This window comes from Battus philenor, unplaced genomic scaffold (genome assembly GCF_028537555.1).
Source record: "Battus philenor isolate CCGP_79_NKW_IND1 unplaced genomic scaffold, ilBatPhil1.0.hap1 SCAF_16, whole genome shotgun sequence".
Taxonomy (NCBI): Eukaryota; Metazoa; Arthropoda; class Insecta; order Lepidoptera; family Papilionidae; genus Battus; species Battus philenor.
This window is the reverse complement of record NW_027181678.1, coordinates 3,354,663-3,471,821: the sequence shown is the minus strand read 5'-3', so window position 1 is coordinate 3,471,821 and position 117,159 is coordinate 3,354,663. Positions and strand designations below refer to the sequence as shown.

Genomic DNA, 117,159 nt, shown 5'->3' with positions numbered 1-117,159 from the left:
ATTTTCTACGCTATATGACCGAAAAAAAAGAAACCTGCTTTGCGAAAAGCAAATGGGCATAGCGAAATCCATAAGTGTCAATGCATCGGTTCTACGAGTAGTCCACAGAATTCATATGATAATATATGTTCTCATTAACAGATAAAGATTTTACTTCACTCGTCGTTTTATTATTACGGATTAAACAATATTTAAAAAAGAATAGTTTGCGGAAGGCATCACATCTTAAATAATTTTCTGGACAGGTTCTAATTTGCATAGAGAATGAAGTGCAAATTCAAGAGTGAATCAAACCGATGACTTAAACATGTGATGAATATTCACCCGAATCGAACAACGTTCTCGAATCAATACCGTGGGAATAACAGAACTGTTAAATAGTGTCGGAATTATAAGCTATTCCGTCATTATTCCGACGATATAGTAAAAATCGTTGGATTCGGGCATCACAAGCCCCGTTAACTGGACGATCTTTGGGGGAGCCCTGTCTTGTAATAGACGTCTATCGGCTGACATAATGACGTCATTATCTGTAATGTAGTTGCTACACTTGTATATAAGTTATCGCTGTGCAGCTAACCCGGAGGTATCGACCGATGTTACACTTCAAGCAAAGAGAAAGTAATCGTTTTATTGACAGACAGCGGAAACCAGGTAACGTCTAAAGCGCAATAGATCTCAATCAGGACTCAGATGCTGCGTAACTATGGGAAACCTTCACGTAGAGTCCACAAACTTACTAAAAGAGATCTAGGTCTTGAAGCCTTTATAAATATAAAAATACCTACAGTAAACTGAGAGTACATTAATTTGTGAGTAAAAATATTAAAAACATAACTCCCAATACATAACCTATACATAAGTTACCCTATGGTATATCCCACGTGTATAATAAATGCTAAATCAAATTTGTAATTAATAAAGCTTCGCTGTTTATCTTTTAATGAGGGTTTTCTGGGTGCATGTAAACAAAATTACGGGTCCCGCGTGTAACATATTTATGTAAAACATAAATTATTTTGATGTGTATCATAATTAAGTTCTTTGATTTTACCGCTTGTTAGCCCATTTTTATTAATGAAAATTCATAATTACATTATCTTTTTATGGCCTGTTTGTTTTTATTTACAAGTATATTAGATTATTTATCACCTATATAAGGTGATTGGTTATAGATATAAAAGCTTTAGGGGATGAATGTATAGCACATTTGACGTCTATGATACACCCTTTCCAAATTGATTTTTCAAAAATATTAAACAACGCAATGATAATATAATAAGAAAAAGTGTTTACAAAATTCAAACTTGTAGTAGTTCGAATTTTAAATTTAATTAATGTTCACTATCTGTCCCTGTAGTTTGTGCAGCCGGAAGTATTATAGATGGACTGTCGCGTTCCCATAGTAACACTATTGAAAAATTACAGGAGAAATGCAGGGTAATTGAAAATAAATGTAATATCTTTAAAGATTTCGCTTTACCTTCACCCATTTAAAGCTTTTACATCTATAATCAATCAGCATTTTTATTTTGTTTTTCTTTAAGGAATGAATTAGCACTCCTAAAACTAACTTTAATCTTTTGTAATTAATGACCACTTCAATGTCAATAAAGTTGTCTGTAACTATTGGTGTGAAAGTGATGTCTATTTTATAATCTATATTTGTTAACCGTAAAAATATTTATATTATCTGGAGGTACAAAGTTTTAAAATTATAAAAATGTTATAAATAATTGTGTACACGTTTCTTGTATTAAACCCGTATACTGTTAATAATATAGGTATACTATTGACGTGTTCATTAGCCGGTGCGATCGGTCTCCTTTTGAAAGTATAGACAAACGATAATTTATGGCGGGATTAAAGCGCGGGAACGGATGAAAGCCAATATGGCCACCGAAATGGGATTAGCCGATGATTTAAACACAGCATCCAACCTCCGTCTCTAATCTATTGTGCTATGAATCATATTTAATTATTTACGGCGCAGGACCAAAGGCGAATTCGAATGTTGATTAAATTTTTGAGTTACATTAAATATTGAAAAGAATTTTATCTAAAATATTAGTACTTACGTATTAACGTCATTGCTGCTTCAGATTTGCCGTTTTTAAATACCGCCTAAAACTTTCTACCCCAAAATATTTTGCTACAAATCATAAAATAAATAAATTATTTAAAATAAATACATTCGAAATTCAAAACACTTTATTTAAAAACCATTCTAAACAAACCACAACATACCCTGTCCTCTGAAGGACGGACAGGGTTACGTGGGATTCCTACCCACTAAAACCACCTCGGTGGTCGTCATCCGTACTATTGGAACTTGCAGCTGCCCCTCAGTACAGTGTGCTAAGACAGATCCTGGGAGGAAGATGTGCCTCCCGCGGCATTCTCATTGTACCGCAGCAACATTAGACCACTTTGCGTAGCTGCCCTTCTGGCGTTTGCATTGAGTGGACGATGAAAGCTCTCACCATCAACGCCTGCCAACCGGATACCCTTTTAGTCGCCTTTTACGACAGGCAGGGAATACCTTAGCCTTATTCTAGTGAACCCGGGCTAAAGGGTCTCTCGATCTCGCTCGGTAATCTAGACAAACCTAACCTAACTTACTACAGTGATGGTATTAATACGTAATTACCAAATATACTCAAATACCAAGCTGTAAGTATATTAAAACCAATTAATTTTCAAATATATTACATCATCAAATTCAAACGTATTTTATATTATCCACGCGTACTATTACACTGTACTTCAAAGGTATTACTAAATACAAACAGATTAAAATGTCACGTTTATATAAATTAATAAATAACTTCAATGTTGTGACTAAAATAAGTACCATTATAGTACAACAGAGGTTTCAGATCGGCGACTGTTTTTATACTACGCCAACTAACCGTTTTGGATACTATTAAAAATTTGACACATTTTAATTATATATGTTACGAATAAAATGTTTTTTATGCATTCCATGTGCAAAACATAACATAAAACGAATAACAATTAAAAATGTATGGAAAATTGTGGTCAATTTAATATAAGAAATATAATACACGATAGAATAACAAAAGGACAAGGCTTATTACTGCCGAAAACTTTTATAATTGTGGTTCATGAACTTTACGTCCTTCGCCTAAAAAAAACGTTAATTAAAAACTCCCACGCACACCGCAAGAAATATGTAAATAAAATCCATATAAACCCAACATAATTTAACCGTATCCCCACAATTATTATTTTAGACAAACTCATTGTCTACATCGTATCTCCTAATGAATTGTACCACTTAATAAAGATCTTACGGCCTCGACAGTGCGGAGCCGAGACGATTAATACTTTCGTATAATGGCGGGAAAACAGGTGATGCCTGTGTTGCAAACGGTACAAATAAATCAACAAGAAAATTATTAATATTTTTGTCCTATTATAATCTTGGATTTAATGGTTAAACATTTGATTTAATCAAGCAAAAAAATCAACCCACTTTTAACTTAATTTTGGAGTAATATAATTATATATTGTAATTATTTATCATTCCAGAAATGAAGAAAAAATGTCCCACATCCAAATAAGACTCAATGATCGTCCGATACACTGTCTAAAATTAAAGGCCTAACTAGCCAAAGACACTCTAGGAGTGTTGCTAAAGTCAGAAATATATCTCTCTTATGATTCCTAACTTGGACTTCCTTTTCTCAAAGCAGATGTAGAAGTGATTTTGTAAGATCGGATAAAATATAATACATACATACTCGTACAGTACGGAGAGAAGAACGCCTGTAAACATTAGACAATACACCAACTACGTGTGACACAGTACAGACTTTTCACCAATTACTCAGACACTGGCCCCGATTCGAATCCAAAAGGCGTAACCATATGACCTTATGCGTAAACCTTACTATACCTCCACTCTCCACAACTTACCGGACCTCCCCAGGAAAATCTACGGCAGAATCTTTTGATGAGTTGACGCAAAATTGTAAAAAAACACTAGTGATACAAATTAGAATTAATAAAAAAAAACAAACTACGTAATGTGAAATTTGGGGCACTCTAATAACATATGGGTCGATTTTACCCATGATAATATATATCGTCATTTTAGTCGCGGAGCCTCCACAGCGGACTTAGGCTTCTCTCATAGATATCTCATAGGATCAGAAGGTAGGCATTCAAGGTCTTCAGACGACATAAAGAAGGTCGTCTGTCTACCTAGTGGGATGATGTCCAACGCTGGGTTTCCGATCCGCGGCAATCCGAAAGAAAAAGCACCGGCATCTTATATGCGCGCTATGTAACTTTCTCACTGCCATTTGAACTTGCCAGTCCGCTAGACTGTTCATTCATTTCGTCCATAATTACGTTTATCTTATATATACGAAACTCCAACTGTAAGCCAACACTAATAATAATAAAAAATATTCATGTAAATGAATTAGGTGTAGTTAATTTAAAATAACGAAATACACGCGCTGATAATTAATATAAGTAATTAAAAGTAGGCCTTAATTATAAGGTGAGTTACGACCGTAATATGTAAGAGTTAAAATATCTAGGTAATTTATCTGCGCCGTCCCTGCACTAAAAACAAAATGTCTTCTTGCGCACGTTCTGTCCTTACATTCCTAAGCAAATTTATTTTAATTGTATCTTGTAAGCTAAACATCATTTAAGACTCGTTTAAGACTCGACTCGACTTTTTACCCAAAGATACAGATAATATACATTGTTGTAATTTTAATTTAAACATATGACTAATAGCACCGACAGGGATATTTTTAAAAAGCAATGCTGACGTCACGATTGTAGTTTTTACGATTACTTCGAATTTCGAATATTTCAAAGAAAGTTTCGAAGGTAATTAGTATTTTAATTACGCATTATCAACGAGAAAATAACTGTACCCGTTCTTTAGTACAAACTAGTATACATCTAAATAATTTTATAATAATAATACACAAAAAAGTGCGAAAGGCGGTCTTATCACAAGGCAATCTCTTACATACAACCATAGTAGGGAAAAGGTTGTTAACGTGTACAAAATATACATACATACATATGGATTTATATATTTACGTATGTATGATGATACGTGTAAATGCATCGTAAATTGTCATCGACATTGCGGTTGTTTATATAAGAGCGCGTATAGGTACCGGCGTAGCTTGTGTAGTATTCGCAATGATTAGTCGATTGCCCATCCGTAGATAAACAGTCAAGATTTCGCTTTAAATATCCGTAACCATGTCGTCAGTCTACCTTGCTTAGCTTACCCATGCCGCGCGTACCGACTCCTGGCCGCCATTTGAGAAACGATGTGCCCCGTCGACTACAACATTAGAAGAGCAATTCTCCGATTTCTTCGACCTTCATTTCTGATTCGATCTCGACATATATTTGTCAGAGAAACAGCTTCAGTCGTGCGAATGCTGTGAAAATAATAGAAAATATGAAGGATGAAAGAGAAAAAGGAGGAGACAGGAAGAGAAGGTGGAAATAGGTTTATATCCCTGACACAAAAATAATATAGGGGAAAAATCCAAAAAAAGTTTTTCTTTTTTAAGTAAAAGAACATTACTGACAGCATTAACATCATTTCGGTGATTACAATAAATTATCATAAATCTTCTTACGTATGATCAACACCGTAACGTCTAGGGATTCATACGACAAGTTTGTCGGTGCCGTCGTTTATTTAAACCCAATAAACTAGACTTACAAATATATATCTACCCTCAACAATTTCTTTTTAATAATCAGGAGTTTACGAAATGTTTAACTACCCTCAATAATTTTTTTTTTTAATTTACTTCATTTTTACAACGTGATTTTACACCGACATATCATTATAGGTATAGTATCTAACTGCAAATAGTGTGAGCGAGGTTATGATTTAGAGGCAGTTGTAGAAAGGATCTCAAGGAAATGGGATAAATTGGAATTAATATTCGATCATATTCAAATACAAAAAATTGAAATTAAACAAAATATAAAACACTTTTATTATTACAGGTAAAAATCATTTTCTCACATTTACAATGACGTCTGATATAATGAACAAAGAAAAAATATCTTTCGATCGTAATAAAGACATATATATCACAGCATATAAGTTTAGCAGATAAAAGTCATATTTACTATGTTTCTTTTCTTCCAGGTTTCTTCAAATCTTCACAGAACGCATCACTTAAACGTTATAAATGCAATTTTTTTAACACTTATTTTGCAGTTAGTTGATTTTACCACACATGGTAACCATTTCAAATATTTCAAATTAATAGTTAGGTAATTATGGCAGTATCGTTTCAAACGACAAACATAAAAGCGCACTATATCAAACATTATTAAATTTAAATCTTTCATAATAAAATTACACGACATGAGTTTGCAGTTGAAAACAAAACTCTTTCATTAAATTATTTCGGATAGATTACATGGTCTAAATATACTAATATACTTTTTAAATGACCTTAAGGTTCCTTAAAATTAAGTTGATATATCACAAACGTCACAAGGGCTAATAAAACTATCTTAATCATATGAAACGTCAACAGATTTTTTTGTAATAAAATCACTGTTAGGCATAGTTGAAGTTTAAAAAAAATTAAATTGATATTAAGAATTATAATACTATGAGTTTATATACTAGTACCAACTTCATATATTTACACAAATATAAATAAACTTATTTAACTAAATTAACTATAGCAGCTTCTTCATTTTCCAGATGAAACAGCATTCATTTCTTTAAAACACACCTGTAAATGTATTAATTATCTGAGATATGATATTTAATTTATATATAAATAAAATATTAAGGTAAGAGCACTTAACATCGAGGTATAAAAAATTTGCATTATCTACCAATGTATCACAAATTTTCTAAGATACTAGTTATCATAACTGCTATTAATCAATAAATTTTGATAATAAATGATACATAGGTAATAAATGCCGATAACAAATACCGCGGTAATAGGTGCTTTTATCAGTTTTTTTTTTTTCCTAGTCATGTTTTATAAAGTATATAAACGTATTGCATTACAATTGAAAGATATTACACGGTGGTTAAATATAAAAGCACAGATACCTAGAATGGTGCTATTGATTTAATAGAGCTTAATGAAATATATAATAAACTCATATAAACTGAACGATTTGTTATAGGTGTGAAAGCTTTTAAGGGGGCGAATGTTAAGCTCATTGGCTGTCATGTATGAACCATCAGACCAGACCAGTTTCTGGGATACTTCGGCCACATATCTAGGAGGTAGTCTCCAAAAGCTGGTCGTAGTAAAAGTAAAGGGAAAGAGACCATGAAGACGATCACCAACCCGATGGGCGGATGTGCGGGTGGTGATGGGCTTCACAACAACGGAGGCACTCAAAGAAGCAGGTCATAGAGACCTGTGAAAGCAACTCGTCGGATCCTTCACCAAGGCGACCTTCAGCAATGAATATAACAACCAATAAGAAAATGGTACACCCTATACAGAAATCAATAGTTTTTGTGATAATCACGTATTGATAATAAAGTAAGAAAAAATAGTTTTCAAAATTCATAGTACTACATATTAAAATTAATTATTGTTTACTATGTCTCTACATATATTCTATATATTCTTCTCCTATATACTCTATATACTCTTTATTATTATTCTTCTTCTATATACTCTTCTACATATATTCTAAGTCTGTACATATATTGGCCAGCCGCATTACAATATATATTATTACAATATAGTGCATTACAATATAGTGATCGATCACTTTATATAGAGTGATTAGAAATAGGTGTAAAAGCTTTAATGCTTTTTGCTGACAAATAAACTATATATTGACCCCTTTTAAAATTTGTCATCTTTTTTTTTGTTAATGTCAGGATTGAGTATTTGCTCTTACTTACTTCTTTTGAAAACCAAACATGCTTAACAACGTTTGTTGATTACTTGGCAGTGACTTAGTCTTCTTTAATCCAGGCACTTTGCACTTCGACTTCTTCGCACAATTTCTATTTCCTTCACTATTTATTTTAAACTTATCTAAAGCTGATTGTGATGACGCTTTTCGTGGTGAACAGCCAAAAGAAACCTAGGAAACATTATTTTTTGTTATAGTATACAGAACTTCTTATCGGCTGATAGCACGGCATAGGCCTCCAGATCGTTACAATGAGCGGTCTTGCTCTGCCCGCATCCAGCGATTTCTCGAGACCATATATATATATATATATATATATATATATATATATATATATATATATATATATATATATATATATATATATATATATATATACAGTCGGTCCACAGGGTGAGGGAACTACTCACAACGCGTCTACTGTCTCATTGAGCTCTTACAGCTATCAGTTGCACGAGCGACAATCCTCGCTCACTGCCACTACAGACAAGCAATTTTTCGAGCTACGTCGTCTAAATCAGTGATTCCCAGTGGTCTATATCGACCCTTAGGGGTCTATGACAACCTGCAAGGGGTCTACATCAGCGAAAAAAAAATTTGGGGGTCCATGAAATGAAAATGAGGGTCCACGATGGTGGATCTCAACACATACACTGATAGTACCTATTTACTTACATCATACTATCTTTTAATATCAAAACATTTAATGTTACGTATATTTTACATAACAGATACAAAATTTTATTTTGAGTAGTTTTAATTTAAATTCAATTAATAAATGTATAAATTAAAATTAACATGTGTTTTTACTTTAAGTTTTTAACACTAAACTTCACTACAGTTAGAAATTTACAGGAAATCAATATCAGGTAAGTAGGGGGTGTACCCAACACGGAATAACATGGCAAGGGGTCTACGACACAAAAAAGTTTAGGGAACTCTGGTCTAAATTAATCCTGCAGCGAAACTTCGAGCATAACCCTCGTCATTGCTCTCTAAATGACCTTGTGAATTCTTATAAGATCCACCGTAAGCGACCACGTTTCGAATTACGGAGAATTTGTAGGGTTAAGAAATTATGGAGATGGCTTCAATGAGTTCCTAATAAAGGATGGGCTAGAAAGACATGCGAATTACAACCTTGGGTAACTTTTTCTCTCCATAGCATTATTCTAAAGCATTCATTAGGACCTGGTTCCGACAAGGTCACGCGACCTCCCATAAATCCCATTGAGAATGTTTAGTTGAAAACTGGTATCGCGTCGAGGGTACATTCAGAGGCCTACCCGGAGCCCAGATGCGTCAGAGCGCACTTGGAATTTTTTCTCTGGGGACATATTAAGAGTAGTGTTTATACCTAGAAACAAACCCATTGCCCAGTTTAAAAATAACGTTCTCAAATAATTTCCACTATCCCACGAGCAATGTTTTAGCAAATTTTTTGCTATCTAGATTAGAGGAGTGTATGCGTTTAGATGCTACACATCTCAGTGATGTGATTTGTAAAAAACGCATAGACAACCATCTCGCTCACACAAGTTGGTAAAATAATCAGTCTCTTTTGCTAATTGGCTAATCTTTAACCAATTATCCACTTCAAGTTTGGCACTTGAATTTTTAAATTTAATTTCCTAAATTAATGAATATGATAATAGTTTTGATTTAATTAAATATATTTAAACAGTTTTACCTGAGAGTCAACTGGGGTGACAAGAGCCTCCATTGGATAAGTGTTATCGATCATAGAATTCTGACTTGTGCAATCCGTTATCTGGGAATATTTAACTTTAAAAGGATTTTTACTTGACGGACTGGGTGATAAAATTGGACTTTTACATTTAACAGGACTATTTAATAGATAATTCTCTTTCTGTGAGTTATTGAAATCGTTGATCACTGAGCACTGTGTATCTATTTCCATTGCATTATTCAAAACATCTGTTTTATCTGTATAACCATCCATAGTTGTTTTTTCTGGAGACTCATTTATTACAATATTATGTTTAGTATCACTTTCTACATCGTGGCCATTAGATGTGGCATTAAAGAATTTGCTTTCTATTATATTATCATCCATAATCGTCCTTGGAAATTTGCTCAGTGATTTCAGAACGGAAAAACTACCAGACCTCAGGCATTTTCTGAACGATCTCTGTTTATTTTCCAGTATGGGAGATTTTTCCTTTTGCGACAACTCTTTTAATATGTCACCATCGGTTAGAGCTACATTGTGAATGTTCTGACTTTGTGTATATGTTTCATTCTGCAATAAACCATTGTCAATTTTTGGTTTTTTAGTCGCCGGTTCAACACTGTACATGTTGCTTAAAGATTCAATTGTTAAACTGAAAGAAAGATATACAATTATCATTATTATGGTGGACTTCTTATATTTATGTCTTCTTGTAATTATTAAATCTAATTTTCAAATTTCTGAAAATTATCCATAAAAATAAAAAAAAATTATCGCACCTTATCTATAAAGTACATATAAAAAAATCGTCAAATGTGTTGCTATGCGAAGCATTGGGAAACATCTACTAATTCCGCCTTTTTTTAATATTTCGAACACAAAGAACCTTACAGACATAAAATGAAAAATATGCGAAGGAAAAAGAGAAAACGACACCTATCTGTAGCTGTCAAACTTTTGAAGTCAATCTAAATCAAAAGTAGGCGCTTCAGAATGTAATCAAACAACGAAATATCCTATATCCCGAACAAAGCATGATTACATTAACCCCGTCTATTACACGGTACTTTTATAACGCGTTTTCATATTACATAATATCGTTTGCCTCCTATATCAAGCGTTCCACGTCAATTTCTCGATTTCTTCTTGCAGTATAGGAAATAGAAATCTAAGCTGAAATGATGGTGATCATGATGAAGTAATCATTGTTTATTTCAAGAATATAAACAATAATTAAAATGATCACTTTGAAATAAGGCTTATTCATTTTTTTCTATTAGACCAGTGAGTGTCCAATAACTTGTCTGTCTGAATTTTCGGAGACAACTAGTATATATATAATTTTTTCTTACCTGTCATCTTGGGTCTCCGGCACATATTTGCTAACTAAATGCATGGTCTTCTTCCTTGTCTGTGGAATTGCTATAATTGGTTCCGGTTTATTAACTTTTTTCAACCACGGTGTTGAATCTCCTAGATATTGTCTAAAACTTTCACTCCATATACTGGGATGGTTTGCTTGTTTTGTTCCATTGTATGTCTGAAAAAGGTTATATATAAGATAAAAATAATAAGAACACATTAATTCTGTAAATATAGGCTGGTTTCTGTGCCCCTGGATCACTTGTAGCATGTTAAATGCTATTACAGGAGGAACAGTAAAGTTAGCCAGAGAAATGACTATCGATCAAGTCGAGATCTGGCTCTCTAAGGCACCTTTGGGTATCCACTTCAGAACTCTAAGGCCAGTGTCCAGATGGCAGATGTTCTGAGCGCATGTAACCTGCCAACTGCCATTTGAGTAGTACATTTCGCCCCCACCGAATAAGCCCGTAATAACAAAATCCTATTTTAAAGAAGAAAAAAAAAATTAGTAATTTTCATTATATTTAAACTACAAGGATAATTTATGTATTAAATCAAAGCTATTGCATCAATGTATTTATTTTACATATTGATGTATTTTACATAAATACATATATTTATATATATATATATATATATATATATATATATATATATATATATATATATATATATATATTTTACTGAAATATTATTCATGTGTAAATTTCTGCAAACTTATCGCTATAGTTTTTTTTTACATTTTTTTAACGAGTCACATTGGCTTTAATTTTTCTTTAATCAAATTAAAGAAAAATTAATAATAGATTATGGTAATAAGACATTACCGTAAATATATTCATAAAAGTACAAAAGTAGCCAGTGACTTGCTGGAAACTTATATATATATATATAGACATATACACATACAATACATTAATAGTGAAAAAAAATCCTTAATTTTACATTAGCAAAAATCCCAAAAAATACTACGGATTATTCGGGGCCGACAATTATATAAAAAAAGTTAAAAATATATCTAATCTAATAATCTATTACTTCAGAGAAAAATAGTTTCATAAAATAAAGTTTTAAATATTTAAATATACCGTCTTTGGAATAGTCAATAGCGGATACGATCCATTCTTAAGGCGAATTCATACCAATCTTAACACGAACCGACTAAAATGTGCGTTTATGAACAAGTTACCTAATTAACAGTTGTATTTAGGTAATTTTTGGCATACTTTTGATCGGAATGATTAATTTGTAACTATATTATTAGTGAAGAAGAATAATTAGGTCGGCAGACAATGATTCGCTGCATTCTTAACGCGGATTCATACATTCTTAACGCGAACGGTCTAAAAAAAATAATACAAAGTTGCGCAAAAAAAATTTGAAGAAATTATCAACTAACCCCATTCTTTCGATTGTCCGGATCCCAGTCGTCCATTTTGTTCAAATTAAACGGATCAAGGTTTCCTAATGCCAATTGAAAAGCGACATCAGGTTGTAACAGTTCGCCAGCGTCTACACACAACGCTTGTTCAACATCTGAAAAGTGTACTTAATTTATTTATTAAAATATGTATATATTTAAAAACATGTATCTTCAATTTCCACCAAAATACCTATTAAGGGTATTTGTAATGGTTTTTAGTTTTAGCTATAGGTATCCATGTAGATTGTTAGAAGTTAGATGGTATGTAGAAGTAACATACACGTCTTACTTGTGAACATGAGTTTGTAGAACATCCAAAACAACGCGTTGTCTAAGAAGTAATTATGTAAATATAGTGTTGATGATTATTAACAGATTAAATAGCATACCTTCATCATCAGTTTCAGTCAAGCGCACCATCTGTCTTTCCAGTGGATCATATACATATTGATGCTTGAATGTTGCTTCTGCTTTTAAAAAACTCTCTATATATGTATCTGTTACCACAAGTTTTGAACGGTTGAAAAAAGTAGGAATTTTTCTTAAGGCCTAAAAAATTATAAATATTGTAAACATTTATTGTTCACAACACATAAAAGGAATAGTATAATACATACATTATTAATTAATTAATAAATATTACATATCAATCATAAATAGATCATTAATTTGGAATCATATGTGCCAAAAGGAAACGTACATCTACATAGATAAATAAAGAAAAGAAATTATTTTGTATGTCTACCTATGCAAAAGATGTATAATAATATGATGAATCATTTGCACGAGCAGATATAATTATATATCTCACTTGTCCATTTGCCTGATACTATTTTTTCGATACAAAGGGTCTTTTCATTTTATAAGCTTCTTTGTCTTCAGGCAAATAACAGGAGTTACTAAAACATTGTTGGTTATATAAGACAGCATTAGATATACTCTTTTAATATTTTATTTCAGTCTTACATCAAATCAATTTTAATGTAATATAGTTAGTAAAGAAAATATTGATTATAGATGATATATAAATGTTTCACTTTGATAAATATTTTCTATGATCTAACCCTGAACCTGAAACCTGAACGTGATTGAAAATATAAGATGTCCGTCCTCTAGTCTACAACCAAATTTAGCCAATCGTAAAAATACGACGTGAAATTTTTTTTAATTAATTATCTGAAGTTGATTTACAGGACTCGTATCTTAAATTCTTAAACCACCATTTTTAAAAGGTGTTAACTCACGTTCGCGAAATTTGGGTCCTGCGTCGCGACAACAAATTTTCTCGCTTTGGCTAAGCCGATGCCAGGCAGCGAAGCCAAATAATCGCAACCAGACAAAATGCACATTTGTCTGAACTTGTCAAATGTATAGTTTTCAATTGCGCAATTCATTACAAGGGGTAACTTTGCGGTCTCCACTAGGGTTCCATTACCGTTAAGGTCCATCTTGAAGAGCACCTAGAAATGAAAAACAACTTAAGCCACAAGTTGGGACAGATAACCTTAATTAACGCTCACTACCAACAGGTCTTACTGAAAATCTATAGAAGTGGCCCAGCAACGAACATATGACTGAAATGATAATGATATATAAACCAAATAATAATTTTTATAAAATATCCATAATATTTTTAGTAGAAAGATTGGTTTTCCCATCACATTTTATTTTACAAATATTCCATATTTTTAATTTTGTGGTTTTTTTGTTTCATTTTTTCCCAAGGAATTACTAAAAGGGAATATGAACTGGTAATATATATGCCAAAATGTATGGCTCAGGTCAAACATAATTTTTAAATGAAAAAATACAGCTTTCAATTTAATATAAATAAATTTTATATGACCAATGTGATTTATTGGGAATTATTTACCTAAAGTATAAGTATTGGCTTAGTATGGAAATAACTTATATAAAAAATAACTGCAAGAATCAACAATCTATACCTGCTTGTGGGCAGACATTTTATATTCATATTTATTCATTTAAAATTTCGTGATATTTAATTGTACAACAGTATGTCCTTTGTAGATGTATTAATTATAAACTGTGTAACCACCATCTACGTCATTTTCCTTAAATAACGAAATAATTGAATTATATGTTCAAATGTACAATATAAACAATACAAAACTTTAACTGAAGGTTAAAATTGTTTGTCCTCTTTTGCAACCAATGTTTATTTATGTATTAATGTGTTTATTTTTATCACTTCACATACATATTAAAATCCAAAATAGCTATTTTAGTTAATTTCAGTAACTTGTTGAATCTTTCTTTATATTTTACATGAAATACTTTTTATTTAACATTTAATGCAAATATATATGCGATCTGTGATCTGTAAGATTGATATTTTTAGGGAAGAAGCCTTTATAAGAAAAGTACCAATTTATAGCTACTTCCGCCAATGCAGTAGTAGCTGTGCAATAAAGTGCAAAACGCACAACAAACACCGAATCGTTCCACTCTGTGTTTGGCACTAATCGGTGTAACATTACTCCTGAGGATGCCCCTTGGAGGGGTAAAACACGTGTTGAGTGATTTAATGGTGGTAGTTGTGAAATTCGCATTGTTTGCCGCTTGCGCATTTATCAATAGACAGGCGGACGGCGCACTTTGTGCTCCTTTTCTTACTTAAGATGGACTTCCGAAAAATAACGCTTGAATCCATTAGATAAGAAGCCTTTAGTAACAAAATTAGTAACATTTTATATTACAAAATATTGCAAATGTTTTTATTGTAAAATTTAATGAAGTACAAAATATATTTTTACCTTTTTACATCCAAATAGAATAAGATCAGAATCCTGTGTTATAACTACTTGTGCAATATTTTTAATATTAAGGTAGGCCAGTTGTGCATCAGCTTCATAGGGCGCCACTATACAGTCAACATTGCGTTTTCTGCACTCTTTGATAAGAGCAAGGGCCATCTCGTGTGTTATATTCACACTCCGTTGTATATATGATCGAGCTTGATCCATCTGAAAAATGCATAATGATTTGTTCTAAATCTGCCTGGAGTTTACATTACAGATGAAATTGACAGTTATTAAAATGTGAAATTCATTTGTTTTCAATAAAACCCTACAAATTAAGAGATTTAACATATCATCTCATGGATTTGTGTTTTAGGTATAGCGGCCAGGTACAGTGCTTGTGACTGAATACACTTATAGCAGGTTTAGATTTGTGTTATGTTTGTTTGTTGAGGAGTTTTTTCCTGCTTCCACAAGTTTTCTTTTTCCACAACTAAAACACCTTGCTAGTCAAAAATAAAATGGATTTAAAAAAATAAATAGATTATAAGTTCACAATCAATACTTTGTGTAAAAAGTTCCTATATTGATTAAATATACTTTATCTTTATCTTATCTATGGAGCTGCTGGCAATGCATTATAGTCCACCTTATCAATATTTTAAACAATCCTATTGTCTTAAAGATTCCAGGAAAAACCTATTCCAAAAATTAGCTTTTGCTCATTTTGTTGTACATTCTATATAGGCCTTAATAATCCTTCAGTCAGTTATAGTGAGATTTTTCTGTTATATTTCTGAATAACATAATGATAAATATTCTTCTGATAATAAATATTTAATGATTTGTATATAAAACAGAACATACTTCTCCCAATTTTAATGATTCTGCAGCTCGCTTTTTAGATAATTGCCTTAATCTGTAATAGAAAAGTTAATAAAAAATAAGTTTTCAGAATACCCAAAATAAATTAACTACATCAGATACTTATTGTTATACTTGCATAAAACAAACCTAATAATAAAATACATATATGTCTAAATTTTAATTATTTTTAAAATTTTAACGTTAAGATTAACCTTATATACATAAATTGATCTGTCTACCCATAACATCAGTATATATAAGTGATTGAAGTTACAAAAGGGTGAATGCATCTATATTCTTCTTCTTTTCAGCTCATATATGCCTCTACAAGGCATAAGCCTCTCTCAAAGACTGCCACTATGACCAATCTTATAGTGCCTGTATCCAGTAACTTCCTGCAACCTTTTCTAAGCCGTCAGTCGCACCCACCCCTGTCTTGCTAATGATTGCCACTCAAGAATGCCTTGACCACATCTCAGATCAATACAACTCCTTATTAATACAATTATCATTTCATTTTACATCTATAACAATTATTATCTAACTTTACCACAATTAATATATTATTGTTAAAAGATTAACATATTTTTGTCATATACTAATTACTTACTCTTTTCTCTTAGCTTCAGTCATAGCTTTTGCTCTGAGATGTCGACCATCATACACTAGTATTGGCTTAATATTTTTAGATAACAACATGTCTACATACTTCAAACAATATTTCACATATCTGAAATGAAATAAATTACTTTATTAAGAAAAAGTACAGGATTTATAGGTTCAAACAGTTTTTAATAGGATGCACAATTAGATGATAAGTTAATCACTGTTTCAATCGTCTTATGTTAATATTTATGTGATTCATTATGTTATCATAAGCTCGTAGGTTTAGGTTATTTATTTAAAACCATGCTTTTGAATCATATCTTCTAAACTTTGAATGACTCTCGGTTATTCTTTTATATATAACGGTAGTCAAAAATTATAATTAATATTTATGTAAACACTTAATAAATACGCTAATACTTACATGTCTGTCTCTACACCTTGCACTAGTTTATCAGCACAAGCGTAAGCCCCCTTATGGAGCCAACAGTAAGAATCTATTGCAACCGTGCACCCGCTAAATTCACTAACACAAGCCTTTCTGGAGGCTTTTTCCAAAAATGGGAGCAAGCCTGTAATTCCCATTCTTTTAAATTATTGTACCTATCTTAAGGCAATTTAACATTAACTGATAAATTTTAAAACTATTTATGCGTCATTTTAATCATGATAAATAATGAAAGGATCTTATCACATATGGAATATGTCAATGTCAAAAATCGCGCCAAATAAAACAATGAAATTCATTTTCATACATGCACCGCAGTAAGCATTGTAATTTTACAAACTAAAAATTATTTTTTCATTATACGTTAGTACTAATTATTTCTGTATATTAATATTATTTCTGTATTAGCAAATAAATAACAATAATGGTTACAGAAATGTTGTCTTATTAAATAAAGTACGCTAACACTAGTTAAAAAAATGAATTAACTAAAAAAAATATTATATTGATATTTATATATATCGTTAGTTAGGCATAGTCTTTAATATACATTTGAATACAACATTCTTTATGTTATGGAACAAACGATATTCAAAGAAAATATGTAGATTTTGCTACCTTTTTATATTTTTTTATATTAAGAATAGCTTTGTAATTAATATATTCATATAATTAACTGACCAGATGAGCTGATTGTTCAATTAATAATATAATCACGATGTAAGTACATAAGTTAAAAATTATCTGCACTACTTCGCTTTTACATGTTTCATCGGAACAAGGTTTACTGGGTATAATTCAAAGTTGTATTCACCAACAGTCTGATTTTTTTAGTTTTAAAAGTAATGGATGTATTTATCAGACTTCCAACAAGTAGTAGTAATGACATCAACAAATGTTACTATTTACTTCTTAAAAACTTCGTTAACATGTATGGCGGTAGTTGTAAAACAAAAGTCACTATCCTAACATCACGACGGTATCCATACTAAAGACTTCTGTATTTTATACTTTAGCATAAAATTATAGACAAGTCTAAGTGCCGTAATTTTTCATTTATGTTACAAATTATTTAAAATGAAATTGAACACTTGTGTCCTGTCGTCGGCTGCAGCGATTGTGTTAACTTGTGTTGTGTCCGCCGCTGCTTACTTTTATAAAAGTCGTAACACTGAAATCAATGAAGTGATGGTCTTTTGTAAATTACAATACAATGCCTGCAATTATTTTGACAAACTAATTAGTTTCGTTGATGCTGCCAAGGAGAGTGTATGTGTTTGCATGCCTGGCATTCATAACCCAGCGATTCAAGGACGATTACTACAACTGATAAAGAAGAAAAACATCAAAGCAAAAATAATAATTGACCGATCGGGTTATAATCAGTCAACGGAACTATTCATTAAGGAACTTATTGAAGCTGGTTAGTCATTGAAATATATAAAGTCATAAATATAGGTCATATTATCTATTACAAATTAAAGAATCCTACTAATTTTGGTTTGTATTCAGTTATCGAATGTATTTGTGAATATGTTTTTAGAAAAATGGGTTACATTATACAATAATTGAAGGATTTTAATTAATAACTCGAAAGTCTAAATACTTTTTTGGATACAAGATATAGGCTTTTAAAAAGTTTTAATTTCTTTCTCTAATTTACGTTATTCTGGAAAACAATTCTTCAAAAATTTTTCGTTATTTAAAATTAAGAATGAATAGATTAGCTGATTTTTCACCTGATGACCAGAGCAATGTGAAACATATTTCGTTAACCTAGTAATTAGGCTAGCTACATACCGGTGAACAATTGCGCAAGAATTAGCTCATACTACTGGGAGATGTAAATTAATGCTTGTGCTATAAGCTAATATTGATGTCGCGGTCATACCTATCTAGACGAACATTTTAGCACGAAAGACAGCATCAGTTAAAATTCTTTGACTATGAAACGGGGTGATAATTTAACTACATTTCCAACACGAATATAATGTCATCGAAATTAAATTAAATTATAAAGGTTGAAAAGTTATAGCTGCATAGCACATTTTTTTTTAATGTTTGCTACACCCTATCAAAAATCAATGGTTTCTATAAACAATGTAATGAAAGTATAGAACGAAAAAGCATTTCAAAATATGTGTTACCACTTATTAAAATAAATAATTGTTTACTATTTGTGCCTGCATACTGTACAGCCAGAAGTTATACAGGATGATTGGAAGAAGTGTAAAAGCTCTAAAACTTTTTCATAATTAACAATACATTTATCCCTTTAAAGCTTTCACACCTATAAATAATTGAGTATGTCATTTATTTCAAATAAATTTTATAATTAACTAAATATTTTAAGCCAGTATTTAAAAAAATCCAGGAAAGACGTAATAATTCAATTTGTTTTTTGATAATAAGTTGTTATCCTTTTAACATTGTATAGGACATTATATGAAATAATATAATAATGCACACCCTACAACACAAATTCTGTATTTGACTTATGATTTAGAATAGAAATACACATTTAAACAGTTAATTTTTACAGGTGCTGAAATCAGATGCAAAAAAAATGAACCTGTGTTTTCAATGCAACACAAGTTTTGTTTAGTCGACGATAGGATTCTCATGACAGGCACATTGAATTGGGGCAATGACCGTACATCCGACCACTGGAATTATGTCTACATCACTAGCAAACTTCTTCTAGTCGAGCCAGTAAAGAAAGAATTTTATAAGATGTGGCAACAGTGCAGTGATGATTTAGACTGTACACCAAGAGTAGAGACAGAAATAAACGACAGTGACACTGATACTGTGGAAATTGTCAATCCAGAAGAGAACACTGATGACAGTGAGGACTTTGAGACGGTCATGCATGCTCCGACCATAGATAACACAGCATTGACACCAAATGTAGATGCCCTCATTTTTTAAAATTCAAATATTTAATAGTTTTTAGATACTATATTTTATTAATTGAATTTATTTACAAATGTTTTATGCTTCAAACATGCCATATATTCAGAATTTTTATTATTTATTGGTAGCTTAGACTCGTTTTATAATCAAATTATTTGAGGTTTTTTTTTAAATTATTACTTTTTTTAAAGAGATGAATTAGGCAGATGATATTTAATCTGCCTTATATTTCATATATTTTCACTGTGCTTTCTTTTCCAATGTGAATTTCAAAATAATGAAACTGCTTTTTAGAAGAAAAGTGTTTCTTCATTTTCTTTCATAGTCCAATTATTTTCGTTTCTAATGTATACCTGTCTAAACTTTATTATTGTACTTTATATTCCCAGTAATTATTTATTTCAATATTTCCAAGAATTATGAATAAAGTCTAATTTTTATGTTCTTTAGTTTTATTTCATATTTTTTACCATAAAATGAGACAAATGGATGTGTTACTATTGTGTGTTACAAAATCAGTTTATTTGGATTATAAATAATGACTAATGCAATTAATATTACAATTAAGAATATAAAAAAAAACAGTAAAATAATCTGAAGACTAGCAAGGATTTTCAACATGTAAATACTTATTAAATGATACACAATAGTTATTTATACCTTATTATTAATTTAGAAATACATAAAATTTAAAATGTCTAAATTATTCTCCTCCTCTTATGGCTTTATACTTTGCTATTTCATTTGGAAATGTTTTAGATAACTCTGAAAGTAGATGACTCTTGAAACGCTTGTAGGAATCTATTTTTCCTTTAACTTCTTCATTTTTGGCTAAGGCTTTATCAATGCAGTCCTTAGTATAAAGCTGAGGATTTCTTCCTTGGTCAATGTAACTGAAACAAATTTTTGTATTTTTTACCATATTACTTTTTCACATATTAATATTGTAAACCAAAAACAAATTCAATAACATGCACACATCAAATGTTTGCAAGAGAAAATGTATTATTCAACAAATTTTGTCCCAATTTCAATTTATTTAGGTAATTAAGCAGTTTAATGTAGTCAGCATTTTCAAAAAACATTTAGTGAATATTTAGCACTTTAATGGTGACATTTTTAAATACAAAATAATGATTACAGAATTAAAAATCACATGACTTGCGTAATTGGCACAATACATACTCAAAAACTTCAGTTGGGACATGAATGTCATGAACTTGCGATTTCAACTTGTCTACTTCTTGAAGTCCAGTAACCAGCGATTGTCTGTAAAAACAACATTTCAAATCTTTTAACACATCTAAAAGAAATTTTATTGTCAAACACGAAATTTAAAACATCACTGTCTGCATTATTCCGTACGGGTACATCTCACAAGCATCATCATCTTATGAGCAAGAATACATTACATACATTTGCTTAAAACAGCAAAAGCTGTTATTAAATTTAATTTACAACTATACTTACATTTTTTGGTTCAATACGCTTTGCCCCTGTGGTTGAAAGTCGCTAACAATAATTCTTATTTGTCTCACATTTTCTATAAACATCTCTAATTGAGTTTCTAAATTTTCAAGTGGCGACGACATTATTTCTTTATCGTCTCCGTAAATCCGAAACTACAATAACATAAACAGAGTTGATTATTAATCTATCAGTGTCTTTGAACCTATATCTTTGACAGGCTTGGAAAACCATAAACAATTAATTCGTATGGGCAATGAAAGATAAATTTACTTACAGATTATATAACACAACACAGTTTAAACAAAATAGAAGAAACTAACTTAATGAAATTTAAATTCCAGAAAACGAGCACTTTAAAAGTTTTTTAAACTTCGCAAGACCCAATTTATTTTTTAAGAAAGAAAGCAATTTGTGGTAGATGTATTATCAGTAAATTTCTGGAGTGTCCATCACTAGTTCTTCTACCTGCGTTAACGTTTTCGGTAATAGTCTAAACCTAAGCCTTTTTTCGGCACTTTTAGGTCCCTTTGCTCCAAATCACTCCATGAAGCGTGAGGTCAAAGATTTCGGCGGTCACGCAATTTGGTAATAAAGTAACACGACAAAAGTGCCTGGTGTAACCATCGTTCTTAGTTATTTAAATCGAACTTCTGGCGCAATCCACCGTACTTCTCTACCCTCAAGGCCGTTAAATCTGTGAATGTCTATAGAACACCAGTACCATTGTCATCAAAGGAAAAAAAAACCTAGTGTTATTTTATTTCAAATGTAAGCGTAACTGTCATCGTTGATGTTAATCAAGGATAATGTCATTGGCTCACTATTTACATTCTTCTATAAGAAATATTTATGATTTGATTGATTTTGAAAATTTCGAATAGTATATTAAGTAAAATTTTATATGATGCAGGTTAAGTATCATGTGGGTTACACAAGATTTGGAAAGACGGACATCGGCTTTCCAAAATGCGTTAGCAGGCGGAGCAGCTGGTGCAGTAACTAGAGCAATAGCACAACCACTGGATGTTTTAAAGATAAGATTTCAGTTACAGCTTGAACCTATAAAACTAGGTTCGAAATATACTTCTATATTTCAAGCTGTAACTTCGATTATTAAAGAAGAAGGGGTATTTACTCTTTGGAGTGGACATGTTCCAGCTCAATTACTTTCTATATCTTATGGTGTTGTACAATTTTCTTCATATGAAAAATTGACAGAGTTATGTAAGAGATCAGATCCTACCTTCTATGTTGAACATAGGCACTGGTTAAACTTTGCCAATGGTTCTACAGCAGCAACCATAGCTACAATAATTTCCTTCCCCTTTGATACAATAAGAACACGATTAATTGCTGAACAAAAACAACAGAAGGTGTATAAAGGATTTTTAAATGCTTTATCTGCAATTATTAAGACAGAAGGCAGTAAAGCATTATATAAAGGACTAATTCCCACAATAGCTCAAATTGCACCGCATGCAGGTATCCAGTTCGCTGTGTACAAGCTATTAACAGACAATGTATTTAATAAAATTAGGTTTCTTCAAAGATCTACAGTATTTGGTACTATTGAATCTTCATTGCTAGCTAATTTTTTAGCAGGTGGAATTGCAGGAATTGTCTCTAAAACTGTGATTTATCCTTTTGATGTTATAAAGAAAAGATTACAGATTCAAGGTTTTCAAGAGCATAGGAAGAGTTTTGGGAGACAAATGTATTGCACCGGGCTATTTGATTGTATTAAACTTACTGTAACTGATGAAGGTTTTATGGCACTCTATAAAGGATATTGTCCTAGTATACTTAAGGCAATTTTGGTTTCCGCATTGCATTTTGCAGTTTATGATGAGATTAAATATTTTTTGTTGAGAATTCAGCAGTAGTATTCTTGCTTAAATATTCAAATCCTTTGTCTTTACCATTTTAAACTTAAAAGGTATTCAGTGGTAGTTAATAATTTTCTGTATAATTTTCTTAATTACACATGTGATATAAAGGATCTATTTATCGAATGTAGTAATAAATCCATTGTTTAAAAATTTGCTTTTTAATAATATATTCATTTAATAATAATCAAATTAATAATATGTTATTTATTTATGTATACTGTAGAAATTTTAGGCAGTAAGATGTTGAATTGTGACAAGATAAAAAATTACTGAATTTTTGTTTCATTTCACTTTGTACCTAGTGTCCAATTTATTTCAGCCAATGTGGGTGGTGAATGTGATATTGAAATTTTTAATATACTGCTTTGTATTTCACACCTAAGTATTTTACTAATTCATTACATTAAAAACGTTACTGTAGTGTGTAAATGATATACCTCCAACTTTTTTAAAAATAAAATAAATTGTGTTAGATTTTGTTCAAGTAAAGTCTGTCTAACAATATTACACATAATATTAATTAACGTACAGAATTGTTTTAATACTATTGGGAAAACTGTTCTAAAAAACGGAATAAAATGTAACATCACAACAAACGGGACAGTCACAATGATGACATTTATTAGAAAATCAATGATTAAACAGAAGAATAAAGCCTTTAATTTAGGTTATAATTGTGCTATTATTCAGTCAAGTTTATGTTATAGTTTACTATAACAGGTGCTTTTAATATATTTAATATGCTCAACCATATGATACAACATAACCCATATTCCTCATCAGTGTGTCCTTAATTGCTGGCTGTAATTCTTTCTTCATATAGGTAGTTAAAAGAGTCCGTATGCCTTTAGTAAATATATCTTCCATTTCTCTTGAAATATCCTCTACTTCATCCAAATCATCATCAGGTCGAAACAGCTTACTTCTCTCATAGTTAATTCTGCTACGTGGCTCGTAAGTGTTCCATCTGTCAGAAGATTGTTCTAGAACATCGGAATTTGATTCAACTATACTTGGATTAAAAGTGAATTCATCAGATCGTCTTCTACGCTTTAAGGGTAAATTGTCTTTGTTTCTAACTGAGTTTTTATTTATATACTTTTCACAGCCATAAGCGTAAACACTAATGAAACCCGGTTCAACAAACTCAGAGTCAGTTTTTACGTTAAACTTTCCGGGTTGTTGGTTTAACGGCGTGGTGTGGAAGCCTATTCCAGCTTTTCTTAACCTCAAAATCATGTTGCAACCGTTTCCTCTAGGTCTTGGATAATTGCTGATATCTTGGTCGGCGTAATTTCGTCGGAGTCTTCGAGTCGGTGGTATTGTTCTATCGAATTCGTTAGCGTCATACAAATCTACGTTACCACTAATAGTGATGTCGTGGAAGAGTAGCATTGTGTCTAATGATATGTTCCTAGGGTCAAAATAGCACCTTTCCACACGCACCCAGTTGCTATTTTGCGGTAACCGCACCCGCATTCTTGTTACGTACATATCTATAGGTGCGCTTCGCATCTGTTGGTACAGGCTAAATCCATTTAGATCAATACTTTGACTCTGTAATAATAAATCACAATATGAAAAAAATATTTACTGCGTAATCTATATTACATAAATGTACTATAATAGAGGGTCGATTTTAGGGATTTGAGCGCCCCGGAGAAAGCAAATTTTGGCGACTTTTCGTACCAGAATACAAATTCACTGCAAATAAAAATTAAATATAAAACAAGGCAATAAATGTGGCATAAATATTATTAATTTCAATTTATATAGTACATGTGTATATCTATATATTTATCATATTTAATTAAAAAAAAATATTTTAAACCTCTTATCTATGTTTTGTTATAATCATACCAATTAAGCTAGTTAAAACTTCGTCATAGTCCAAGGATATGTAAGCGGATTGTTGTTAAATTATAACCAACTGTATTAAATCTTTTACAGTCGTTATCATTATAGCCTTAGTACTTCCACTGATGGACCACATAGGTACACATAGATAGTTTCTATAGATTCCTATTAAGAACTGTCTGGAAGCCCGCACCCAGCATCTTCCGCCATTCTTAACATCTTTTACTATTAATAATGACAAAAAACAGTTCATACCAGTGGCATGTCCATACTCTTAGCATAATTACGTTTCTTGCGATTTAATTGATTCAGAGCAGATTCTAGTCTCGCTGAACATTTCTCTCCGATAATTGGAACCGATGTCAAGGGTGGCAGACCACCTGGAACGCCTGGAGCTATGCTGGGGTTTGGTCTACCGTCAAAACGCTTTATTTCAAACAACGGAAGAAATCGCGATGCTGGAACATTAAAACACAATACTATATAGTAATAAATTGTTTTAACTCTATAAAGCTTAAATAAAGCTTTTAAATGCAGATATTAATAGATGAATGAACAAGTTGTGTAATATATATCTAAGGTTTAATAACGGTTTAACATTGCAGTACACCTATCCCTCGATTTACACGGTACTCGTTTTACACGTTTTCGCTTTTACACGGTTTTCCAAATATTTTTTTTTCAATGACCAATTTTATTACCATCTCTTATAATGTAAATATTTCTGCTTCAAACATCGAATCGGCACAAATAACTTCGAATGATGAAGGTGAATTCGAACCTTCGATTCCGAAAACAAGAATGAAAGTAATTTCTGACAGTGATAAAGGATAATAAAACAAATTTGCTTTTATTTTTTTTCTTCTATTTATTGTATTGTAATTAAATAAAAAAATAGTGTTTCCGTAATATAACAAATATTTTAACTTGTCAACGCATTTTTTTTTCTGTGTACACCTAAAAATATTGAATGATAATCACAATTGTTAAATAGCAAAATTATGCATTTTCTGCATGTTTTTCGATTTACACGGTTTTGACTTGAAAATTCTTAATTTTCGATTTACACGTTTTTCTCAGGAACGTATCTACCGTGTAAATCGGGGGATAGGTGTATACTGCGTATCTATTAAAACAACTTTGATTTCGCAATATGTCCATTATCACCATGTCAGCCGATAGACGCCCACTGCAAGGCCTTCTCCAAACATTGCCACGATGACCTGTCATGTGCTACCGGCATCCAGCGATTTCTTGCGACCTTAATTATATCGTCGGTCTACCTGGTGGACTATGCCTCTTCGATGTCCGTATTTTTTACATTTTTAAATTTTATCTTAATTACATAATACTAATAAAAAAAACCTTATAAGATACAAATCAAACATTAGAGAAACAATTACAAGTGTTAGTAGTTAGTGTAGTGTTAGACCATGGATGCAATACATGAATACTGGTGGTCCGCCGACAGCAAAAATAATACTCTCGTACATTCGAAAAATTTTGAATTCTATTCCAGAATAAAACCAAAAATAATTAATTACCTATACTTCAGGCGGCCGGCCCGCTATCAGTTCATGATTTGCCCGAATGGCCCCTAGTCTTAATAAGTCTGTGCAACCATGTGTTAGACTATTATTTAGATATTATTAAATAAGACCAGTGACACATGGTATGATAAAATTAAAGCTTGTAAATTCAATGTCGTCTTTAGACGGAAACATAATGGAATAATTTTAGGTTATTACTCAGAGTATTAAATTTAACTATTTTATGCGATATGTCATGAGCCGGGAACCTTTTTAATGAACTCTGTCTAGTTTCTGGATTAAACCAATATTAAACAGATAACGTATAATACTAATATGCATATGCACTGTCTAAAAGTGTCCCAGATTTAATAACAATAATCTCATATCGTATTGAGATAATTTGACAAAAATATCATATCTAAATTGTTACAGTTATTTGCAAAGTAATTTAAGTAAAGTTTGTTGATATTTTTAGCATATGTTTGTTAGGTAATTTTTTTTAATGGATATGAGCCCTAAAAACATTTACTTCGGGAAACTACTAATTCTAAACATTACAAGGAAACCGTCCAAATACAGATAATAAAAACAACAAAAAAAGTACAATTGTTTTTGAGGTTATGGGAACACACCTTAAAAATAAAAGAAATTGAAAGTTGTATAGTAATAATTTCTCAAAGCTGAATTTCTATCCTCCACTATTGTTTGATGTTCACCACCGTAAAACAATGCTTGGATAATGTAATCGTAAACACTTTTAGTTAAAATTATTTACTTTAACAAAAACATTTTAAGCTAAGATATTTAGAATAACTAACTTTAACAAATTATCAATTGATAATTGTTTATATAAATGAAAAGATACCAAATAAGTTCAACATGTTAAGTTTTTAATTTTTTAATATGCGTAATGTAATACAAAAGTGATTAATATAAAATCTAAATGATCGATTAATTTCTAAATGTTATTGATGAATTATTTTTTTTTTTTAGAAAATAAATAAATATGAATATTTTATGTCTTATAGCGAGTAAATGCAAAATTTGCCAGGATATTCATAAAGTAAAATAATATATTAGTAATTGTGAAAAAGATATGTACGTTACATATATGTCAAATACATTTTGTCTCACCTTTCTGGGGTTCTTCGGTCGAAAGTTCATTATCATTAGCGGATACTGTTTTTGCAAACAATATAAGCATCCACCACAATCTCACCATTTTCACCATTAATAAACATGAAAGTAAACCCTTTTTAAACGCAAATCCCAATTATTTTTTGATCGATGTTATTTAAAACAAACTGTCAAAACTGAATTGGCGCGAAAATATACAATGGCTTCCATTCACTGTGATGTCGAGACGAGGAATAAAATTAGATATAAGAAATGCAACCAGTGGAACTTAATCCCCATTCGTGGCAAATCACCATTCTTTTAGATGCTTTCCTTTAGTGACAGATTTCTATGTAGGTGGGCTTAATGATACTCGCTCCCACATAGATTAATCTTAGACGATTACTAGAGCGGAATATTCGAGATGTCTTCACTTATTTCATTACCCAAACAGTTTGTATACTTGTTGTTTGTATTTATACGGCTGTTACACATCGCAATCTGTTAAAAAATTCTATATGTAGAGTATGACAAATTATTTTGGTTACTTTGTAGTCTGTAATTTTTTTTTCTTACAAACACAAACACGACCTCCCTAAATTTTCTAACAAAATAGACAGCTATATATTTACCCCCTTTAAACTTTTACACCTATTACCAATGAACCTGTATAACTTTACGCAGTATTATAATTACATGTTCCTATGTTTGCATTAGTCTAGCAAATATATACTTGAAACATATAATTAACGGCAAGAAACCTAAGACCTGAGCGGCCGATTTTAATCTGGTAAAATAAACGTAAATTCAGAAAGTGCCACGGCCCCTGTGAGAGTCATCGAGCTTACGACGTATAAAGAGGTCTAGACTCAAACTCGCTGAAGTTGTAAACACCATCGGGTAAACAGTGTTTGTTAACCACTTAATAATATGCTTAATATTTTAATAATATCTTTAATACCGACTTCTATTATTTCTTTATGCTGTTATTCCCGACATAAGAAAACAGAAAATTAAATCTTTTTAATGTCGTCAAAACTGGCCAGATACAAATAATATAGTCACTGACAGTTATTATTAATTGAGGATGTACAACTTTCATGCATTTTAAATGAATCTTTATATGTAAATAAGCTCAAGTTATTTTATGTTTTGATATTCTCGAATATAATACCTTTTCTACCGGCACTATTAGAAATCTATCTAGAGACCTATGTCTAGCATTAGATGTCTTAAAGCTGAAATTATGGCGATGATGATAAATGATAAATACCTAGTTGATCTAGAGATACATTTTATTCTGATGGTCATTTATCTATCACTTTATAGTATTAATGAACTTTGAAGAATAGCACCACTTCTGTTCTTCCTGGGAAGTCGTAAAAAGCCGACTAATAGGACAATACCCTAATTGTTTTATGCCCGGATGCAAAAAGAAGGCCAGTTAGTTAGTGCGAGACTAAACCCGTTCGTCAAACAATCAACGCAGATCTTTAGGAGGCGTTTAAGTAACCCGATAACTTCGTCGCTATTTACATTACGAAGAATTTAAATTACGAAACAGCTCCCGTATCTGTTTCCCAGAAGAGCTAAAATTATGAGATCAAAAGCGGCCCTATAACTTACCAGTATCATCTGTGGAGTTACGGCCCTCAGCAATGAGCATTAAAACGCGAAAAGGAAGACCCTGAGTGATGTTTTAAATTAATTTCATGTTCCCTTACAATGATAACATATTACTTACAACAATAGCTACAAAATTGATATCGTTCTGAAGTAACGTATGCTATACAGATATTAATTAAATAAATTTACAAATTTCAACAAAGATTACTTTCCAATGTGTTCTATATAGGTATAAAACGTATGCATTTCTTATCATAATAAGTAATTGTTGAGTTTAATCATAAACAACATCAAATCCCGACACAGTGTAACTAGAGTGTAACGAAAATGTAAAAGAAAATTAGGTTATGGCGTTACAAATTGTCGACTCTCGTAAAGTTAAGTTCGTCGTATATTTTCCGATATAAAGTGGAACACTAGATAAGATAGACAGATTTGTTTATTTAACATGTTTGCTTCATATTCTGTCACTATTTGTTGTGGCCATAGGAAAACTGAAAGATAAATATTGTTTATCTAAATAATATTTACAATACGTTTCTACAATTGAAATATTTTTATTTTTTATAACTCAATTTTATTAAAGTTTTTATGTAATATCATTATAATTGTCAATAACTACTGTAATTAAAAAGTAAAATGAAATTGTCATTTAAAAATCCCGGACATAAGGAGCGCATGTATTTTTTTCCTAGGTTGGTAGAACTGTCTATAACATTTGCGTAGCGTCTATTTGTAAAAATGTTTAATTATCTTAGAGCTACATGAGTTTTTATGAAATGTTTCAATTTTGTTAAACGCGTCGTCTTGATTGGTGCTACTGTATTAGCCTGATTCGGCTCCCTATGACTTCTGGCTATTCAACTCAACTAAAAAGGCCAATGCGGGGACGCCATTTTGATATGATTGCGGATATAAAAACCAAGTCGAAGGTCTTGAACGCTATACCGGAAATAGATTATTCTGATTGTTTTGAGAATCTTAAAAATCGTTAAAAACAGTGCGTTTTCTTGGAATTTACTTTGAAGGGAATGAAATTGACTTGGAACAATAAATAATGAATTTACATTTGATAACAATGTCACCTAACTTTTTAATTACAACAAGTATTATATATAACAGTATTATATATAAATTACCGGAGATATACAACTTCGCAATAACCGAACGTAATCTTATAGAGTAAAATTTGCTCTTTTTACGTAAATCGTTTTATAAATAATATGAAATTTTACCGCTAAAATTTTAATTATGGAAAATACTGTTGATATAAAGCTACCTACAGTCTACGTTGCAAAGACTGTTAATACCTCTTTTAAGGAAGCAAAGCTTGAGGGCTTCCAGCGAAGCTTCCGTTCTGGCCGCTACATACTACTATTTTATCTGATTGGGACAAACCTGACGCTTATTTGTGTTATCTCTTTAAAAAAGTAACATCTACTACGTTGTTGATTTCTTGACAACCGTATGAAAATGATTTTAAGCATCTGTTCAAATATTTTTTAAGATGCAAGTCATCTCAACATGCATTTATCCCCGCTATTTATGATTTCCTTCATACACATGTAGGCGTATTTCTTCCCGTTTCCAGTCAGCGACGTACGAGTGACGTAAGTCATACTGCCCTATAAATAGCTTACGCCAGTACAAAAGACTTCATAAAGTTCAATCACCTATGAATCAGGCAAGGCTCGACTCCACCTTATCTAAAGACTTCTAGATAAAGCGTACCTTATCGTGCGATGCCGTCATCCGAAGCACGCAGAGGTGGAGCTTTTTAATCTAATCAATACAACAACTAAAACATACTTGATAAGTATAATGTTAACAGAGATGTTTGTCTTTAGCTTTAATATTTCCTGTTAAGGTTTTACGTAATAAAATAACCAATTTTTTTTTGCTGCACAATAAGCATTTTGTCAAATGTCAAAATGACAGTTTTCCAATAATGCTTATTATTTTTTGTTTTATTTAGTAATTTGTTACATTTCTTTTACGGTAAACCATAATTAATACTTAAATGTTTCATTTTTGGAATTAAACTATAATTGTATAAGAATGTATTATAATATATTTTGTAGTAACTCTCGAAATATTCGTATTTATGTAGTACCTTTTCCACGTAAATATTTATATGTGTGTATGTGTATATAGTAATGTAAGTATTTGTCTATACGTACACCCAAAACTGCCCTCTACTTCATGTCTCTCATCACCATCCAATGGTTGTCTTGTAGAGATCGCCACGAGCGGTAAGACCGCCTGTTGTACCACATGAATCATATCTATTTTTCTTTTATTTATTGTCTATGGTGTACAAAAAAGTGTTAATAAATAAATAGAATACATTTGAATTTTATAAGCGGATTGTTATTAGGATTGTTATAATAACATCCAGCATCATAAGTATGTTTACTGCAATAAACGTGCGTGTAATGCGATATATGCGCCATATGGATCCATAAGAATGTTTGCTTGTAAACCCGTGTTTACACTAAAAATAGAACATTAAACCTTATAGTGAATACAAGCTGCAATGTTCACAGGCACGTTTATTTATAAAACATTCTATAACACTTAATATCAGTCTTTAACACAGCTTCGTAATGCTGTAAGAAAAACTAACTGTATTAAAAATGTTCTTTATTTGCACACCTTAATTTTCATTCTTCCTGGTCTAATGACAGAACAATTACAAATTGTTCTTTGTGAAAACATTCATTGTCTTTAAACGACCGTTTTCATGTTTCCGAGAAACACGAAATATTACGTAATTGTCCCATGACTTATGCAATGTAAACTGTTACAAAAGTAACAAGAGATAATATACCTACATATGGCTGGAACTCTTAAACGATAAATATTACGTAGAAAGTCAATATCGCATTATATATATAACATTATATACGCGATAATTTGTTTGCGTGATTTATAAAGAGTAAGTAGAGGTTTGTTATCTAATTGATTCTAATTGAAATAGATTTAAACTATTTGTTCATCGTTTTAGATGATACTATAGATGACTGTGCTTTTGATATACCGTAATTATTTGCTGTATATAATTGGTCTGTTTTATTACGTGATAAACGTTGACAGATAAATGATCAATTTTAAATTTGGTACATTTGGATGGATATGATATTCATTTATAATCTGTTGAGTTTCTTTTCCCAGTAGATCGGTTTACTGAGCCGTAATTTTCTCACGGACTGACTTATTTATTCTCTGTTGAAGTGCGTCGTGCTGTTAGCCCGAAGGCTTTTACAGGTTCATCTGAGTTGAGTTCACGAAGCGGAATAGTAGTAGTATAACAGAGCGGATCAGTATATTCAGTCCGCGAGATTCACGGAGCCCTCCGTGAATGTCACAGACTGAATATACTGATCTAACATACATTTATACTTCTGGTGTCACCACCGGCGTCATCAACAAATGCCTCCAGACCGCAGCCAACGCCCCGAGATGAACTTTCCGTAAATAGAGGATCGAAATTAATCCTTCCACAAGCAATGTCCTCTATCAGCTTAGAACACACTCGTAGATAGTCCAGTGCTATGGGTGACTCAAATCTGTCATCCAGGACGACAAACTTACTTTAAATGCGCACATTGAAAGCGCGCGAAAAAAAAGGCTATAGCAACCGATCATGATGAGGTTCAGCAGGGGACCTTGTGAGTCCAAGCCTAGGTCCAATCGTTGGGCCTAGACGTTCCATAGAGCGTCTGCCGATCTAAGAATCTAAGAACTCGGTGACTCCCCAATCCGGTAAAGTATGCGGCAGCTTAAGCCGCTCTAGCTTTGTTACCTATAAACTAGACACCCTTTGGGCATTGCCGCCTTAAAACCGCGGATTCTGCTTATGCCATTTGGGCAGCAGTAGTGCACCACTTTTTATAATTTTAAAAATAAATGACAATTCAAAACTCAATGTAAATGCCTATTTGAATAAAAAATATATATGTGTGTATGTATATGTACGTGTATATATATATATATATATATATATTTAAGTCTCATACAGTATCATATCAAGCCAAAGATCGCCACGATGACGTCTTTACTATGTCGTCGGTCAGCACGAGTTACATGATTTGTGTCCCTTGTATTCAAATATATATATATGGATATCACTTCGTCTTGACATCGTATTCCAAGCTGAATCACATAATATAATTTAATGACTAATATAATGACCACCCGGTAAACGCGACGTGGTCAGGCTTTCCATTAGGCGGACTGACGATATATTTAGTTAAGGTCGAGGAAAGTAGCAATCTTAAGGGGAAGCTTACGCCTTGCAGTGTTTGTCTACTGAAATAGAAGAAGACTACTTAGGAAGATCTATATTCCGCAATAATAAACAATACTTAATCAGTCATATGTAAAGGTGATAATATATTAATATCTACTTATTTATTTTACTTTATTGGAGATAAACACAAACAAAAGGCAGTAAGAAATTAGAAATGTATATTTAGTTACAATTATTACCTTAAAACTATCTCACTAAGAATATTTAATGGAAAAGTCAAACAATAATAAAATAAAACAAGATCATTACCAAACAGAGATCAATAATCCGGCCCATTTTGCAGAACAGACAGTAACAATAACGACATCATCACATTCCAATGAGGTTTAAATTGTATTGTGTATATCCAATAATTTCGAATGAAATAGTCTTTTAAAAGAAGAATATATCAATATCACTTACATATGCATTAATAATATATCATTGGAATATATGAGTATTATGTATTGCTTTATAGACGGAAGTTGTAATTTGCACATGTAACCCGATACCAACCACTTGAATCATATAGTTTACATTCAATACTCGATATCGTTATATTTATTGCGTACAATGATTACATATGCGGGTGTTGCAGCTTCATATTTGTGTTATTTTTTCAAATTAACGTACAGTATGGTGTATATATAAATCAACATAAATTTTAAATAAATATTAATGAATAAATTTCTTTGTTGCCTTATTACACTACTTATATTAGATATAATTATATAAGATTTAAGCTATGATAGAGACAAAAGGAAAAGCTGTTTGGCTCATGCTAGTTCGGATGATAATTCCGAGTAGAACTTGCTTTTTCTAGCTTCCTAAGGTTAGTCAGGTTAACGCCATAAACTTTCCATAACGGTAACCTGCGCCGTCAACCGTAAGACGTCCACTGCTAAACAGATTTCCAACAAGACCTGATGGAAGCGACATGTGTCCAGCGTCTTCCGACTAACTTAGGTAGTTTGTCTAGCTCGTGGGTTATGCTGCACTGCACTTGCCGGTCAGTGGTCTTCATTCTAGAACCTTAAATCCTCAGAGGCTTTCTGTTCTGCGCGATACGAGGCCTGTCTACTATTACTGCAACTTATTCTCTGGAATATCCCGGTCACTTTCGTTCGTCTACGAAACTCCTCATTCCTGAACGATATCGTAGAAATATTCCGTTCATAGCACTATTCATGACCCAGAGTGAGAAACCATATTATTCTGTATCAAATAGCTATAATCTGAATTCGAATGTGTGCGTGTGTTTTTGTTTATTTGTGCATGGGTTAAAATAAATAAGACACGGAGGCGAATTATCACCCGAGTACGTATCTATTTCAAAAGCCATATACAGAAGGAAACTTGGTAGCAAGCGCCGATAAGCGCCAAACGTCTCAGACAGTTTCCGGCAGGTTCATCTGCGCTGGTTTTATCCTTTATATTGAAACTCGGCGCCTATTACCAGCGCAGATAACTCACGCTGGCATGATCGGGGCGATGATTTCAATTTATACAGAGACTATTTATAATTTCGACTCTTTAGCAGCAGCAGCGACACATCACTGCTGGCGTTTAAATTCAAATGGTGTTCGAATGCGCATGAATAACTTAACACAAGTTATTACGGGGACGAACGCCCGCTCACTAACCGCAAATAGGGTGGCCGAACCATGGTTGGATCCGGATCCCTCCTTGACTCGCCTGTGGTCCACGCTGACGTCCAAAGCCGCAATTACACAACATCAATACTACACAGTGCTACTCGGGTAGAGCTGTTTACTACGTACGAACGAATTCGTACAGCTGGAATGCGTTTCTCCAGCTTTTGTTTTATTTTTAAGTTCACGGATCCTTCCGCTCTATGAACTCAGTTCAGATGAAGCTGTAAAAACCCCCGGGCTAACAGAATCAACATCAAGCAGAATTATTATAACTGTAATATCCAGAAATACCGATTTTGAACGCTTTGATATTTATGAATATGCAGTGTGACATCTCTTATTTACGATGATAAGGAAGTGCGGCGTTTTGACACACCGATACTCCTCTTTAAATTCCACTTTACCTGCGGGAGCTAATGTGATATACAGATAGATAATGGGGGTCCCTACTCGCTTCACCACGACAAGACAACGGTAACTGAACCTCCTGTAACATAAATAAGCGCCGAATAAAGGAGCATGCATATAAAAATAAAAGATTTTTATATTAATTTTTGATAAACTTTGATAAACATCAAAAATTTATGCAGTATAATTTTTAAAATAAATATATTTTTACCAGAGTATTTTTTATAATTTATTTTGAATGCAGAAAATTAGCATATTCTTGTATAAAAAGTGACCATATTTTGTTTTTCCCGGGGCGCTCAAAACGCTAGAACCGGCCGTGAATTCAATACGAGAAACTTAAAAAGGGAGAGATTCAATATAAGCCTTTATTTAACATTAAACAAAAAAAAATTATATTATTTTTGCAATAATAATATGAATAAAGATGATTCAGCTTAAATAATGAAATAAATATTTATAGTTACGAATAGGCTTCGCTAAACATCTTTGAAAAGTCAATACATTTATGTGGTATACATTTAAATATATATTTATACATAGGATTATTGATTCCAGTATTTTTTACATATTACGCCGGGTTCGGAATGTTGATGCTATCTCGTTAGACCCGGACAAAAAACTAAATATAATGTTAACGTCAGTTTTAGTTTTTAAAATTATAAATCCTTCATAGGTCAAATGAAAAACAACATGATGCCAATTCCCGTTATCCGGTGTGTAAGTATATTAAAAATCTTTTATACAATAACATTTGTTATTGATCAATCTTTTTTTAACATAGGCTTTAATTTTTTTGCGGATAAATGTAAAATTGCTACAGAGATTTTATTATGTAATCGTACGTTTTGTCCCAAAAAGGATGAATCAGCTTAGTAAACGAAAACTGAGTGTCAGTGGCATACTTTAATCTTTTATCACATGGTAGGTACGCTCCTTAGAAAAGCGTGCAAAAAAATCGTATAAGATGAGAATACTGGTAATATTTTCCCAATAAACAGTGCAGAAGAATTAATAATGAAAACCAAAATATGTAAGTATATATAAAACAAAAACTATTCTTTTTTACTAAAAAAAATTGTATTAGTGTACAGTATAAATAAATTCCACCATAAGTACAAAACTTATAAAAAAACGAATAAAAATCAATTTTGCAATTAAATATTGTTATGCTTGGCTTATTGATTGGATCAAAATCGGGGGTTATTTCTCTAATTATATTTTATAGCTCTGTAGATAAGTTTCTGTAAGTGCTGTCAAAATTAAAATTAAAAAAATTAAAGCATTTGTGATAGAAAAAAAAATCTTGTAAGTGAATCGAGTTATTCTAAAATCGCCTAAAAAAGACCATTTAAAAATAGAACTCGATACATATTTTTCTATATTATATTTAAAGAAATAAATCCATAACCGCCATGCTCACTGGTTATCTAAATGATTTTGGTTACTGTAAATATAGAGGATTTTATTATGAAAACCTAATTATAAGTTAAATTCCACGAAGCAATGTCATCGTGTAGTAAACGATTGTGCAAGCACAGCGGCGCGTGGGCCCGGCCTTTGGACGTGGTGTAAGTCCATTGTTCGTTCACAATGGGGAAAGCATCTGCTATAATATGGTCCGGATGCACATTGTATTTGGGGCCATGAAATCCGCGTAATTTAATCACGGAAACCATATATGTCAAAAAGTCGTCGTATATAATACGACTTTTATTTGAATTAATTATAAACAAATACAAATACCAATTATATTTTTTAAGATACTCTTCAATATGGATTACCAATAATCACTTGGAAGAAGTGCAAAGAAATTATTTCAATACGAAATGTCAAATTAAGCCTTTCATCGGTTCACTTTAATTTATTTCTATAGCTACTTTGGAAAATAATTCATTATTTAACATACACATAAAATTTCTTTTAACGTAAAACTTATTGATTAATAAAAGTAAAGTTTTTTGTTGTATTTTTAATAACCATATAGAATTATTAAAATTTGATAAATTTATTAAGCGATTAGATACAAAAATTTAATACATTTAGATTAAACATCAGTAATTATTATAATATCTATTCTTGTAGCTAACTTTCTAGCCACTCTGTCCTCGTTTCATGTCTATCATTTTATTTCAAACAGCAGCAACCTATATAGAATAAAAAAATTCCGCCCGTATGAACTTAAATCATTGCGTAAATCATTTGTACATTTTGTAAAATAATTAAAATTTAAAGTCATGTGAATATTACTTATGTTACATGCTATACCCATTGATTTAACATTTAAAATTAGTGTTGAAAACGAAAAGAATACACCGTTGATGTCTTTAATATCCAAGTTTAGTTACTATTAAAAAGACATCAACGGTGCAGATTACGCAAGTGATTTTGTGTAAATAAGTAATATTCCAGCGTAATATTTAATTGAAAGTGAAATATCAAAAGTTTCTGTGGGCGTAATTTTAGTAACAAAAACGTACATAGTTGCTGAATATCTTACGGTTAATATTTTATTGAATATCTGTCTATTTTGAAATTTTGTCATCACCTTAGTTTTTTAAACTTTAGGACATTTTTATTAATTCTGTTGGCTGTAAATATAGAATTATATGTAAGTAAAATGGGTATAACATTTTCAAATCGATGAATCTACGTTTCAACAATAAATTCAAAAAGACTATGGTTACTATTCATAACATGTAAAGTATGGTAATGTTAGATGCTTATATTAATGGTATTGACTTTTACCGTTTACGTTACCTTAAATTATCAATAAATTTAGTTTTAAATAAGAAGCATATGCATCATAACAAGAGAAAATGCCTTTCAAGTTCCCCATATTACCCGCTACTAGATGTCACTAGTGCTATTCGTCACTCTCATTGACAGGCGCGTTTTAATGTTTTTTGCGTCTCTTTCTCTTTCGTTCGATAAGCTAAATTAAAAATGTAAATTTAATGTGTAAGGTTGACATAGTTAATCTTCGTCCGGCGTCTTTGTGAATCGAATATTTTATTCAATTAAAATGAAACAAATGTAAAGGTTGCGTGCGGGAGTCGAAATCAGGATCAAGGCGTTGAATACAATGGATCGTTCATTTTATTCAATGTTTCACGAGCGAGCAAGGTAATATCTATATTCGTATTAGACAAAAGGCACGCAGTGGCTTCGTCCTTCGCACATTAGAGCCGTCATTAACTAGTATTGCTGAGGTGATTATCGAATCTCTAATGCAAACAGTGCATGTAAGTATACTTCGAAAACGCGGCCAACGCCAGTAGATGTATATATACTTCACGTTAAAAGCGACGCCTATACTAATCGTTCCTTCTTGGTGGTGGGTTACTCTTGCTTGTTCCTGTAACATTAATCGTATTAAGAGTAGATGAATACTTAGTAATGGAATCTAAATAAAGTGTTCATAATGGCTAATGTAAAAAATAAAGTCAAGACGCCAAAAAATGCCTCCCCTAAAGGTAAACGTACTGATAAAAATGGTCAATCATCAACAGGTATAAATGATGGATCATATTCTCACATCGTAATGAAAAGACCCTCAAATAAAGAAACCTTAGTGTCACAGGAAAAATTACAGCTCTTTCTTAAAAATGGCCATCTCATGAAAGATAAATTGACGAAAAAACAATTGCCTAGTAATGATAAAGACGAGTTGGATATTGTTAAAGATAGTTTTATGGCTAAAAGTGGACGAATAAAATCAAAAAAGAGATTAAATTTGAATTTCCTTGACAATATTTTAAAAACTGAATTATTGATTCAGGAGAACAAAGCACAGAAAGAAAAAAACTTATCTCAAAGTTCTGGTTCTAATGGCTTAAACAATAATGAAACAGGCGTAAGTAATCAAAATGGAAAAAAATCTGCTGGTGACCATACTATTGCTGTGAAAAGTCTAATAAAAAAGAAACATCATAGTAAAGTTACAAAATTAGGCAAAGAAAAAAAAGAAAAAGATAAGAAATTATCATGGATGGCAAAACAAGTTCTTAGCTGTAACAGGTCTGCAAAGAGACAAATATTTCAATGTGATTACTGTAAAAAGTTTTTCATTAACAAAACATCTTTACGGAGGCACATTTATGTTCACCTCAAAATAGAACCATATACATGTAAGTATTGCTACAAACGATTTTATATAAAGGAAAACATGAGAACTCACATGAAGTTACAACATGCAAGAGGTATGAAAATTGCTAATCATTACATCTGTGGTGTTTGTGAAGAACCATTCTTGTTGAAAGATAAATTAGATGAGCATATGACGGTGCATGTGAAAAATGAAGAGCTACTAAAGTGTATTTTTTGTAACAAACAGTTCACTCACAATGTGTTGTTGAATGAACATGAAAAAGAACACCTCATTACAGGCAAGTACAAGTGTACTGCCTGTGACATGAGCTATGACTGCAGAAGCAATCTTGCTCTTCATATTAAAAGTCATTTGAGAATAAAGGACTTTGTGTGCCAGCATTGTGGTAAAGATTTTCTGCGACTTACATCTATGAGAAGACATGTTCAGATTTGTCATGCTGGACAAACCATCCAATGTCCTATTTGCAAGAAAAAATTAAAAGGACATTTGACTGAGCACTTACGTACACATGAGAAAAAACGTCCACATAAATGTGAAGATTGTGGTCAGCGTTTTACCCAGTCTACCCAGCTAAATGTTCATCGTCGATCACATACAGGTGATCGGCCATATCCATGTAGGATTTGTGGGCGACCATTTACACATTCCAATGCTCTAATGTTACATATAAGGCGACACACAGGGGAAAAGCCTTTTAAATGTGCAATGTGCCCACTTTATTTTTCTCAATTACCACATATGAAAGCCCACATGAGAAATATCCATGGAAAGGACAATCCTTATAAATGTGAGAAATGTAAGCAATTCTTCAAGTTGAAAGCCCACTTGGATTCTCATGTTAAAATCTGCAAAAACTCTGATCAGGAACAGGCTTTGCAAGAAGTGGAAGAGACACCGAAAAAGTATGATGCAGTTGAAGTAGAATCAATAATGAGCTTATCACGAATGAGATTCCTTCTGGCACTACTCTTCACTATGATTGCAAGCAAAGAAAAACTGAAATATTTAGGTGCGTAAATGTTTATTTTATTTAGACAACTTTATTCACTTACATAAAATTGAGTGCACTGGATGTTTTATTTTGGATTTAGCATACATTGCTTCCTGTGTGTGTGGCAATAACAGGAGTCCATATTTGACAAAACACAATACATCAATTTTCATTCTGTTCAAGTAGTTTACAGAACATAAAATCATTTTAAAAATCCTGCTGCAGACAATGACAGGATTTCTAAGTTCACAAAAACATTTCTCCACAGCAATGATTATAACACTTTTTGCACAATGATCATTTTTTGTGTGCGCAAAAATTTTATTTTATGCTATACATCAAAGGGTTTAGATACTTTATGCAAGTGTTTGTGTGCTTTTGTGAAGTTTTTGGTTTGTGTCAATTTCTAGGCTCCATCAGCGTGATATTTAGCAAAATGTCATCTTTTTGTAGGCAGCAGACAAGCTAGCAGAATCTATCATGGGTAATATTGTTATAAGTGAGTTCATTTTCCATTTTGTTAATAATGAAGGTGTTGGTATAATAAGGTTTACAGGTGTTGGTAATAGTTAGGTGGCTATGGGTAATTTTTTGCTATTGGTATTTTTATTATAATTTTGCTTTTTATGTTTCCAACATGTAATATTCTATCTGGAAGATAAATTTCTTTTTAGAGAATTGTTAGTAAAGAATATTACATTTATACATTTATTTTGAAGTCCAAATTATTAGTTCTAATTCTAAACTGTTTTTTATTTAACCTATTTGCTGCCAATTTGCTGAATACTTTGAGATTTTCTTTATTGTATAGTGATCTTTTCAAGCTAATATTTGATAGCAACAATGAATTTAGAAATTATTAAATGTAATTTTTAACAATACAGTATTACATCTGTCATTGTCACATTAAGATATCTTTCGATAGCACTACACAATAACATAAATAAATATTCAGAACATTATTTGATTTTACACTAAAGTACAAACAAATATTTTTCCATTCAAGTGTGATCGAAATTTAGACATTGAAATATGTTCTGCAAGTGCAACAAATATTTAAGAATGAGCTTTTCTACAGTTTACATATTGAGTTTATTTAATGATTTATAGCAAATGGGTTAAACAAAATATTTATAATAATTTTAAAAATGATAAATAGTTTCCATATTTATTGAGTAGCTCTTCAATAATTACACTTAAGTAAAATAATTGACTTAAACTGTTACTGCTACTGGTATACAAGTTGTAAACAGAAAATGCTCAAAATTTATTGTAAATAAATTATGTCCATCAAACTCTTGACATTTTGTGAAAATATAAAAAAAAATTATGATAACTTCAATAACAAATTTATTTTTTTAACAGGATTTAATAAGCGTCTAATAGATGATCTTTTAATCGAGTCTCTCGAGGCAATGGGTCATACTCCTTGTAAGAATGAATCCTTGTCTGCATTAAAACGTCTAAGAAACAATATAGACATCTTATTAAAAGGGACAGTGCCAAGGGAGAAAATGGAAAAGTTTGAGAAAGAGAATAAAACTACAGAGGAATTATTGGAGTTACTAACAAATGAAAAGAAAAGTCCCTAATGTTAAAGAAGAAATATTTGTTGTCAATATATTCTGGGGAATAACAATTTTAATTTTAACTAGATTTAATATAGCACTGTTTAAGTCATACACATAAATGAAGATAATCAAGCATCACTTGCAAATAAATATTTTATCATTAATAACTTTAATGTAACTTAGTATAAGTAATAGTAACCCAAAGATTCAAAAATATTTGTGGATGTTAATTAATACTTAATCATAGCAAACATAACTTGCCATTGAAAACTAAAGTGATTAGCCCAAAGGTTTTATTATAATAACATTAATAATTTATTTAAAAAAAATTATTATCATATAATTGTTTAAGGGTATTATAATTTTTAATCTATGTTATTCTTTTTTTAAGATTAAATGTTACGTTTTGTCCTTCTTATAGGAATGTAATGAATTAATAAGCGATGATTATGACAGTATCATGAGAATGTTTTAATGTTTTATTTATAACAATTTAATAGTAGTTAATATAATTTTTTTGGATGGTTGAATTTTTTTAAAACAATGTTTAGTGGTTGAAAAATTTTGTGCCATCCTATAATATAAACAATATCTCATATCGTGTATATTCAAAAAAATATTAATTTTCAAATGGCAATCTTAGGAATTTTATTTATTATGTTTATTTTCACATTATTATATATTTATGTTGGTGCCATTTCTTTTTCATGTTTATTTAATATCATTTCTACTATTCAATATTATTAAGATAGAATTAGTCATCCCTATTTGAATGTAATAGCCATTTTAATCCAATTAAGTAATGTAAGCATTTTAGAAAACACAAATAGTTTAAGGTGTATTTAAAATAATAAAAAAATTAGAAAGAAATCCAAAGACTCCATTGCGGAAAATTTTAACAATGTTTGAAACATTACTATTATTAATACCGATTTATTAGTTCTGATAAGAAAATATTTCTTGTTCCTTGGTACAAATTAAATTTATGATCTTTCGGTATTACTTTAGTATGTAACGAGAAATTGAAAATATCAAAAACAACAGGATATTGTACCAAAGATAATTATTAATAAAGGACATTAAAATTACTTCCGTTTTTTACTGCTTTACTACCATTTTTTAAATTTATGTACAAAGGTTATGAGAAAGTAAGAGGCAATTAGTTAGTGTTTGAATCACAGTTTTATTAATAAAAGAAGAGCCTGGTGTTGTGAAAAATAATTCATAACTGCATATTCTAATAATAACGTTAATTTAATTTAAAACTTAATTGTACAATACAGAAAAGAAAAACAAATACATAACAAAGAAAAAAATGTGTAATAAGGTGTTACTGTAAAACAATAAACAATGTCAACATTGAAAGTTTTATTATACTTCAAATGGGTTTATGATTAATGTACCGGTTTAAATTTTGTGTTATTGTATTTTAGAAAAAAATACCGTGAATATTTATACAATAAAGTGGTCACAATCTCCCGACATTTTAATCTACCAATTTATTTCATTTTTTTTCCAATTATATGATTAATATCTTTTTACTATCGTAGTTTGAACAGGTTTACTTAATTTCAATTCTAGGCATCAGAGTCTGTAATCTTTAAAAAAACAGTTTCTGTAAAGAAAACGGCCTCTAAACAGCTAACCCTACGAATAAAAAAGCTTGATTTGGTTCCACGGCCAGGTTTTCATAGATATTACATTATGCGGTTAACACGTCGGAAAAAAAGTAAACCTTTTATAAAGGTTCAAAACTCAACGTTTATTTACATTTACATAAAATCCTTAATTGTTTAAAACAAATTTATTAATACATCTATTTCAGTTTTTTAAAAAAAGAATTCAATTTACCAGATTGATAAGAGTAAGATTATATTTTACTATATAAATTGTGAGAACTGTTTTAGACTTCATTTTCGTATTTATAAAATATCATCTTTAAATAGTTAGACACAACCCGTATCTTTAAAACTTAAACTATTCATGAATACTGCTAAAAATACTTCAGGATTATATGATGCTTATTAACATTTCTATTACAAACAATGAACTAATGATGAAACGTGGCAGAACGCAATTTGTAATTTATTTGCTAATAGCCTTGAGTTTGATTTGCTAGATAAAGTTTGCAAAGTATGGTCTCAATAATAAATCCAAGCTGCGTCTAATATATTATCTACATGAAACGTTGATTATGCCTACTGTAATAATAGTAGAATATTATTTACTATGGTACGCCAGTACAATATCAAATTAAATGACAAGTTGTAAATGTCAAAACAATACGTCGACATGTGTCACGAGTAGAACCTGTGTTTTGAAAATAGTTTGCAAAATAGTTAAAGAAATTGGTTTATTACGTATATAAAAAATGGGCACCACGGGACAGTCGATCACATTAGCCAACAGTATTATAGGAGTAGGTATATTAGCAATGCCGTTTTGTTTTCAACAGGTAAGCTAAGCTTTTTTGATTATCTCAACCATCTACGATCTTTAAGAAACTTATAAATTTGTGGTGTGGTGCAGATGTGTATTTATAAACCTCAATAATCGATTTATATATGAACTATTTTTAATTCCTCTCGGTATTAAAATAAATTTTAGGACATAGGCATTGAATTTCAATAAATTAAAAACATTTTTTTCTGTATTTTGATGTAATATATATTGTTTCTGATGTAATAAATATTGATATTATTGTATTATAAATAAGATTTTTGACAATTTCAGTGCTTTTACATATTTTATAAAATATTTATTATCCTACAGTTAGTTTAACATATCCTATACTATTATTAAAGTCTTCTTCTTTCTAAACAATTACTGAAATTAACAGAAAATTTGGACACATCCAACATGTGTAAATAATTTGTATATTCAAACAATTGGTGTTTAAATTGTAAAACACATGTACAAACTTTAGATTCTCTCTTCTTTGTGTCTTGGTGCAAAACTGTATGTAATATTTGCTTGTACATTTACTATAAGGATATTTCATACCATACATACATTTTAATCTTCAAGTGAGCTCATGTGTTTATCATATTTGAACTTATTCATATAAGTCATAACAGATATGGGGTCAGTATTTATATTCTCAGTTACATTGTAACAAGTGAAACATCCATCTTACTACACTTTAAAATGATAATAATTTCCATAGCAGATTGATTGAAAATTATATTTTTTACTTAAATTTTCCCACAATTGTTACTAGAACCAAATTTATACCCATCTTGCTGAAACTCATTAAATCCATAAAAAATTATCAACAATTAAACTATAATTTTTCCATGACCTGTTCTGTTTTTTTTGTTATTGAAAAGTAATATAAAACTCGCTAAAAAAGGTCTATAATTTTTGATGAATAATTATTATTTGTTTTATAAATATTATAAATCACTTGATAATTAAGACTTTCATAACTTTTTTACAGCTTTATAAAATTGGTAACTCTTGTAGGCAACTGTATACAATTTTACAATAAACTTGTGGCAACCTCAGAATTATCTTGTAAAGTAATATAAAATGTTCATTAAACAAAATCTAGTAAGATATACCAGTGTAAAAAAAATTCTACTTAATAATAAGGCATGGAAATAAACTGCTCTGTGTCAAGGATATTTGTAAAAGTGATCTCAAAAATCCTGATAAGAGTTTTTTCGGTACTGTGATAACCCTGACAGATGTTGAAACATAACATTATTGTTGAGCTCAATTTGATTTAAATTTCTATCAAATGGACCCCAATGATCAGTATGAATGATTCAAGATGTATTATAAATAAATAAATAAATGGCAATATAATATTGATAAATATTTTAACTGAAAAATAAGATATGGAATTTACATTTTCAGTGCGGTGTGTTGCTTGCCACATTAATACTTTTATTGATGGGCTTTGTATCTAGACTCTGTTGTCATTTTTTATTAAAATCTGCTATTATTACCAGGAGGAGAACATTTGAATTCTTGGGTAAGATATACAAATAATTTTATTGTTAAACTTTTCATTTATATACAAATATGTAATAGGTGGAAAGTGATGGGGGAGGCATAAGTAGCGTACATCCTGGAGCTGAAGTGATGATGAAGGAGATTTTATTTGCAACTCTCATTTAAATTTGTTCAACTAAATTAATTTTTTGTATTTCATAAGGTCCAATATTTTAAACTTTTATTAGATATCCACATATATGTGTGAATGGATATAGGTGTAAAAGCTTTATAAGGCTGAATGTCAGTGGCGTAGCTAGGGGGTGGCGAGCGGGGCGGCCGCACCAGGCACTACAGGTAGGGGGGGGCACCAAAGTTGAAAATAATTTTTTTGAATTTTTTTTTGAATGATGAATAATGAAATGTTAAAAGAAAAATGAGAACCATAAATTAAAGTAAATAACATAAAAAGAATATCGAATTTTACTATTTTTATGCTAAAAAAAGTTGTTAAATAATATGAACACAAAAAAAATAAACGGTTACGAATTATAATAAACACAGTGTTTTTTAAAAGGGCCCTAAATGACAAAATAATAAATTATTACATTATTGCAAGATTATGTAATGATAAATAGATTAAATAATCTTGCAATAATGTCAATAGAACATGAACTAGACGACACTATTGATTTTGAAATGTGATTAATGACTTTGCAGGCCAAAAAGCGAGGAATGCTCGTTTATAAATTTTCCCAATAAATTTTATTAAGATCTAATGTTATTTTATATATATTTATTATTATTTTGAGCCAAAAAAAAGATATATTAACTACATTTTGTTCTGAATTTTGAAATTATTTAGACTCTTTAGGGGGGGGGGGGGGCACCAAGCCCCAATCTGCCCCAGGCCCCAAATACCATAGCTACGCCACTGCTGAATGTACAACTCATTTGTTGTCAATTAATGTAAGGTATCCCTAAATCAATGGATCTAGAATAATGAATAATACATTGATAATATAGTAGGAAAAATTTTCAAAATTTGAATAACTATTTCAGAGTGATGATTTTAAACAGGGCAAATAGAAGGTGTAAATGTTTTTGTGGACAAATGTGCTGTACATTTCCCCTTTAAAGCATTGACACATAGAGTCAATCACTATGTATGAGAATTTAGTTGGTGAGGAGAGATAAGTGGGAGGTGATGACGAAATGATGTACTGATTTTTATTAGCTACACTTATTGAAATCAATGTACTATATAGATTGATTAGAAAAAAATTTAATGTATGTAAACAAGGTTGTCTGATAGAGATCACATTAAGTGATTAGACCGCCTCTCGTACCATATGAATTGTTTCTTTCTTTCTCCTATTTATTGTCTATGGTGTATAAAGAAGTATTAATAAATAAATAATTAAAATTAATATGCATCCCAATATACATTATATAAGTCATTAGAAGTAAATTGAAATATGAAAGATTTCATCTCTTTCTGATACATATCTTTAATTGAAGATTTCACACAGTTAAACATCTCATTAATGTTTTTATTTTTAATTGTTATAGCTTTCCATGTGTTTGGATCTGCCGGTAAATTGGCTGTGGAGGTTGGTATCATTGGATTTCTGATGGGTACATGCATAGCATACTTTGTAGTTGTTGGTGATCTTGGACCTCAAATAATTGCCAAGATGTTAAACATAAACCAGAGTGATATTTTAAGGTAAAGAATATTTTTTATTTTCACATTAGTGATTGCCACAGATTATTAATCGGTTATAGATGCAATACTTGAAAAATCATATTGCTAGTCAATATATAGTAATCTTTAGACAATAAAAGCAAAATTATTTATTATTTTCAGAACTTCAATAATGGTCATAGTGTCATTAGTGTGTGTATTACCTCTTGGACTATTGCGGAATGTGGACAGTTTGAGCAATGTCAGTGCAGCCACCATATGCTTCTACTTCTGTTTGGTTATAAAAGTATGTTTTCGCTATACATATAAACTATATATTATGTATTCACTGAAGCACTTTAACATTTTGTTTCATTTTTATTTGTATATTATGAATAAACCTGGCCTAGCTGGGCTGAGGATTGGTCGAGAATTCTGGCTATTATCAGAACCATCAGAGAAATTGTTTTGTAGTACATTTGTTCTCCCTCTGTATTTGTTATCGGCAGGATTATTAAAATCTAGTATTTTTAATAATAGCCCTCCTCCATTAACTTATAACTAATCTCTAATTTAAATTTTTGAGATGAGTTTAACTGTGGACAGCTCGAAAAGTAACCAACTCTGATATTTATTGGTATTTTGGGGAAAAAAATAAAATACAGCATGTTTTAGCGACTTTAAATTAAGATCGTATTTCAAACCATAAGTTTAAAAACATGACCTTGTTAAATTCATTGAAAGCCGCTGGATGCAAACTGCTTCCAACTAGTCCCATTGAAAATCGATGATAGTGGGTCATATTCAGCAGTGCATGTTCTATGGCTGAAATGATGATAAAAACAAAATAGTATCAAATGGGGCATACAAAACAATCGCCTTTCCACATTTCTACAAATATTTGGATTTTTTTAATTTTACTTGTTACTGTGTGTTAAAATAATATTAAATATTAAGGCATAGTTAAATTTTACAGGTAATATTAGAAGCTACAACACAGTTGATTACCAGTGACTGGCATATGCGTATTGAGACGTGGAAACCGTCAGGGGTGTTGCAGTGCGTGCCTATATTCTCTATGGCACTCTTCTGTCAAACGTAAGTACTTTTCAATTTGACTTATTTAATACTCATCTCATTTTTTATATGATTCTGTTCTAACTCGAATCAGTAAAAAAAAATTATTCTAATTTTTACAGTGCCTACTAAAAATATCTTAATTATATATATGGCAACAAAATTTAAATGGGTGATTACCATAACGTACGCACGCTTGATATTAATAAATATGAATATTTGCGAAATTGTTTTTATTTGTATTATATGATCATATGTTTTGTATACATGTAATAATTAATTTTAAAATAATTTTTTTTTGTCATCAAAATGAATTGTTTTCGTCTTATAAACGTATTAACACATTATTACTTGAATTGCACGGTATTTCGTGAAAATATATAGATTTTACTCATCTTATTATAGAATAATTTTCACATTTACTTAATGTATGAACATATATGAACATGAGAACATGCAGAACTGCACTGTTTTATAAGTAACGTTTAGATACGTTAAAATAGTAGGGTTTTATTTATATATTTAAAAAAGCGTTCTGCTTTGGAATAAACATCCCATCTGAATTAGAGACTGTAAATCGATACATGTTTGAAAAGAAGGTGCGAGACATGAAGGAAGAATTGTCATAACTCTAATAACTATATACTACTATTTAAGTATGCTAAGTAATTATATAATATATATCAGATAATGAGGAATTATAATAAATATTATAAGAGTATAGTATTTGTATAAAAAGTATATGTTGTATAACTAATTAACTGTTTTATAACATTTGGACACCGACAAAATATCTCTGTACCATTTTTAGTTGACTGGTAGAAAATGGCTTAGGTCCACCATTATAAAGATTGTAAAAAGGGTGAATAAATAAATAAAAATTAATGAATATAAAGTTCACCAGATATAAGCAATTACGAGTTATGGCTTATGACACTTTGAGAGGTTGGAGAGGCAAGTCCCTTAACGAGGCATGGAAAGTCTTTGCTCGGGTTTTCTTTATGAGATCCAATCAGAAATAAAATCGGTTAACGAAAGTAACCGAAAAGATGGTTGCTGGGGTCTTAAATTTCTGGAGTGGAGACCACAGACTGCCAAGCGCAGCTGCCAGGCTGACAGATCCTTGTTAAGGCCGTACGAAGACGTTGGATTCTGGTCGCTTCCAACCGGTCCTATTGAAAATCTACGAGAATGCTTTTTTCCAGTAGAGAACGTCCTATGATTGAAATGATGATCACCATGTTTCAGAATGTCGATCTTTTTCATAAATTTTAAAGTTTTCCTTTAATGAAAAAGCATCCATTTAATTTTTTTGATAGTTATCTATGCTATATATAGCACCAAATTCTTTATTCTAATACGAGATGGAAAATTATTTGTACAGAGTAACATAGGATGTCCACTGTTGGACGTAGACCTTGTTAGTATGAGGATTGACTTTCATGATAACTAACGCTGTGAATAAATAAATAATCGTTGTATCAGACAATTGTTTGAAATCTTCGAGTCGCTGCCATCGCTGTCTCTGGAGAAAATGAACGTGGTGACCAAGAATGCTATAAACATTTGCACGGCGGTATATTTCACGCTGGGCTTCTTCGGATATGTGGCGTTCAGTTCTCACAATATTTCAGGTCAGTTGCATGCCCATATCGTATTTGGCATTTGATTTGGCACGTCAAAAAATCGACTTGTGGCAGAGAATGTCAGCCTTAGGTTTTGTAGAGCGTCTTCTTTATTGTACAGTGCTTGGTATTAATATAGTTGTTTACACCCCATCGTGATTATAAACAAACATATTCCTGACGTGCGAAATTAAATTTCCGGTAATATACACTTACATTTATAGCTCGCAGGACATTGTTAAGACCAGAAAATACACTCATTGATTATTGATAACTATCTAAGGAAGGTTAACATCCTTTAGCTTTCTAACTGGGGCGGTAGCATCGCCCTTGGAACTATTTACGGGTGCGTTAGTAGCCCTTAGCGAGCGATATGAAACATTTTGCCATTATTTTCATAGAAAACCTTTTATCTGGCCTCTTAATAGGTGGTGGATAGATACATGTAAACTCGACTTACAGAAAAGTCCAACAATAAAACAAACAATAAAAATTATTATTAGAAACATCTTTATGATTCTAAAAATATTACATAAATATTAAAAAATATATTATTAAATTATATTTAGTGTCTTCACTAATTTTTTTGCGGAGAATCTGCTAATGGATATTCTGTCAAAGAACCGCGATCTGCCTATCACCTTTATAGATAATAAATTTTTTTACGGCTGCGTTCATAATTAATTGTGTTTGAAAATTTTATATCCGAAATACCTTTTCATCCGAGTTCTGATTCGGAGTAGAGAGCGAATTAAAAATGAGATAGGCAGAAGAATCAAGGTCACCGTCGTAGCTCTGTAGTTCGTCTGAAGTGGCAGTGGGCGGAGCATACAGACGGTTGTTGGGGCCGAAAGGTTCTCGAGCGGCGACCACAAGCCAAAAGATGTGACATAGGGTATGCCCCCCACTAGGTAGACCGACGACAATATAGTTAATCTTGCTAAGTCGCTGAATGTGGGCCGCGCCTATGCCAGCCTATGAAATGGGCCTCTATCGGCTGAAAAAAAAATATATGAAGAACTTTTCCATGCCATAGGAAACATCCTGATGAGCTTGAGTCCGACGTTCGCGAGTGACGTTATCAAGCTGGGATTCGTCATGTCGCTGGCGTTCAGTTTCCCACTCATCATATTCCCGTGCCGGGCCAGCCTGTACTCGTTTCTTTATAAAAAGGTAATCACTATTTATATATAAAATTTGTCTTTAAACTTTGCTTGAAATTAAAGTTTGTCTGAAAATATAAAAAAATGAAAAGTATAAGTAATATTCAAAAACGATTTCAACCAGTTAGCATTAGATCCCCTGTCTACATTTGATTGATTATAGATTAAAAAGCTTTTACACGGGCGAATTTATAGCTCATTTCCATTAATGCGTGGCACATCCTATACAAAAATAAATGTATGCACATTCCAGTTTAACACTTGGTTTACGGGGCGCGTCAATTTGATGCATATTGAACTTTGTAAGAAAAATTACAGAAACCGTTTGCATTTTTATTTTTTCTCTTGTAATGACTTTTATTCATTGATCAAGGGATTCACTATGTGGTGTACCTATCTCAACGGTATGCGTCAATTTGACGCGCTCGCAATATAGACAAAAGTTTGAGTAAACATGCAAAACCACACCAAGACTATACAATACTTCTATCCGTTACCTACGTTATCCGATATCGTCATTTCAAATAAAACAAGTGATAAACAAATGCGAAAAGCAACTATAGAAACAACGAAACGCAGAATATAAATTGAGTGCCAAGAAATTTTGTAGGTTTTAGTTGCTTAGTTCAAGTATTGAAAAAAATTATACTAGAATATTTTTTGAATATTATAGTAAACCTCAATTTTATACTTTTTGACAAATAGCCCTTTTTTCATCTAAATATGTCTAGAAGAGGAGGTAAAATTTTGCATAAGATAGTCAGTATTAGTGAGGAGTGTTCGGGCTCTGAAGAGGATGATATTGATTTGATTCAAAACGATGATGAGATCGAGATTTTGGAATCTGATGAAAGTATGCAGGGGTATCATCATGATAAAGAAAACCTTCAAAAATTAGGTTCTCGCAGAAAAAGGATGCGTATCCTACCCGATGCTGAATCTAAGAATGAGACAAGTATTATGGGAATTTCCCGAAATTTAGAGGCATTCTGTGACACAGAAATAGCAGTAGATGGAACAACTTGGACAAAATTGGAAGTAGGCGGATCAAGTGGTCGATATCCTTCCTACAAAATTTTCAAAGACATCGCTGGGCCTACTGGCCACGCAAAAGGAAATGTGATATAAGGAAACGTAAGCAGTGCAGCAGCAACTTTCCATTTCATTATTACCAAAAAAATGATTAATCATATAAAGAGTTGTACTGAAGACGAAGCGCATCGTGTTTTAAAAGGGGATTGGAAGATTTCAACCACAAAATTGCTTGCATTTATTGGAATTTTATACGCTAGGGGAGCGTATGAAGCAAATTCGTTAAATGCTTTTTATTTGTGGTCCAAAAAATCGGGACCCCTTTTTTTTTCTAATACCATGCCCAGAAATGAATCCACGCAAATTCTTCAATTTACGCACAGACAAATTTACAATAATATCCGAAATTTGTAATCAATTTATAGACAATAGTCAATGCTGTTATAAACCTCACGAGAATATTTCTATAGACGAAAAGGTGTTACCTACTAAAGCCTAGCCTAGCCTAGCATATTACAATGAGGCAAAGTTTGGAGTCGACGTAGTAGACCAAATAGCTCGCAAATATACCACCAAAGCAGCATCTTTTCGATGACCTCTCCAGGTGTTCTTCAACATTTTAAACTTAGCGGCAATAAACGCATGGATCTTATACAGAGAGTGTACTGGACGAAAAATATCCAGAAAAGATTATCTATTTCAGTTGGCCAAAGAATTTGCAAAAGGAGAATAGGAATAATACAAAAGCATAGATTATAATCACCCATCACCTAGTACTTCGGGAGAACGCAAGACTTGCCAAATTGGCTTTTGTAAAAGAAACAGGAGCAATAACATCTGCAAAATATGTAAAAAGGTTGTTTCTGGAAAGTGTGTAACCAAAATTGAGTATTTGTGTAAAAGATGCGCAAAATAAATGCGGAATACTGAAATAATGTATAATATAATTATTAAATAATAAAAACTTTTTATAAATATATGTCTCATATTGTTATTTCTTACTTATAGTATATAAATACATTCTTTTCTAATTGTTGTTATATGTATCATCGTTCATGCGTCAAATTGACGCGTTTTCGTAGAGATAGGTAGAAAAACGTTCGTAAACCTAGTGTTAAAAATCAATTGTTACAGAAATAATAAATAAAATTAAAATTAATTATTGTTTACTATCTGTCCGATTACTCAGCAATAGAAAAAATAAGTTTCAGACTGATCACTTTATACAGTATGATTGAAAATAGGTTTAAAAGCTTCATAGATTTTTGCTTACAAATGACATGTACATTTACTTCTTTATACCTATAAACATTTATCACACTATATGTGCAAGGAATGGATTAATATATAAATATTGTTGCAATGCATGTCGTTCCAAATGGTTTTATTTTTAAATTTCCGTGTACTTTTACATAAATGACTTAAGAGGTTCATAGCCTTCAAGGAGGTCGCTAGTAGTTCTCATATCTTTGTTTTAGCCCATAGACGTCCATTGCAAGTCATAATACTTCAACAAAGATATTTACGGGTGGATATACCATAATCGCCACGCTTAGCAGACGAGTTGGCGATCGCAGTGTGGTATTATGGTACGCAGAGGAAGCTGCTGCACATCTTCTGGAAGCTTATTTCTGAGCAGTGGCAATTCTATATTATCAATTCACAAATTGTGACTTATATATAAGATTATCTCGGGAATTGAACCCGCGACCTACGATCGCAAGTATCTAAAGAAAAATGTAATGCTTTACATGAAATACACGGAAGTGACCACCTATGACCAAGTTTTGTATATATTCGAATAGTGCCCAGTAAATGTATGTTATATTTTTCTATTCCTATTGAGTTACACGTTTATATATTACTTTTAATGGGCTCGTTTTTGTGGCCTCTTGTTCAACTTATTTCATTAGTAGACATAGTTTTTATTTACATAATTATTATTTCATTCATTCTCGTCGTTCCATACTATCTTTCGTTCTTCTCGATGTCTTTCACTCTTTTCTCTTATTTCCTTCACAATATTACGCATTACTTTTCATAATTTACTTACATTTATCTCCTCGTTTCATACGCCTTCCCTCCAGGTTTCTACAATTTTATATAATTGTCAGCCAATCACATGGCGGGAAATATCGTAGAGCGCTATCTCTTTCGCACGCCCTTCATTAAAAACTAGCGCTCTGGCGTTGAATCTCATTTTTTTTGTATTGTAGCTCTTACAATCTCATATCGACTGTCGGTCATATTAACCGCTGCAGTAGGAAGGACACATGATTATTTTTTCTTGGAAAAGACAAAATATAACTAGTAGTTTACGAGTTATTTTTACATAAAAATTACTAGTTTTTTTTGTTGTGAATAAATATCATATGCATATTTCAAGAATTGTCAAAGTTTGAATACGGTATTACAAAGTTTAAAGCGTGCAAATCTTCTTAAGGTTTGAAAATGGGTTAATTTGACCGGTATGTTTAACGTTTTTACACCTATAACCAATCATCCTGTATAGATGTTATTATACTTTAAACAATTTTACTTTGCATTGCGATCGACGCAAAAGATACCAGCGTTTTGTAATACATGGGTGTTTCCAGGTGCATCCAGCACATCATGATCACATAATAAACCATTCGATCCCGGAGACGACATTTCGCTGCATAACGGTGGCGATCATTGCAGTGGCGCTCTTTATCAGCCTCTTGCTTCCCAACATCGAGTTGGTGCTAGGACTACTTGGGTCCACTATTGGGGTGCTGATATGTGTTGTCTTCCCTGCTGCCTGCTTCATTAACGTCACCTTTAAGAATACCAATGAGAGACTACTAGCGAAGGTAATTATGCATGTATTTTTTTTTATTATTTTAAGACATTTCTACAGCCGATATGGTTAAGGTCACGGGAAGTCGCTGAATACTGATAACTCAAGACATTGTGATGATGTTTCTGGCAGGTCTTTGCCTTTCAGTGATGGCAGGCTTACAGTCATCGAGCTTTGGAAATGGAATTAGTAATTAGGAAATCCGTAGATGAACTAAAGTAAAATAGCCCAGCATATTGGCAAGTGATTAAATTGATAGTGAGCTGACCAGGTAGCGCGCAGAATAGACGGCCTCAGGGGTTTTAAGGTTTTGGATTGGAGACCTCGGGCTACCGCAGCGTAGGACATCCATCCATTAGGTGAACGACATGATTAAACCCTCCACCAGGTGTACCGACGATTTAATTGGATGTCGCTGGATGTGGGCGACGTAAGACCAGTCATAGTGGCGATTTTTTAGGTCCCCCTATGCCTTAAAGAGGGATTCCATCAACTGAAATGATGATGATAATGAAGCAATTATCAAATTTAATTTTATAGGTGATTCTAGTGTTGGGTCTCATTATCCTGGTACTAGGCACGTACGCCAACTTGCAAGCGGCCGAGATTAAGTACGACGACAAGTACATCTCGCAAGAACGTATTGATAAAATAGTCGAGGACTTCTTTGAGAAGATGGAGAAAAATGGAGGTACTCCTTTTTTTTGTTGTAATCATTTGCATCACAAATAATTAGTTATAACCGTTGACATAGATTAAAAAAGCATCTTTAATTTAATGAATATATTACTATTTACGCATCCTGATTTAGTTTCCGAATAATTTACCTCTTAATATCTTTCATTAAATTTATGAATATCAGAAAATATGGTCTGTAAAGAAATGTCTTATTAATCTATGTATTTTCTAATAAAATATTCGATAATCTCTTTTTAGAGGGTAAACCGAAGCCAGAAATTATTCCTAATGGTATAGAAAATAAACCAGAAAAAGAAAAGTTGATAGACTCAGAAGTGCAACCGCCTAATCCAGTACCACCGGAATCGCATTCAAATGAAAAACCACCCGATGTTGCTATTCAAGCAGATCTTAAGTTGAAACAAATTAAGCTGGAACAAAAAGTTAACAAAGATGTTGGTGTAAATCCAGAAACTCAATTAAAAGATTTAAAAATGAAAGAAGAAGAGTCTAAATTGGTTAACGGTAATGAAAAACTAGAACCTGTAAATATCGAGAAACCAAAAGAGATGCCAAATCAAGTATCTAACCAAGATAGGATGGACATGATTAAAAAACAACGGCTGATAGAAACCATCAAACAACAAGGAGAAGAGCAAAAGGAACTAATAAAGGAGCAAAAAGAAATATTACACGAAATTTTACAAACTAAGAAAGAGTTAGAAAAAGATAAAAAGGAAAAGGAAGAAAATGACGCCAAGAAAATAGCCGTTGAAAGTATACAAAAGATTGCAAACATGGCAATACAAAGTTTGTCTGGTGTGACGGATAAACCGGCCGGGCAACCTGAGAACCACGATAAAAAAGACGAACCCTTAGAAAAGATTGCTAATGATGCAATACAAGAAATAGCTAAAAAGGCAGCGGAAACACTTGAAGCTATAGGTGAAAAGAAAGAACCCGAAGAAAATAAACTAAAGCCTGTTAAAATAAAATCAGTAAAAAACAATCCACAAATTAACAACAAACAAGTGAAAGAAAAGGTAGCTAACGAAATTAATCCACAGATTGCAGAAAATAACAATTTGTTGCAAGCTGCCAAGCAGAATGATATAAGTAAATCAAACCCTGTTCAATTAAATAAACCAGATAACATTAAACCGTCAAATGTAGTACTCAATAATCGGGAAGCATTCCAGTCAGTTGAATCAAAAAATAATGTTGTTGAACCTGTAAAAGATACGAAAGAAATCGAAAAACCAGTGATTATAGCTAAGGAGGAACCGAAAGTCAATAAGGAACACATGCATGCACCCGATGAACCACAATCTTACAAGGAAGGAGAAGATTTGTTAAAGAAAAATGTACCGAACCTAAGTAATAGTATCGCGCAAAACGTTCCCATAGCAATAGTTTTAAAAGGTAATTCACAGCCAAATAATGAAATACAAAATAATGATAATGGACAAGTTAAACTAAAACCTAATGATAAACCAAATATAGTGAAAGATAATCGTGTTATCGCAGAAAACGTTATTTATAAAAATGGAGCTAGCAATAACATAATTAAAAATAATGAACCTAAAGATGAAAACTTAATAGTGCCTAGACAGAAGAGAGAAGTAGTTGATTGTACTGAAAAGACATTGCTAAAACCTGAAGATAAGCAAATTTGTGAAAATTTAATAGACAGTCGGAACAATTTACCATCTGATCTTAAATTAGATGTAGGTTTACCTATGAGCTTGCAACTTAGTTCTAACATTGTTCATAGATCGCTCAAGAGTTACAAAGAAGACGATAGAAAGAGATAATATTATTCAATGTTAGAACAACTACTATCTATAACTTGTGTTCTATAAAGTGCATTTCTTAAATTAAAAGATAATTTATTTACATTGATATTTAAGTTCCTCTGTTATTCAATCTTTGCTTCATTATCTTTTGAATACTGCACATGTCCATATTATTATCACTGTTAACAATATGAACATTAAAAAGCTAAAATTTTTCATACTCTGCCTTTATTATCTAGCCTGAATTTTTGAAAGTTTAAAGTAAAACACCAGTTAATGTTTGGATGCATAATTACTTTTTGCTCAAAAATTATGGATGTGGTTTAAGTGAGTTGAACAAGTCTTCAGACGACTTATACGTAACTAGATATGGTTCGTCGTCTCCCTCATACAAGCAGTAATAATTATCTATCTCACTCCTATACTGGAAATTTTTATAAAAGTATTTTTCACACTGCTAAATAAAGTTTAACATGTTTCATACATGTTAAGTTAGTTGTAGTTTGTGATAAATTGCTGTTTTTAATGAGCACAAGAAAGAAGCATAATCAAGTACGAAATTTAGTTAAAATATTAAAATTAGACTATTTTCTTAACTTTTTATTGTTTAACTCTTGTTTTATATATACTTCTAGCACATCGCTGCATGTTTATTAGTACAATATATTTATTTTTAATTTGTATAAACGTTTACCCATATGACAGAGTGGTCGATCGCACCGCGATAGTTGTTTCCCACACTGGCTACTAGATGGCGGCATAGTAGACGTATTAAAATCCTGATTTGTGGTGTCACGCGAGATTCATCGCGCACATTATGAAATTAAAAAGGAATAAAGAGAAATATGAAATCAAATCCTAATGCTGGCTGCTTTATTTTATTTAATAACTTCGATAGCCTTAGGATCATACCTAATAACCAAAGGTTATGTGTATGGTGTGTTCAGAATTTTCATATGGGAAAAAATAATTGGAACGGTGTTTGATAAATTTTCTGTGCTTTTTATCTATTTTAATTTGCTTAAAATTGTACATCACTTTATCTATTTACATTATTTATTTTTACATATGACATTATTATATTTTGGGATTAATTGTGTTTATGTAATGATAATTGATCTCATAATTACGATCGTAACGTATCTGTATACTATTGTGATGTGTAATTGTATTGACTGATTGTGTAAATAAAATAAAATATTTTGATAATCAAATCACACTTTTATTTTTATATACAAGAAAACAAAAACTAATTAACTAAATATAATAACTGTTTCACTTGAGTTTGTTAAATGCAAAACGAACATTTCACTAGGTACTTAAGAAATTATTTATTAATACGAATTTACTAAATCTGGTCATTCGTTTGTTTTGTCTGTGGTTTTTCTAGTTCTGAAACAAAAAAAAAACACGATTTACCAATTATAACCGGACAAAAAAAGATATATTGTATATTTTGTACAAAAAAAGGGATAAACTATTTTTAGACATTTAAATTAAAATACAATAAAAACATTGCATATATATATATATGTGTATATAGCTCATTTGCAATCAATTAATATATGGCGCATTTTATTCTAAAATCAATGGTTTAATATAATGATATCAATGATGAATGATATCATATAATTATAATAAGGTAAGAGAAAATTTTATAATATAGATTACCATATATATATATATATATATATATATATATATATATATATATATATATATATATAATGAATTATTGTTAGAAGTTATTTGTCTATTCCAGTAGATAAAATAAATTAATATAACATTGGAAATAGGTGTAAAATCTTTTAATCTAATGGAGATATATATACACCTATAAACAATCGAACAAAACCCCGGATAATAGGATTCTAATACCTTCTGCCAGATTCAGAGGGAGGTGTGGTGTCAGACTGCGTCGAAGCTCGTCGGGTCTTGCGTTTGGGCGTGGAGGCTCGTGTAGTGACACTCGAAGCCACACTATCCGTGTCTGATTTCTGTTGATACGTATAATCAAATTATTCAAATTTTATATAAAAATTTCAAGACATATTTCTTTTAGATACGCACTCTGTAATATAGTTTAGAGTATGTAGTAGGCGTCAATTTTTTACATAATGCTATTGCTATAGAAATATTGAGAATTCTAAAGAAATAATCGCGACGAGTAGTTTTTGATTTTCCCTTTCTCTTTTGTTGTAAACGGAAAACACAGCGTGAGTAGGCCTCCCCTCTAGATATACCCATGATATAGTATACTTGACATGATGATGATCATAGACTACATACGTTTCTATATATATAAAACAGCCCTAATTTCACCATCTTGTGGGTTGACCGAGACGTTAATTTAAATATTATCAAGTCTATCCTATACAATAAAGTTTAGTTGATAATTAATACGATATTTAATGTATTATAAAACAAACCTTAACATCGGTTGAAGTTCTTCTACCCTTCGGGGTGAGCAGCTCACAGGCGCGGTTGAAGGAAGCTCTACGACTGCGCAGCGGACTGGCTTGATCTGCAGAATCTTCTTCGGGAATTGCAGCTGAAATATTTTTATTAATATAACTTAAGCATAAATAAGATACCTTTCTATATGCTTCAAAATAGTATAGTACCCGGCGATAAATATTGCACATCGACCTTTAGAAAGAGACAATCGGCTTATTTTATAATGAAAAGAATAAAAATAATTATTAAAAGAAGCAAATGATACTTGTTTTAACAGCTCTTAATAGATACCGGACTGTTTGTATTTCGTGCGACAGAGATAACGCTCTACAAAGCCGAAATTATGTAGTGTAATTAATGTAAATTTTAATTATTGAACACTAAGATTTGTTTTACTTACTAATGTCTATAGATGTTCTTCTGGTAACCTTCGAAGGCTTCGTGATGGTTTTCGTTTCAGATGCGGCTCGGGCCAAACGTGCTAAACGGTATTAATTTATTAACATTATTTTCCATATTTATTATTATAATATGATAATTATATCATACGTAAATTTTTTATAACCTAAAATTATTTGTAGTGAAAAAGAATTTAATTTATAAATTACAAATTATATGTACATATTTTTTGTTATTTAGTGTTTTAATTTATAATTTATATTACAATTAATTATTTTGTATATCATCATTTCAGCTGTATGACGTCCACAGCTGGACATGATACCACATAGATTTCCAATTGGACCGATAAAAATTTTTACGAAGATTTTAATGCTCTTTATTACATACGTAATATGAGAAAGGATAATATAATGGTCAATATTATCACTCGAGGGAATTTCTCACAGACATAATATTGAAACAGAAGTATTACATAACAGAAGGTTAATAGTATATTGTACTAGATAGTTTAGAATACTATAAACATATAATGAACTGAAAATAATAAATATATGTTTACATTTACGTATACGCGAATATACATATATTTATTTACATATAATGTTTGTATGTATCAGTAATACGCAAAATAACGACTGAAGCTAAATCAGATTTTCAATTTTCATTAAGATTAAACAAATTAGAAAACGTCAGCAGTCGTAGTCTAGCGGTAAAGGACTGAGACTGTGATCGTGAGTCGCGGATTCGATTCCTGAGATATAGTTTTACATCATTCACCCTTGGTGCATTAATTATATGGGATTGCCGTAATCCATAGTACCATAATACCACACTGCGATCGCCAAGCGTAGCAATTATGGCATACCCCCCATAAACATCTTTGGAAAGGTCTATTATACCTTGCACTAGTCGTCAGAACTCTTAGTGGACCTACTATTAAATAGACTAAGCATTTTTCACATATGCCTGTATCTACCTGTAAAGCAACTAGCTCATATCAATTTTTTTTTGTAAAATTGTAAGAATAATCTACGCGAAGGTTTAGATCTTGAAGGTGGAAGGTGAATGCCGCTTACAACCGGGCAAATTGAAAATCTAGGGCCACTACTAATCTACACGGGCCACCCTGGTGGACACCTACCAGAGGATGTTTTACAGCTGAAATAATGTTAACGATTGTTTAATTTTAATAATAAGAATATATGTAATATATTTAAGTTAAATTAAAAAAAAAAGTGTAAAAGCGTACAGTAAATAATGAGACAGCACCGTGTAATCTAGTACAAAAGCATAGCGTGTGTGTACTTACGTCGGGGTGTAACGGGGTCCGAAACATGGGACACAGGCGAGGCACGATGAAACTCCTCGAGGTCGGGTTGCCCTAGTGTCGGTTAGTCGGAACAGTTAGGATATGAGTATAAGGGCTTGTGGAATTTAGATGAGCATTTATCTACTTTGCATTACAAGCCAAAAACATAATTTTAAATTTACATTACCTAGAAAACAGTTTTTATTTTAGGCCTCATTAATATGAAGATCTTTTCGTTAGAAATTAATTTACAACTGATGTCTAATTCGGATGCTTTATCTACATGAATGGTGGCAAAAATTTGAATATATTCAATATTCGTCTTCAACATTTTATGTTCTAAAACATTTATTTCGGTTTATAAATTATGTTATCTTTTACCATTGAGATCATCAATGTTACGTAATTCAAATAAAATTGTGATTACCGGGATTGAACCCGCCTATAAAATATCTTTATTCAAGTTCCTAATACAACGTGTACATTATGATATCGACCATGTAAATGAGTCAACAAACCGAGTTCCATTACATGCATTTGATTTATTTAATTCGTTAAGAGTTTATTTTTATGTAAATAATGTTACTGCGTGAAAAACATGTTTTTAAATATAAAAATAAACCAGAAAGTAACCATTTTTTGTTTCAGCTGTTAGATTTATGGTTTAGTCAGTGTATCTCTAGATTAGTTCCTCCCATCTTTCTTTATTTTAATATATTAAAAATTAGGATATTTATGTTATTTCCATCCCTTCGTCGTCGAATAACAAAACGTAAGGATTCATCCCTTCAATCCGCACTAAGCGCTTCGATATTATTTTATAGTCCGAGCAGGCAAGGTATGGAACAACTGGCATTGTTGTTTCCAGCATTGGAAACTTGCAAAAACAACCTTGGAAGTCTTGGAGTCAAGAGTGAATAGGTTTATTCTAAGCAAGTGTGTATTGTAGCATCAAAGACCTCGTCATAACATCAACACAATAACATCAGGCGAGACAGAGGTCAAATGTAGTTACTAAACGTAAATACGTGTAATGTTAAAATAGTCGACGATTCAAAAATGCGTGTAAACGTTTTTTAATAAAGATATTTTACAAGCGGTTTCGAAACCCGGTAGTCACAATTTTATTTGAATTACGTAACATTGATGATCTCAATGGTAAAAGATAACATAATTTATAAATAGAAATAAATGTTTTGGAACATAAAATGTAAAAGACATCTAATAAAAATGAAATGACTCTCTCAGAGTGAAATATAAAATCCTGAATTGATTAAAATTGAGGCCAATCAATCAAAAATTTTGATAAAAAACGTCATATTATTTATAAATTTCGAAACTCTCATCGAAATTCCTTAAAAATTGCAAATAAAAAAGGGTTCTATTAACTACAAGCGATTTAAAAAGAACTAAATAAAGTATTTGCAACACAAACAACTTTTCGCTATAAATTTGCTTTGTACAACATCTAATATATATATTTTTATTTATGTATAAGTAAAATCATAATTATTAATAAATTTTGTTAAGCTATTCATATCATCAACTTTAAAACATATCGCGAATTTTAAATTAAAATCTGGTGTTAAAGTAACTACAGTTAGTCTATGAATGTAAGTGTTAAAAATAGTTTAAAGTATTTTCAATGCACATTATAGTGAAATCAGGGTTTGTGTTGTTAATTACCCAAAAATAAAAAAGGCACATGATATTTACATTGATATGGAATTTTCAGACTACAAATTTTAAATATTATAAAATGATGTTTCATGTAACTACTGTACATTTTTCAAATGCTGCGATGTGTATGTTTGCCATACAGAGATAATACCGATCTCTTTTGTAAAAGAAAGAAAGACACGATAGATTTTTGAGCAATGTTAAAATTTTTAACAACGCGTAATTAGTAGATATACCATGCGTTTACACGTGACAATTTTGTAAAGAGACAAGTATTAATTTAATTATAATGTTGTTGTTTCTAGAGAAAGGTAAAGAATTGAATTTATGCTTGTACCTAAGTAACTATCTATGAGTTAAATGATCTGTATGATTAAATGTGTTTTGGTAATTCTACTTGATTCTAATACATATATTTGTCATTTTTATTAATTGTCAGTTAAAGTAGTAATATATTAGGAGGACCGAAAAATAATGTTGTTTCTGTCGACATATTTTTCAGAAAAAAAAACGATTGATTTTTACCGCTACGGCATTGAAAATTTGTATACTAGGTGGCAAAAGGTTGATCACGAAGGTGAATATATTGTTCATTAGAAATAAAAACTTGTCAAAATATAATCATGTGAATTTAACTTTTGAAAACGACATTACTTTCCGGTTTCTCTAATAATTAAATTCTGATTGTAGGCTAAACAGAAACAACATACGAGCGTTTGCGTCATGCATACGACAGATGTAACTGACATTTTGCCCCCGTGTAAACGTACCTTTATCTCTTTACAGAAAATGAGATAAATGGTGTATTTTTAAGTATTAGCACTGTTCGGCAAATGGAGTATAGTATTTCCCCACCTGACGCTGCTACTGAGCCGGCCTTTGAATATCAACAGCGTCTAGCTACTGCCAATGTACGCAGGTAACGCAACATACCTTCGAAGTCTTCCTTATCTAACAGTTCCACGCGATCTATCGTGTTGGTCTCAGACTGTGCGTCGTCGTCGTCCACCGACGCCTCGGATTTTGAAGCGACGCTATCACGCCTACGAAGTGTGGTCGGAGTCAACAAATTCTCTAGTATTGATTTCTGATTGCGGGTCAACCTGGCAAATTAGACGATTGTTATTAAACAACTTATTAAAGTTCATATATGAAATTAAACATCGAAAATATATATTTGTTATAATATGAAATAAATACGGACATATATTCTAAGTTGTAGACAATTTTATATACCACGGATAAATGATTCAGCTAGCTAAGTCCAAATTCGAGAAAGAGATCACTCGCCGAATCCAACTCGAATGGTAAGCTTTGGAACATTTTTGACCAGTTTCTGTTGACATATTAATATTAAACGTGGTCGCTCATTATGGGCCTTATCAGAAGTCTTAAGGTCACCCAAAGTGTAATGGGAGAGTTATGCTCGGAGTTGCGCTGCAAGATCAAATCAGAAATGAGATGCGCAGAAGAACGAAAGTCATCGGCATAGTTGGTACAACCAGCGATCGTTGTGGTCGAACTGTTCTCACGTGGCGACCACGAGCCAATAGACGCTACTTGGCTAGGCGCCCTACTGGTTGGACCGTCGACATTACGGTTAAGGTTGCGTAAAGTCAATGGATGCGGGCAACGCAGCACCAGTCAACCTGGCGACCTTAGCGGGAGATTTGACATACAAAAGATGAGAGAACTAAGTGAACGACCGACGACATCGATATCATCCTTGGATATCGCTAGATGCGAGCTGTGCAAGACCAGTCTTCGTGGAGATTTTTACAGAAGTCTATCAGCTGACAACAATGAAAAAAATAACTTAACGCTTAACTTACCGCCTTCCAGTGGAGTATTCGTTTATCACTTTATTAATTTCATTTTTCATCAAATTATCTTCAACGGGTGCTTCAGGAATGGCAGATAAATCTGTCTTAGTGTTCAAAATTGATTTCCTTCCTTTCCTCACAGCAGGCTTAACATTTTCCGAGTCTACACTAGCCTTGCTTTGTGAAGACTTTATTGATGATTCTGATGCTACACTTGCATTATCATCAAGGTTCTTACTTCTAAAACGACTTGATCGTCTCCTTGGTGTAAGGGATTCGTCCAAGTAAAGTGTTTCGACTTCCTCACCTTTTTCTGCCAGCTCCTTTGACGCACGTCGGGTGAGAATTATTCTTGATTCTCTATTTGGCGTTTTAGATCTTCTAGATGGAGTTTTTTTTTCTGGTTTCGGATCTTCTTCGCTATTTTCGACTGTTATTGTCGTTGATTTATTAGAAGATCTAGACCGACTACGATTCCGAGATGTAGTAGACTCTGTGTTTTCTTCTATGATGCCAGTAACTACTGCCTCTTGGGTTATATAATCTGAAGTCGATTTAGTACGTTTTCTAGACATTCGGGAAACTTTGGGTTCTTTTTCTGTAGATTTATCTTCTTTATTATCTTCAAGATTCTTTTCTTGAGTAGCGTTTTTATTCAGAGGAGCTTGTGCTGTACCTGTAGAATCAACGACGTCGCCGTCTTTTGTATCAGTGGTAGATTTCTCTGGTTTATATTCATCGTTGGTAGCTATTTGTTCAACTATGACTTCTACTTGAATGGGTGGTGTAACTGCTAAAAAGATTAATGAATTAAAAACTTGAAATGTAACACAAAACGTGACGATAACATATTGAAGAATTTATTCATTATATATCTTTTAGACCCAGATGATCTAAAAAATGCCAAATTAAAATATTAAAGTAACATTGAAATAAAAAGGTCCATATTGATCTAATAAATTTTATGTAATATTACCGCTTTCCAAATCTTCGGCCTGGGATTCCTTAATATCTTCATTATTTTGAACTTCATCTGAGTAAGTAAGATTGATATCAGAGTTAATGGTAGAATTATCATCAGTTAGTAAAGAAATATTTGCTTGATTCAGAAAGTCTGCAGATACTTCCATGTCTTTCGATTCAATAATATTTTTAATGTCACTAATGCTTTGAATTGGCTGTACTTGAGTTACGTTTATTGTTTTTTCGTCGTTGATTTCAGACGCTTTTTCTATTGTACCTTCAATTTCTTTTTCTGTACATGTCTCTACATCCATTTCAATTATTTTTTCAGTTTGCGATTGTACATTTGCTTCCCTTTCATCGCGTACGTTTGTAGATGGTTGTTCATCTAACTGCTGTTTATTGGACTCAGATTCCGAGTCCGAGTCTTTGATAGATATTACTTCATTGCTGCTACCTGAATCCGAGTCCTGAAAAGTTAAATTGGAATTAATAAAAATATAAATTAATGTATTGAATTTAACAGTAATAAATATAATTACATCATCATCTGAATTTTCTACGTCAGATTCCTCATTAGTTTCGGCAGACTCGGCGTCATGCTCGTCTTCTGCGAATTCTTCGTCGCTATTAACTTCACCGACTGACATATCTTCTTCGATCTCATTAATCTCCCTCTCTATTTCCACAATCTTCTCTTTTTCCTTTTGAATAATACGCGCCGTTTTCTCGCTATCAAATTTAAATTTCCATTTTTGTTCGTCCATGGTTTCAACATCGCTGTCACTTGTTATAAGACTTGAAACATCTTTTAATTCTGACTTTTCCGCTTTGAATGATTTTACTTCTTGAGACGATTCAGCAACACTATTTTCATGACTTTCAAGTACTGATTTGTTATCATCTGCCTCAAGTAACATTTTAAATTCGGAAATAGGTATAATGTTTTCCGTCTTCCTCTCATCGTTGTTTCCTTCAGGAATTGGATCAACGACGATGCTGCTTTCGTCGCTCTTTAATACCGATTTATCGAAATCTGTCTCATTTACAGTAGTAAAAGCTGGCAACGATTTAATTTCCACATCGGAAGCACTAGTGTCAAACACTTTTGATTTTTCCTCTGGCACTGATGATTGTATTGTGCTACTTTCAAAGCTATGCAAGACTGATTTCTCAAAATGAACTTCGTTAATAGACGTAAACGCAGGTAAAGGTTGCAGTTCTGTGCCAGAACTTACTTCATTAGTTTGAATAACTTTTTCAGTGATTGAAAAACTTTCTGTAGAACTTTGTAGTATTGATTTGTTTACTATAGGCGAAAAGGTGACATCCATTAAACTTTTTGGTTTGTCTACTTTCATGGGTGTACATTCAATGACACTTTCTGATTTATTTATTGACTGATCGGCTTCATGTACCATTTTATCAGTGCCCTGTTTCGTTTTAGCAAAAGCGTTTGCTTCCAATACAAGTCTAGATAGAGGTTTCCGTCCTTTTGCTACATTGTCTTTCTTAGGGGACATTAATTTATCTGGAGTCTTTGATCGGCTTCTGTAAAAACATGTATTTATATATTTTACTATAAATATATGAAGAGAAATGCAAAATAGACTTACAGGTAAATATTTAAATAGTACTTCTTATGGGAAATTATTGAAAACAAATACATACCATACAATTTATATAGAAATAAAATACATGTAAAGTAATAATAAAAACGTGTAGTAAAAATAATAAACTTTAAAGATATTTATAGATCCTTTTTATTAGTAAAAGTTGTAATCCCTTTGTCTTGGAGTAATATTCAGCAAAAAAAATGTCAACAAGACACAAGCGGATTTGATTCTATCAACCGACAGAAGGTCGTACCTCTTGAATGTTTTCCCTAACTTTTTCTGCGACTTGTATTCGAGGTTTTTGCCGTAATTTCTATGGCCAAAGTTACAGTATTCTGAACAAGCAGTTATATATATATAGAGCCTGTTTGTGATTTACACAGCATAATGGACTCGTTAATTCAGAATGCAGACGCAGAATTTGCGACATTCCTCAAACCCACCTCTAAAGCATCCACATGATATAAATCACAAAGGTCTATTATTATTACAGGTATTTCTGACCCATAGTATGTCTACAGCTGGACATAAGCTTAATCTAAAAATTTCCTATGGGACCGGTTGAAAGTGGCCTACATATAGCGCATTCTTACAGCCTTAACAATGCTGTCCGTCCACTTTGCGGGTGGACGTTCTAAGGCGTGCTTGCTAATACGTGGTTACCATTGTCAAACGCTGAGGTTTCAATGGCCATCTACCATTTGGATGCGGTATTTGAAATATTAAAATTTTTATTTGACTTGCCTTAAACTTCGAGGACTGATCGGTTGCTCAGGAACAATCTCTACTTCTGGTGTACGGGAGCGACTTCTAAAGAGAAATAAAACAAAGATTGTCGCTGGTCAGTTATCAGAACAATTAAGTAATCTTTTTGTCTAATTATTTATAATTGTACGGTTTGTTTTTGAAAATGAAATTGCAAAACAAGCATATGACGATTATGATGACGGACACTTAAAGCCAAATGTAACAGATCAGTAACATATTTCATTTGTTAACCTTAAAAGGCCATTCATTAAGTACATTCGCTCTGAAAATTTGTGGTCAGGTAGATACCTTAATGTGACAAAATGTAACACAGGTGGAGAGAGGTTCAACAAAACGTGACAATCTTAAGAATTTACCTTTGAGCATCTGATTAACAAAAAAAAACATATTAAAAAAAATTCTATTATGAAAAAATTGTATCATTATCTAGCATGACCGTGGTTTTACTACTAAATATGAAATTTCAGGTGATATACTTTGTGAATGACCCCTAAAATATCCAGAATTTCATAGTTTGTCTATATATTTTTAAACAACACATTGAGAGGACTGGCCTACATATGCAAATATTTATAAAGACAATTTGAAATGATTTATACCTGAGGCTCCGGCGGGACGGTGATGACGGTGATGGTGGTGCCGACATCTTTACCGGCGACTCTGTGATTGGCTCCAGTTTCGGTGACTCAGATACATTCCTTTCTATCATCTCGGGCGTGCGCGATCTACTTCTGTTAAATATACAAATTTTTAATTCCTTATTTAAACACAAAGATTATATATTACTAACGACTAAATTATATTACAGAAAAAATGTTGTAAAGAGGGTCCTAAAATCAATGACTACCATTTGCGATGAGTACAGGGTACAGTAGAGAGGGGATGGATGGAAGAAATAATATTAACCATTTCAAACATAAAACATTTCACATGCGATATATATTGAATGTGACCTTAAAGAAACAAATATAACGAATATTTATAATATAAAACTATTGGACAGCAATTTTGCATCTATCTTCAGACATCTGACTGGCAAAGGTATCGGCATGTTAAGTTTAAAAAAGCAAAAAATGTTTTTTTATGGTTCATTATAATTTTAGCTGCCCACTGCTGGGGATAGGCCTCCACAATGGTTTCCAATAGGACTGATTGGTAGCAAATGCATAACAGAGTTTTTAGACATTCTTCACAAGGCAGCACTAGCAGAATCATGGTCACCATTCCAGTGTTTTAGAATTGAAATAACCTTAACATTAATAAAGTAATACTGAAATGATATTATAACAAATACTAACCACAGGAATCCTATTTTTAGTTTACAACAGCTTTAACACAATAAAACAGTTTCCCATTTTTTGTGCCTTAATCGAAGCCTTTTTTTAAATGAATACACTCCTCTATATAACATACATAATTTTTATATTAAAGCGAAAGGGTTTAACTAATGTCCAGTCCATTTTGCAATTGCTTCCTTGTGGGGCTTGGGCCCCATATTGCGAAACACTACACTACAGCATCCTCATTCCAGCTGATAGCTGACACCCTCTGCAAGGTATAGATCTCACCCAAAGATCATTACGATGACCAGTCCTGCGCTACCAGCATCCATCAACTTCCCACAACCTTGGCTATATCGTAGGTTTATTTAGTGGGAAAACTACTCACGCAGGTCTGTCTGGTACTGTCACTTCCGACGAGCATTTCTTTAAGCTACACCATTGATTTTAGTTCTATTGCGGAACATCTAATTTTTGATAGTATAGCATGCTACAGATTTAATTTTCTATAATGGACCCAGTGATGTACAGACATGAAGTGCTATGTCGATTAAAATCCAAAAAATAATAAAGTGCTTTAATAATAAAATAGTAATATATATTTACTAAGTAAATATTTAATTGTGCAATGTATGATACGGTTTTATTTTGTTTTAGTAATTAGTTTTGTTTTAAATCGAAATATCATTATAGTACCTGCGTCTTTGAACGCTGAGTGTTGTTTTAATTGGATGAGGTTCACTTTCAATCTCTTGTTTAGGCTGTTCTGGAATTGGTGCCAGCGATGATCGAGGACTTACTTCAGGAGTGCGAGATCGACTTCTGAATTAAAATGATTTTAACAATTAATTCTTTTTCATAAAAAATATTTTTTTGAGATTATATAATAATATAAACTGTACTAATATGTAAATACCTTGTTGTCTTGTTTGCCTGCAACATTACCAACGGCGAATCAACCCTTTCCGGGGTTCGGGAGACACTTCTGAAAATAAAATTGTTATATTAATTCATTATATTTCCAAAAACATATTTTTATAAAAATACATATATGAATTTAAATACTGTTTGTTTAAATATTACATAACTATTGGTCAAACCACAGGGACCTAAAGAAGGTGGTACTGCCCTTAGTAAGCGCTGAATGTTTCTATGGCATTTCAATGCGAAATGAAGGCTTTCATATAATACCTTTTCATTAAAAATACACATCTAGCAATCTAAAATTATGTATCATACGATTATGTCATAGATGTGAAAAGGAGTAATTTTTTTTTTAAAAAAAAGCGTATATTATAATAGGCTGGGAACCTGTGAGTTAAAACTCATATCATGTCATATCATTGTCACTTGCAACACTTGAAAAATACTTCTTTTCTTATGTTCACTTAAAATATATTCTACCTCCGTTTTTCTTAATAACAATTTATTGGTATAAAATAAATATTTTGCAAATACTCTCCTAAATCTATTTCTTATTTAAAACTAATGAATCTATAAACATATAGAATAGGCTAAAATTATCATATCCAATATCCACATATATTTATGAAGGCATCTGCGTTTACTTACCTTTTACTCAACGGTGTACTTTCATGACTCATGTCTCTTATTGCCTTCCTACCCTTAGGAGTTTGAGGTATTGGTCTGAGTTCACATACAGATGTGTCGTCTTCCTTTTCTTCTTCCAAATCTATTGTTTCCTTTGCAGTTGCCATAGAACATTCTGGAAGGCTATTCCTTTTATCCACGTACCGTGGGTTTATTAGTGTAACCGGTATATCAGCGATGCTTTCTATTGATGCATTTGGATCATCGGATAAGCTGCTGTTTGCTGATATAGAAAGCGATCGTCTGTAAAAAAAATGTATATTATTTTATTTATGTACCATCTTTGACACATTCCATGTCATGAGCGGCGTGTATGACCTCCGTTGCACTTCCGTTCAGGCCGTGCAATTCTCATTAAAAAACAAAGGATGCTTAAAAAATTAATTATAGGGTCGAATATAGAACACTTCACATCACGTATGCGTGTACGTAATGCATATTAAAATTTATAACTTTTTACCGCTAACTATAGATTTGCAGTATTGAAAAAGTGTGAAGCATACGACTATAATACTTACGACTTACACAGCATAGCTAGTGTAATATATAAATAAATATACCTGGCATAAACAGTATCCTTGTAGGTTTTTCGCGGCAGTGGTTTTCCTTCAGTTGCTAGTTTCTTTGGCGGCGATTCCATCGTATGAACTTCGCTCTATAAATAAATTAGTAATAATAATACATACTAAAATCCTTGCTTAGATCATACATATCTCATATCATAGATATCACATTTATTAATTTTTCTATTATAATTTTCACAGAAACTTGTGGCAAGCGGACTTGATGTTAGGCATTTATTCGCAGACAAAATAAACCAATAAATAATACTATAAGAATAATTCAAAGAAAACTATACCTCTTCTCTCATTTCAGAAGGTTCTCTTTCAGTAGGAGTGCGTCGCACAGGAACTGCTACCGGCGAAGGACTCGAACCCGAATCCGATCCCGACGGAATTGTAAACCTCAACTGCCTGCATAAAAAATAATGACTTTTTATTGACACTTAATACAACAAAATAGTAGCACACTATGTTTTTATATAAATTGTTAACAAGGAACAATTTTTTCAATTCATATATAATTATCAAATAAAACACTACATAAATACTCCAACACTTATGTAATACTATATATACTGTTCAGTTTTTGTTTGTCTACCCTCGTAATTTGTTGAATGTAGGGTACTTCGAGAAAACATTTAGCAACACTTCTAGAAATTCATCAAGATGGCGAATGACAAGCGGCATTAAGGGCTATCCGAAGGCTAGTAAAACGTTGTAAAGCTAATAATATTAAGTAAGAAAGCGACTAATATATAGCTACTTCCGCTATGCAGCAGTAGTCGTGCAATGAAGTGCACCGCAAACACCGAGAGACTCGGTTTGGCACTGACCGGTGTAACATTACTCCTGAGGATGCCCCGTGGAGGTGTGAAACACGTGTTGAGTGAATTAACGGCGGTACTTGTGTAATTCGCATTGTTTGCCGCACGCGTATTTATCAGCAGGCTGGCGGGTGGTGGAAGTAGCTTTATATTCTTACCTAGGATGGACTTTTGCAAAATAACGCCTGAATCTATTAGATACTTATAATTTAAAATAAATATCGAGAATAAAAATTAAAGTGATCTAATTTATTTTACAGTGTATATGACCAAGAATTATAAAACATTGAATCTTAATTAATATGAGTGTGATAATGGTAGCGCTCTTTTCTTTCCCGCTTGTTCACCCATTCATTATTTGTATGTATGGGAATGAACAGAGCTAAGAACAGAAAATCGCTCCAAGGAGAGAAGAAGTAAGAACAGTAAATTGGGCCGAAGAACCTAAATGTGGGATTGCCTTAAATCTATCGTCATCTCTATAAATTTCCCCAAATGTTGCCATATGACATATTGTATATGTGTGAAACAGGAACGATCTCGAGATAAATAAATAAAATGCAACAATTTTCTTTTGATACAATAATAGACATACAACCATATCCTGGCAAGTTTGTATCTCTTTCGTGCACCTTCGAATCTAAACTTTAAACTCATACGACATGTCTTGATCTAATCTAAATTTAAACACAATATTTTTACTTGCGCTACAAATGAATATTTTTCATTGATCACATATATATACGTACTTTGAGTCGCTGTAGTGTGTGGCGTTGCTTGCAGTCTCCAATAGCTCGTCGTCGCTGTCGCCCAAGTATCTGGAGTCCACTGGAGAAGGCGCTACATCTCTTTCTAACCCGTCAATCCTTCTCGTCTAGATTTGAAGTAAATAGAAATAAAACATATTTTTACACAGGACATCCATTGTTCTTATTATACCTACGAAAGCGGCTTGCCTCCAGCGTTTTCGGAGGAACTTAACTAGGATGTTTATTCAATTTTGGACATCCTATTCTGAGCTTGCTTGCTTATGACCTTGTAACATAATTTTTAACGGCTATAACACGGACTTGATGGAGGTCGTAGAGAGCCCTCACTATATACATTGCCCACTGACATAAACTTTTTCGAAGTTACTTCGACAGGGAGCTTAAGTTTGTGGTAGGATACCAGTGTGTTTTCAAGATACCACAAGGGCATATATTTTTTAATTCAATGTGATTACATGAATGATAAAAGCTATAAATTCAATTACCCTTTTTCATACTTTAGTTAATAAAATGGTTGAGCAAACTATTGAATTGTCTTGTATGGAGCTAAATGAATACATTGCACGTGTACCGACCCCTTATTTTAACTTTGAAAATAGAATGAAAGAAATTTAAATAAAAGTCCCTCAAAATAAATGTAATAAAATAAACTTATAACACATTGAAAAAGTCAAAATATCCTTCATGGGTCTGACAGTACACATGTATAATAAGTTCCATTATTTTACTTTTAAATCTAAAATTATTAGTATATTATTAACTTTATTCTATCGTAGTACTCATACTTGTAAAAATTGGTAGATTTCATTAAAAGAGCTACCATTGAGCTTCTGACTGGCTTTTCTCAGAAGATGAGCATTCCGAGCCGTTAGTAGCTGACTACTTATAATGTTAAAATAATCGACAATTTAAAAGTGCATATAAATGTCTACTTTAAGATAAAATTATTTTTTTATGGTACCTTCAAAATGCTATGAGGCGTCCCAGCGCCACTTCTCTCTTCATTATATTTGTAACCGGGGCTTTGAACTTCAGGCATGTCTAACAAAGTCGCCATTTGCGCACTAAGTTTTTGACTCGTCCTGTATGTGCCAAGTCTAGGTGTCTTTGGACTTCCGCTTACGTCGAATTTAATTCGCTTTGCCGGTGTCCCTTCGCCGTTTGTTGTTTCCGTGGTGAGAAGACTGAAATAATAATACAGATGTTGTTATTGTTGTATTGATTGTTGATAGGTGTTAAAGCTTTAAAGGGTTGAATGTATAGTTCATTTGGCAGCAAAAAAATTCAAGCTTTTAAATTTATTTCCAATCGCCTGTATAAAATGATCAATTTGATGATCAATGTGATGCCACAGGTCGATAACTTCTAGCAATAAAAAGTCTGAAGGTAAAGATAGTAAACAATAATTCATTTTAATATGTAGTAGAGTTAATGAGTTGAGAGTATACCATACATTAATCCACCGTAAATATTTAAATATATTTACCGCTTTATAGCTTTCACCTACATAAACAATCACCCCATATATAATTCCCAAAAGCTATTTGATAAGTGGAAAATATATAAATGTACTCACCTCTTAGAGCGTGTTAGTTTTGGTGTGCAAATAAATGGTGTTTCTTCAATTTCCAGCACTCTCTTCAGAGCTCTCCTCATTTTTGGTTTATTGACCCAGGTTTCGCTCGCGTTTTCAATCGTATCCTATATCAAAAATGAAACAATTAAATGAAAAATATTATAAATGTATATTATTATTACTTGAAAATTAGTTATCTGAATTAATAATACATAAAATTAATAAAATTTTTAACCTGTATGAATGAAGATTTGTATGTAAAAGTATTCTTAGGCGAATTCGCTTTTACATAGACCGACATTGGCTTTGGCACGATGACTGAAAAAAATGAGCAGTAAAAAACATGATGTAAAAATTAATAAGTGTTTTATTTATCACAATTAAGTTTTTAAAAACTATGTTTTTTTTTAAGTATATTAAAATTGTTAAAAAAGCTTAATATGTATAATGGTGTTTAAAGAGTAGAAAAGGTATGTAAAATATATAATTGTATATGTTTTATGAAAGCAGATGTTTTTTTTTTCATATTACTTATGACCAAAACATGACGATATATTTTCTTTACACTAAACAACTAACACAACTTGATATACAAAAACTAGGTGACAGATGGTGATAAGAAGGATCTGCTTTCGAGGAATTCTTTAAATGTGATAAAGTACGAGGAACAAATCTGATTACATGCTAAGACTTATTACACGGAGAAAAAGTTTTTTTTTTATAATGTACACCAAAAGATGACTTTTCTGTCATTATTGTCACCTCATCTGGCATAAATTGAACCTTCAAAAATTGTTATTTTTTTAATACATATACTACTAGCTGTCTCGCTTGCTTGACCATAATGACATTCTTAACCAGGAGGGTGGAATTTCGTAACATCCTTCTTAGCTGACCATAGTGAATAGAGTATCCCTACTAATTTTCAAGTCTCTAGGCTCTAAGGTTCCAGATATATCACAATGTCAGTACATAGGTAGAAATCTGATAAATGTGCGTCGGGTATGGTCACCTGATCAGAGATTGAAAGTATTTTTTTGGTTAAGGTATAAATAAATACATACCATGGGGTTCAAGCTGCATGCTAGCGGTCTTGGCCACGCGGCAAGCTATAGACGGTAGAGCAGAACAAGCGGCCCCCAATAAAGTCTCCCGAGTATTAGATCTTTCTACTAGGTCAGCTAAGGACTCTGCTGAAGTAGAAAGCTCCTTCGTACGCCCCCGCTGCTCCTTTAGCTTGTTATTATATTCTTCCGCTTCTAAATATCTGTAAATATTTAAAATAAAATATAAAAATATATCTTTTATTTTCCCTAAGCCTAATTACCGGTCTAACTTAAGTTGGCTTGTTTTTAAATTGGCAACAGACTGATAACTATAACTGTTTGTCCAAGTAAGACAACAAACAGACAACAACCTAGATCTCTTTTAAGTCATCTCTGCAGTTTTTCAGCAAAAATACGATATTTTGTATTACGTCTCTTGATTATATTTCTCTTGAATTTCGTATTAATTTAAGATAAGGCGTTTATAAATTCTATCTTTAACAATAATGCCTATTGATTTTCTATCCATACAATTGTTAGGTAAGGGCGGCAACCTTGAATCAGAAGAGGCAAAGATAACGATTTATAAAATTTAAAATTTATTAGAGACAAAAATTGTAAAGGATGCCATAGGCATTAAGTTTATACATTATACGTTATATGACATACTTAAATAAGTAAAATGTTTGTTATCTTTTTTGAAATTTTCTCACCTAGCTTGTTGTAAATAGTACATGATTAATATGTCAGACGTCTGTGGATCGCTGCAGTCTTTGAGATATTTGATAAAGACTTCCTCTTCTGCTTGTTGCAATGACACCTGGAGGACCTTTGCTAGCTGTCCTGTGTTGCGACATCCTGTGAATTATCATAATTTAAAATAAAACATTATTATTACATTGAAACTTTTGGAAAAATTGAGAGTATATTTATTTAGGTTTTAGTATTGTCTCTTGCAAGATTTCTCGAGTGGCGACTGCGATAGACGTAGAGTGGATAAGCCCCTCCCGATAGGTGAGCCGAAGACATAGTCAAGGTAGTGGAACGTCCCTGGGTTCCGGCAGTGTAAGACTGGTCCATCATGATCATCCTTTGACGAAGCCTACGAATTGCAGTTCTATCAGCTAATATTAAGATGATGATTGTTACACACGCAGTTGGTGGGGAGATTCAATGAAAACCTGGAAAATCACCTGACTATGGTCATCAAAGAGCATCAATGAGACTGGGATCGGTATATTTTTAATTTTATACAGTTCAGATAACTATGAAATATATATATATGGTAAAATATTTATTTTTGATGTAATAAATGGTATTAGTATTTACCTTTGTAGAAGAAATTTAACACTTGCACCTTATCCTCTGAGCTTCCAGCATTTTGCACACACATTCTTATAACATCGAGAGCTTCAAACACTAAACCCCTGGCCAAATACAAATTGCAGCAGGTCTGCCAATCGTCCAGCTTATCATGGTCATTGATCCTGGAGCAGTTAACAATATCCCCGTCCTTGTTCCGTATTGCAGTTTGTACCGGAGCTGGTTTACGGACATGCAAATATTGCAATGCTGCCTGGGTTTTCTTTTGAGCCAGCAACGAGGACAAAACTACACTATGTTGCCAGTCTGATAGAGTGTTACCGGTGAGACATTGCAGTTGGTCTAATGCAAACTGAAAAAGAATTGTTAATGTAATATCTGTACCAAGCCTTAGGAAGGAATAGGTGGGGGCGGAGGAAAAAAGCATGAGGGTCGCCGCTGCGAGCGTTATTTAAATACTCCTCCTCCGCCCCCGTCTCGCCACTCATATAATTAAGGCACGGCACAGTAGTTTAATAGAAAAATTTGAAAAACTAACTAAGTTAATGTTCAAATAAACAATAATAGTTTAATGTTGGAGTTGATCATTTATAACTTGGCTGTCAATCAATACACTAGGCAATTCTATTTCGGTTGTTCTAACTTAAACTATATATTAATGAAAAATAGTTATTATTCAATAAAGACATTTGTTCTTTTCTTTTTTAGGTAAACAAACAGTTTCAAACAGTATTTACATCATACTAGGTTTCTTGATATATGGTTAAAATAACAGTAACGTAAATAATAAGTAAACTTGTTTGTATCAAAAATGAGGTTAAAATATATTTTTATTATATTGCCTTTACAAACTGTAAAAAAAGATTAAAGAATAGAGTATAGAGTAAAAGGAATAATTTCAATAGTAAACATTATTAAAGTCTTCCATTTTTTAATAACACATAGGGGTAATATATCTCCAGTAGTGGACATCCTGTCGCTGAAATGGTGATGATGATGAATGTTTTAATTTATAAACTCAACTTACGTCAAAATCTCTATGATCAAGATGCCAAAACGCCTGAGTGGCTTTAATAGAGGTGTTACTGAGACCAAACATCGTCGGGAATTGCATCAATCTTCTTATAACTGCTTCATATCTGGTCAAAATGAACACTTAATTATAATATCAGAATATTTTAATACTCGCAAAGTTTAATTGTTCCAGTTATAATGTACATTAGTTTCTATTATTCCTGTCCTTTTAAATTGAAACATGTAAAAAGTAAGATATATATAACTATTACTTCTCTAGGGTGATTGATCATAGGTGTGAAATCTTTAAAAGGGTGAAGGTATAGCTTATTTTCTGCCAATTAATACATGGTACAACATATCCAAAAACCAGTGGTCTCAGATAATATAAATAACTCAATAACAGTATAGTAAGAAAAAGTGTTTTTAAAATTCGGATTATAAAATAAAAAATAATTATTGTTATCTACCTGTCACTGCAGACTGTATTGCAAAAAATTATTTGCCTATCACATGAAATGATGATCAGATGAAATATGCATCAAACATTTACATATACAACTAATCACCATGCATCAATGATAATAAATGAACAATAGTAGTTTTAACTGTTTTTTTTTCACAATATTAAATAGTAATAAAAAAGAATGTATATTTTGGTCCACAAATCCATATTTACCCAAGTTTTAGTGAAGCCTAGACATGGAAAGGATTTTTTAAAATATTTATGAAAAAATTCCATAATACGAAAAAGCTAGTGAGATGGATTACTGCAAAAGACTAGGAAAAGAGAACATATTGATATTTAAAACTCATTGAAATCACTACCATAATTTCTTAGTATAAAATATAATAATACTGATAATAATAAATTAACTTATTCAGAGTAACTGAATAAAAAGTATGTGGGTACATGAATACTCTTTGTACTCTTTTTCTTTATTTTACTGGTAATATTAAAGAAAAACTTCAGATATTAATATATAACTAACGTATGCAAACAAGAAATAGTGCGAAATAGTATTATTTGTTCTTTACACTTTATTGTATGCCATAGATAATAAGAAAAATAAGAAACAAATTACATAGAGGTACAAGAGGCTGTCTTATCACTCTACATATATCTAAATACAAATGCATACATTACTATACACACATACTTATATACAATAATTATCAAAACCTCTAGCTAATGTATATATATAACATAATGGTTGTGTATATATAATTACCGTATTTCATCGTAGACCATAGAGTAATCAAGCAAAAGATAGAGCACAAGCGAGTGCTTATGTTCCTCTGCAATATCCGGTAGCAGGTATAGCCGCAGCAAGGAATAAAGCGATGGCGGCGGGTAGACGCCTCCGATCTCACTACCGCCTTTTATCCACATCCTGAAAATAACATTACAATTTTAAGTGTTCGCACTTATTTCGGATTAGGTTAGATTTGTTAGTAGTAAAATTGAGTTAAACTTGTAAAACTAAATTTAACTGTCTAACAATCTGGTTGGTTCCTTCCATAGATAAACAAAAATACCTGACAAAAACCAGCGGACTTATCTTGTCTTGGTCTCAGCTCGTTGGTTTCTGTAACCAAGCGCCGCTGTGCTCATTCAGTGTCTGGATTGGCTTTAATCTAGCTAATCCAACTTCTCGAGAAATCCTAGCCTACCCGTGTCGTGGTAGACAATCTCAGTGCACGCTGCAGGCCATATAGCACACAGAACAGATTCAAATTTCAAACTTAAAATAGCTTTATTCAAGTAGGCAGACAGGCGCTCATGAATCATTAATTATTACTTTAATTTTGTAATTAGAGAGAACCAGAAACTCAACAGATGTTTTTTTTTAAATCATATTTAACAATTTTTAATGTATACATTATACAGTTAACAAACCAAGTACAACACATTTCGATCAACTAACAACTTTTGAATGCCATAATAAGATTTATTTAACTTTTAATTTGAGATTTAAATCTAAGAAAAGTAAGGTTGAGAACTCTTATATATACATACATTCAGACCCATAAAGGATTTAACTTGATTAAACTTACTCATGAATCCTTTGTCCACCAAACTCATGCTCCAGTAACTGATCAATGTATAGCAGCGTGCAAGACCTATGCCCAGCATCTTCATCTTGAGGTGCATTCTCTTGCAGTCGGTGGAGCTTCAAACGTCTGAAAAAAGGAACAAAATATTTTATATTATTATTAATTTATTTACAAATGACATGGATAAGAAGAAAACCGTGGAAAGTTTAATATTATCCCTACCACAATATCAGGCCCAAAGAACTTGGCATAAATAGTCAGACCAGATAAATACAATAACAAAGAAGGCAATCATCAGGAAGGGAATCAGACTTAGGGCAGAGTTCGATGAACTACAAAATATTGTCTCATCTTATATTCCTCAGTGCATGAGATGAAGGTATAAAACAAACCAACTCAAACCATAGATACATGGTTTCTCACTACAGATCTTATCAGTAAGCTCACAGTAGCTCAACAAACTATCAAGAGGTTTATGCTCACGATTTCTCTCGGAGATAGAATTAGGAAAGAGAAAATCCATCAGTCCAAATCCAATCCAAATCCATAGACGAAAGAGAGTAACCAATAACCCAGCAGACTAGCAAGTTGTACACAGCTGAACACAAGGTTCCCACAGGTATCTCCTACTGAACTGTTTGGAAGTGGCCGGTATCCAGTATATTCTGAAGATTTTCACTAAGTTGTCAGTTCACTGTAGATCTTACACAGTATTTGCAGGTTCATGGTATCTACTCTATAACCTTAAGGTCACAGTTGCCACCAATTTAGCACGCTATGTGGCCTGCCACTATCCATTGCCACTTCAACCTGCCAATTTGCTGTACTATGTCAGTTATTTTCTTTAATTTACGTATCTTCTCCTTCCATGTTTGATATTTTTCCCTTACCTCTTTTTATATATGTTATACAATTGATGTGCAGGGTAGGGTAGTGCTTCGAAGGCGTCGTGGCGCTCAGGCAATAGTCCAACGCGCAGGAACCATTGAACAACTTGAAAATACAGCGACACTGTACCTATGCCTTTATATTTTTCCTCCATTTCGCTTAACGCTGTAAAGATAATGTGATGCTAGATTTTTGATTGAACAAGATATAAGTATGTCATTTAGATTCATGTGTATGCCAATAACATAAATAAACATAGACTGGGAAATATTTTACATGTTGCCATTGTTTCAAGTACTATATAACATCTATTGTCATAAGCCTTACATGTTGGATGTTAGTTATTCTGAGATAGAATCAAATTTAAATACAAAAGAAAACAATACTTTGTTACAGGTTGTTAATAATTAATATTTCTTTTTATATCACTATTTTACATGACTTGTGTTAAAAAATGTAATGTGAAATTACATCGAATTACTTGTAATTAAATTACTAAGCGAAACCAATCTTTTTCATTGGAATAAAAAAGTGCAAGAGAAAATACTCTTAAAAACTGGTAAAAGTTAAAATTAAAATCATAATGTGTTAATTAATAGTTGTGTACGTATTTATACAATTGCAACAATAAATTGTAGAATAATACAAGGAAACAACTAGAGTAAACCCTGACATATGATATAATGGAATCCAGAGTAATATTCTTGTTAAAGAAATATATAAAAACGCACTTTAATAACTATTGTTGTAGAAATTAGCAACATTTTCAAAATTTCCAATATTTATGACATGAAAATTATTTGCTGCATTGCAATAAACCAGCAATGTGTATAGTTATATTCTGTGTATAGTTATACATTGTTACATATTCTTAAACTAAAATAAAGTTAAAAGAAAAAATTTACCATCTGGAACGACTAGATTACAACACTTTGTAAGAATAGCATCCAATAAGCCCGTCAGCTGGGACAACTGTTGTACACAATGCTCCAGGCATCTCACTATATTTCTGGAAATAACAATATTTAATTAAACTACTTGTAATAAGTCGCAATTAAATCTCATATGATGGCTTTTATATATTCAATGCCAAGGATAAATTTTCGTTTATTGAAAAATACATGTTTCTTATTTTTTTTTATTAAAATTACTTTTATTATGTAGTCCAATATTGTATTGCGGATTTTTATTAAAAAATATTTAATTACGTTTACTATAAATGATTTAGTCATTGTTAGCAATCAAAATTTTGGCATATCCAGTATTTTACAGTAACTTGTAAATGCACCATGGACATCCCCTATTTTTTTAAATTTACTATGATTATTGTAAACATGCACAATATCATCATAAATGTATTGCAGGGCAACAGTAAGGTTATTGATTTCTTTAAACTGTTTTCTTAAAGAGATCCACAGCCCTAGGTATTAACAAAGTTAAACTCACTTATCAGGTAGTGTGGATGAAGTGAACAAGGGGGCAGCCAATTCCTTTGCATTTTCCTTTAGTTCCAAAGCGCGCTTCCAAGACCAATCCACCTAGATTAGAAGTGATTAACAGATTTTGAACATTTGGTTGCATATTGATCTAAATTTTCTATATTAGTTTAGTATGGAGAACACTTGTATTGGAAAAATCTCTGGATGTAAAATGGAGAGTGAGGGAAAGTAACTCACGTTAAGTAAATAAGCAGGGTGTTGACGTCGTTCGAACGTCTTTTGACGTTTTCGAAATCGCGTCGCTGCTTAATTAGTGCTAATTTTCACTGTTCGTCGTTAGATTTTAGAGGTTGTGTTGTTTTTGTTTCGAATCTCAATTTATTTTTAATTTTCTTTATTTTCTAAAAGATGGGAACACTAATTCCTAATTACGACATGCTATTAGGGGATTCTATTTATAAATACAGGTGTTCAGCAAACATTGGACCAATTTTTTGTAAAAGAAAGCTGACGACATCAGTTCACCATAGGCTGATCAGACAAAGATTAATTTAAATTTTGGTTTTCATAAATTAATTGAATAATTTTATTAAAAATAAACTTATTTTCATCACTTTTAATTGGATACTTTTTTTTAATATTAGGGGAACCGAAAAGTAATGCCGTTTCTGTCGACATATCTTATAGAAAAACCGATTGATTTTTACCGCTCCGGCATTGAAAATTTAAATACTAGACGACAAAAGGTCGTTGATAACGAAGGTGAATGTATTATTGATCAGAAATAAAAACTTGTTAAATATATAAATTTAACTTAAGAAAGCGACATTACTTTTCCGTCCCCCTAATAGTTATTTGGTTTAGTTTTCTTTTTTAAATATAGTATTTTAGTAACCCTAGAACCTATCCCCGATCTAGATGACTTGCTATAAAAAATCTTAAATCATTTTGCGTATTGTTTTTTTGGAATGTTACCACGACGCAAAGTGAGCTATTGGTGTACAGGGCATATGGGTTCTACAAAGCAACGTTTCTACAATTCACATTCACAATTCTTCAATTATGGGATACTAAAAACATGTTAAAACGACTAAGTTAATACTTACAAGAAAGGTCAGTGTACATCCTAGGCCACTATGAGTTCCAGTCGCCCAATCGTGTGCGCAACGCTTCAGGAAACGTGACAATCGAGCCTCCAGGGCTACAGACAATAGGAATCTGCGTTGTTCTTCCTGAAAAATAAATATTTTTAAAAGCAACGCTTTAAATCTAGCTAAGAATACAGTAATTCATCTCAACGACATGGGGCCTCAAGGGGGGGGGGGGGGCAAGGCATAGGCCTCCCCCAAAACTTGCTACGGTGACCGGTCTTACGCTGCCTGGATGCGGGTCTCTTTGACTATGTCGTCGATCCATCTAGAAGGTCTACCCACCCCCCTCTAGGCTCGTGGCTGACTCCTCCAAAGATCACCACGTGGTCTCAGGTTCCTAGTGTCTCGGGATGAATCAGTCCATCCAATCTCATCTAAGTAACTAACAGTGAAAATAATTTGATAATGTAATAATTAATTACATCTTCACTAATTATAGCAGTACTTAGTTAAATTATTGTAAATAAGTTAACTTGGCTGAGACCTAGCCTTAGGTTTTTTCTTACAATGCAACTTATTAAGAAACTATGTTATCCAAGAAATATGTGCATTTAATTATTATTAATTTTAAATAAATATAGGACCTATCAGAGACACCTGAAATATTTTGTTACTGATAGTTTTTTAAGGTTATATTTTTAATGTATTTAAATTTCGAATTCTGCCACTGGACACCCACACAAAGTTTTCATACGAGTCTTTTATTTTCTTGTTTATTAAAAGAATCATAATTACAGATTACCACAGCATGCAAACATAAAAACAAAATGAAGATAATTTTAAAAAACATTAAGATTGCTAGTAATTTTTTGAATTGAATAAATTATATTCTGTATAAAGCTGTGTTGCCATAAATAATAAAATAATACTACTGACCTGGTTAACAGTTTTACTATATGAATGTATGTAGGTGTCAACATATAGCGGTGTCAGTCCAGCTGTAACACAAGCTTGATATAATCTACCAGGAGACAGCAATGCAGTAGGTCCTGCCTCATCTATTGAGTTTATGATTTGTCTTTGTACACCAACTGTTCCAAGTATATTCGCTTCTGATGTACTTAGGCATACGCAGTCTGTGGATATCGAAACAAACATCATAAAACAACTAAAAAAAATCAACAAGTATGTTTCCTAATTGATTTTCTTTCACAGAATAATTTGGTAGTTTCTGTCATAAGCCAAAGACTCCTAATGGGGTCCCTATATTCACTAAATGGAGTTTCTAAGATATTTAAGACCTCGGGTTATCCAAGCCAGTGAGATTGTTGTATGTCGTCAGCGTTTTCTAGGGTATCTGCGAGTTTCTCTATTTTAAAAGAGGTTTTAGATTCATTAACCACTCTGAGTTTTACCTTCTCGCAAACTGTCACTGTATAGTTATGAGTCTAGACTAAATTCGATTGGTGTTAGGCTATGTTAGCTTTTCTGGCTTTTACAGCAACATTGGACTGTAGTACTCTGTGGAACAATATCCCATGGGTGCAGGGATAAAACTGCCACGCTGGAAGCATGAGCTCAATTACCACGCTCGGAGTGGCGAGTAGTATAAGAGAGCGATAAGAGTAGCTTTATACCCCATCACTATCTCACTCTATAGATAGGAAGTCAACGAGTCTAGAAAAATAGATAAGTCATTTTTAAAATAAGTTCTCTAATAGACTCAACATAGCAGATGAGATTTTTCTTTAAAAATTGATCAAGAAAAACATTGACAGCATTTTGCTAATGAAATTTAATTATTTTTTATCACATTGTAATAGGAATCTGAATAACAGATTTTTAGTGATTTATCTGCACAGACCAACTATGTTTACCTCTTGATTTGGCACAATTGTAAATTTTATAATAACGCCTAAAGAAATATTTTTAATGTTAAAATTCAAATTAAGAAGCTAGGAACAATTACTTTTATTTTTAAACTGTCACTTCTAGTTACTAGTTTTAGATTTTAGATTCCTTTCGATTCGAGACGGCTGATGTCATTTAGCCTAAGACCTCGTTTTAAGGCAGTGAACATAATGATATTTCACCGGAATAGAAGCCACTGAGCTCTTAGAACTTCGGAGGAGGCTCCATGGATTGACTAGGTTCCAGGACCCCCACCCCACGACCTCGGCTTAGGCTGTCACTTGTTGATAATAATTACTTCCATCCATAATGTTTGATTGAATGACATTGTAAATTAATTTCGATTTTATTTTTATTGCTTGTATTGTTCTAAAAAGACATGCATCTAGTTTAGTCTCTCGTGTATATTTTAGTTTGTGTAATCTACTAGTTAAATAAAAAATTGCAAAATGCCGAAATATTTTTAATAATACTTACTGTACTGCAAAGAATTAGGGAAGAAGTGCTCCTCAAGGCGTGTAGCGTGTGAGTATGGGGCGACGGAGGAAACTTGGAGTCGCGCGTCCAGCGCCAACCGTCCTGTTCCAAGAGTCGGAAGCCAAGTCACGCTCATGAAAGCATTACTTTCCAGTTGATATGTAGCTGCAATATGAACACGCGTCTTTATTTATAATAAGAATAAATAATTTATTTCTGCAAACATATATAGATATCTGTCAAATAAAACATAACAGTACTCGCTCAGTGTTTTGCTATTAGGGCATACAAATATGTAGTCAATTTATATAATAACCAATTATACGTCTATCATAAATTCATATACATTTTTTATTTTTAATACTAAACTTACCCGGCATTTGATCTTTGTACCATTGATCCAGGTCAAATAAAAGCATACCATATTGGGCAGCCATATTGGATTGCTCACCCCAACACTCCCAAACTAATTGACAAATGTTTAGCATACCTGAAAATATAATATTAACATTTAACAATGAACAAAAAATAAAATGTAACAAGTTTTGAATACTTAAGAGGTTAATAATACCAGACAGAGGCACAATTCATTTCATTAAACTTTACAGAAGTATGAATAGTATCATATAATAAACAGGGTGCATTGTTGATTATCAGATGCATATTCTATATAATTGGACATATGTAACAACATATTATAAATCGTAACAGGCAAATGATAAATACAAGAAATAAAAATATACTTGTAACTCCAAATTTCCTCATACATAAAGTTCCACAAAATGTTATACTTTGCTTTTATAGCTTTAAAATACCCGGCGATACCGCACGACTGACAGAAGGTCACATAGGTAGTATGAGACAGAGATAATGCTCTACGAAGCCGAAATTAGCCGATTGTCTCTTTCCAAAGGTTGATGTGCAATATTTATAGCCGAGTACTGTAAATATTTTTGACGTCTATCTCTTTTATACACTTATGCATACATTCAGCAAACACACATATTTAGGAATTTGATCAATTGTAATGGAGGGTGATCAGTCCATTGACAATCCCACATATGAACCCGAAAGAATACTAGTTTAGCAGATATGTTCAAAAATAAAAAGAAGTTATTTAATAAATCTTATTATATAATTCAATTTTTTTGCTAATCTAAATGTATCGATCAATTGAAACTAGGTTTGCACTTATACTGACTTTTAATGTATACATCAAATATTGTAGAATTTCATCTAAAAAGAGCAACTGTTAAATTTCAAGCTGGCTCTTCTTACATAAGCCTTCCAAGCTGGTGGTAGCTTAGTTCTGGAATAACTACACTGACTTTTTTATACTCTTAAGAACCTTAATTAAGAGATTTAAAGTTTGTTCAGTATTATTTTAAACAATATCTAATGCAAATTCCATTTCCAGTCCACCTTTAACAATTCAACATTATCCAAAGGTTTTTATATTTAAAATCATAAACAGTGTTAAGCTTTCGTGAATAATCTTGTTAATGAAAATCATAAATTATTTTTCACAGCTTCGCTGTTACTTTTCAAGCCAGAATCAACTTATCAAGTTATAGATGTACTTACTATCTTCTCCTTCCTCACCAAGCGGAGAACTTATTGAATAAGTGTGACATGAAACACATCTTCCACCAAGTAGATAGTTAACATCCTCCGAGGCACTTAATTCAACTTGAAATCTTATTGTTGCTGATGAAAAATCCTATGATAATGTAAGATATTTAATAATTCAGTCCTTGATATTATAATAAACAAATTAATGTTTTGAAAAAATAGAATATGTAATTTGTATAATTTGACTATATGAAATATGATGATTAATGAAGAAAATATGCTGAAAAATATTATAATTTTAATAAATATTTTTTAGGTTTATTACAATACTGCATTATGCTAGAAATGCCAATCGCCTCAAATGTTTGGCTTGATTTTGGAAATCAAACATAATCCACATGCAAAATGCATTAAGTTATACTCAAGAGGCAAGCATGGCCGACATCGTTATATTGGCCATGACATTTGGCTTAAGTTATTTTTATTATAAATACATGAAAACAAATAAAAGATAAATTCTCACATTTGTGTGTCTTTAACAAAAATAACATGACTCATCTAGTTATTTAATTTCATTATTTATACCATAAATTTGACTTTAATTTGTTAAATCTTACCTGGTATAAGCACTTTGTCTCAGACAACATTCTCTTCCCTTGATATGTCAAGGAATACATCACAGCCAGTGGAAATTCTTCCTCTTCAAATCTATCTATCTCCGAAAAAATCACCCAGAGATAACAAAATGCTCTGGGATCGTCACATGGTTCCTAAAATAAAATTTCTTCAATCAATTCCTACCAGTGAACATTTCTGTTTAATTGAATTTCGCTTCATTATTAATAAGTGTTTACACTTTTACATCACACAGTTGACAAAATGTATGTAGTCTATATTAACATACCTGAAATCCAAAATGTGTGACCGGCAAACATTCAACATTAACTTGAGAAGTAAATTCTAAGTTCAAATTTAAAAGGTTCCACAACTGAAAAGCACCAAAGTTATAGCCTATTGTTAAACTTCCCAATTGAGGAATGTATTGAAGGCTAGTCACTCTAACAAGATCTCGTTTAGCCTTCATACGGACTGTACCATCAGGGTTGCGGAAAATAAATTGATTGTCAAATAATGAATCCTCATTCAAAATCACTCCCAAATGATCATTGTTTTCCAACGCCATATCTCTTTGTTCCTCAATAAGATGTAAAGTTTTGGGAGGTAAAAGTTTTATTTTTGATGCATTCTCTTCATTTAAGACCAAATGTTCATAACCTTGAGAAATATCTTTTAATGCTAAAAATAAAATGTCTAGGTTATTTACTATTTTCAAAAAAATAATAGTCATTCTTATTGATTTGTGAATAAGAATTATAAAATTACCTTGGATTAAACTAGCTCTATTAAGGTCAAATGTCAAAATTTCTCCTCTTCTTGTGCCTGCTATAACTATATTGTCAAATGCTGAAAATGGTCCATCAGGTACTGCATCACAAATGGCAAGCTCGGTGATAACAACTTCAGTCTGTATGCAACGGAGGATCTGTGATCCATTGATGTGAAGTACACATATCATGCCGGAGACATCGTCAAAATTCAAACTAATGACTAGCTGGTGAGAGTTCTCCGTTAACGGAGTTGGCAGCTCAACTACACTTGAAACTGTAATGCGGGTATTGCTGGAAAAGTTAAAAAAAAGTTCTTAAGAGGAAACTTAAAAAATATTGATTTTTCCATATTTTTCAAATAAAGAGGTAGAGTCAGGGTCACATTTATACACACAGACATTGTTCACATACAGATATAAAACATAAAAAATAATGAAACATTTCTCCTTTAAAAAAGGCTTTGCTAAGCACCTTTGGAAAATCAAGCCATTAATACTATGTACATTTAAATAGTTATTTATATATAGTATTATTGGTTTCAATTTTCTCAATATATATTATCAGATTCAAATTTTGTTTCTATAAAAAACTTGGCAAGAAGATTGATGAGTACTCTTTCAATATAAATTTCTTTCATGTAATAAATCTATTTCTCATGTGCAAATTAACATGATATATATTCCACACACTACTTTTAATATATTAAAATGCTTTATTGATCAATGTTTCCTAACATGAGATTTAAATAATATATATGCTTATATAAAAATAAGATAAAACCTGTGTGGAAATAGGAGATACCAAAATGTATATTGGAGGGTAGTTCAAAAATAAACAGTTCTGCTAACCTAATTTGAAATAATAATATCAATGTTCTACTTTAACATATTTTAATTCTTATAAGAAATATCTTTTAAATATCCTTCTATTAAATATAATAAGATTATATCCTAATGATCCAGGATCCAAAAGAAACCAAAATGGTTAATCGGACCCACAGTGTTAAAAGAGTATTTAAGACCTCTATGACAAATGCACAAGAGAAAGATATTTATAAGTTTCTTTGACCCTCATTTACAACAGGATTACAAGATGATTATTTTACATAACTCCTTTTGCTCTGTCATAGTGCTTTACATAAGTTTGTGTATACCATAAAGTTAACAAATTCATCTTGGATACTTGATACTTGTTTTTAGATAACTAGCTAGTAGCTCTCTTTTTCCAGAAGTCTAGATATATACTTTACTAATATAAAAACTATTTATTCTATTAAACCAATACAAATAAAGAACTGATGGAATTTTTGGTTTTAAATATATAAGTTCAATAGAGATGCATTTTGGTTTTTTTTTCCACAAAACCTTCAGTAACATCATAGTGGAAATGGCAATGTTGTTAATATGGACCAATAATCTTTCAATTAATTTAGTATTTCAGACCTCAACATTTTTTTTGTTCATATCCAATACTCAATAAGAAATATAAAGAGAATGTAATAAGTGTAATGTCTAATAAGTGCATGACTAAAGCATCCTGCACAATTTCAAAGATGGTTCAATTGCAATAGTTATTTTCTATTTGTAAACATATAAGATTTTTCCCCAAAAGAGTGATATCAACAATTGAAACTTATTTTAATTCAAAGTTATTGGACACTAAACTAAGTAATATCCATTGCACATCATGTCAAAGTATCGTTTGTTTTGAGTGTTTACTAAAAAACTGCGTAGGAACACCGATGACGCAAGTACTTACCTCATACCAGAACCAAAAGTACGAGCGGCTACTTTTAACCCGCTTCTAAGATCCACAACACAAAATTTAGGACCAAGGGCAAGCCATCCATGTTTAGTATCCTTTAATATTCCACCGAGGGGAGTTTTATCTGCAAGTCGAATGATCGTTAAAATATTATTATTTACTGCAAAATTAAGTTTTTACTTTCGAAACTTACCTGTAAATTCTTCAGTCGGTTGTAAAAAACTAAATACAGCAGGTGATAGGTTAGTTGTTTTAATTATTGAGAAAACACTGTCTTGTAACTTTTGCATTTTAACACGATTTTTCAAAGATCAGTCAACGGTAAACTATAAAATAACTAAGAAAGGTTATCAAACATTTTATTTTCATACAAGATTAAATTGGTATATATGAGTAATTTGCTCTTTATATTATCACTTAGCAATTGAAATTACAACATTGGGATTTTATTGTACACAAAGCTTAAATTATCCATTAGTAAACCGCAAATACGGTATGCGCGGACTTATTTTCAATTTTGACATTCCGTGACATTGACAACACAGGCAGTAACTAACGTATAACGATACAAAAAGTTTTCAAAAAATGTTTTATAAGGAAATTCAGAATTGTTTTTGGGTGCTGTTAGTAAAAATGAAATAATAAGAATATATTCTATTATAACATCATAACGTATCAAAATGATATTTGCAAAATGTTTAATACTTTTGTAAAAAGGAACCAATTATTAAACACCAAGGAACATTATACTAGTGTCTGTAACTAGAGTTATGTAAAATACTTTACCGTTGTTATAAAAGAATGATCTTGATATGAAATACACATTTTTTTAATTTCCATAATGTTTCTTAGTACCCACTTAAAGATTTTTTTATAATTTATTGATATGCAGTTCAAAATTAATGTAATAGATTAAATATAATATTCATTATCTATTTGCAGGGTTACAGGTTCATAATAATTTATATTTATTGGCCTAGTTAATAATAATAGATTTATTATATTAAACATAGGCCATTACATAACGTTAGTAAATAAGCGCTTTTTAAAATACGCTCCAGAGCAATTAAATCTTAACATCAGACTCAAAACTAGTATTTTTAATTTCTTATTAACTAATTTTTGTTAAAAATTTCAAACAGACAGACAACTTTAAAACACTACTTGGATCAAATAAATACTAAAGGGTAATAAAAGAATACACTGAAATTACTTTAACATTTTAATAGGTAAAAAGACTACATTTAACAAATAACAATAGATGTAATAAATTGTAATGTTTTTAAGAAATATTGTATAAATATCTTATTATTTACTTGTAAGATTTTTCATTTACCGCTCCTACAAATACGCGCATTCCTTTGGTTTCAAGGGTTGCGCTAAACTCTATTTACAATTAAAATAATTGTTGTAAATTTATAAATATTAAGGCACGTATAGTTTCCCATAATACAATTAAAATAATATTCCTGTCTTTTCTTCCAGTGAGGAAGAGGTTTTAAACAAACGAAACTTTTATATTGTGATCTGTTTAGCAGGTGTCAGAGATTTTTTTTGTTATATATCTATCTATGTAGGTATATCTGAATACTAGTTACAGTAAAAAAATAATGAATAAACTTTTAAATAACTTTATTATCTTATCTATTCGAAATATGTTATAATATTTATTCTTGAAGTAGCACTACTTTTTTTAAAAAATCGTTTTTTTATGGAATTTGTATCTGATTGTTAAGACAACATATCAGTACTAAGACATAAAAATATATTTTAAAATTTTTATGTTTGCTATATATCATACAAGGGATTGTTTTGATAAATTTGTAAGATAAATAGGTGAGATGGTTTAAACTAAAATCGAATGACGTCTGACGAAAGTATAACGGTTCGTTTACGAGATTATTATTAGAATATTTATAAGCGTTTTGTTTTAGTTTTAAAATATTTAAGATAATAAAATGATTATCTATATTTGTTGTGACAACATTGCAGTCAATGTAGAATTCGAGTGTTGCAAGAATACCACCTTTATTATGAAAGATCGACTATGATATTTTATCATTTTCGCAGTTTTCGGTTTTACGCAAAATTAAATACATTTTAGCTTTTAACTTTTGTTCATTACGATTGTTTTATCGAGATACCTTCTTATATCATTTAATCTTTAAACTATATTAAGGATAATATCAAAATTGAGCAACTAAACTTTCTTACGGTTAATAGATGTAACTGACACATTTACAATATTCTTATCAGCTTCGTTCGCGACGGGGCTTATTTTTATTTGTCCTTGTACAATGTTCATCATCGATGTGTACGGACTGTCTGGAATATGATTAATGCTCTCTTCTTTATTTTGATTGTGTTCCGGGCGTGGTGATACACTTTCATATACAGTATTTTTCATTGAAACATATGGCTGAGAAATGTTTTGTGATTGTTTTGAACCTGGACTGAAACCATTTTGAGTTATTACTGGATTATTAGGTCTCGATGTATTTCCTGATATATCATTTTCTAATGGTGTATCACTAGGGCCATTTGTGGTACTTTCCAAAGAGCTATTTCGCGTCACCTGTAGACTATTAGATCTGGAAGAGTTACCTATAGAATGAAGGGTCGATGTGCTACCTTTCTGGTTTTCTAATTCTTTAGAAAAAACTTCTTCACTTTTTTGGAACCTTTGAACGTGTGAAGACAAGGGTATCGTGTTTTGATTTATCGACGATCCTCCTAATGATCTGCTCGGAGAAACGTCGCTTGTTTTGTCTATGGACACCTGTTTGGCGTTAGGCTTAGTTGAAGTAGTTTTTTGCGGCGTATTTACGTCTAGTGAACCGTATGCGCTATCTTTATTGGAGCTCTGTGATGAAACATCTTCCTTTACACCATACCTCCGAGCGATATTTCCCGGAGCTACTGGCTCGATGTTCTGTACATCATAGGACAAAGGATTTTTTTCTGTGTGTTTTACACCTTCAATTATTTCACCTGTTCTTGGGTTTATATGCTTTTCTGTGTCGTATCTGAGAGTTACTCTATGGCTTTCGTCGATTGGATGAGGTCTGGATCTATCTTCCAGTTCACCATCGCTTTCTTCTATGATGCTGGGATCGTAATTGCTTTCATCCTGAAAATAAGTAATGTTTTTCAATAAGAGATCAATTGCTTTAAAATTATTATACTAAACTAAATCCTGTGAACCCTTACTGCGACATCGTTAAAATTTTAGAATTCACATTAATATAACTAATAAAGGGAAATAATAATTATAAATATTTACTTTAATTAAATGCGCATTTCTACTCTATAGGTGATTAGTTATTGGCATAGAGGCTGTAACGTGTAAATGTATGGCTGTATAAAGCGAATACTATAATAAGTGAACTTAGAGAAATTTTTTCTCTTCGTGGTCACCTATCTGATCGGATCGGATTTAAATCTAAATTTGTTTTTTGCCTTGGTGATTCGAATGTTATGATAATACACACGGGACTACACGCACGCGGTAAAATTATATTGATTGAACGAATTATTTGGGATTAAAAGGCTTCACCGTTTAGTTTTTATGTAAATTTTTAAACCTAACATAATAATGCATGTACCTCTTCATCCGCTTCTTCAATTACGCTGTTCTGTATCCATTCACGGATCCTTTGTTTTTTCGCTTGCCTGTCAACTATAACTTCGACGCCATTGTCACGAAAATGTTTTAATAGTATATTTTTTTCATTTGGATCACTGTGGTAGCTGTACATCGAAGGACACAATTCATCTATATCACCGCCAGCTGTAATATATTAAAATAAATTATTTTATTTATAAAGAAAAAAAAATCCTGTGACATTATTATAACTGTTTGTAAAGCTCATTTGCAGATGAAATTATGTTAGTCATGAGTTATTCCAAATATGAAAATTACGCTTGTCATATTAAGGAATACATGTGTTTATGGCTGTGGAGTAATGCCTCTCTCTCACATCGAGTCTCATTAGGGCGCTTATAGTTGCTCAACGAGCCAAAGACAAATTCCAATCATTGACAATAAGAGGTGGTAGTGAGCATGTCACATTGTCCGCTGGAGCTTTAAAATTATGATCTGAATAAGTACATTCACAAAGTCGACGGATGACTTTGTTGAAGTCGTCGGAAGACATTGGATTCAGGCCTCTTCCAACAGAACTTATTTTGAAAATATGTAGGAGATCAGTGTCCAACTGTGGACGTTCTGCAACTGAAATTATAACGATGATGACGTATGTTTTATGATTATAGTTCGAAGTGTTAGATAGAAGTGATGATATTCTTGCAAGCGATTGTCAGAAATGAATGAAATGATTATCTTCATAAGTAATAGAGACATTGATTTTAATTAGTCGTATGGTACGCGCTGCTATCGACTGATATTTTTTAAGAAAGCCGTATATTGAGTTTTATTTAGTAACTAAAAATACTAAATAGTTTATTTCACTTACCAACTCTGTCCGTGTATCCTTTAGCCATCCATCTGTCGTCTAAATACCTTGAAAGCTCGACAAAATTCGCAGCTCGCTTCTCTACTTTTGGTTCAATAAACTTTTTGAACATTTTTTGGGCTCTTGATGAGACCATTTTCCATAATTTTGGCTGTTTCTTAAGAGGATTTGCGCTGCTGTACCAATTAAAATAGCTGAAAATAATGAATGATTCATCTTATATTATTACACATACAAAACAGATAAATTATTATTATCATATCAGCCGATAGACGCCTACTGAACGGCATAGGCTTCTCGCAAAAATCTCCACTATGACCGGTCTTGCACTGCTCGCATGCAACGATTTCCCGCGACCATAGCTATATCGTAGGTACGCCTATTGCAGTACCCACGCTACGTCTACCAGTTCGTGGTCATCACTCCAGCAACTCCATAACTTCACGGCCCGAACAGCCATCACTTGCTCAAGCGAGATGCTTTGCCCAAATAAATAAACATAAACCATTTTAGTAATTGAAACTGGAAAATGTTATATCAATTCCTTGAATTACCTTACATATCTGGGATCGTCGAAAGCCGCCTTTTGCCATGGCAAGCATCCAGTCAGACAAATAAAGATAACTATACCGAATTGCCAAATATCGTGACTAATAAGTGCTCTGAAATAGAATAGATGTTTATATTAGTACGTCGATGACTTACAATACCCATTGTTTACGTTATAAAATATTTAATCTCATCTCAGCAAGGTAGTGTTTATTTGTACAAAACATTTAACCCATTGTTTAGATGTATCGAATAATGGTCAATATGCGTTATTAAAGTGTAGAGATAAAATAGATTAAACTCTTGGCATAGCATGAAGTCTCTTTGATATTGCTAGAGGAATTATTTATTTCAGGTTCAATCTTTGCATGTATATTATTCTTAGACATGTATTTTAATGGAATATTTAAATTCATTATCATCATTTCAAACGTAGAACGTTTACCGCTAAACATAGGGGACTCCCATATTTGTACAATAGAGCAGACAACCGTTTTTCCCGTCTTGTGGGTAGGCGTCTTACTCTATGCTTTACGCTATGGTCTCCATTCCAGAATCCTAAGGCACCAGCGTACATCTATTCCACATTTTGTGGTCTGACCGCTGCCACTTCAACTTGCAAATCCGCTGGACTATCTCGGTTATTTTCGTTTCTCTACGAATCTCCTCATCACTGATTTGATCTCGTAGAGAAAACCCGAGCACAGCCCTCTCCTTAGCTCACTAAGCGATTGTGAACTTCTCAACGGGAGACCACGATTTATCGCTGTGTATTGTCTAAAAATGATTATTACTTATATGTGCTATCCATTGAAAGTTTTAAAACTTCTGGTGGTGAATATGGTAGCCACTCATTTCTTCTTCTTACAACCGCCTGCACTTTTCTTGTTTCACCGAAATCGCAGAGCTTTATTCTGGAGAAGTCTGATTTAAATATAAGAATGTTATCCAGTTTTACATCTCTGTGTACAAGGTCCCTTTGATGTAGATGCTCTAGTGCGGCTGCTAATTGTTTCGCCACTCTTTTTGTGTGAATTTCTCCAATTCCAGTATCAAGCATATTCGACGTTAAATCACCTGAAAGTATATTATAACAATCATTTAAGTAATTAATTATTCTTTTATTTTTAGCGTTGCACTTTAAAATATATATTTTTTTTATCGTTAAAACTAATTTAAAATTTTTCATTGTCATTGTTAACAAAATGAAAAGTTCCGACAGGGAATAAAAATGGATGAAAATGAGGTCGGGCATTGTAAACGGTCCGACTCTAATGCTCATTCAAATAGGTGTTTTGGCTTCCTTCCAACACAAAGCGTGTAAGAAACATTTTAGTTTTGAATTTGTCTTGCTCATTGCGATAGGTGCTTACAATGAAATGTAACGTTATAGCCAAATGGTTTGAGTACCGAACAAATTGTTTTAAATTGACAACAAAATCTCACCTAGCGGTGCATATTCTTGACAGAATACATAGAAGCCGGCAGTCTCAAATGCAACATCGAAAGTTGTAACAATATTCTTATGTGCACTCAAATGGAGACCGTAGTGGAATTCTCTGTAAAAATCTCTTATAGATACATATGGTTTGGGCAAAGCTTTCAGAACTATTTCAGTGTCGGATGCTCTGTGTTCCACTAGTAATATTTTTCCGAACCATCCTTCTCCAACTATTTGAAGAATGTCAAATTCTTCGACCAAACATACCTGAAATAATTTTTTAGCAAAATGTCACTATATGTAGATTTTATTTATTGAAGAATAAAACATGTTACATACTTTTTCTAATTCGAATTCCCTTATTTTATGTATGGAACCAGTAAGGGCGCGTCGTGTGCCGTTATTCATCTTTGTGTTTGTAGAATATTCATTACTGCACCTACTAAATACAGAAAAAACTCAATTAAAGACTATTTAATTATATGATAGAAGAAGTAAGAATAGATAGGCAATTAGCTGTGTCGCTGGTCCACCTGGTGAAGAGCATACCCACACCTCGTCTTCCGGCTCGTGGACAACACCTGAGAACCGATGGATCCTGTCCACCACTTTAGACGAGCAGTTCTTCGAGCTACGTCGGTGACCTTGGTTCTACAAATCTAGTCATTTCCGATTTGACCTCCCAGCGCAGTTAAAATCACGGGAAGTCGCTGAATACGTAGAGCGTGTGACCGGTGATCATGGCGACATTGGGGGAAGCCTTTACTATGCAGTGGGTGTCTACCGGCTAATACGATGATGATGATGATGAGATAGATTATTCAGATTACTAAACTTATGCGCTTCAAACATAAATAGTTTAAAGACTTAAAAATGCTGGGAAAGATTTTTGATTTCATCCGTTTTGAATACATTTTTTATGGTCCCTGTTATTGGAAGCTTCTCGTACTCCTCTATCTCGTTTAGTGATAGGGAACTTACAATTTTTAATTAATAATTTCACATCATTCTTTTTATTTATTTTTTACTTCTCTTTCAGTCTTTAGATTCGGTCTTTTAACATACTTCACATGATCTTACATACTCATCCATCCGTTTTAGTTTCCTCATTTCATCACCTTTCATCCTTTACCTCACTTCTCCAACGTCAAAGATTTTGGGTTTTTTTATCTTTTTTCATCACAGTTTATTTAGCACATAAACCATTTTAACTAATTAAATTTGTAGATATTACCACAGTTGGTACCACAATGAATTTTTATTTATTCTGATGTTTTTTTGTTTAACATTTTACAATTTTTGAATACATTAGTGACATACTAGTTACGATCAAAACATATTATTAGCCTAGGACGTCCGACCAACAGGATGGACAGACGACTTTATTAATGCTTTGTAAGACGCTGAATGCTGGCTACTTCCAACTAGTCCAATTGTAAATCTATGGGAGACCTCCAGCAATGAGTGTTTGAAAGTATGATGGTAGGATATATCTCAAGGTGATCAATATAAACTGATAATGACATCACTTATTACCAGGCGAATGACTTGTGCTGTGCTTGTGTACTTTATAATATTTACATACGTTTTATGATATTTCAAATTAATTGCGACGGCATTGATATAATGTTATTATTTGACGCTTGAACGACCTAAATGTCAATACGTTCGTTATTCATTAAAATATAAACCGAGTATTAACGACATGGGAAATGATCATAACTTATACATCAATTATATTCCGGCACATTTTAAAACTGCAGGTATGCATGAAGAAATTTTAAATTTTATTTAAAACAGCAGCTGTTGAGTTTCTGGCTGGCCCTTTTCAATGAATCGAAGTTCCAAGCCGGTAGTAGCATACTACATATAATATTAAAAATAATCTCCGGATCAAAAGCGAGTGTAAATGTCGACTTGGAAAAAGATATTTTTAATTTTGCATGTTTTCAACTATAATACACACACATATATATATACATATTTATATATATATATATATATATATATATATATATATATATATATATATATATATATATATATATATATATATATATAAAAGACGCAGTCTTGCAGCAGGCGTCTGTCAATGGACATATAGGCTATAATGATGATGTATTATAATCACGTAATGTTGAACTAATGTATAAATTATACCTTATTCTCTATTTGACCTAGACAAACCAAGCTTAAATTATCGTTACGTGAAATTAGAAGAAAAAGGCCGACTGTTCATTTCAGTTGCAACAGTTGTGAATGATATTGGACGTTTGCCAGAACTCACGTCTACTCCAGACCCAGACAACTGTTCTGACGTCATGCGATGACGTCATCTGTCACCAATAAATGATCAATGTGTTTTATTTGATATTCGTGAATGGGAGCAATCAATATGTATTCAAATGAACAATATACAATTAGTAGCTTCGCCGCTCCCAAAATAAAATGAAACAGTTATCATTTTTATCGAGTATTTAAATATTTTCAATTTACCATCTCCAATACACTTTGTCAATTTTTTCCATAACTTTTTGGCTAAAATGGCGGAGATAGGCAAAGTTATCTATTTTGCTCTAAATAAACAAAGTGAAGTACAAAAAGAATATACGATATTAGTAAAAAGTTTACTCCTTTTCTGCGTGATACGAATAGATACAATTATGTTCATATAAATATTTTCATTGCTTTATGTAGCCAAGTTTTTTGAGATATAATCAATATTTAGTTTTTCGTCTTTCCTGAAAATTTGCATTTATCATTTTATTCGGTATGGACGGCGGTTTATTTTTTTATGCTACTTATTAGTGTATAATACCAGATATCATTTAGTTGGGTACAATCAAAGCGAACATTTCTATCAGCAACTAGTTGTTTTCCTTCTTATACAAGAAATCTTAACAAAGAAAGGATACACGGCCTATATACATGGTGGTTAGTTATCAATGTAAAGGCTGTGAATGGATGCATTTATAGCTTATTCGCTGACAATTGATGTGTAGAACATCCTAATCAAAAAGCCAATTGTTTCAGATAATGATGATGATAGACTTATGCACATATATCTGTAGATGATTAATTTAAACTATAAAGATGATCAGCATAGACTCTGTTTACCTTAGACATAAATGCCGCGGTAGTTAAAAAAACAGTCGTTTGCAAAATTAACCTATGAACAGTAAGAAATAAATACTGTTACTTGTCAAGGTCGCCAGAGGAAGTTGGATGCTTGTTTTTTATCGGTGTTATTGGAAGCCTATGGTGGAGGCCTATGTCCAGACGACATCCTGTGACACGGTGATCATGATTAATGTCCCTTGTTCCCTTTTTATTTATATCATCGTCTAATGAATGCATTGAGTGTTGTTGAGTGTTGTAGTTAAAGAAATTTAACGAAGGCACAGTTGACCTAACTTCCATGTACAGATTAAGTGGATTCGAATGAGCAGGGTATTAAAGGCGTATTCCGTTTTAATAATTATGCTCGAGGTCTCCTTTGAGAGTCGCGGCTCGAATCGTCGCATTTATTTACTACCGGAGACAGCCTGGCTTGAAGAGTATATGGGCGGCATCCAGGCATATGGGCCCCCGATAAAGACCCGGTTTGGCTAGTACTCATTAGGTATTTAGCGTTTCAACTCAAGGATAGGTAGACACGAAACCAGATTTATTTATAAATTATCTAAGACAGCTTAGTTTAATGATTATATCTCATTAACCTGGGTACTATTAAAATTGGTAAAGGTTTACGATTGCAAAAACATTTTTATATTTACTAAATAAAGACGTAAACTTTTAAAGTTTTGCATTTAATTAATATTTACGGTAATTTTACAATAAGTAATATTTAAATAATTTTATTAAATCTTATGATTTTATTTATAATAATACTTTTTCCCACTTCTTGTTTTTGGGACTGGGGTATATACCTCCCTATTTTTACCCTCTTTCTTTCATCCTCCATATTTTCTATCATTCTCACAGCCTTCACCAACACTTGTGAAGTTTAAAACGTCATTGTAATTTAGGATCTCCTATAATTGTGGAACATCTCGTAATGTGAATTGTGAAAATGTTTCATTGTTGGAAGTCTTCGAGTATATAAATATACAAATGTTAAAGTTTGTTTATTTAACAAGTACGCTGCATCAACTTTTCCAAAGAACTATATGTTTATTATTTTGAGAAGAATACGTCGTATCTAAATTTTTCTGTGCTGTGTATGGGACATGTCCTTATATTATTTAATGATGCCATCGGTTCAAATGCAATCACATACAAAAAACTTTAAACATGGCTTCTGCTCAAGAGTGAGACACGATTTTGTTGGATGCATAAAACGAAAATCAAGAGGTCTTTCAGATCTCGTAACGCAATGAACGTGTTAACGGTTTTCTTAAAATATTTCACATACTTTTTATCCGTCGCCTGGACATTATTAAAACAGATTAATTAACAGTTAACGTACACTGATCACTTTGAAATTGTTGAAGAGAACTACTTGTTTTTAATATTAGTACAGTTATGTATTGAAAGCTTTTTCCTGTCATTCGAATCGTTATCGTTACAGCCTATAGACGCCCACTGCAAGGTATTCGTCTCCCGCAAAGATATCTACATACACGGATACACCATAATCGCTGTACTTGACAGGCGGGTTGGCAAACGCAGTCTGGTATTATGGTACGCATAGGAAGCTGCTGCCCATCCTCTACAAACTTTATTTGTGAGCAGTAACCTATATAATTATGCTATATAATTAATTCACAAAGTGTGAATTATATCAGATTATATCCCGGGAATCAAACTCTCGATATACGAAGTCTCAGTCCTCTACCAACCACTACTCTTCATTTGTCATGTTCATTTTTCTGACATATGTATTATACATTCTCCTAAATCTCATGGAATTTAACGGTCTGTAGCGCTTGGACAGCAACTTGAAATAAAATAATGTACCAACTAATATATAATTGAGTAAAACTTACAAATTTTATCGTTAATATGTATAAATTTTAGCTGTGTTTACCCATAAGAGAAAATTGTGTGAGAAAAATTTTAATAATTATAAAACGCCGTCGTGCCTCGCAGCTGGGAGAAGAAAGTTCCGTATCAAATAGCGGCAGCCCTCTCCCAACTGTCTGCACTTAGTAAAAGCGAAAAAAAATATTGTAAAAAAAACACTAGCGAATTAGAATTATTAAAAGAAAAAAAAATACTGGCTCATCTATATGTATTAAAAGTATACTGTTTGACCTTATTGACACTATTTAATAAGGTTTTGATTAATTTTGAATGTTCTTCTAATATATGATGATATAAATTAACAAAATATGACATTGCCTTTAAATGAATAAAGAGCGAAATTCGTTTGATGTTATAATTTTGTTTTAGTGAAACAAGTCATTACCGATTCAAGGATGTCTCAGAAATATACGATTTAACCACGTGCTCTTTAGATAAATTTATTAGTGGTGTAATAAATTCTATGACTTTATGTTTCTATGTTATTACGAGTTTATGTTTTATTCTGTATGCACCTTTATTCATTTCCGACGAGATACATTTAGAAAGGTTAATATTGAAGTGATAAATATGAGTAAAAATAAAATTATTTAAATATAGGCGAGCACTCTAATCTTATAACTTTTTACATTTATTTACTACAATAGTTCAGGAATTACGTTTTTAGGATTATTTTTTAAGATTTATCTTTATCTTTTAAGGGATTGTATATTATGTACTTTGAGTAATACGACTTTCATTTTTAGACCTAATTTAAAATTTACGTCTTTGTTTTGCGCTAATATAAGTAATAAAAAATATTTTTAAAAAAAAATTTACTACGGCTTTATTCCGATAAACTCGTAATAAGTTTGACATATGGACGTCCAACACCTCAATTGACTATGGTTGATGGATGGAACTCGAAATTTCGGGAGCATAAAAATAAACCGAGATATAATATCCTTTAAAAATTAGTTTATTTTTCATGAGTAATGTTCGCATAAATCGAAAGAAATCGATTTTAAACTCTTGTTAATGCAGGTGGTATTATTATTATTTTAGTTTAAAATTATGTATTTTATTATTTAAATCTGATGAATTGCAGGATAAATAAATTGAATTCAATGGTTGCAGTAAATGCCTGGAATTTAATACGTAAAGAGAATCATTTGAAATTTGGTTGGTTAGGGAGAGGAGTTACGTTGGTGAATATGAACGTGAAAACTTGTCATTATCCCTGAGCATCCAACGCTACTCCTACAACGCGATGAGCCCGGCACCCACTTAGTCCATGGAATGTTGAGAAGTTACCTCTGTCTATATAATTATCGGTAACTACCGTACCTTAACATAGTTTATAACAAATATCTTTACCTTTTTTCTAGCTTTATTTTACGAAAAATTATTAAAAGTTTTCATTTTGTTGCTTTTTCATTTTGTTGCAAGTTTTTGATATTTTCAAGATAAAGGCAACAAAACGACTCGTTAACTTATATAATTTAGAATGTATGAAGAATAGTTTTATTAAAATTGTGAATCATTTTGGAATTATTAAGATTTTTTCTAGAACGTTTACCTAGCCAGAATTTACATTAAATGCAGATTAAGGGTCAAAATTTTTAAAAGCATGTTGTTTCCACCAATAATAATTATGTCGAAAAGAAAAATGCTTTATTACGATTGCAATAGCAAACGGCTTTCAGAAAACAAAAACCAAAACATTCTATATATATAATTAAAAAGTTATGTATATGTGTAATTAAAAAAGTTGTATCGACAAATTTGAAATTTGAATAGGAAAGAACGATACTATAGAATTCTGTAATATTTGGTGAACTCATATTAAAGCTAAAACATAATTTAAAATGAGATATAACTAGTGCAAAACAAACGTACACTTGAGGCTCTGAAATATACACAGATACATTACGGCGAGTTCCCGACAACTGGTAACACAATATTGCTCGAACACTATTGCTTTTAAGGCCGGATAAAGGCAAAAGAGGCCCTTAGTTATTTTACGTATGAGGCACTTTCAACGTTTTATTTTTAAGCAAACGAAACCTAACTAAACTTCGAACCAAACAAGCAAGTCATCGTATATAAGTGAATTCACCACCGAGATCCATATAAGTGGAAAAAACCAACGTGTTCACCAACGCACTCTTTCGCGTCGATGAAATTCTTTGCTTCCACATAGCACTGCGAGTTGACGAACGCACAAGCACTAGCTATTCTGTTGAAGAAACAAAATCTCAAAATGAATCTCACCTTCGAGTCAGTCTCTATAAAAAAATCTACTGCTAATGTTCTATGCCGCACATGCCCTTCCATCAACAAGCTTTTAACGCTGTCCAAAAGTTACACTAGTATCTGAACTTCGCGAATTAAGGCGCATTTCAAGTATTCTATCGCTTAAACTGATATTCCATGAAGTGACAGGGCGAGACTTGGTCTTTCACTTAAAACTCGTATTCCCAAAAGAGCCAAAGTTCGGTACGATCGGTAGTTATTATAGAAAAATTGCCAGCATTTCTATATCTAAACTCTTACTATTATAATACCATTTCGAAAAACGTTAGCACTGGTAGAAGTGAAATATAACAAGAAAACTCAATAACGATTCTCTCGTTAACAGGTTCGCCTACCCGGTACGTTGGTATTTTTTACAGGCATGAAATAACGTGTTCAATATCCACAAAAACATTCATACACAGAGAAAGATTGCTATTTCAAAAAGAAGGTGCTTTAAAAGGGACAATAAATAGTGTTTTTACTTCTCGGTATAGTTGACAGTCACGTAACTTTGTCGGTGATATTTGTAAAATACGTCAACTACGACAAAACTATTTCAACATCAATGTTTTAGCGCCAAATAATAATTCACTTTCAGCATTAAATTAGGTGTAATATGTTAAGAATATTAAAAATATTATGTGCGATACATAAAAACGTTGAACAAATGGATGTGTTGTCATGAAATGTAAATTTAAATTTCGAATTCTTTAATCTCACACAATATATGAATTTTTTAATCTGAGGACACTAATTATTTGATAATAAGTATTTCTTCCTTTAAAACTTTATAAGTAGAAATTAATTTACGATTTTTTTATAAAAACAAAGATAATGATATAACGTAATTAATATTATGTAAATCTAAATATTCAAAGCTGGTTCTCATATTTTTAAATATAAGACAGATCAAGTAATGAACACTGGTCTATAAATTTACTATATAAAAAATGTAGCATTAGGATTTCTTTGAAGTAAAACCAGTCGCAACTGAAACAATTATTTTGTTACTTTACCAATGATAGAGTCCAAAACATGTCACGGTCTACACCTATCGCCATACGAGAAAGGCTAGTTTTGTAATGAGTATGATTACGTGAGACCCATATCCACACATTACAGAATGATGTTGTTACAGGTTTTTTCGGAAATACTTTTGTCCAACGGAGGACGTCTTACGGTTGAAAAGATGATGATAATGTAATAGCATATCTTTTCACTAAACGTGAAATTTACCAACTTCTGTTAACATATAAATAATCATGAAGTTTTAAATGCTTTAAAAAATTCGATCTTAAAGACAATTTATTATTGTAACAAATATTAATAACAATAATTACAATTACAATTTTTTTCACTGTTTGCAATTAAAAGAAAATTTTGAGTCATTTTCAAAAACACGATTTTCAAAAATTTTTTGTAGATACAATGAAAATGTGGCACATTTTAAAACTCTTTGAAAGATCCTATAGGAAATAATTGAAATGAATTAAATACGATTTTTCTTTACGTGTAAGTATGATAAATCCTTTTGTTCACAATTCTTGAAACACAATGAAAACAGATGCGCGCAACTATTTTAAAACATCTTTGCTTAATCGCCTTTAAATTACCAGAGGGATAAGGACATAAATCCTTAATGCTCACGTATAAGGTTCACAATAGAATTGGATCGCATCCAATCTCGAGATATTCGGAACTCACATTTTTTACTTTTATTATTGTTATCACGACTGTTGTTACATCACTTATGACACAAGGGGAAACGAAACCACGAAAACTAACAAGTCAACGAAGAAAAAGTTTGTAGACAAAAATCGAGCGCGTTAGGAACGACGGTGCCGTGTCTACTGGCTGCCTAAAAACAGCGACACCCGGGGAGCTATTTCTGTGCTCCACTGTACATACAAAAATCAATTTATAAAGGATATGTAACGACCAACGACCCGCTAAAAGTGATTGATTTTAGTTAATTATCACGCTGCTATCTGTATTAATATGACGTTTTATGCCCTCAATACCTGCAACAAATTAGTGATGAATTTGCGCTATTTTTAAACTCGTAACTAGTTCTAAGAAATTCTTGAATTTAAGTTGCATTATGAACTGAACTGAGTTGAATTATGAACGCATTTATTTATGTTCTAACATGCAAATATTCCATGATTAAAACACATTGTTTGTTTTATAAGCCATTTTCTTATGTATTATTTTTAATTATCACAAATTATACAAATTATATGGTGCAATATTTGCATCATATAAAGTGATCGATTGTTTTCATGCTCACATTCACTTTGGTTGTAAGATAAACATAATTGATATATTAGGGGGACCAGAAAGTATTTTCGCTTTCTTAGGTTAAATTCACACATTTTTACAAATAAAAATTGTAATCAACAGTATATTCACCTTCGTTATCAACAACCTTTTGTCATATAGTATACAACGTCTTCCAAGTACGTAATTAGCTACCAAATGACAATCAAATATCGAAGTGCGCAGAATCGACATTATTTCTGGTCCCCCTAATCATTTCACAATCAGCTAAATTACATCAACTTAAAAAAATGTTCGGCGACAATGTCCATTATAACTACGCCCTATTGCACTTGGTTATACCTATTGAACCTAGGCTAACCTAAGCTAGGTTATAATATTTATTTCTATATAGCGTCGATGAAAGATTTAATAATGATCATTGTTTCAGTAATTAGGTCTCATTCAAAGATTTTATTCCTTAAAAGAGAAACTTCTCCATCAACAAACAATGGAAAACTGTTCAAAAAAAATATGATATCTTATTAAAATAATCTTTTTGTTTAGTTTGCAATATAGTGATATATAAAGGTTGGAATATGGCTGTTAAACGTACAATCAGTTTTCATATTACTTCGGTCAACCTGTAATAAGATATTGACAAAATGTAGTAGTTAAAGCGAACAAGACTGTCGTGGCCTTAGCGTGTTTCTGTTATTTTAGTGAGGATTAGACTGCACGTACAGACATAGCAACATATCAATAATGTTTAATATTTATTTACTATAGAAAATTATGGACAGTTTGAAAGTTTAACATAAATTGTGTTTGTTTTAATTTTGGCAGAAGCGTGTTTTTATGCTGAATTCTAATAAGCATTCAATCAACAACACTTGAACACGACGGTTATAAAGACCAAGTAATTATTAAAAAAAAATAAACGTTTGCTTAAGTCTACCATTTTAAAATTCATGAAACCATTTATAGTATTTTTTTTAAATCGTCATTGTGGGATTGTCATTATAAATAGAATTTTTAGTTACTTTTTAAATGACTAAAATTAGTCAGTGAAAGCGGCAGACAGTTTCTTTTTTAATGTGAATGAATGCATTCTTAACTTGTTATCATTAAACTATGAAATAACTTGTAAATTATCTTGTGTTACTACCTAACTTTGCCTTTGCCAGAACAATTATTGCAAAAGTATTTGCATTACGCTATTTAATAAACATAATGTTCAACTATAACAATTTTTGCATTATTATTAATTTCTGAATAACTAATAACACGTTAATAATATTTGGTATACTACCAAGGAGTATTTTTTTAAAACTTTTCAAGTAATAATACAAACTTTTGATTATAAAATCTTATATAATTTGTAAATAAATTTGATATAAAATTGTAATCATTTAGATATTAATAGAAATATAAATTCATTAATGATCAAAGGTTTTCTTTATTTCTTCAAATATCATATATTCGCGAATATTAGAAAATATATTTTAATAATACCTACTGTCACTGAATTATTTAGAAAATTCCAAATATTTGACGGGTAAATATGATGGAAAACTTTACGGGCCATGTTATTTTCGAATTTCAAAAATACCTTATTATATTAAAAAAAAAAACTAAACGCGTAATGATATTGAGTTCAAAGAGTAATAATGTTAAATTATCAGATAAAACTAAAGATATAAAAGCTTGAAATACTCTGTCTTAAATTTACCGTGACAGTAGACACTGACAGTGAAGGCAATTTTGTTGTATTGTGTTTCTGGGTTTATTTTGATTTTAGTTTTACACTTTTCTTTATTTATGAAATCAAACAGCAATACTCTAATAGCGGTGATATTGGCTGTAAATGTATCATCGGTTAGTAAACAAGTATATATCTATTTAATGCTTCTGTAACATAATTACGTAAAGGTTTGAATAAAAAACTTTACATTCAGTATAACATGATCTTTAAATATTTAGTATCATTTTATTTTTCATAAATAGCCTATGCAGTAAAGAATATTCGAATGAAGACCATAGAATCAGTGTGTTACTGAAATTGATGTCTATAGTAGTATTCAGTGGTTCTGTTCAACTTAATTTTTTTAATATATCATTATCTACCTTCTAAACAATTACTATATTCAGCAACTTCTGCTATTAGTTAAAACTTATTAACTAGGTCATATATGTAATGGTTTACATATTAGACTGGTTTAGATCTATTATTGAAAGAAGTGCTGCTGCAATTTCTTCAGCGACACCTTTTCCTAGGGCTATTGTTTTCTAAAGGCACTACCACACAGCAAGTTATTCTTTAAGTAAAATAAATAAGATTACATTGTGAACCCAGTTTGTTTTCAAATTAAATTAAATTTTACTAAATTACCTACCAAAAGAAGTTGGGTATTTTGAAAATAAAGCTCTTTTTGCAAGATACCCTTCTCCTTTCATTTTCTCATTATTGGTAATCATCTCACACATATTTTGAAAAAGTTATAAAACATTAATTTCTTATGATGACAATGGCACAGTTAATCCTTCAAAACATTTTTTAATACATTGTCATCAAATCATGGTTTTATTGTCTTTAGATATCTTTTCAAGGAACTAAAATACAATTATAAGTGAAATAAATTTTAACCTACAAATAAATACTTTAAATATCACTTTCAAATGGATGTTACTTGTCAACCTTACTCGACTTTAATTTGCAACTGTGTTTGGTTAGAACGCGGATAGTTTTTTTTAAATATGTGGGAATATATAGAAGATAAATGCTTGGAGATAGATGTGGGTAGACCAAACAACCAATAGATGTAGTAAAAGGCATAGTTTTAGAAGGCAAGATTATAATAAATGATGGAACTACTAATTTCTTTTTTTTATAAATTTACTGAAATACAGTGACCTGACATTAGTGTTTAGTTCTATCAGAGATCTGATAATTAGATGCATATTTGCCTAAAACATTGTTAGCTAAGTTGTCATGTAGTCAGTTCCTAGACTTACAGATGGAATAATGTAATGAATTATTTTCTGTGATTGTCTATACTGTTAGGTATTGCTTGTTGTCTCATGAACCAATCCAACAAATTATTCATATAACTTCAAGTATTTGTTGTTAATCCTGGAATATTCTTCAAAAATAAATTTCATGATAGCTGACACTTAGACATATATATTCCTTATACACATAGACAGGTTGATTGATTATAGCTGTGAAAGCTTTAAAGGGGTGAATATAGAACTCATTTGCTTGTTGCTCATTTGTTGTATGTTAGACCTTATCTAAAAATCAATGGTTTCAGAAATATTAATGTAATGATTGAATATTAATACTTAATCTCGCTAAATATACTGTTATAATTAAAAAAGAACAAAATATTGCTTTTAAATTTGGAAACTGTCATTTTTATAATTGTTCATCTTTTCTTATTTTCGCGCCAATATAGTAAAATATTTTGTGACATTAAAATGAAGTGGGATGTGTGTTATAAAGGAAAAATGCCAATGACAATTTTTAAAATCTTGCATATGTATTAGTTCCATGTTTGTGTATGGGGCTATTGATAGGTACAATGAAACCATGTCTGATTGTGCCAAAAAAAGATCTGGTGGTCCATACAATGTTCGTACGAAAAAGGCGATCAAGACAGCGGGGGAATGATTTTGACGAAATCGTATTCGATAATGAAATATTTTATCTAGGGAAGTGAAGATAAACACCTAGAACCAGGTCGCGTATTTTAAAAAATGACATAAGGCTAGCAGCCATTTTCTTAATGCACGGACGGGATATTTCTTAACTGATAATTTTATAAAAGAATAGTGTGGTAAAATGAAAATAATTACTTTAGTGGTAATCAAAAAGAAACCACAGAAAAAATTACGAATGATAATTTTTTTATAATTGCGTGTTATTTTAACAAAAAATTACCGTATTTATGCTGAAAGCTCTAAAGGAGCTTCCCTATTAGTCTACAGAGTACATCGTGGGCAATATCCAACTTCGGTGATGGTTAGGTGGAGTGTTAGTTATGAAGGTGTGTCTGCGCTATTTTCTTTGTGAAAAAGAAATCAAAAAATCTGCACAAGTGTATTAAGATACCATTCTTGAGAAGGTAGTCCCTTAACAACACCGCTGCAAGAGTCGCCGCTGGATCATAAAGATCGAAAGCCCAATCCTAGGTTAAAAGCGAATGTTCCAGTTACTCTTCATTAGAGTTGAAGACTGGCCGTAAACTAGTGTTGGTTTTAATCCACTACAATCAGGATTTATGATTTATATTTTGGAGAAAAAGGCTTGCTCTAAACACCATGATAATTTGAAGTCTCTAAAATAATCCATACGATTGGCAGTGAAGAATTTTCCAATAGAAAGAGTGCGTGCTGCTATTGATAAATGACCTCATTTTTAAGGGACTATATAGCAGCTAATAAGGACCAAGCTTTAAATATTTTTAATGGGTTTATACTAATGTATTAAACTAATACACTGTAATAGTAATATATGTTACATACAATAAAAAAAATGTTGTTTTTTTTTGTAACAATGTTTATGGCAAGACTGACTAATAAGAATATTTTTTCATCATTCGGAATGCTATTTATTAAAATTAATTATCGTTAACTACCTTTCCCTGCAGGCTTTGTTCTGCCAGAAATTATTGGCCTTTCGCATTCCAATAGAAAAAAATTACGTAACAATTAAACAATAATGTAACATAATTTAGAGTGATCACTTAATACACGGTGATTGGAAATAAGTGTGTAAGGTTTAAAGGTTTTTGCTGACAAATTGACCATATATTCACCTCGAGCTTTAACACCTATAATTAATTATCCTATATATTAAATTCTATAAATATGGGTATTTTAAGACAAAAATGCTTTTCATACTTAGTTCACTCTTCAATTTATTTTTAGGATTCTATCCGCGCACAAACATGTAACTACATCGATTTTTCAAATTCTTGCTAAGCGTGGAGGGAATTTTTTAGGAGAATTTTTTTGCGGTATTAATCTCGGAATCTTTACTAAATAAAAATGTATTCCATAATAATCATCATTTAAACGTAAATAAATTTAAATACAGTTCTATAACAAGGAAATTAAATTTCTTTCGTCCGTACAAAAGTGCTAACGCTTTAATAGTCATCTCTGTTTTTTAGTGACGGCTCATATGTTATTTATTATATATACGAGTATCTATATGCCTATTTCGTTAACAAAAATATATTTTGCGTGGCTACAAAACACTTAACGTTTGCGCCGTGTTCCTATTACCCTGACGCTAGTAAAATGCAGGATGCAATTTTAGCACGAAAATGGCTCGCAAGTAGCCGTTAAACGTTCCATCTGAAATCTGGCTTCGCGCGGGCGATAAAAGCGGCCTAGTGATGACTCGTTTTTATGGTCGTCTAAACTTTAGCCTTTACTGCTGACAGTAAATTGCAGTGCCAACTACCGACGCGGACGCCATGTCGGCGACAGGAGCGCATGGGTTTCGAAACATTCCGATGTCGTCTGCCCGCTTTCGCGACCACAGATAAATTATGTGGTTTTTATTCGCACGATGTCAAAATATTGTAAATATTGATAATGATTAGTTTTGTACAATAATGAATTTATTTGTAACTGTTTTTTACCTACGTTAAATTATTTGACGATATAAAAAACGTTTATATAGTAATTTGAATTGAAACATGGTAATTTCGAAATAAACGGTGAAAATCAGACATTTACTCTAATTCGCATAATATCCTAGGAAATAAAACATTTTCATTGTTATATATATAGACTATCAATATATATATATATATATTGATAGTCATTTTTTGTAGCTTCAATCAAACATATTTAGGGGAAAAAAACTAGACATACCCACCAAAATTAAAAAAAAAAAAGTTTACTAAACATCTGTTTACATTTGACGTGAGAGGTCTCTCAGGTGTTCACCTGTACACGGATTAAATAAGTCATTTTCGATATTTAAATATATACTATTATTAGTCTATTTTATACATTTAAAAAAATTATTCTATTTTACTTTTTATGTGTGCGTGTAATCTATTCTTTAAATAGGTGGTATTTGGCACATTTTAATATACTTACGTTGACTACTTATTTTAAGTTTAACTATTTCTTCGAAGTCTCTATTGTAGGTTACTACACTTTCAATCTTATTTTGCATATATTATATAGGCTTAACGTGCTTGCCGACATGTCGCTTTTTATTTTGTGTCATGCTGAAATCCTACTTAAATCACTCTTCTGTTGCCGGGACAATGGAAGAGTTATCCCTGATCTCAAACCACTAAAATCTCAAGGTGCCTTCTTGATGCTAGAACGCATACTATAGTAGTTTGAATGGCATGTGTTTACTTAAAGTAGATTTGCAGACTGCATTCGTCGAAGAGGGCGTGGTATCTCCTTTGAAGTTCAGATCTCCGGCTGCGATGAACAGCTCTGACGTTCTTTCTTTTTCTTACTCTCCGCGGCTTCCTTCTGTGACATTCTTTTTTAGCAGATTACACCAGTGCTCCATGACTTATCCTTTTGTACCATCGTCATAACGAAGATTGGCTATGAAAGGTCGTCCATTACTCCCCGATATAGTACTCTGACAGATATTTGATATATACGGGTGATCGGTTGTAAGTGTAAGTTGAACACTTGTCATTAAAATCCTTAAAGCTTTTACACCAATTTCAAATCACCTTGTATAAAGTGATCATTCTGTAATGTTACATGAATTTATTTATTGTGACATGCCAACTACTTTTGACAGTACAAAGTCTGAATGGACAGAGTATAAACAATAATTAATTTTAATGTGTTAATACGAATTTAGAAAACGTTTTTTAAGTATTTCGTAAATTAGTTATAAATTAACCATTTTGAAATTTTTACACCTTTAAAAAATCACCCTATATTATAAAATTATCGTCTTATAATTTGAACGAAATATTTCCTCATGCTGGTCCATATGACCCTAATAGGTATAATATATGTTTATCCGTTCATAAGTGAACTATATCAAACTTAATTCCAAGAAAACATTATGCGAAGCTAATAAATGCAGACCACAAATCGTCTATTAAATTGATATATGTACATGTCATTGGCTAAAGAAAACAATAATGACAGCTTTGTGGTAGAATTGTGTTTCACGATCATTTGAGACGTTAAGACAATTATGGTATCATTTTATATTCATATACGGGTACAGTCGAGAACAGCTGTTTTATGCAAATATTTTTTAAAATAGTTTATATTTTACTTAAAAACCAATACGAAATTACTATAGTGGATTGTTTATCCTACACTGTATTCCCTGATAAAGTATATATAGAGCTATTTCAACCTTTGTAAGTAAGTGAAAGATAAAAATAATTGTAATGGCCGTTAACATTTACAAATAAACTTAAAGATGTTTTTATACATGAATATTTTTTGAAAAGGGCACAAGGAACACTTTTCTTTAAATATCGTCCAATAAGTTCATCATTCGGAAACCCAGAAAATGTCAAAAATTCACTAAATATGGATGTGGTATCGTATTTCTAGTGCGGTTCCGTACGCAAATCATATTTTTTTAACATTTTGTAATAAAATAATATATAATTTGAATTCCGTAGTAATGCCATGCCGTTTTAATGCCATTGTGCATTTCTTTTTAGTTCTATTACCTGCATAACATGTTTTATTGATAGATTAAATGGGGATCAGTTAAAGAACAGGCTTAAGTTCACAGGATCAATCAACATAGGAGCAAGGAAATGCACTCGCATCATATAAACAACAAATGTGTGTAAGATTGCAGACATGATTTTACCGCGAGGCATAACTAGAAATGTAGAGGTTATTTTGTCTCTGTGTAAACTCATCCTTACCTCATACGGCTATCCTATGAGATAAGTTTATTTTTTATTACTTACTTTATTTATAAAATACGCCAACAAAATTCAAATGGTTTTAGTAAATCGTTCTGTTAAATATTCTTATTGCTTGATCCACATTATTATCCACGTAGGATCATTTGTGTACTCGTATATGTATTTATTTTAAACGGGGCCCCGTTTCCGGGGACATTTTCACCCCTTATGTGGATTAGGGACTTGCTTCATAGGCTTAATAATTTTTTCAGGTTAATTTTTTTCCATTCTTACAATTTCTTCATCTATTTTTCATGTTCTCGTGTACGGGGAAGAATACCAATAGAGCCTATTTTGATAGAAACAACAGTAAGAAATAACTCCCTATGTAAGATATCTAAAATTCTAAAGCCAAGGTACCAACCGCGTCCTGATTTAAGAAGAGTAGCTCAAAAATCAGATATTTTTTGTGGCCATTTTCACAACCTTAACACGATAGCAATTCATTCCCAATATTTATTATCTCTTAAAAATCCTTTACGTTATAATACGATTGTTGTGCAAGTATTTGTAAATGTACTTCTTAAATTTAATACGAGATAATTCACAAACATTACACGGGAACCTGTGTATTGTAATACCTAACGGTATTACAATCATAATTTAAGAGTATTTCTTTCGAAATTTTATTTTTCAATGTAAAAGGAACTATGAAAGAAAAATATATTCGTCTGAAAGAAAAGTATGATCGGAATATAAATGGTGCTATTAAAATTTTAATTCGTATTTGATAACACTTGTTTCGGTGACTGTACCGACATAATTGTAACTAATCATTAGTTTCAATGCGTTTTATGAATGACGAACATGTCGCCAAGGTAATGCGTGTGGGGAATATAAGGTGTTATAATTTGAACGTGTTAACTTTGTAAGGTAATTTTTGATATTAATTTTTAAAATTTGATACTTTATTTTTTCCTCTTTTATATGGGCAACAAGAAGGTTTAAAGATTTAACTACTATTTGTTATTAAATTTAATGTTGCATTATTTTTTAAATTGATTGCAACGTCAATAACTTCCGGCAGTACCAAATCTGCAAGGACAAATAGAAAATAATAATTATAATATGTAATCCAACGTTAGGATATTATTTTTGCGACACATATTAATTGACAGCAAATGAGCTATATTTGACATTTTAAAGGTTTTACACAATAACCAATCACCCTACATATCTTTAATTTTTAATTACTTTGCGTTTCAAAGCAAGGAAAACCTC

At 31.8% G+C, this 117,159-nt stretch overlaps 9 protein-coding genes across 18 annotated transcripts; 4 read left to right on the top strand and 5 right to left on the bottom strand.

The window, feature by feature from the left end:
• Nucleotides 1–6,397: 6,397 nt before the first annotated feature.
• Nucleotides 6,398–17,260, bottom strand: tos (Exonuclease tos). 2 transcript variants are annotated; one of them, XM_068762316.1, is made up of 11 exons: nucleotides 17,079–17,260; nucleotides 16,659–16,778; nucleotides 16,049–16,100; nucleotides 15,197–15,406; nucleotides 13,664–13,879; nucleotides 12,809–12,968; nucleotides 12,396–12,532; nucleotides 10,984–11,171; nucleotides 9,629–10,283; nucleotides 7,925–8,109; nucleotides 6,398–6,776 (listed from the first exon to the last, which is right to left on the bottom strand). In XM_068762316.1, the coding sequence occupies exons 1-11, from the start codon at nucleotides 17,237–17,239 to the stop codon at nucleotides 6,758–6,760; spliced, it is 2,103 nt and encodes a 700-aa protein (XP_068618417.1). In that variant the 5' UTR covers nucleotides 17,240–17,260; the 3' UTR covers nucleotides 6,398–6,757. The 2 variants fall into 2 exon arrangements, with proteins under 2 accessions (XP_068618417.1, XP_068618418.1); XM_068762317.1 differs by lacking the exon at nucleotides 7,925–8,109.
• An 811-nt stretch (nucleotides 17,261–18,071) lies between these two features.
• Nucleotides 18,072–20,361, top strand: LOC137919443 (mitochondrial cardiolipin hydrolase-like). The gene is made up of 2 exons (XM_068762522.1): nucleotides 18,072–18,525; nucleotides 19,645–20,361. Exons 1-2 carry the CDS (start codon nucleotides 18,180–18,182, stop codon nucleotides 20,031–20,033), a joined length of 735 nt encoding a protein of 244 aa, XP_068618623.1. The 5' UTR covers nucleotides 18,072–18,179; the 3' UTR covers nucleotides 20,034–20,361.
• Nucleotides 20,362–20,517: 156 nt separating this feature from the next.
• On the bottom strand, nucleotides 20,518–21,722 carry MED10 (mediator complex subunit 10). The gene is made up of 3 exons (XM_068762529.1): nucleotides 21,489–21,722; nucleotides 21,204–21,287; nucleotides 20,518–20,911 (listed from the first exon to the last, which is right to left on the bottom strand). Exons 1-3 carry the CDS (start codon nucleotides 21,608–21,610, stop codon nucleotides 20,722–20,724), a joined length of 396 nt encoding a protein of 131 aa, XP_068618630.1. The 5' UTR covers nucleotides 21,611–21,722; the 3' UTR covers nucleotides 20,518–20,721.
• A 573-nt stretch (nucleotides 21,723–22,295) lies between these two features.
• LOC137919401 (mitochondrial thiamine pyrophosphate carrier-like) lies at nucleotides 22,296–23,457 on the top strand. Its single transcript, XM_068762469.1, has one exon. It carries the CDS (start codon nucleotides 22,409–22,411, stop codon nucleotides 23,369–23,371), a length of 963 nt encoding a protein of 320 aa, XP_068618570.1. The 5' UTR covers nucleotides 22,296–22,408; the 3' UTR covers nucleotides 23,372–23,457.
• Nucleotides 23,458–24,039: 582 nt separating this feature from the next.
• Nucleotides 24,040–27,997, bottom strand: LOC137919447 (uncharacterized). Its single transcript, XM_068762525.1, has 3 exons — nucleotides 27,901–27,997; nucleotides 25,490–25,692; nucleotides 24,040–24,934 (listed from the first exon to the last, which is right to left on the bottom strand). Exons 1-3 carry the CDS (start codon nucleotides 27,995–27,997, stop codon nucleotides 24,122–24,124), a joined length of 1,113 nt encoding a protein of 370 aa, XP_068618626.1. The 3' UTR covers nucleotides 24,040–24,121.
• Nucleotides 27,998–38,765: 10,768 nt separating this feature from the next.
• LOC137919596 (zinc finger protein draculin-like) lies at nucleotides 38,766–43,646 on the top strand. Of its 4 annotated transcripts, none has more exons than XM_068762729.1 (3): nucleotides 38,766–40,985; nucleotides 41,421–41,466; nucleotides 42,333–42,420. In XM_068762729.1, the coding sequence occupies exons 1-2, from the start codon at nucleotides 39,287–39,289 to the stop codon at nucleotides 41,453–41,455; spliced, it is 1,734 nt and encodes a 577-aa protein (XP_068618830.1). In that variant the 5' UTR covers nucleotides 38,766–39,286; the 3' UTR covers nucleotides 41,456–41,466; nucleotides 42,333–42,420. The 4 variants fall into 4 exon arrangements, with proteins under 4 accessions (XP_068618830.1, XP_068618829.1, XP_068618828.1 ...); XM_068762728.1 differs by having other exon boundaries at nucleotides 41,378–41,466; XM_068762727.1 differs by lacking the exon at nucleotides 41,421–41,466 and having other exon boundaries at nucleotides 38,767–38,988; nucleotides 39,375–40,985; nucleotides 42,333–43,646.
• A 1,171-nt stretch (nucleotides 43,647–44,817) lies between these two features.
• On the top strand, nucleotides 44,818–58,571 carry LOC137919112 (putative sodium-coupled neutral amino acid transporter 10). Its single transcript, XM_068762065.1, has 10 exons — nucleotides 44,818–44,993; nucleotides 46,400–46,517; nucleotides 48,050–48,206; nucleotides 48,348–48,471; nucleotides 49,141–49,262; nucleotides 50,727–50,875; nucleotides 51,903–52,039; nucleotides 55,659–55,895; nucleotides 56,423–56,573; nucleotides 56,819–58,571. Exons 1-10 carry the CDS (start codon nucleotides 44,910–44,912, stop codon nucleotides 58,372–58,374), a joined length of 2,835 nt encoding a protein of 944 aa, XP_068618166.1. The 5' UTR covers nucleotides 44,818–44,909; the 3' UTR covers nucleotides 58,375–58,571.
• Nucleotides 58,572–59,577: 1,006 nt separating this feature from the next.
• Elys (AT hook containing transcription factor 1 homolog) lies at nucleotides 59,578–92,426 on the bottom strand. 3 transcript variants are annotated; one of them, XM_068762109.1, is made up of 39 exons: nucleotides 92,163–92,425; nucleotides 91,964–92,093; nucleotides 90,201–90,496; nucleotides 89,722–90,113; nucleotides 89,435–89,587; nucleotides 88,830–88,965; nucleotides 87,619–87,735; nucleotides 87,246–87,410; nucleotides 85,794–85,993; nucleotides 84,873–84,998; nucleotides 83,774–83,865; nucleotides 83,233–83,336; nucleotides 82,330–82,492; nucleotides 81,440–81,565; nucleotides 80,614–80,775; nucleotides 79,395–79,506; nucleotides 78,374–78,719; nucleotides 77,758–77,902; nucleotides 77,063–77,265; nucleotides 76,234–76,316; nucleotides 75,999–76,123; nucleotides 75,384–75,606; nucleotides 74,402–74,526; nucleotides 73,125–73,239; nucleotides 72,826–72,920; nucleotides 72,227–72,508; nucleotides 71,571–71,639; nucleotides 71,351–71,476; nucleotides 69,974–70,105; nucleotides 69,351–69,416; nucleotides 67,533–68,541; nucleotides 67,004–67,460; nucleotides 66,037–66,820; nucleotides 65,138–65,307; nucleotides 62,525–62,596; nucleotides 61,214–61,294; nucleotides 60,786–60,907; nucleotides 60,235–60,353; nucleotides 59,578–59,748 (listed from the first exon to the last, which is right to left on the bottom strand). In XM_068762109.1, exons 1-39 carry the CDS (start codon nucleotides 92,257–92,259, stop codon nucleotides 59,715–59,717), a joined length of 7,554 nt encoding a protein of 2,517 aa, XP_068618210.1. In that variant the 5' UTR covers nucleotides 92,260–92,425; the 3' UTR covers nucleotides 59,578–59,714. The 3 variants fall into 3 exon arrangements, with proteins under 3 accessions (XP_068618210.1, XP_068618212.1, XP_068618213.1); XM_068762111.1 differs by having other exon boundaries at nucleotides 66,037–66,817; XM_068762112.1 differs by lacking the exon at nucleotides 62,525–62,596 and having other exon boundaries at nucleotides 92,163–92,426.
• Nucleotides 92,427–93,762: 1,336 nt separating this feature from the next.
• On the bottom strand, nucleotides 93,763–107,568 carry LOC137919293 (serine/threonine-protein kinase meng-po). Of its 4 annotated transcripts, none has more exons than XM_068762325.1 (8): nucleotides 107,350–107,568; nucleotides 98,774–98,876; nucleotides 98,440–98,701; nucleotides 97,788–98,070; nucleotides 96,999–97,106; nucleotides 96,445–96,638; nucleotides 95,575–95,759; nucleotides 93,763–95,099 (listed from the first exon to the last, which is right to left on the bottom strand). In XM_068762325.1, exons 1-8 carry the CDS (start codon nucleotides 107,364–107,366, stop codon nucleotides 94,170–94,172), a joined length of 2,082 nt encoding a protein of 693 aa, XP_068618426.1. In that variant the 5' UTR covers nucleotides 107,367–107,568; the 3' UTR covers nucleotides 93,763–94,169. The 4 variants fall into 4 exon arrangements, with proteins under 4 accessions (XP_068618426.1, XP_068618428.1, XP_068618427.1 ...); XM_068762327.1 differs by having other exon boundaries at nucleotides 107,384–107,568; XM_068762326.1 differs by having other exon boundaries at nucleotides 107,441–107,568.
• Nucleotides 107,569–117,159: the final 9,591 nt, after the last annotated feature.

Excerpts from the sequence above, each read along its gene's own strand:
- LOC137919112 (XM_068762065.1), top strand. The coding sequence starts at position 44,910 with ATGGGCACCACGGGACAGTCGATCACATTAGCCAACAGTATTATAGGA. Across the intron at positions 49,263-50,726 it reads ATGGCACTCTTCTGTCAAAC|ACAATTGTTTGAAATCTTCG; the intron begins GTAAGTACTTTT and ends TCGTTGTATCAG. Across the intron at positions 56,574-56,818 it reads GAAGATGGAGAAAAATGGAG|AGGGTAAACCGAAGCCAGAA; the intron begins GTACTCCTTTTT and ends ATCTCTTTTTAG.
- LOC137919443 (XM_068762522.1), top strand. The coding sequence starts at position 18,180 with ATGAAATTGAACACTTGTGTCCTGTCGTCGGCTGCAGCGATTGTGTTA. Across the intron at positions 18,526-19,644 it reads TAAGGAACTTATTGAAGCTG|GTGCTGAAATCAGATGCAAA; the intron begins GTTAGTCATTGA and ends TAATTTTTACAG.
- LOC137919401 (XM_068762469.1), top strand. The coding sequence starts at position 22,409 with ATGTGGGTTACACAAGATTTGGAAAGACGGACATCGGCTTTCCAAAAT.
- LOC137919293 (XM_068762325.1), bottom strand. Across the intron at positions 98,071-98,439 it reads TCAAGAATATGCACCGCTAG|GTGATTTAACGTCGAATATG; the intron begins GTGAGATTTTGT and ends ATATACTTTCAG. Across the intron at positions 96,639-96,998 it reads GACGATCCCAGATATGTAAG|CTATTTTAATTGGTACAGCA; the intron begins GTAATTCAAGGA and ends CATTATTTTCAG.
- Elys (XM_068762109.1), bottom strand. The coding sequence starts at position 92,259 with ATGCAAAAGTTACAAGACAGTGTTTTCTCAATAATTAAAACAACTAAC. Across the intron at positions 88,966-89,434 it reads AGACAAAGTGCTTATACCAG|GATTTTTCATCAGCAACAAT; the intron begins GTAAGATTTAAC and ends ACATTATCATAG. Across the intron at positions 80,776-81,439 it reads GGTGGACAAAGGATTCATGA|GATGTGGATAAAAGGCGGTA; the intron begins GTAAGTTTAATC and ends TGTTATTTTCAG.
- MED10 (XM_068762529.1), bottom strand. The coding sequence starts at position 21,610 with ATGTCGTCGCCACTTGAAAATTTAGAAACTCAATTAGAGATGTTTATA. Across the intron at positions 21,288-21,488 it reads AGCGTATTGAACCAAAAAAT|ACAATCGCTGGTTACTGGAC; the intron begins GTAAGTATAGTT and ends TTGTTTTTACAG. Across the intron at positions 20,912-21,203 it reads GTCCCAACTGAAGTTTTTGA|TTACATTGACCAAGGAAGAA; the intron begins GTATGTATTGTG and ends AATTTGTTTCAG.
- tos (XM_068762316.1), bottom strand. The coding sequence starts at position 17,239 with ATGGGAATTACAGGCTTGCTCCCATTTTTGGAAAAAGCCTCCAGAAAG. Across the intron at positions 16,101-16,658 it reads ACTGAAGCTAAGAGAAAAGA|ATTAAGGCAATTATCTAAAA; the intron begins GTAAGTAATTAG and ends TTTCTATTACAG. Across the intron at positions 15,407-16,048 it reads AATCATTAAAATTGGGAGAA|ATGGATCAAGCTCGATCATA; the intron begins GTATGTTCTGTT and ends TGCATTTTTCAG.
- LOC137919596 (XM_068762726.1), top strand. The coding sequence starts at position 39,287 with ATGGCTAATGTAAAAAATAAAGTCAAGACGCCAAAAAATGCCTCCCCT. Across the intron at positions 40,986-42,332 it reads AGAAAAACTGAAATATTTAG|GATTTAATAAGCGTCTAATA; the intron begins GTGCGTAAATGT and ends TTTTTTTAACAG.
- LOC137919447 (XM_068762525.1), bottom strand. The coding sequence starts at position 27,997 with ATGGTGAAAATGGTGAGATTGTGGTGGATGCTTATATTGTTTGCAAAA. Across the intron at positions 25,693-27,900 it reads GACCGAAGAACCCCAGAAAG|CATCGCGATTTCTTCCGTTG; the intron begins GTGAGACAAAAT and ends TTAATGTTCCAG. Across the intron at positions 24,935-25,489 it reads AGAGTATGGACATGCCACTG|AGTCAAAGTATTGATCTAAA; the intron begins GTATGAACTGTT and ends TTATTATTACAG.